The sequence below is a fragment of the Melospiza georgiana genome, chromosome 14 (assembly GCF_028018845.1).
Source record: "Melospiza georgiana isolate bMelGeo1 chromosome 14, bMelGeo1.pri, whole genome shotgun sequence".
NCBI lineage: Eukaryota > Metazoa > Chordata > Aves > Passeriformes > Passerellidae > Melospiza > Melospiza georgiana.
This window is the reverse complement of record NC_080443.1, coordinates 12,116,082-12,218,065: the sequence shown is the minus strand read 5'-3', so window position 1 is coordinate 12,218,065 and position 101,984 is coordinate 12,116,082. Positions and strand designations below refer to the sequence as shown.

Sequence of the window (101,984 nt, the reverse complement as noted above, 5' to 3'; positions counted from 1 at the left end):
CACTGAGCTGTGCTCCTGTAAACTATTGAACACACACAAACTGCTGTACCCTCCAGATTTCTGTGTCTGGGAGAGTGGTGATCCAAACCAGGGCCAGGTGTGAGCTGACATCCCAGAGAACTGGAATAAAAGGAAGGGATTGAGCCAGTTCTGTCCATGGGCTCTGGCTAGGTGATGTGCTGTTCTGCTGTGGTGGCACTCTGGGGTGTTCCACCGATCACAGCATCACCATTTGTCTGAGAGATGCAAATCTGAGAAACCATTGAGGCTTTTATCTTTAATAACTTCATAAAAATGCTGTTCATAGGGGTTTAATAGTTAAAGCCTGTTTGTTCTCTCTGTAAATATACCTGATGGGATCAGGATGGTATTCATCTGTGCCAGGATTCCTTTGAGACAACAGCCAGGAAATACCTCTGGAGTGTGCTCTCTATTGAGTAGTTTTTTATTTTAACAGGTCTTTGCTTTTTGATTTTGAAAGCCAAAATTAATATCATGCTTTCAAACTGATGAAAAGAATAAAACTTTCTTATTTGCAACTACTGTGCTATTTGTACAGATTATTTTTATATCTTCAGAGCACTGAGTAATGGAGTGCAAGGGTACAGCAATTTTGAGTTAATACCTATTTGCAAACATTTTTTATAGGAGTAATAATAGAAAATCTTTTGTCCCTCAGACTTTTACCAAATGTGATCTCATTCAAGCACTCTGAGAAATACATGCACCTTTTCCTTATGAAATTTTATGCAATTGGATGATGACTCCACCTCACAAAAGGATTTCAGTGCCATCTGTTACCTGACCCAAGTAATCTGTTTGTGGCTCATTGTGTTTTAACATCAAAGCAACCAAGTGAATCTCTTTACAAATACAGTAGATTGGATTTTCAGAGGTGATTAGTCCCTGTTGGGGACTAAAAACCTCCACACTAATTCAGCAGTGTGGGGACCCTAAGGATTTTTAGGTTCCAGTTATGTAAGCCTTCATTACATCCAGCAGGTTCATAATAAGCTCCTCTGAGACTTTGTTCACAGCACTGGAAACAAAGCAGCATAGAAAAGTTTGTGTAAGAAGAGATCCCTGGAAAAAAAGGTAATTTCTGTCTGAGTCATTGTCTGTGAGGACACCTGAATGGTCATCTTCCATTTTTGTTCCTATGCTAGGACCTTTTCTGTTAAGGAGATAGGAATATAGCAACTAAAATACCGTGTGACAGAGCTGATTTAAACTCTTCACCCTTTGGTATAGGGAGTTGTACTTAAAACATGAAGGGTGCAGCTTTAATAGTTAGTGAGTCATTACAGACATTCCTGTGGAAGCACGGAGATCGCTGTGCAGTGTCAGAGATTGCTGTGCAGTGGGAGAGATCAGTGCAGTGGGAGATCGCTCTCCGCTGTTAGAGATCCCTTCACAGTGGGAGAGATTGCTGTGCAGAGTGACAGATCCCATTGCAATGTCAGACATCCCACTGCAGTATCAGGGATCCCTTTGCAGAGTGACAGATCCCACTGCAGTGTCAGGGATCCCATTGCAGTGTGGCAGATCCCATTGCAATATCAGGGATCCCATTGCAGTGTCAGAGGTCCCTTTGCAGAGGGACAGATCCCATTGCAGTGTCAGAGGTCCCTTCACAGTGTGACAGATCGCTGTGCAGTGTGAGAGATCTCTTCACAGTGTGACAGATCCCATTGTAGTGTGATAGATCCCATTGCAGTGTCAGGGATCCCTTTGCAGTGTCAGGGATCCCTTTGCAGTGTCAGAGGTCCCTTTGCAGTGTCAGAGATCCCTTTGCAGTGTCAGAGATCCCATTGCAGTGTCAGGGATCCCATTGCAGTGTCAGAGGTCCCTTTGCAGTGTCAGGGATCCCATTGCAGTGTCAGAGATCCCTTTGCAGTGTCAGAGATCCCATTGCAGTGTCAGGGATCCCTTTCCAGCGCTTTCCCCGCGCTTTCCCCGCGGAGCGGCTCTGCCGTGCCCGCCGTGCCCGCCAGGGGGCGCTGGCCGCCGCCCTTGGCGCCCCCGGAGCGGCTCCGGCCGGGACCCCCCGTGTGCGGATCCCCGGGGTGCGCATATAGCCCCGTGTGTGCGGATAAACCCGGGTGCGCATATAGCCCCCCGTGTGCGGATAAACCCGGGTGCGCATATAGCCCCGTGTGTGCGGATAAACCCGGGTGCGGATATAGCCCCCCGTGTGCGGATTCCCCCCGTGTGCAGATGTAGCCCCCCGTGTGTGGATATAGCCCCGCGTGTGCGGATTCCCCGTATGCGGATCCCTCCGTGTGCTCATCCCCCCGTGTGCGGATCCCCCGCCTGTGCGGATAAACCCGCGTGTGCGGATATAGCCCCGCGTGTGCTCATCCCCCCGTGTGCGGATCCCCCGCCTGTGCGGATCCCCCCTGCGCTCTCGTGCGCTGATAGCCAACGAAACGTGCGAGGTTAAAAAAGTTCCAGTTCCACTCTCCTCCTTCCCCGTCCCCGTTTCCCATTTTCTCATCTGCGTCATCCGTAACAATGTTTGCTTCTTCAGTAGTTCCCCTGGGAAGGGAAAAGTGCCTCACGCTGTGCTCGGGATGTCGCAGGTTCTCATTCCGTCCTGGAGTAATGATCCCCCTGCAGAGCCGCTGGCTCGGGCCAGGTAGGGCCTCTATAGGGAGATGCTGCCAACAACAAGTGCTGCCTTTCCCTGGGGAGTGGCTCCCTTTTCTCTGGATTTCCCGTGTCAGACAGCACAGGCAGACCCACAGCAGGTGGTGGGTTTTGGGAGAAAATTCCCCATTGGAGTGACAGTCTGTACACCAAACTCTCTGAACAGAATACACCCTGTTAGTGGACAGCTGACTAAAATGGAGTCTGCAACATCTGTCCAAAATTCTCTCTCCACTCTTGCAATAGTGCAGGTAGGGCTCTTGCTGCTGGGAACAGCATCATTGAGGGCACATCTTTTCCTCTAAACCCCTGCCTGTTTTGTGCTGGCACAAGCAGCTCTCCAGCCATGGAGCAATGTGTGAGGCCATGCTTCTTATCTGCAGGGTCAAGTTTTGCCTATTTAAACTGCAGCACTGCATGTGAGATAGAACTTAAATGTCTGGCAATGTCAGTTCTCATAAACTGATGCTTTTTAAGAACCAAAGAGACAATCCAGCACATTTTGCCTGCCAGCTCCAGGCTGGGGCATGTCCTTTTAATGCAACTACTTCTCTTGCCAATAAAATACTACTGCTAGGTGAAGCCAATATTGTCCATACACCTCCAGACATAAAGAACTCTCCATGGTTCAAACATAGTCAAGTATTGGAGGGATTGGAACCACAGCTGTCATAGTGCAGGGGGATGGATCACGCTCAGAGGGAGGATTCAAGGGAAACACCAGCTTTGTATTTTGTAAGATGGGATTGGCCTGTCCTTGGTATGTCTGCAGGAGGTCAGAGCAGTGAATCTGACTGAAAGTCCAACACAACCCAGACATCTGAGTTTCAAAAAGCAGTACATTTGAAAAGCTCTTCAGCAAACTTTTATTATTTAATAGTTGAGGTCAACCTCCCTCAACAAATGCTGATTTCCATGTGCCTTCATGCAAGAGTGCCTGTATTGTTCAGACTGTGCTTTATATCACAAATGCTTATGATGTATTTGGTGTTATCAGTGCTAAAGATGAGCAGTTCCTCTCTGACAACTCAGTCCTCTGCACTGTGTGTAAACAAGAGGAAAAACCAGTAGCCAGCAGAGCATGTGAATATAAAATAGTTTGTAGAAATAAGAAAGAATCCAAAGTCAAGAAGATTATGGACAACTCTGTTATTGCTCCTCAGTTTCCTGTAATTGGTTTTTGAGAGTTCAGTTTTGCTTGGGTCATGTGTTTACTTCTACAGAGGACCCACTCTCAATCTGCAATAAACAAGGATTATAAAAAAATCACAGCTTAAAATTCTAAATTTGAGACTTTTTACAGGTAACAAGGTAGCAAGTCATATAAATGCAATATTTGTCAAACTTGCCTCCTCTACTTATCCAAAGATATAGGATTTTCCTGTTACATGTCTGAAACAATTTGCTAAATGTAGCAATTAATTTGATCCTCCTTTTAAATTTACAGTTAGGATTAAAATTTTGATTTGCTTTCTCTTATACGAACAGCCCACTGTCTCCAAACTGGTTAATAAGAAATCAATAGCAGAGACTTAAAAAAAAAAAGGAAATTCACTACCTGAAAAATATAGATCTAAGTGGAATATGTAAATGTAAAAATAAGCTGGCTGCAATCAGGACTGAATGTATTTTTATTTGGCTGCTTTCATGTCCTTCACCAGGATCCACACAAGCTGTCCCCACAATATAACTCTTTGTGGCTTATCTGCTCTTTTCTCTTTCAAGGACAAGTACAATCAGCCTCCTCAGGGGCCAGCTGTGCTGGGGTGAAGTGTGGCCCTGCTTATTGTTAATGGACTTAAAACTAGCACAACTCCTGTCAGAGTGGCTTCAGCTCTGTTTTTCATAACAATGTGCTTAGTTGGGCTCTACTCCGTTACCATTTTCAACAAATTGCTTGCATTTACGGAGATATTTCTCACCTCAAAAGTGCCTGTTGAAGTGGTCAGCGAACTAAAATGTGGTCAGTGAACTCAATGAACAAACTGAAAATAAAAAGCAGAGAGAGAGAGAGAGAGAGAGAGACTGGCTTTTCTCTAGCCTGACTCTTAGATGATTCTGTTTATCTCTCATGCCCAGTTTTTAACACATTAAAGTTAAAGCTGTGTAAGACTGCTGTGAGCAAATCTTAGCAGGTATGTTAGTATGAGAGTAGTGCATCATTTCTATAATGCTGGTTTTATTCTCAGATTTTAAAATCAGCTACTTCAAACAGGCCTGATTTACTTCTTGTGTTTGGAGACAGAACCCACCCTTCATCTATTTTATTCTTTCTGCCACCCGTTGTGTCAGTAATTAATGAAAACTGGCGTAAGCCCCACATTCTGGGACAAAACAGAAGTGTTTTACTTCAGTACAGTCCGGCCATAGATATATGGGAAAGCACTGAGAGTGGATAATGTTGTCTTGGAACTCAGTACAGCCTTAAGTGGTGAAGTCTAATTCTGATTTTTGCATCTTCTGCTGTCTCATGCACAAAACCTTCTGACTTTCAGATCTAGTTACTTGAAATGTGTCTGCAAAGATGAGTACTTTTGGAGAGGAAAAGGAGGAAGGATAGGTATTGTGATGTAAGTTATATAAGAATACCAAGTCCTAAGTTCTAGACCATGTGCACTCTAAAGCATTGCATTTATGTCTCCCCATTTTCCCCTCCCCTTTAGCTTTCCTCTAATCATAAGAGTGGCCTTTGTTTTCCTGAAACACCAATTTTGCACCGAGTGAGAACAAAAATGACAGTGAAAGTGACAGAGATGCTCTTTACTATTATTTCTCACCTACACAGAAGGAACAGGTTACAGAAAACTTGTTGGGAGACTGAAGTTAGAGGCAATCTTATTTCTGTGTTAATCCACCTCTGTCAGTGAAGGCTGCAGAGAGAACAAATCCTGTTAGAATTCACAGCAGTTGTTCAGCTGGACATCTGTGATTGTGCCAAGTTTATTTCAGCAGGACTATGTGTGGGGTGTCTTTTCATATTGAATTCAGTGTTGTGGGGTTATGAAATTACTAAATTTTCCTGTATAGTTTTTTAACTAATACAGCAAAGCGCCAATGTTTTATCAAGTTACATTTAGTGCTGCAATCCAGTTAAAGAGAGGCAGCTTTTAGTGCAGAGTCTGTAAGGAAGGAAAAGTCACTCATAATCTCTTCAAAGTCTAACACGATTAAGAGACTGACCCTCCTCACACCAGGCTTAAGTATCAAAATCTAATTAGAATGTCATTACTAACCATATGCCCACAATCAAATCCTGGGTACTCCAACTTGCCTGTCAGTATTTTTGGGGAAACTCAATAATGTCTTTAAATTGGGCATACAGTGACAAATCTTCTAAGAAGCAGAGAAGGCAACTTAGAAAACAAAAAATTTGGAAGTCAATACTCCTGCAGATAAGATGCACAAAGGAAAAAGTTCACATGTTTTAGCAAGGTTGACATTCTGTTGATGCTGACATTTCTTTTGCTTTAAGGTACTAAAATGAGCCAGGAAATTGATCTCACCTTTGTAACTAAAGAATTAGACACAATTCACTCCCAGATAACCAAGTCATTTTGTATACTGGCATCATCAAAGCCATGTCAAACACATATAAAGAAATTCCAATTGCAAACCTACTGCATTCAGGTTCCTGCTCTGTGACATCTATACATTTCCTGGGGATGGTTCACAGAAATTGTTGAACTCCTCAGGATACAAAACTCAGGTGTCATCATCCTGGTCTGGGCCAACTTTTCAGTTAAATGTTGGGTTTTAAAATGAACACTTGATGATCAGCTTAAAGTCAGAAATTATGCCAAGTGCAATACTGTGAGTCTGAGTTACTGGACTAAAAGGGAACTTGGATGAAAACTGGGGTACTCTTCATGGGTTATTTGTACCACAAACAAACAAAAAGAAACCCTAGCAGTGCACGGGTACCACTGTTAAATCAAAGGAAGACATGGGAGTTTTTCTTGTTTGAAATCCTCACCATGATTAGGAGCTTCACTTGGCAGCACAAATACACGATCTTGCTTGTTACTTGATACTACTTGTTTTACAACTGAAAACAAAGCAGGCAGTAACAGTCTATGAGTCCATCTTTTATTTCATATTGCTACACCAAAGGGGAAGGTGCCAGGGGCCCAGAGAAGGCTGTTACTGGGTTTCTGGTTCTGTTTGTTGTTGTTTGTTTGCCTTATTATACATACATACATACATACACACATACATACATACATATTTATATATATATACAAGGAAAAACTGTTATTCTTTTCCCCATATCTTTATATCTTTTCCTGAAAGCCTGTAATTTTGAAGTTATAATAATTCAGTGGGAAGGGGGTGTCGTATTTCCTTTTGCAAGGGAAGTTCCTCCCTTCCTTGGCAGACACCTGTCTTTCAAACAAAACCACCTGTGGATGCTGCTAACAGTGCCTTCAGCTGACAGCTGCTGCTCAGAGATGTGCTTTCCCAGTGTCTAGCAGACTCTTTTGTGACTTCTTGAGCAGCCAGGATCATAAGAAGTTAAAGATGATTTAACTCACATGGCAAGTCTAGAAGGAAAGAAATCTAGAACAGGAAATTGCTGCTTTCAATTCCTACAACAGGCCCTATCATTTGATAAGGTAGTAATGAGCAGTCCTTTGCTTGACTGACTTCCAAACAGTTATTGCATAATCTGTTCCCTTGTTAGACCACGTGCACACTTAGGAAGTATAAGGCAGCAACTTCTGGTTAAATACTCAAGTTCTAGTTTGTCTTAAAAAACAAAAACTACAAACAACAAACTAAAAAACAAAACAAAAAAAACCCCACTACAACAACAAACAAGCTTCAATTGCTTTTCCAACAGTGAGTAAACTGTATAAACAGTCTTGTTTGTCCTTTGTGCATGTGATTAAAAGAAAATGGAGCTCAATTCCCTCGGCTGAAGCAAAGCAGATGAAAAGCACAGGGGAAGATCTGCTTCAGAAGTAGAAGACTCAGTTTTTCAATGTGCCTGCAAGAAAAGGGGAAACTGCAGAATGTATCAGTTATGATTTGGTATTGCTTCCTCTTACAATGTCATATTCTCTATTCAGGGTGAGCTAAAGGGAATTTAATCTCTATTGTAAACACTTCTATGGACTAGATCTTGTGAATTGAATGTAAATTCTAGAAGAACCCAACAAAACTACACTTCCTCTCTGAAATTTCCCAGCAATTAGAAAGCTAATCTCAAGGTTAATAAAAGTGGTAAGCTATGCACTCTTGAATGTGATGCATGTCTACAGGCCTTGCCCAGAGTGCTCACCTTGTTTCTGCTGCTTATTGGACAAAGTATTTCCTTCTGTGATAGGTGAAAGCAAAGCTGTTCCATAGTTTCAGAAGAGAAGGAGTTGTCAGCATGTCAGCAATGTTTGAGTTTGGGTGTAGCTTGCTTGAGCAAGTCAGTGCAAATATCCTTGTGACACTGTAAAAAGGATTGTCCATGTGTAGGTGCTACATGGTGCCCTCTGAGCACAGAGATTTAATCACTGACAGCTTGTGTGTAGCTGTGGCTCTGCTGGCTGCTGGCTTTCTTAAAATCTTTTCCAAAGAACAACCAAATTAAAGGTATGGGAATAAATTCAACCTCAATTTTTCTTGCAGTGTTCATTCTTTGAGAACACTTGTCATATTTTATCACAAAAATATGTTTTGAGACTAAACACAAAAGCCCCCAGCAAATGCAGAGTTTATGCTAGTTCTAGCTGTTCACATGTGTAGGGACACAGTTTGTGGTAATTGGGAATGGGCTGCAGGATTGAAAACAGGAAAACAGATGAATTTAAAGGGATTGCTGTTGACAGTCTCAGTTCTTATTTTCTTGACTATTTAAGTTGCTTTTAAGTCTGGATCTAAAAACTTTAAGTATGACATTGTGACAATATTATGGTTTATAGAAAAATTTCTTATAGTGGCTTTGCTTAACTGTAAAGCCTTTGAAGAGGGCATAAAGTTATAAAATGGAACAAAGCAATTGTGTTTTTCTCAGGAAGGGAGATGGAAGGACTCAAGACTTGCTACCATAGCAGCTCCTTTGAGGAGAGCATTTTGTGTCACGTTGTACATGGGTGCCCCCATGTGTTCTGTGTTGTGACAATACACAGGCTTGTGTCAGGAGGCCTTTATTTAGCTAATACTAGTGTTTGGAAGTTTCACCACATTTGAATAATTGCACCTAAAACCTTTATCTATCTTGTTATGGCAGAAGAATTCCAGATAAGCTCATTTCAAATATTTTATGGCTTCAAACACAAGCTGTATGCTGTGAAAAACTTATATTAAATAGTTAGTCTACACTACAATGTGCTATTCTTGGTGCTTTAAAGTGATTTCTGGAGTGACCAGATGTAGGTGGCAATTGGGAGTGGTAATTGGTAATGGGCTCCAGCTGTGAGCAGCAGGTGAGCAGCACTGACAGCAATGAGCCATGGAGTGCCCAGGGGCACTGAGCAACCACCAAAGGGAGCAGAGGGCACACAGGGGCAGGGCATGGACAGTGAGGGGCACACAGGGACAGGGCACTGACAGTGAGGGGCACACAGGGACAGGGCATTGACAGTGAGGGGCACACAGGGACAGGACATTAACAGTGAGAGGCACACAGGTGCAATGCATTAACAGTGAGGGGCACACAGGTGCAGGGCATGAACCATGAGGGGCACACAGGTGCAGGGCATGAACCATGAGGGGATAAAAGGTTGGGCTAAAGAACAAGCAGGGCAGATATTTGCAGCTTTTTGAAGTGACCTGTTGTTGCTCTGTGTGGGCAGATGCCTGAAGCCTTCTGATGAGGTAAGGTGTTGCTCTTTTTGTTGGAATGCTTAAGGCCTTCTGAAATTGTGTGGTGATACTCTGTGTGTTGTGGCCGTCTCAACTGTTACGTGTGATGCAGCAACCAGATGAATCAGAAGTATTGTGGAAGCTGCTTTTAGTGGCTTGGATTAATTTTTTCCTAAATTCTTGTTGTGTTGATGTGGTAACTTTGGTAATTTAGAAGAGTGGATTGTGAAATGCTGGTATGGTTCCACCACCCTCACGGGCTGCAGTTTCCCACCCTCCATGTCCCTGCTGCTGTAGTTTTCCACTGAGGCTTGTTTTCTGGAAGCACCCTTGAAGCCAGATTAGTAAAGTCCACCAGAGTTAAAACCCCTGAAATTGTCGGGTAGCTGCATCTGTGGAGGATGTGTGAGACAATGGCCTGCAAGCTGCCTCTGCAGGAATAACAAACGCTGGAACGTGGCCTGGGCTCCCTGCTGGGCACTGACGGAAACGCTCCCGGGGCAGTTCTTCATTTGTTCCGAGGCACTGAATAAGGTTATCCTTGTTGTGGCTGCAGTGACAGCAAGAAAGCACAGCCAAGCCTCCAAAGGGTGGCACTTGTGCTCTCAGTCCAAGCAAATGCTTTAACTCCCTCTGGAAGTGGAGTTAGTTTTTCCTGTCTGTGGAACTCAGTGCAGCAAGGTGCAGAAGTCTGGTTTAGAGGAAAGTCTTTCTCTGAACTGCAATGTGGTCAGGGATCATGTGAATTACATGGTTACAGGAAAACAGAAATCCTATTACAGCAAAAAAAAAAAGTGACAGAAGTTAGTGGGAAGAAACAAATCCCCTGACTGTGTGACGTCTGTGGCAGCTTTTGCCACAGCTCATGCTGCTGGGATATCTTGATTTAGGAGAAGTGTGGGCTTCTGCTGCAGATGTTCTTTCAAGTGGTGTTAGCTCTCTTTGTGTATTCCCATTGCAGGCCCTTGCACTGGTCTAGGATGTTATTTGCTCTGCTGACTTCACTTGCAACATTTCATCTGGAAAGCAGTTTGTCTATTGGAATAAATGAATCTCTTGCATTCGCTGCTCTCTCTCAAGTGGTATCAGAAGTTTTTGTTGGTAGTAATAGATTTTCTAATATTCATCGTGATCCAGCTAAGGAGTTGGTTGTTCTTTAAATATCAAACTCTTTTGGGTTTTCTGAGGTTTTGTTTTAAATTCTTATTTGAAATTCATATCTGGACACCTTGAGGTAATGTTTATTTAGAAATAACATTGCTAAAAACAATAAATTGGGTAATTAGTTACTCTTAGTAGGAATATATTTTACTTCCAAAAAAGTTTAAGCTTTTTTCAAATTGCTGGTATACTTGAGCTGCTGACTGAATTGCAGCTGCTATGGAAAATTCCAGGAAAAGGTGTAAAATGATGAGTGAAAAATGTCAAGGGTAATATTTGTTTAATGTGATTTCATTCATATGTTTCTATCCAAAAATGTCTCTTTAGACCATCTGGGAGTTCTGCTGTTGAGTCATGTTAGCCCTTTCTTTTTCACATTTAGTCCTTTTTATTTGTACTTCCTAAATCTATTTTATTTTTCTCATTTTCTTTTACCCTGCTGGTTTGCTCTTTTTTGGCTTTATTTTTAATTAGTTAAACATAAGTGGCCTTTGACATAGCAAAGATTATGAAAACAGTGGGACGCTGGTTACTGCTTTGAAAGAGTAAGGCAAATATTTTTGTGTTTGTTCTCCTTTGTCTGTTGCTTCTCTCCTGGGGTTGTATTGTCAGTGAGTGAAGTAAGAGAACCACTAGAAGGGGGAAAGGGAGTTTGTTTGGAATTATTCTGTGTATTATGGCCAGAAGCCCTAATAAATCTTAGTTCCACTGTGCTATGCAAAGCTCCAAATGCATAATGAGAACATCTAAAGTTTACAGCATGAAGCATTCTGACAAACCAGACCTGGCAGGGAGATCATACTTTAACAGGGAGATGATACTTAATTTTATGCATGCAGATGAACCACCAGAGATTTTGAGCCAGCATTTAATTGTGTTTATCATCCCTTGAAAATCTGTCCTCTTACAATGGGAGCTCCCATATGGAGCCTGGCCTAATGGAAAGCTCTCCTTGTATGGTCCTGTGAAGGTCACAAGGGGATGGTGAGATCTGGAAGGGTTTCCTGGCTTTGGTGCCAGTCCAGCACTGTAAGCTGGAGAATTTACCCTTTCACTCACTTCAGACCTTGTCAGATCCAGTTCCAAATGTGGTCAGGCTGTGCATGTTTGGTCTCCTTTTGAAATTTGTGTTGTATTTAATTTGGAACTCCAGATTTGCATGATAACCAGGGGTGGTGGCAACTGGGATGGTTTTTGTTGCAATTAATGAAGGTGTGCCTACTGGTCCCTTGCTGGACATATAACACAAGATGCTAATGAGGTTCTTCTAGATAACTAAAGTTCAAGTTTTGTCTAAAGGATCATGAAAAAAAGTTACAGAATCCTCTGTGTGTCTCTACATTTCTCTGAAATGGGAAACAGTTGGCCCTAAAGAGATTCAATGATAATTCCTTGGAGACTTTTCAGAAGATGCAAAATTGCTATCAAAATCTCCAGCAGGACAAAATCTTTCTAGAGAAGGCTCTGTGTGAATTAATCATTGCTGCATGTCACAGGAGGGAAATATGGATGCCTGCTGACCTGCATCAAGGGGTCTCTATAGATTAAGAGAAGCTGTAGTTGGGAAAATTGAAAGTCAGGTTGCATGGGGCTCTGAGGAACCTGATCTAGTTGAAGATATTCCTGCTCATTGCAGGGGGCTTGGAACCAGATGAGCTTCAAAGGTCCCTTCTAACCCAAAGCATTCTGTGATTCTGTGGTCTTTTGAATGCAGTCTGCTGAAACACAGCAGGTCTGTTTCTGGTGACCACAAAAAGTTTGTGAGTTTTCCTTCTTCCAGCTGGAGATCTCTCAGCTCTGAGAGGTAAAACATTTGAAGCATAACTCATGGCCTTCCACACATTGAATACAATCCAGCACTATTACAAAAGACTGGAAATGAGCATATGCTTCAGAAAACAACAGGATGTGAAAATGTACATGATGTGTGGGGTGGATTGCTAAAATTGGAGGTTTTATTCATTAGCAATACATGCTGATCTGTTTGGGACTCAGTCACAGTATGTTAATGTGGACTCTGCTCACTGGGCATTAAAATCAAGGGTGGGATTGAAGTTCTGCTTCTGGGAAGGCCTTGAAATATCAATGAACTGATAAATTCTCTGTTTTCTGCTGCTAGTCAGCATTGTGAGTTTAAAAGTTTCAAACAGATGTCCTCCTACTGTGGGTGAAACCAAGGTGGTGAACATGAGCACTTCATGTTTGGCTCCATGGAAATGTTCATCTTCTGATAAAGTATTCTCCATGAAGAAAGGCTCTTAACAGCAACGTTGATTCAACTGTAACAAAGCCACTACAAAACTTTCCCTGTTGCAGAAACAAAATTCTTAAAACATCCAACTTTTAAGCTGTTTAAATAATTTTAGTATTTAAGCTCCACACTTGGACGATTACAGAAGTGACAACTAAAATCAAAGGCAATACAACCAATAGGAAAACATCTGTTTTTTAGTAGTAACCAACTACAGTCACTTTTTAGGGTATTTTAAGGAATTTAGCAATGTGGGCCATGAAGACTGAGCAAGGATGCAGAGATAACAAGCTTCTTTACTAGTCCTGTTCATTCCATCCCAGCATAGTCAGCATTGTCCTCTGTTCCTCATTAAAACAATCTGAAGGAAAACAGAGGCTGGGTTTGGAAATATGCCTGCAGCAGGAATTGGTGTGATTATTAGCATCCTGGTGTTCGTCGTGCACAGTTGGAATGCTATGCATTAGCAATGATGTGTTCTACATAGAAGGAAGGCAGCCAGTGGCAGTGTAAGAAAAGGTACCAAAAAGGCTTTGCAGTGATTTGTTCTGCCTACCATAAAAGCGAAATGAAATTATCTTTGTTTGGGACATACATGCCTGAATTAAGTAGGACATAATGTTGTCCTGAATTAACTGGTGAAAATTAAAAAGAAACTCCAGAAATAAATTTTAAAAAATGGACAATGCCTTCGAAATGATAAAGGGCTTTGCTTATAGGGTTGAAAATACAAAATAGTAGGCATTTAAAATGTCGATGACTTTGGTGTTTACTGAAGAAGTTCTGACATTTTAATAGTGACCATTTGAGCTTTTATTTGTTGTAAATGCCTCACTTAAATTCTTCTAGCAAATTATTGGTAATCTGGTCATCTCTGAGAAGTGGCATCCTCTTTTAGGACTAGAGCTATTGGGGAAACAGCTCTTAATTTTTGGTTATACTCCGTGAGATGAGGTCAGCCAATGATGGGCACTTGTTTCCTACTGCTTGCATTTGCTTTTTCTTCTGGGCAGATAGGACACCTAAGCAAGAGGTAGTATTTTTTTAATTTTTTTTCCTCCCTGAAAATGTGATGGGGATGAAAACCTTTTTTTAATGATCTTTAAAATGCATCTTGACATCAGTAATAGGGAGAAATTAATGATGTTTATTGAGACTGTAGAGTCCTCTCAAACTATTTTAAAAGATGACAGTTGTGGTTTCCCTATTGAGAATTTAATCTATACTCACATGCTCAGTGTTTTATGAGCACTAATGAAGGGCTCATGTTGAAAGTTTTTCTGTATTGTGATTTTCTATTATGACACTTGGATAATCCTTCTGTTAGGGAGACAGAAAAATAATTAATTTGGTGCCAGTCTCACTCCCAATGCCTATGCTGGTTTTGCTTATACGTCTAATACAGTTTCTGCAGTATTTCCTGTGTGCTTGTTTTAGCTGAACTAAGTGAATGTCTGGTGTGAGGATCCACTCACAAAGTTTCACATCTGCACCATGTGCACAGTTAAAGGAATCCCCATCCCCACTTTCATAGGGTGAAGTAAAACAAGTACATGTGAATGCCTTTTGGCTGAAGAAAACTGCATAGCGTGGCTTGCCAAAATATACTTATTCTCCATGAAATTCTGCTGGCTTGCAGCTTTTTCTGTAGGATAAGGAATTTCTGTGAATGCATGGTATATTTTGGTTGTTGCTATTCTTGGCTTTCTTCATAAAAGGAGCAACATAAGCCATTACTGCTATTTATAAAAGTGTTTTGTGACCCTATGCTATAGTGTTGAGGAGTTTTTAATCCAAAAAATTTATCATTGCAGCAGGACAAAAGCTGATAATGGCAAATCTGTCTTTAATTTAAGAGTTCCTATTAAAGTTCATTGATGTAGAACTAGTATAAAAAGCCAATTAGATTCCACTCATAACTTCCAGAATGCTAAATTTAATTTTAAACATTTGTGGTTTTTCTTAAATGTGACTTTAAAAAAAATGTTTTCTGGAGATTTTATCACTTTTATTATAATTTAGAGTTTTATTCAGAGCTTGCTAAGGCATTGGGAGTCCTTACTGGGACACTGCCAAATGACCTTATTTACTTCACTAAAATGGAATATGTGGTGGGGGTTTTCTGGCTTCTGTACCTGCAGAGATGAGCAAGGTTCTTTAGTTGTGCTCAACAAATAGATTTATATTGGATCTTGCAGTATTTCAGTCTGTAGAAGGAAATCCCTCATGAAATTTAAGGTGATGTTTTACCCTTTGAGGTGAAAACTATTCAATGAGGGGCCTGTGCCAAACCTGCCTCTATTTCCATGGACAGAAGGATTTGTTCTGGTTTCTATTCCCTGGTTATCCTTTTACTGCATATCTTAAACATTGCACCAATAGCTTGAAATAAAAGATGTGTGAATGATGAAATAAACATTTCAATTTTACTTTTGGATGCTGCCAGCAAATGGGAGAAGACACTGAAGGGCAGCAACTGTGTCTGTTTTCCTACTCAGACCCAAGAGAAGCTCTTGTGGCCCAAAATGTTGAACAGTCCCTTGATTCCGTTCGGTGCCATGGAAGCCTTTAGTCTTTGGTTCAGTTTCCTCTTCTACTTCCAGCTAGAGGAGCTCTAAGGAAAACGGCAGCAATGTTCTTCTGAAGGCTGGGCTGGTCTGAGCTCATTTGTTTTGAGACCTGTCTTTTATATCAACAGGGCCAAACATTCTACTGAACCCAAATGCATTTGCTATGGCAGAATGGTAATAAAATTAATATTTACTAGTGATTTTGTCCCTGCAAAATACCAGGTGCAATGTGAGAGGATTATGTATGAAAAGGGCAAGAAATAATTTGCTTTACTTTACTGTGGTCTTATCCTGATGTAGAGAGCTGTTATGTACAATGAAAGACCTTGCCAAAACCCAGTTTGGTGTTTTATTTCTATTTTTCCTGTTCTGCCAAATTAAACGCATTAAGATTTTATACAAATTGATCTTATAAATGATATGACTTGTAATTTTGATTCAAGCTTAAGGATTCAAAGATCTGTATTCCACAAGTATAATTTCAGTTGGCATTAATAAGATATATGTGCACATTTATGGGCATAGTTCTTCAAATAATCTTTTGTGAGTTAAGACACCACATGAAAGGCTATTATCTCTGACTCAGCTGTGATGACTTTAAAGCAGCATTTACCCAACTTTGATGCATAGATGAATATCTGTCTTGAAGACTTCTTGGTTTTGTCTGGTAAGTTACAAGATAAGAGTTTAAAATCCTTTGTCTTGGCATAGTTTCTTTGCTGTTGTTGGGATAGGGAGTACTGTTAGAAATAGGCATGTAGCTGGTTCCCAATACTGATAATAAAAAAGAATTTACAACCCTCTGATATAAATAGTTCAGTATGAAACATGTTCGCATCTCTAAACATTTTGGGGTTTTGGTCACCGAAGGAACATTTATGTAACATTCCCATTTACATAACTGGGATCAAATGAGATATTTCCTATAGGTCCTGCTAAAAGATCTCATTGGAGAAGTGTTGTGTTGCCTGAATTGTTGTCTAGAGGCAGAGGTAATCGAAGGAAGATGCATCTCTGGAAGTTGAATGTTTCAGGATTTTACATCACAACAGTGCTAAAAGTGATTGGCCAAGCAGAAGGGTTTGTGTGTGGTAGAGTATGGTGGATGGGAAGAAAAATGTAATGGGGAGATCTGAATGGGAAAGCAAAGTTAGTATAGCAGTAGACAAATAGCTGGTATTTACACACAAATCTTGAAAGGGCTGAGGAAAGTGAGGTGAGAACTGAAGTGGGGCATCAAAGTCTCATCTTCAGAGGAGACTGTTGGGAAAATCTGTGTGAGCTTTAGATGAGTGTCAGTGAGTGATGTGGCCAGCTGGATGTGCAGGGGAGAGTCACACTGAAGGGGAGTCACGTCCCCAAGTGAAATCAGTGTAAGGCACCAGAAACAAATCTTGGCATCCATCCTTTAATTTCTTCAGAAGAGAATGGAAGCAGGGTTTGTACCTTCCCTGCCCTTCCATACAACTGTAAACACAGTGGCCTCTGGCTCTAAAATAATCTCAGAGGTCTATAGATACATTCTTGTGCCATGTGATAATTCTAGTTCTGTTTGAAGGGGTATGAAACTGGCCATAAGATCCCTGAAGTGAAAGCTGTGTAACTGGTGTGTGTCTTTCTGGCAAACTCAATTAGTCTGCCTCTTTCTTAAAGCAAAATAAGAGCTTGTGGCATGGCCCCTGCACACAGCTCAGGGGAAGAGGAGCTGGCAGAGACACTCAGGGATGAGCAAGGGGCTGTCTGTGTGCAATGTCAGGAGAGGAGGGTCATTCACAACCATCTCCCCAGGAAAAAGCTGTAACTGAGCCTATTCCTTCTGTTCCCCCTTGCTGATGCTATCCTCACCTTTCCAAGCTGCTGGGAAGTTGTGCTGCTCTGTAGGTGTGAGAATATGCTTATAAAGGGAGCAGATATAGATGGACTTAAATAACTTCTGTGGAGCTTTTGCACACACTGAGTAATTGAGCTGTGAGTGGCCTTGAAATGCTGCTGGAGACACTGTGGTGCCTGCAGGTTTTCCCAGCAGCTCCAGTCTGTGTCATGGAGAGATTAATGCTGTGAGACTCATGACATAAGAGTATAAGCTGGCCTCGTGTGCCCCATGATGACTTTTGGAATTGGTAGATAAGCTTGCTCTCCAACTTTCTTGTTTTTAATGAGCAATTATCTTCCTGCAGGATGCTGCAAATAGAGCAGTGACTTCTCAGCAATGCGGAGGGGCTCAGAGGGTGCCCTTTTATGGCCATGTCTTCAATGTGAGGCACTTTTCAGTAGGGACTTGGTGTTGGAAGATTATTGCTACTGCTATGGTGGATCCCTTTAGTCTTTGGTTATAAAATCTAGGAGAGCAACAAGATCTTCTTGAAGCAAAGTTCCTGGTGGCATTAACACCAACATAACCTACTGATGACAGGGAAAAGGGAGAGCCAGCTTAATCCTTCAGCCAGAAAGTGAATACAGCAGCTGTAATGGACTCCTTACATTTTCAAAAAGCCTGAGTCAGACCAAGCCCTTTGGAGCCAAAGTTCTGCTCATAAAGACAGAACTGAGGAGATTTTGTTATGAAGGGACTGAATGTTGAAAAGGCATTTTCATTTTCAGCACACTTCTGTCTTCTTTAAAGCCATATCTTTTTGCATTATTAATTTTTTTACTTTGGTTTGAATATAATCAGTCTGAAGTAGGAAGGTTTTTGCTTAGTTTTATGTGCATTTTTATAGCCATCTAATTTGTTTGGTGCAGAGTGCTTATCTCCACATTAAAATTAGCCTTATTTGTTTTAAAATCCTTTCTTCATTCAAAAAATATTATAAAACATTTGAAGGATACAGACTTTCCATTTAAAAACATCATGTGTCTGCAAATCACTTGTTTAGATTTTGTTTGCCTTTATGGATATATTGTTAAAGTTCTTTTCAAAATGAATTATTTTATTTTTGTGTCTGGTGCTGTGTCTTCTTTTCTTGATACTGCAACATATGAGAATTTGTCTGTTATATAAAATACATATTTAGTTGTGAAGACTTCAATATCTTGGGAGATGGGAGGAAATTCCCTTAGCAAGATCTCAGAAATCTGAAAACATCTCATTGCGTGCTGATGTCCTCTCATCACCATCTTCTGCTGACTGCACTGCTGGGTGTCTGGTGTTTGTCTAAACCCTCTCTGCCCTGGCAGTGGTTGAGTGAACAGGCAGCCCAGTTGTGATCTGTTTGGTAATAATTGCCAGAGTTAATCAAAACACTGTTTTGAAGTCACATTTGTTTGGGGAATCATTTCACCTGGAGCCAGCAGGAATACCTATGGTTTTGCTTTTAGAAAATGTTCCTTTTGCTCTAATAGTTTTAAAATAGACTGAAGTGGAAGCTTTCCCACCTGAATGAGCTCTTGTCTTGGAAGTCAGTCACAAACCTTCCTTAAATATGAGGAACTTAACTGGTCTAAAGCCAACCACATTAAACTTCTGAGATGATGGCAAAATGTCTTCCTGGTGCTTTGGATTTTTACATTTTGCATTATTAGAGGTGTCAATTTTAACTTTGAATAGGATGCTCCTGGTCTATTTTCCTGAAGATTCACTGTTCCCAGCCTGTTAAGGGTGTCAGTAGTGCTGGGTAGAGAAGGGTTTTTGAGTAATCCACCAAGAGAAAGGCACTGGTAAGATATGAGAATAATCTTGAGTAAACAGATATATAGGTGACCATCAGAGTTGGCAGAAAAGGCATAGTGAAGAACTGGAAGGTAGGACTTGAAGCTTGTAAAAAACTTTGTTTGAACACAAAATTATCTCCTGAATTGCAAGGGGTACTTAAAATGTTAGAATTCCTGGGAGCTCTGACACCCACTTAGTTTTTCAGCAGCTCTGAAAATGAAGTTTGTGAGGACAGGTTCTGAGGCCCTGTTAAGGCCAGGAGAGTTGTTCCCATAGTTTAAGTTGGGAGATCCCATCTTATTGACCCAGTCCTGGTCAGCTCCACACTGGCAGATAAGCTTTGTCAGGGATTGAGAAGCTCAGTGTGACTGAGAGGCAAATTCACCCATGAGGTGACTTCATTGAGTTACAACAGTCCACAGGAACATTCAGCACAAAATTAAGGTCTGTGTTACTAATGAGTTTTATTAAAGAGGTAGATTAACATGACTTTAGTTTTTAAATCCAGTGGTCTATTATCATCTTGTCTTCTCAGCTCTGTTTACTTCCACAGGAGCTGTCATTCTAGTCAACAGTAAGCTCTATGGTAACTTTCAAAAAAAGAATTATTTATTTGTACACATATTTTTGTACCTCATTTATACCTTAAGTGAGATCTCTGAATCACTGGAAAAAAATTATTTATAGAGGTATCTTTTAAATAAATTACTCTCCCCTGTTTCAGGCCCAACAAGGGACCATACCAAGCAATTGAGACTTGTGCACACAAGGGGAAGCTGTGCTGTGGGAATGTTAGACCTGGGTGGGGTGATGTACACTGATTCTTTACTAAACACCTCTCAGTTCAGAGATATCAAGCGTGTACATCCTTTTCCTTTTTAATATTTGGAGTTTGAATGAGCTTAAACTTATTATAGTTACAAATATATGGAAAATATTATCACTTTCAATTGTATGTGAGAGAAGAGCAGTGTTACCCAAGTAGAAGGTAGCAACTGAAATGAATCAAGAATAGCAGCTGTGTACAGAATATTTATCAGAAAAGCTAAGAAGTTGTATTAAATGCACTGGTTTTTTTTTTTTTTTTTTTGCTTTGGAGGTTTCATAGAACTTCTATGAATATGCTGATTTCTGTTAAGAAATTAAATATCACAGCTTTTGCTTTATAGGTGAAGAACAAGACATGGCAGGATTGCCTAAAGCTATACCATGAGCCTGAATGTTCCTTCTAGTAACATGTTGGACTGTGATGATGTGGACTAAAAATTGCCTAATACTTACATCATGTTAAAAAAAATCAAAAATCTTTTCACTGTTAGGTATTTGAGTTTTATTTACCACCTGATTTTGGTATGGCTTGGATATGTTAGAAAGGAGTGGATCAAGGGTAAAAGTACTTAAATTTTATTGCTCAAAATCTCTTTGCCTCGAGATATTGTTGTCTAAATAGTTTCTGTAATAAAAACCCCAGTAGGTCATGTCAGGCTTGTTTATTATCATTACTCCTAAAATTTCTTGGTTGTTATTTTCATGAAAGCCAGCCAGTGTCACAAAAAGCTGTGGAACCCTATGGTGCTTAGGAACCTTGAAAATGAGTCAGTCTTAAATAATTTGTAGTAGACAACCAACGTTCTATTTTCCAAATATGTGAAAACTATTAGCAGCTGCTGCACAAGTTAATTTGACATTTAATTGCATGGTATTTGTCTGTGAGCCAGAAAATATATAGAGCAGGCTTTGTTTATTGTCATGTTATGCACCAAAAGCATGTGCCTAACAGCTTTACCCCTAGCACAAACACCAACTTTTCAGCAATGATTTTTCTTTTGGGAGTCCTACTCTGTGGTGCAGCTGCAACTTTTCAAAATATTTTGCGGTGTAAGAGGTAACGTGTGGCCTGGCAAAACATGGAGAAAAAGATGTATGAGCTCAAGCAGAGCTGTGTCTGGTGTTATTTTTGCCATGTGGATGTTTCTTACACAGCTGTGATGCTGTGTCTCAGGAGGCAGAAGTCACAATGTCTGAGTACCTTGCACATCAAGTGATAAAGAGTTGTGAGCTGGGTTTAGCAGCAGCCCTAAGTTATTGCTTGTCTTCCTCCTTGCCATGCCAGCTGTGCCCCACAAGGGCTTGTGACAGCATCTGATTTCCAAGGCAGGATTACTGCCAGTGCTCCTTTTTGGGGCAGTAAATCCGTTCTGCAGCTCAGGGCAGCCCTTAGTGGGTCAGTTGTCTTCATATCTGATTACCAGTTAAGTTTATCCAGAAGAGATTGGTCACTTTTACAGGTTTCAGTTGTTCTTGGGCTTCAGATTTGCCTGCCAGGTCAGAGGCTTGAAATTCTTTGCCCATGTATAGCAGGAATAAATTTTCTTTCTGTTTCTAAACACTTTAAACATCTTCATCGGTTGACTTGGGAACAATTAATAATGCTTTGGTAATAAATTTTGATACATATTTGTAAAGAAAAGGACTATTTTTAGAAAATATATTGCATTGCCCATTGTAAACCTCATTTATAGATGGCTGAGTCTTTCTTCTTAGAGAATGCAGTCTACTATTCCTAAGATGGGGAAAGGAAAGCTTTATTTTAAAATTCTAATAGTGCTGTTCCAGATTAAATGAAAAAGGGGGGAAAACCCACTGAAATAATTTACTCTATCAAAAACTGATAAAATTTCATCTGCTTGTTAACACAGTTATATGTCAATAACCTGGTGCTTGTATAGACCAGGAGACATTTTCTTGGAGTTGATATGTGCTTTGTCTTTGGTGGTCCTAAATTACTCTATAGGACTGTAACATATGCCATTGGTAGAAGGGAAATTCTCCCTTCAGGGCCTTTTTTTCAGTCTTTGAGCCAGAAACTCCCAACTTTCATGTATGCAGAGGTTTGTAAGCCCAAAATTGCATGTTGAATTCCAATGGATATCCATGCAAGATGTTTTCCTGCATTTCCTTTGCCCTCATCTTATTTGTCTGTGTGACCCATTCAGGGGAGATGGGCTGCTTGGGGAATGGCCAAACTGAGAATTTTCTGCAAATCCTCTGAATGCCTTCACAGGACAAATCCAGGTATTCTCACACAGTTGAATCTGAGCATTTTCCTGGGCTGATAGTAAATTAAATTATTGCTGCTGTGGAAACTGCTGGAAAGGATGGAAGTGCCCTCTTTGGGATTATACAAACTATGATTGATGGATTTGAGTTTATAGTTTATTATAACCAGGTTTAATACAAGAGTTTTCTCTTGGCAGAAACATGCATCAATCTAGCTGACATTACTTGGGCACAGAAAAATAAATAAACAAGAGCTGAAGGGCATGTTTTACTCTACACACTTGAATCACAATAGAGATAGAATTGGAATAAAGTGTCTTCCAAGAGCTGGAGATAGCTGGAGCATCAGCTGAGATTTATTTACAAAGTTATTTTTTATGGAAGTCCTCTCATTAAGAAATTTCCAATAGATCAGAGCATTGCGTTGCTTGACATTAGGTTACTCTTGCTTTTTTTGGTGCATTGTATGCCAAACAACATATATGAGCTATTTAATAATTATATATAGGATGCAATGTCTTATATAATATAAGCTTTATTAATAATTATATATAAGAAAAACACAGTAGGAACTTTAGCATCAGGAATAAATGTTCTTGCTTGAATATTTAACTGCATTAAATTTGGTATGGTATTTAATGTTTAATATTCATAAATCATAGAAAAGGCTTGTACAAGGATCAAAATAGTGTGATTGATTATAATTTTTCCTGCTGGAAGATGTTTGACATGTTTTTATACATCTTGAAAACATTCTAACAAGAGCAGATGGGAGTTTTTGAGAATGGTAGCTTTTAGATCAGGAACCAGACAGATTAATGTTTTGTGAATTAGATTAGAGTCCAAATTGTCTGAATGCGTTTGTTACCAGACATCTAACCAGAGTGGGTTTTTTTCCTCCTGAATTGGATTAAACTGCCATAGTCACAGCAATTCTGCTGTGGTTTATGGGAAGTTTACTGACTTTCATTATTGAAATAAATTTTAAGGAATTTTGTAACTTTGACCTTTTGTCACACCAGATAGCAGCAGGTGTTTGGAAGGAAATCAGCTGGCTAAAGAACTGTTGAAAAATCCAGATTTGCTCAAGGGTATGATCATTTTTGAGAATGGATTATACTAAAACTCCAGAAGACCTTTGAAACCTCTTGAATAATTCTAAGGGATATTTTTCTAATTTTTAGTGTTTGGTTCATATAATTTTTAGAATGTCTATGTTGAAAATTAAGTCTTGGAAATTAAGAAATACTGGGTGGTATTTGTTACCACCCTGATACATTTTTCTTCTAGCCAGGCAATAATGACCTATTCTGCTTGAATACAAAACATATTAAAGAACAAATAAAGGAAAGACTATATCATAAATAAAGGAAGAAAATCCATGGGCATGTCTGGCAATTTCTGTGGCATTCTTATCTAGGATTTTGTCTCAAAATGGAAGTAGAGCAGGTAGAGATTTAAATGAGGATTTTGCAAACCTACATTGTGAGTACAGAATTGTTTCAAGCCCAATACAAGTAGCAGAAAAACCAATGAAGGAAATAGCAATAACTTTCTGCTGATGTTGTGCATGGAACAGTGTTTTGTATGTGCAAGCCACTAAACATCCTTGTGAGTCACAATTTTGTATTTGGCTCTGAAAGGGGAATATAACATGAGCTAAAGGAGTTCAGGATCCAGTCAAAATTTGTCTAACTTTCTCTATCATCTGTGTTTATTCTGTAAAATATGTTTTGGTCTTAGTAAATAGCTGACCAAAGTTAGATATTCAATAGAGATAAGAATAATATTTTTTTGAAATTGTAGCAATGTGCAACGAAGAACAAAGCAGTAAATAGTATCTCCCTTGCTTTGTAAAAATAAATTTTCTGAGACAAAATGTTGAAGCGTTAGCTTAGGTTTTTTGACAGAAATTCTAACTTGTTGCCTAAAAAAATGGTGTCTTTTACAAAATATTTATCTCATAAACTTTCTGTTAGATTGAGATATTCATTTGCACTGGGGTTGTTAAAAAATAGTCCAGAAAGTCTCTTCTGGTGCAGCCATAGTCTGTGTAGAGGGGTTGGAAGATATTCCTGGAAGCTGGGCTGGTGTTGCTGGTAGGTGCTAATGGTGGCAAATGAGAAGTCACACTGATCACTTTGTTATGGACTAGAACATAATTCAGGGGCAAATGAACTATGTCTTTAGAGTACAGGAAACTGAAATGTCTCAGAATTCTTTAGGTCAGGTCCTTCATGGTGCCTAAAAGGTTCTTTCAAGGGCTGTTACTTACATCAAAACATCTCTAAGAGGTGGTGAGATGCCTTGTCTTTGAAGTTTTGTCATACATGGGACTCTTGTGTCTGAATCAACCCCCCCTAAAAAACCCCAAATAAAAGAACAACCCACAGCAGGAAGCCTGACCTGAACTTGCCTGCTGCCTTCATTTGTACTGTGAGGAGTGTCAGAGCTGATGTACCTCCAGGTGGGCTCTGCATGGACAGGGTGAATGGGAGTAGAAATGGTTGATCATTTATTTTTCCTCTTTTTAGTTGCTTAATTGTATGTTAGCTTTGTGTACAGTGACTTTTCTGTGCTGCTTCTTTCTTGATGACAGCAGCCCCATGTACTTAAAGGGTAATGTTGTTTTGGCTTCAGAAAGCATTGAAAAGCCAATGGAAAATGTGAACTACTGAACTGGCATATTACAAGGACAAAAACATCAAATCAGATGAGTAGAAAACAGGTCATTTTTGTTCTTGAATAACAAAGAATATTCTATATGCCTGGGAGGGAGAATAATGTTTCAGGTTTAATTTCTGAATAAAACAGATTTAAGAACCAAGTTAATGAAATAGTTCAGGGGTTTCAGGGTCAGTTCAGTAGGTAAATGCAACATACTTAAGAGATATCAAAAGAGCAAAATAGTAATTTAAAAATAGGTATTGAAATTACTAGGCTGCCTAAGTATTTCAAAGCAGAAGCAAGGCTGATATGGGCTTCTGTCCTTTCTGGGTGGTTGCGGTGGCACTCAACCAGCACCAAAGCTTTTCTTGCCATTGTTTTGGATAAGACAACCATAAAGTGAAAGCTGGTTTGTTCTTTTCCAAAAATGGGAAATCAAAGTTCTTACACAGTTAATTCTCAGCCTTATTTGCTATCCTAATAGAAGTGGGGCCATTGAAGCCCAGCAAAACAGGAAGCAAAATGTAGTATTTACAAAACAAATAATGTAAAATTGGCTCTTTCTAACATTAAAAATTCAGTCTTCAGCTGCAGACGCTTAGCTATATACTCTTAGAGTATAGAATGTTTTATGGAAAACTTAATGCTTCATTCTCTTCTTTATAGGATTGTGGGTTTTCTATTTCTTGTACAACTCCTGTATTTCTATTACCTGGCCCACACCAAATGAGCAGCAGATGGTTTCAAAGCCTTAGCTGACTGGAGTTGTTTTGAGCAAAGAGGAGCAGGAAAGCCATGCCCAGGATGTGTAGGTGGCCAACCTGAGGCAAGGCAGGAACCTGCCAAGTGGAGCAGAGCAGCCTGGGGACAGCACTGGAGTCACCTGGCAGGGCTGATGCCAGCCCCTGTGTGCCATGGCATTGCTGCACTAATGCTGAGAGCTCCTTTAGAGGGCTCTCCTTTGCTTTGTGAACTCCTGGTATCTCTGCTGTTCACCACACAGCCCTACAATGCCTTATCCCCTTCAGATTTGTCATTACTGATGGTGAAAGCAACATGATGGAAGAATTCAAGATTGGCCACGAAGTTCACTCAATATACTCTTTACAATCAGGCTTAGTTAAATCTGAAGTTTGAAAGCAGAAGCTTAAGGGAAGCTGTCAGTGACTCAGAACATGGAAGGCTGAATGTTGTTCAACTCAGGACCAGAATTCTAATGGGGGCAGTAGATGGCAGAAAAATAAATCAGTTCTAGGAACTAAAGCCAGGACAAGATCTATTATCTGGCAGTCAGTGTCTGTTTCACCTCAGGCTCAAAATTCTGGTCTGTGGTTCCTTTAATGTGTGTTCTGGAAAGAAGTCAGGAAACAGTTTAGATAAATGTGCATTTGGTTCCCAGCAAATCACCCATATTTACCTTAAATTGTGATTTAGGATAAACTTCCCTTGGGGAGGGAGGAATTGGCCTTGGCTGTCTCAGGAGGTGACTGAGGGGGACATCCTCAGTGTTTGTCACCTGCAGGAGGTGTCAGAGCCTGGAGCAGGCTCTGCTCAGTGGAGCCAAGCTAGAGGACAAGAAGAAATGGGCAGGAAGTGAGGGACAAGAAACTGCACATGAACACAGCTCCCTTTCCACCAGAGTCATTCTGAGTCAGCAGAATGTTTCCTGTCTATAAAGTTTTACACTTTTTCAAGCTAAAGAAATGGGTAAAAAATGGAGTATTGATTATGATACTTTCAATTTTGCAACTGAATAGCTGCAACTGTGATAATTTCTGGTCATGGTCGATGTCAAAACATCTAATTTCTTTAAAGATTTGCTTTCATGAGCTCCACTGAATGAGGCACCAAGCATCTCTTCTTTGAAAGGTGGTAGAATTTTTCTCTGCCAGAAATTACAACTTTTTAACTTTTTTTTACCTACATGTGCTTTTTTTTTTTTTTCTATGGTGGTTTGTGAAGGTTTTGTTCAAAGGTAATGAGTGAAACCACTTGAAAAGTTTGTTCTGTTGGTGAGCTGTCATGCTCACATTGGTTAATATTTTTGCAAAGTGCTGCTTGCAGAAATTTATCTGGACACAATAACATTCACGTTGACATTTGTGAGAAGCAAATGCTTCTTTTTGATAGAACTAAACACACAATTCTGAACATTAATCTTGTGAATTTATCAGAGATCATACTGTGTGCCAATTAGTTGAGACAACTTGAACTTCAAGTGTTTCCCAAGCCTGTCTTTGGAAATTTGTGATCAGGGATTTAGAAAAACAATATTGACCAGCAGTATTCCTTGCTTGATTGTTTTCTGGCTTTGGCAGAGAGAACGGAAATTAAAAAAATGGATTTTCACTTTAAAATGTTTCTTAAATTATGTTGGGTTTTTTTTTTTTTTCCCCTGAGTCTCAGTAACTAAAAGTAATAAACCCCTGACACTGGTGCCTTCTGAAAATGTATGCAGTGTCATATTTTGGTTAAAGTCGATTTCTCTCTGTCTAAGTTGAGAACTAAATCTTTGCTGGAAGAGAAATCTATGGTTTGATCACACTTTTTTTGCTTGAAATGACAGTAAATTTCACAATTTGATTGTAACATGACCCTGCAGAAAATAATTAATGGGTGGCTGAGCTTTGAGTCTGCTGGTGTGCATAAGGAGAAACCAAGACCAGTAGATGTTGAACTTTCCAGTTTGGTCCAATGTGGATTTATGTAACATGGAACACCTTTCATTAAAGTGTGCAACTGTTTCCACACACACTTTGTAGATATCTAGGAAGAAAATGGACTTATTTTAATTCTTTTTGCAAACCACAGGAAGGGGAGAAGCTGTTTAAAGAGTTTTAATAATTGTAGGAGTGAAAAGATCTAATATATGGCTTGTATAATGCCATTGCCCTGGCCTGTCCCAGATGCTTTGCTAATCTTCATGAAGTTTTAATATTATCACTGTTGTTACAGCTGAGGAAAGACAGGGCCTTTCTGTTCTCTAGGAATTGCTTTTGATTTATTGCTGGAACTACACATTGCTGGATTATGCAAGTAGACATTGCTGGATCTCTTTCAATTCTAGCAGTTCACTCTTAGTTTTTTACACTGGTTTCTTCTGGAACTCTTAGAGCTCCTTGTTACTTTAGTTACTACTTTTAAACACATCATATCATTTTTCTCTTGTCTTTGCTTGTACAAGAATGTAATATTTCAGGGTTTTGGCAGCATTGTTGATTTGTCTTATAATGAAAAAAGAACCAGATGTTTTCTGACTTCTCCAAACCTTCAGTTTTCTTTTCAAAGATAGTTTTTGTTGTGCTTCTGCGTTTTAAGTCATCTTAGGTTATAAATATTAGTTTAGGTAAGAAAGCAAATTGAAATTTCATGTTTATTTGTACAAGTCTCAGATGCTGAAGAATCAGGGATGCTGACACAGTTGGTGGATCTACTGGTAGCATCCAGTCCCTCATCTGCCTCTTCTGCTTTGGGTGTTGAAATATGGTGCAACCTAAATTCCTGCTTTTAGAGTAAATTAAGGAGCTAACAGAAGAAATAACATCAGTATCCAAAAATAGATAGAAAACTTGCTTTCAATAATACTTCCAGGACAACAGAATGGTTTTGTTATTTTAAGTAATTTCTATCTAGTTTTACTTCCATGATAATCTGTTAATGCTGAATTAATGAGTCCTAAAGACTTGCCAATGACTAAAGCTTGGTTAAAGCAGTTGATGGGAGAATGAAGAATAGTGGTAAAATGAAAGTTTTGTAAACAGGTTGTTGAATGGTAGAACAGATTGTGTTTCACAGAAATTTCTATCTTGAAATTATTCAACTTTTGATTTTTTTAATACTAGTTTGTGGGTTTGACTGTTTCGCATTATTAGAAATTGACATGTGATAATTTTGTTATTCAGTCTTTCAGATGTATTAAAATAGTCTAAACCATGCACTTCTTACTTGAACGCAGTAGAGAAATTTAATATTGAGTTCTGCTTAAAGAAAGTTCTGTCAGTTCCAAGTATAAAACTTGTATGGAGCCAAGTGAGGCAGTCTAATAAAATGTATCTTTGGAAATAGTGCTATTCATTATTGGTGTGGAAATGTAAGAAATTGATGTGGAAATAGAAGAAAGTGGTTTTAGTTCTAGTTAAAAAAAGTGAAATAAAGTAATTAAATATTCTTCATTTAGATTGGGTTAAGGGTCACCTTTTCCTGGCTGTTATGTAAATTAAGAATAATGTGCTTATTGCTATTATTACTTATGGCAAGATTAACAAGGCAGAAGGAATATCTTATAAAAAGGAGAACAATGTAGCCTTGGAGAATTTGGCTATCTGTGCATCTTGATTCATGTTCCTAGAAGGTCTTGATTATTTCCTTTCAATATGTGATTGTGAAATCTTTGTTGCATTACTGTAATTGTTTTGCTGAAGGGAGTTCAAATGTAGAAGTTAATCTGCCCACTGCATCCACTGGACACTGACAGGATGTGAACAATCTCCTGAAGGTTGAGCTGTGTAGGTTTCCAGCTTTTGGGATTTTGTTTTCAGCTGTCTGCCAAGCCAAGGACCTGCCCCTGCAACGCTTTAACTCAAATAGTGTTGACAAAAACCAAAAATTTCATTTCAGCTTTTAATTGACAGAAGTAAATTCTTGGTACATAATCCTTTTCTTTATATTCTTTATGTGCATATTTGTCAGATTTTATTTAAATAATTTTATACACAATATTGGGATAATCTGTTACATTAATGCACAGCTTAAAACAGTTCTTATTTACACTGATCACAGAAAGACAGAGGTATGAGGACAAATACTTTACATTCACCATCTTTATCAGCATTTTAAGTATAGTTAACCAGCACACATCACACACATCCATATCCATATTTATAAGAAATGTAGTTGTTTCTAATTATACACATGGGCATGTAGATGTCTCCCTTTGAAAAAACCATAAATTAATGAAAGAAATTTGAAATGCCATTTCCCCCAGATAACCAAAGACTTTTAAAAAAAAGGGCAAAATTCACCTGCAGATTGCACAATTAATGGAATCAGGCATGGAATCATGGTGGCTGTGTTTGGACACTTTTGGTCACTGGGGCACTTTGGGGAGTATTTTTTACTAGTGGCAAGTTTTGAGTTGCTATGAAGACTTATTCCTGAAAACTACAAAGTGTTCTCTTGCTTTGGAAGTAGGTCTACTGGACACTAACACATTTGGTTCAATGTTAAGTCATCTAACAACACAAAATGGCAGCCAAAAGATACTCTGGATTTTTTGGTTTTCTTTTAGAATATAAATTAAAAACACATGACTTCATTCCATGAGATTAAGGCAGCAATGGAGAATATTGTGCTACAATGTGCATTAGCTGTAGGTAATGTTCTATTCTCCTGTATCACATTTTTACATTTATAATCAAAGGCCAACGTATTATTGAACTAGACTGGATGACTACAAAACCTTATATTGAAGAGATAGGTCTTGTGTGATAACCTTGTTACAGCAAAGTTGAATTTCTCGCCTTACAATATACATATATTCTATGAAAATTAAAAAAACTGGTAAAAATATTAAAATATTTCCTATACAGAGGTACCCTTATCTAAGTTAAATTCTAGTCACTGCTATAAAAAGGCATTAAAAATTAAGTAAAACACTGGTGTAAACCAAGTAAATGCTCACTGTAAAGCTTTTATTTGTAAGGCAAATCTTCATTAGACCTATTAGGATTTAGTTTCAAAATGTATTGTTTGGAGGTTCTCTCTTTGTAACTGATATTGCCCATAGCAAAGGAGAGCTAAGTCTTGCAGAAAGGTTCACAGAGAGTGCAAGGTAAATTACCAATGCAGGTCACCTTCAAGCTTAATGCCTCTTGGCAGTGACCAAGAAACAACATGACACCTTCAAAAGAAAACCAGCTTAAGGCTTAGTAATTCTCTTAATTCACTGAATTTATTCTGTTTCCTTTTAATGAAATTAGGCAACTCATGTTTAGTACAGCAGCTAAAGAAACACCTTAAAGGAGGAAAGCAAAGCACACAGGTGACTCAGTCTGGCTGTGAGTGCTCGGGCAGGAAAGGCCCCCTGCTCTTATGGGAATTAATGCAGTCATGGTTAATGTACACAAGGGTTAAACCTCTCCATTTATCCCCTGCTCTTCCCAACCACTCAGACCTAGAGACCTCCATGTCCTTCTAAGAGCACAATTTCACTGAGCACAATCACATCTGTGTCATTTATGTTTTCTTCTGGTGCCTTCAGTTCCTTGGCCGCTCCTGCTCCTCAGCCACACAGTGACTGCAGTCTGGCTAACACTTTCTGCTTTTTAATGGTGGTGGAAACCAAGCAGATGCTGAACTTAAAAGTGACTCTATTACCCTGTTATGTTTTTACTGATTTTTATTGCCCATGTAGCTCTCAGTAGTCTCTGATGAATTTAGATGCACCTAAATTTGGTCTAAACTTGACCAGTACCACTGTACAAATTAATCACTTTCCACTGATTACCTAGGTAAGCTCACAATCACCAACAGGAATGTAGATAGAAGTTAGAGGAAGGTAGCTGAGAAAGTCTCCCAAGTGGTTCAGGGGTCTAATCTGAAACATCATGTTTGCCTTCACATTAAGAAAATTGGTTTCTTACATGAGGTGATTTGAGGACCACAAGTATTCCTAGTATTGAAAAGATAAAGTGTATTAGAACAAAGAGATCCTGGTTTGCTCCTCCAAGAGGCTCAGAGTTCACACAATTTCTGCAGGAAGGGCAATGTATTGTCATTTGTTGAACTGTAATGGCTTTCTAATGTCTGGGTCCTTCAGGCTCATTTTAAAATGTTTTAACATGGTACTGCAAATAAAATATTAAGTCTCACCTCTTTTGAAATTGTTGAACTACAGTTTTAATTTTGTTCTTAGGAAAAACGTTCTTAAACATTTGCCAGTTCCTCATGAAATTTAGTGAAGCAGTCAAGGATATGAATGAAAGCTATCTACTCCCATAAAAGCAAGTATCTGCTAATTAATGCTGTATGAATTGAAAGAACTGCAAAAGAGACATTAACAGCAAAATAACTTTGATGCGGCCTCCTAGAGCCTAACAGTACAAAATAAACTTAATTCATGTCAAAACAATAGCATGAGAAGTAAATGCATATACAAAGTGTTAGGGCTTGCCCCTTTTTAATAATAACACTGAAATGGTATTCTGCTGAGAAGAAATGACCAAGTACAGGAAATTTCCTCTGGGAAAAGTCCATACAACACACATTGCACGTGCAGTCAGGGAACATGCACAGCAGTAACAGCCAAGTAATTCTCCTGCATTCTAAATTTAAAATATCGTGTTTGATCCTGGATATCCTGCAGAATCCCTCAGTATGGTAAAATGTCTTTCAAGTGTTGCCAGGGTGTGTGTCTCAGGTCATGACTGAACACAAGAGGGACTAATAAACAAGATATTGTTCAAACAGGGGCCCAATAATAAATAGTATTAGGGCTTTTTGGACTATTGCCTTGAAAGGCTCACTGTTTCTTCCAGAAATTTAAGTCTGTGAAGTTTTAGTAATGCAGCTTTAGAGTAATTCCAAGGATGTGAAGAATTACCTGGCTGAATGATGGCAGGGAAGGGTACAAAGAGAAAATGGAGGGTCTCTTTCCTTGGTGCTAACTAAGGATTGATGAAACATTGTGGATCACAGGCAGGTCTCTTTCACTGGTCAAAAGAAAGGTGAGAAGAGAGATACTGAGATATGACAGCTGCTTCCTTTATCAGCTTAAGAAAAGGCTTTTGAGTAAATGTTTTCTAGAACTGTCGAATGAGCTCTTTAACTGCTTCACTGAATTCTCCCCACAGGCTTGTTACCCAAACAGCCAACATAATTAGCAAGCAGATGATGCTGCAACTTGTACCAAAAATTTTCTTTAAAATTGGGCTGCCTGCTTGGACAGAATATAAACACAATTCCATGGGGACATCTGGGACAGTGGCATTCCCCAGAGAGGGTCTGCTCTTGAAATAGGTGCAGCTGAGGGAAAGAGTGAGCTGTGGGCTGAAAAGTCAACAGAGTTAGGGGAAAACTTGCAGTGAAATGACATGAATGCTAAAGATATGACTGGAGGCTTTGGTCTTGTTTTTTGACTACAAGTGTTTTAACTGAAGGGAGATGAGTATCTTTGTGGCATTTCATGTTTTCCATATTGAAAATGTACTTGGGGACCCAAAGCAGGTGGGTGAGAGGAGTTGGGTGCCCATGCTATGGCTTCTTATTGGACTGTCTGTGCCATATCACTGAGTGGAGGAAATGAACATAACCTGGTCTCTGCAGAAGTATTTGTCGTTTGTGTAGATGCTAGTTTGTGTCTAATGGCATCATTCATCATCCAAGAGGCATGAGGTAGTTCATCTTAGTCTGTGGAGAATTGAAGACATTTGTCTCTAGGACAGAAGTCATTATTTGAGGGGAGACTCTTTGGGCAACATCTTGAATTAAAAGTCCACCTATGCAATCATGCACTGTGTATTGTCTTTTCAATTCAGGTTATTTCTGATAGTAAGATCCCTACTTCCTTTGGTAAGACTTTTGTCTTCTGTATAGATTGCAAGTTCTTTACCTAGAAAACATCAGAAAAAGGTGGCAATAGTGCAATGTAGTCCTGAGCTATAAATACTACATTAAACCCAAGAAGTTATACAGTAACAGAAATAAAAATAATGCAGTAGGTAATTGCCTTGGAAGTCAGTACTAAAAACACAATCAAACCCAAACACACTGGCTAAAGCTGATTTATTCCCTTGTTTGGTAGCTTTGCTCCTATGTCAGAGAAGAGTGGTGAGGAAATGTAACTTTTCCTGCATGGGATGGTGCTGATGGACTGTGTCACAACTGAACATTGGTGGAGGTTTTTAGCATTTCCAATCATGAACCAGCCAAACAATCTGTAAAGTGACAATCTATTAAAGCTCCACGTTAAACAGCCCCTACAAGTTTCTAAACTTGATAATTACATCTATGCTGAGAAGCTTTTGAGCCATGCCAAGACAGTGACTGAAGCAGCTGAATTGTTGAAAAATAGGCTTTAAAACAATGGATTCTCATGAAGTTTGGCAAACAATAAAAATGAGATTAACTGAGAAGTTGGTGGGATTACTTTTTTGAAGCCTTCAACATATTTTCACTATTTAGCCTCTTGTGTAATTACAGCATTAGAACTGCGACATTTGGAATTCCTTTGTTATTGAAATATATTTAATAACAGGGTTAAAGCAGCTATTGGCCATCAGCTGGGCCAGAAAATAAGACTTCCTTTATAATTAGAAGAAAGTATTCTTTGGGTTTAAATCCCTATTTAAATACAACTGTTTGTCACAGAGACTCTTCAAGAGAAGAACAACACTTGATTAATTCTGAAGTATTGAATATGTTGGAGGAAGAGAATGAATAAGGAGAGAAATTTCCCTTTCATTATTTTGAACAGAAATCAATGTTAAATGGAAAAAGCCCAAAAGCACTTGGCACTTTAGAACTTGGCTATTTTAAATCAGAAAACAACTCAACAAAAAATGTTTTATAAATAAAAAAAAGCCCATGTATTTAAGTCTTTTTTTTTTTTTTTTTTAAAGAGGAAGCACTACATACATTTAAAAGACAAGCTCAACTGAATGTATAGAGACAAAAAAAAATCAGAGGTAATGTCCAGAGGTAACTCTGGGTTGGATCCAGCAGAGAAGCTACTGCCTCTGCAAATTAATGTAGACCCAGTGATAAATAATCACAAGAACTAACTCAAAGCTACTGAATGTAGTGATCACTTGAAAGGTACTACAGTGACAAGTGACCACAGAATAAGAACAGCACCCAAATGCAGAGTTTGTTCTGTGTCTTCTACTTTGCATAATACTACTAGAGAACAGAGCTGGAATAGGTTTAGAGAGCTAAACATACTTTTAAAGTAGTTAAAAATCTTACTACGTCTTGGTGGGTAAATCCTGGTTAAATTATAATATTTTCACAGCAGGGGAATTAAACCAGATTGGTTTTTTTGTGCCACTTGGTAATTCTATAATTTTAAATTATCCCTCATGTATTTTACATTCTTTATTTGGAACAAAATACAGCAAAAAGATGAAAGTCTGTCTCTTTGGATGTAACTTCCATGCTTAGCTGGAAAAGTCTGCAGAATGTGGATCATATGATAAAGCCATTCCAAATGTTGATATGAGGGAATATTTCTTTCATGAAGTACACTGATATTAAGCTGTGTTCTGCACTAGTAATTGTGACAGGAATTCTCTTCCTGCTGCTCTTTAGCTTCAGTGCAATCAAACTGGTCAAAAAATGGCATGGACATGTACAGCAAAGACAGTGTTCTTCATCAAGAGAAGGAACAAATAACAAACCACCGAAAATGAAGCACTTTCAGAAGGATGCAAACTCACATCCCAAAGGACAGTATGGCAAGAAAGCTGGTGACATGAGGACATTGTTAAAATTGCTCTTTTTGTCATAACTGAGGTGTTCTCTTTCCTTAGATCTAGACTGCTTAGGTGTTGTTCCTTTAAATAGGTTGTGGCATGATTATCTGAAGAAGTTATTATTGTCTGAAAAGTTTAATTCACTTCTTCAAAATAAAGAAGCACTTAACTTATGCTGATTGTTCTTTTCCTCTGCTCCCCCCTCCTCCACTTCTGCCTATAGCAAAACTCACAAGTTTTGGTCATGTAGGGATCTTATGGCACCAAAGGATGCAAGAAAACTTAAATGGAGTCTTTAAAGATCATTTGAAGCCAAGTAATAGAAGGGAGGCATTGACAACAGAGAGCAGATGTCTTCCCTCACAGAGTCAGTAGATAAGCTCTGGGCCAGCCTGGTCCAAGCATAAGTGAGGGAGCTTTGAACTTGACTTTTCTGTATTCTCAGTTTAGTTGAAAGTAGGCTTTTTCCTTGGTCTGTTGGTTGTCATATTGTTAGCCAGTGTTGGAGCTGTAAGGAAACAGAAGTGGTTGTTAAATTACATCATTGATTCAAATGATGATGCTGACTGATACGTTTTTTGACAAATCTAGGGTTACAAAGAAGTTTCAAAATAATGGATAGATTTCCACTCTGTAACTAAGCTTCTATGCAGTCCCCAGTGAGAAATGCGCTGAATGTCAAGGCTGCTTAGTCACATCTTGATTAAGTTTTAATGTTCAGAACTGCCAGACATATATGAGAATAGAATATTTGTATTTGTTTGGTTACAGTAGGCAGTGTTTTATTTACAACCCTAAACATTGTGAGTAAATCACTTAATCTGCTTTAGCACTAACAAAGCCATTCCTGCCTGTTCATTGAAGATGGCAGCAAATTAAAATGCTCTCATATTTAGCATGGTTTGAGGTAACCTTGGTGGTTTACTTCTGAGGGCAGCCTTTACTAATTTATGTGAAATTAATTTGCCACCATTTGGTCATAGATTTGTGTTCAGAAGACCAGCACTGTGGCGTGGCTGTTTATAGCCCTTTCACACAGGAACATGTGCCCCTGGAAACATTGAGTAGCAGCAGGAACAGTAAATCATCTGACAACTGAGGGCAGAAACAGAAGAAAGAGAAGGCAGGAAGAGGTGTTGTGCTATTTTATATTCTTGGCTGCATCAAATAAATTGTGGTCATGAAACAGGAAGCCTATTTGTGCTTTCATTCTGTGTCCCATAAATCTACACAGATTATTTCCTTTAAAAGCCAAAATTTACTTCAAACAATATCTTCAGAATAAGCAAAAGCCAGATTTATTTTTTCAGTATCAACATACAAACCACCACTATAAAATCTGGGTCACATTTTGTGGAGGTGTGCATAATTCTAGTTGCTTTCAACTTTGAAGAGAGAAAGTGGTCCAGCATGAATGCTGATGAATGTAACAGGCTTCACATTTGCATCCTTTTAATCTTCTACATAAAGGAGTTTATTGCAATAAGCTCATTTTATTTGCTAAAAGGAAAGCAGTATTTGGAAACCTATAGCATATTTTTCATGGCTTATGAAGTCTCCAGCAGTGTTTTCAATCAACTCTAGTCCTGTGGGGAAAGCCAATTCCATGTAACCTGGTGCATCATTTTATGACATAGGTAAGCTCTGACACTGGATATTTTTTACTGTTTATTATGCTTTGTGGGACATAATTGCTGTTTCAGAAATGTGATTTCAGCTTGCTGTGCAGTAACTGAGCGACAGGCCATGACCTCTTCAAATGCACGTGACAGTTTGGAAATACCTTTTTTTATTGGTGACATCCCACTGTATTTGAACACAGCCTTAAAATGCCAGATTCAGGTGATGTGTAAAATTGAGGGGTCTCCTTAGTCAAAGAAGGAAGGTCCCAAAAGCTTTCCAAAAGGGTTGATGCATGTGGTACTGAGCCTCCTGTGTCTTGTCGTGCTGAGAGAAATAAAGAGCTACAGACCTGCTAAGGCATCCAGCACGGGAAGATTTGTGCAAAGCTGTAGTTGCTGCTAAAGACAGGAAAGGGTTGGAATCAGGAAAAAGAAGCATGTGAAAGGTGTACTAACCTTAAACTGCCTGACATTTCCTTGGGCCACGAGTTGGTGCTCGTTTTCAGGTGTGATGCAGTAAGCCAGTCTCTAAACCAGGCAGGAAGAAGAGGAAAAAGTCAGCCATATGAACAGGATTATGTATGTAATCCCCTATCTATAGTGGGGAAGTAGCATGAACTTTATTTAAAATGGTAACTTGAATCTTTAATATCACTGCATCATGTGCCTTTGCTCAGTCACTGAGAGAATAAGCCTGTTATAAGCCCTTGGGTGTTAGCCTTTAATATAAGAAGCAACAGTAGAAAGTTTATGCAAATACTAAGTCGAACTATTTAGTGAGTGCATATAGAAAAGAATATCAGGAACAAGTTGGTATCACAGGCCTTTGTTCCCCTAAATTCATGCTTTTCTGTTAGTGCTGTAAGAGGTTTGGCCAGTCCCAGGGTGAGGGAGGAAGGAGGGTCTGGGATTTCCCAGCTCATCCCCCTTGTCTACCCTGTGCTGAGCCCTTTGAGATCACACATAGATTTTGGTTTATTCGGAACTTTCCACCAACTTAAGGAGTTCCCATTAGATTAGGTTCATGTCTTTCCCTATCCCTTAAAGAGCCTCAATTTGGGACATCATATTGGAGCTAGTGGCTTGGATGTCATGTGTTATCCTTTTGCCATAGTGCTTGTGGGCCAAGTGGGGAGCTGCTCCTTGCAGAAGCACTGACAGACAAACCAGAACTCACTAACAGTACATGTGAATGAGAGAATGTGATTTTGGCCAGAGGCTTCTGCATCCTCCTGTCAGTCAAATTGAGCAAGAGGGCAAAAGCCTGATGGGCCAGTATAAATTATTCTTTGAGACCTAAATCCTCCTAGAAAAATGTGTTTGTAGCCCTCCCTAGGATAGAACAAAACAAAGGGCTTATAGAATTGCTGGAAATGAGATCTAGAAATTGTGCACAACATTGAGGTATTAGAGCTGATGAAAACAGGGCAACTGAGGAATTCCATCTTTGGGGCACCTTTCTGAGGTGAACACTACCTGAAGTGAATGTAATGTTTCAGAAACAGGACCTTTGTTCTTTTGGGTTGGCTAGGTCAGTGTGAGGGGATGTGCCCTATCTATTTTGCGTGTAAAGGTTGAGATCCTGTTTTCTGCTTAATTCTGTGTGTGTTGTTGGTTCAGTGATTTGCCTAAGAGCATCAAAATCTTGCTACACCATTGTGTAAGTGTAGCTGTAGGAAAGGAGAGCAGTAGAGCTTAAGTGTAAGTCAGTGGGTCTATACAAGGTTATAAAATCATGATGTGATGGGGAAAAAACCTGGTGCTGGATAATGGTGAGGAGCCTTCTGAGCACTGTTAGAGGTTTTTTAAGATTACAGATAATAGTGAGGGTATATAGACAGTGAAGGTAAAGTTAATATGATGGTAAAAATGATATGGCTAGTGAGCCTTAATCATATGCCATTTTGAACTGATAAATAAAGAAACGTACAGAACAGCTTGAAGACCAGACCTCATAGCTGAATGTGAAGATAGCATAATTTGTCCATTCTTTGTTGATAAACAAAAATCTAATCTCATTAACTGGATCAATTACATTCATAAAAATCATTTTCCACAATTATTATGGTGCTGTCTGGAAAGCTAATTTCTGTCTAGGGACTCAAACAGAATGCAGTAATCCTACCTCAAACCACTGATCCACCTGACAGATGGATTCAAAAGGTCACTCATAAGTAATAAGTTTTGGGAGAGAAATAAACTGCCAACTTAGACCCAGCCATTTCATTTCCCAGCAACATTTCATGACATTTGATTAGTGTTGCACTCACTTCTTTAAAGGTCCCACGCACGTTCATGAATTTGTAGATGATGTAGGCAGGCACGAGGATCATGGAGGACAAGGCTATGCCCCAGCCAATGCGGTTTGCCCACAGAGGGAAGGTGTAGTCATCATAGGTCAGGGGCTTGAAATTTATTATGCTGACTATCACCACAAACTGGAGAAGAAAGTATAAAATGAACCACAGTTTTAAGATTAAGCGCCTTACTGGAAGTGATTCCAGGTCTTCTATTAGGCAGCCACTCTAAAGTTTATTTCAAACCAGCTTTATGATTTACCTTCAGCCTGTTTACTTTGTGCCTCTTACTGCTTAAACTGTTGAAGTTCTTAAACTGTTTATTAGTATTAACAGTTTGTTTCAACTACTGTGGATGCAGATTATTTGAAATTTTGATGGGAAGATGAGGTGACTGTCCACTACTGCCTCATTTAAATGAGTATTTCAGATGTAGACGAGTGATTCTGTAGTCAAGAAAAAACTGCAGGATCTATTGTTTTTTACTTTCTTTGTTTCCCAGGAATATTAGACTTCCTTTAAGAGCTTTGTACCCATTTTTCAGCATGATATATGTACTGAGGAAAGGTAGAGCAGCCTTATGGCCTGGTTGCCTTTTTTTTATTATGCTTCTCTGTCCATCCTGTGCTAGATGCAAGAAGGAAAGTGGTACACCACCCTATTTCTGTCCTGTGAAATCCATGTGGGTTCTATAATGTGCAGATATCCTTGATTTGGTTCTTTGGGGCTGAATGTTCTGCTCTATATTTCAATTCCAATTAAAATATTTTGAGCTTAGGGTTTCAAAGACTACACCAGGATAGTGTGGGTGAAAGGGAGATCATAGTGCAGAATCTAGTTAGAAAAATACTAATTCTGTTTTGTGATTTTTCTTGGGATTCTGTTCATAGCTGCAGATAATATGGAGAAAGAGCTTCAAGAACTTCCAGATGGAAAAAAAGAAATGTGCGTGGTGATGGCTGAAAGATGTTATCTACAGGTTTATTCTGACCCTTATGTTTTCTGGCTTTTCTTGGAAGGCATTGAGGCTCTTTCACCAAGACATCTTAAACTACCTGAAGGTTAAACTGGTGGGCTCTCTACCTTTAGCTAGATTGTTATAACATTCATGATAAAAATGTAAATTTTCAACTGTCCCCTTGTGTGCAAAATCAAAGGATGCTTGCTCCAATATTTTCCCATTCTGCCTGAAGTGCTGCAGAATATGGTTCCATAGAAGTTCATTTATAAAACTGTGTTTAAAAGGATAATTAATACAGGCTTGGTATGTGCTTATGGATGAATTGGGGTCATAGCTTTTATATTTAAAAAAATGTGGACTTGTTCTAAAAGCCTACCCAGTGCATATTTGCAATACCAGTAATGTTTTAAGATTGCAAAGCTTTAATGCAAATAATTGTCTCCTAAAATCATAAAATGGTAAAATTTCTGTATTATCCTGACCTTTTGATTTACAAATATGCACAGAAGCGATTCCAATATAAAACTCGAGGTTAGTACTGAATTTAACCTTTACACAAAGCAACCAAATTCACACTTGGGATTTTTTTCCCTGATGTAATGGAACACTTGTTTTTTCCAACAGGCAGCTTACAAGGTGTATTTTAGACAATTCTTCAGTGTTTCACACAGCTAATTACAGGTGTAGTTGTATGATTTTTTAAGGTGTCATTTCACAAATTGGGTATCCTGGTATCCTCCAATCAAAAATACATTTTTGCTAACACAATCTCTTATCCCTGGCTAACTTATTCTCCCAAGGGAATGGTTTGTGTTTAATATGCAGAGGTGCTGCAGGGACAAGGAGGACACTGCCTAAGTGTTCCCTAAGAAAAGCTGCCTTCTTAAAATCATGCTAAAATGAAAGAACAGAAGAAGACCACAACCACCACTAGTTTCTCTTCCACAGCTGAAATGTAGTATAGAAAATATACCCAGCATATAATTTCAAGGAGAAAAAATAAATAAATTGGACTGTCTCCTCTTCATCCCAACAGTGTCTGGCACAGCAATAGGTATCTTGCTCTTGGTAACTATTTGTGTATCCTGAGTAGCAATGCACTGGTATTCTTTTCATGATGGAATAATTATTAACACTTACCAATAAAAAAGCAGGACTAACAAACTTCCAGCACAGTCTCCAGTAGAGGCCTGGTTTGAAGCCCATCATTTGTTGGATGTCTTCACTGAACCTGTCCACTCCTAGAATGGATGTGAGCAGATGCAAGCATGAGACTGACTTCAGTCTAAACTGATGAGATGCTGGCATACCCAAAGTATCTTTTTCAGAAACCAGACATGAATGACTTCCAAATCAGAAGGCATAAGAAACAACAACATTAATCTCCTTTGATTGCCTGGGTGTGTCTTGGACATCACTGTGTCTGACTTAAATGCCTGTGAGCAGTTAAGGCTTGTTGCAGAGAGCAGCATTACCACTGAAAAGAGGCATTTCAAAAATATTTAGAATTTAAGTAGTAAATAGTATACAATTTTTAAAATAGTTATGGATTACTGTAACCTAATTCCTCTGTTATTATGAGTACACTGCAGGAAAATGTAAACCCTTACTCACACAAACTGCTTGCTGATAATGAGGTGGATTCATAAGATTCTTAATTTATCAAAGGAGATTTCTTTGTTCCACTTAAGACATACTTACTTTTCAGTGTTTCATTGAACATCACAGAATGGTCTTTATTACAAATATAATTTCATACTTATTACTTTTCCAGAAAACTCAGGCAATTCTTATGTTTATTGTAAATATGTACAAAACTACACCACATTAGAATGGGATGATTAACACTGATATAAAATGGGGAATAAAGTATCCTTCTCTGCCTTCTGTAAAAAGAGAACAATATCTGACTTAATGCCTTAGAGACAGTGGGTCTGTGCATTCTGTCATGTCAGACTATTTGTTTATAATTTATTTTGCTCAATGTGTTCAGAAAGTTTACTTATAATCATGAACCCATTAGTTAAACAGTAGAAATGCAGGTTTTTTTCTATGGATATTTGTTTATTAGAGAGCATGTATAGTTTTCCAGAGATTATTTCTCTTTGTAGATAAGTTCAGCACAATTTATCTAATTTATTTAATGTAAATAATTGGGACTGCTTGAATTAGTCCATTGTACATAATAGGATGCAAAATATTTTCAGGGTGTGGACATTTGAGTGTAAATGTCTCAAAACAATTTCCAGCCCCCAATATTATGTCCAGGTGAAGAGAAATAGCCAAGAAGGATCTGCAAATGCTCTTTAAACTTAATCTGATTCTATTTGCAGTGCTTTCTGTGAACTTTAAAGTGACTGAATTTTAACTGCTATGAACACTGACTGAAATTTATCATTGTGGAGAAGGTCAAAGACAAAGGTATATCAGAATTTTATTCAAATGTTTCCAGACAGATGCACTTGGAGCTCAGACAGTGCTTGGTGCTCGATTTCTGCTGAAAATGGGGGATGACTGGGCCATGGTCTCAGACTGCCCTTTTCCACAATTTGCTTTTTCAGTACTGCATGTCTTCAAATAATTTCCTAAGAATCAACCTTTAAGCAGAACACAGCCATAGCTACAGATAACAGTACCTGTAGGGCTTGGTTTCAGAGATACTTAAAATTTATTATCAGGAGCTGTTAAATATCCAGAAATAGAATATTCACTAGAAAGATGATATCAGGGATGCACATGAGGAAAATTGGTAACAATGGAGCAGTCATAACTAAGGAACATCTGCACAGTAAAGCAAACTAGCTCTCCCTTCTCTTACATACACAGTTGGCCTTTGCAAGAAGCAACTTCACAGTAAATGGTCACAGATATAATTTGAACTAAATTTCCATGTTTTTAGTCTGTGCCAAAATGTCAGTGCTTGCCTTTAGGCTGGCTTAATATTCAGCTGGGTCATTAAGGCAAGAGGGGTCTATCAGAAAAAGGAGGCAGACAAGATCATGCCAGATTTAATAAGTTTAAATAGCACCTGGGGCTGCAATAAGTTCTTTATAAAGCAACAGGTCATGCTATGTCAGTAGAAACATCTGTCAGCTGCTCAAGAAAAATGAATAGATGTTTTCCCAATTATGGGGAAGCTGCAGGAAGAAAGGAAAAAAATTATAAGGATAGAGGGTGTAAAATAAAATTTTACTAAATTTGCCCTTGTTTAGGAACCACCTACAAAGCTTAGCTACTGTAAAGTGCAGTAAATCCTGTTTTAATAGTACCAGAAAATAACTTTCCCCTAAAAACTGAAGAAGCCTCAACTTCCAAGCTAAGCTGTGGTCACTCATCCACATTCAGCTCTTTTACTGGGATTAAAGTCTGTGAAATAAAGGGCCTCCATTATTTTGAGAGACAACAGCTTATGTGCTGCTTGCTCCATGCTGATGTTGGGGGTACAGAATTAGTGCATTAAAACTAGAAATTATTCCTTTAATAGATTGAACAGCTTTATGCATGGATGCCTTTCTTTCACTTCACTCACTCTCCAACAGTTCTTTAACTGCAAGATGAAGTTTGTTAGGTTAGAAGAACATGGTTAGGCAGAATGGCTGGATATATAAGTGACAGAGTGAGGAAAATAGCAATAAGAATCAAAATGTCTAAGAACCCTCTGAATCCTACATTAGCTATAAACACTATGTCTGAATAGAAATGAAGAGTCCTTTCAGAGGAAGAACAATCCTGTAGGGAATCAGGGCAACTCATTCAATACAGACTTAAAGGGAAGAAGATTTGCAGGCTGCTGTGATATTGAAACCCGGTAATAGTGAAAGGGGTTGTGATCTGCCAGGAACTAAAGCATGAGAATAAGGAGGAGATGAGGAAGGAAAAGAAAAATTTTTAGGTGGCTATCCCACATCACTGCACTCTGATTGGCATAGAGTGATTCCAGTCTTATGTCAGAGGTCAACTAAATACTCCTAAAACTTGACACACTTGGGATAAAGTAACTCACTACTCCCTTTTTGTGGTCTAAGTTAGTATCAAATACTAGAAATATATTTTCTGGTATCTAGTGTGTTGGGTATTTTATACCATTCTATGAAATAAACTGCTAGTGTTTTATAATGAAGTAGAATATTGTCACCAACAAAAGGGATGGATGTAGGAATTATTATAACTCTGTAAACACCACCTTTATTTGTGTTATGTGGAGAGTCCTTGAGATTGGCCCTGGGGGACTAATGAAAAGTGAAAACAGGTGAGCCTGTATTTAGGCTAATCTACTTGTTTTCAAAGTACCAAGTCTAAATCTGCTACTGCAAGTCATCAGCAATACTAAGAGTCATAAAATACTGGCAAAAGGAGTAACTTTTCCATCCCATCACAGTCCCTTTCACAAGGCTGTTTGCTTTGGCTTTATGCAGGTCTCAAAGCTTGGCCCACTGAATGTCTGCATTCCCGTCACTGCTCATAAATCAGGAGAAAATCACTCTATGAAACCTGACTTGTCATGTTTTATGTGTACAAGGCTATGCTGTTTTCCCTGAAAATGATGTGTAAGCCCATCATAAGCACTTGGCATTTCAGACAAGCTTTTGCACATGCAGAAGGAGGAGCTTACCATAAAACCAGGAAACTCCAATTGCCTCCATTAGGACAGCAAACAATATTGAAGTCCCAGCTGCAAATGTGTCCAGAAGTGTGAGCACATAAATTCCACCCTGCAATGGGGAGTTAAAAGATGCAAGGACATGAAGTTACAAATAGAATCATCTCAGAGTTTAGTGTCCACTTAACAGAAGTCTGCTTTACTTGAGGCATTATCTTAACCCAAGTATTTTAGTATGGATCTGATGGATTCATATCTTAACCCAGGTATTTCAGTATGGATCAGACACAGGCTTATAGTTGCAGACAAAATAGTGGAATCGACTTGCAACTCTTCCAAAGAGGCTTTTTTTCACCTATAGTCCTCCCCTCACTGGGAAACAGAAACCTCAGCTTAGATGAATGAGTTCTCTTGGCACTCCTGTTCAGTGGAGGTTTGTGGAAATGAGCAGCAGTTTGTAGGGCAGGGCCTGTCTGCAGCAGTTAATGAAGAACTTCCTAATTAATGGCAGGAATGGAGCACTCCAAGAGTTTCCATAGGCCATTATCAGTCACTTTGTTCCCAAGGCCGTTTGCTCTGCAGGCCAGTGAGTCTGCAGTGTTGGTCTGGTTTCCCTTTTCCCTGACTGCCTGTATCTGTCACCCACTGCTCCTCCTGAGGCAGGAGAGGATGTTAATTCTGTCACCAGCACAGCAAGAAGTGCTGTGCCCTGTTCAGTCTCTGGGCTGTGGTATTTGCCAACCTTTGCTCAGTGGAGACAGCAAACCCTGTCTTCCTTCACAACAGCAAATTTTGTTCTTCAGTGGTTCATGACTGAGAGCTGGAAATGCATTTACTGAAGTACTGTTTGATTTTTTTTTTTTTTGTTAGCTGCAATTTCACTATTTGCTGTGCTTGTGTGTACATGTGTAAATTACTACTCATTTTACTGAGTTTTAGCTACAGAGGAATGGAAAACCATGAGATGCAGATTTGTATCAAAATGAACCTGGATAAAGTGTGTCAGTTGTCACACATGAACAACTGAAATGGTTGCAGTAGATTTTTGTTAAAATCTCTTTTTACAGCCAAACTTAATCAGATTTATGCCTGTTCAGAAAGGGAGGAAAAAAGGAATTATTTTCTCTGTTTTTACCACCAATGGTATAAATAGCACTTGTATTATTTAAATCTGTAGGTGATTTTAGTCTCTGTAATCAGTTGCCTTTTAATTTTTAATTTTTTTTTTTTCTGGAACAGCTGTGCATATTTACAAAAATAGGGAGAGCAGTACTCAGGCCTCATGTAGGTTTTTAATTCTGTGGGGACTTGTCTGGAAATGGAATGAAGTTTGGTTGTTGTGTTAGAAAATGTTGCTTCTTCAATGACATTTGAGTTTGACCTCTTGTTTTTGCTCCACACCTGCTCCAAATGAATGCATTTGCAATCAATCTTAAAGTGAATTACTAATAATATTTTGTAAGAAAAATGCTTGTTTCAGAAACAGCTTTATTTTGAAAATAAAGCCTTAAAAATTCAGGGGGCAAAATCAAACAATCTCATGTGATGTTCTCACAAGGGTTTTCCTTTTTAGTTTTTACACATCAGAAATGTTCTTTAGTTGCATGAACCAATACATTTGGACTATTCTGGACAGTTTGTGAATTCCAGCTGGAGGGTTGAACTTCAGCCTAAACAGGTGCCATTATTTAAAAGCTAGATTTAGGTCATTATCTTGAATAGCTTTAGCTCACTTGGAGGCAGTGAAACTGCACCCACTAGCATCTGTTCTGGTTCTTAACACTGAATTTCTTCTGATATTGTACTTTAGGAAATTTCATTGCAGCTGCAACTTTGAATAAACAGGAGCATGTTCAGTGATTAGGTATCAATAGAAATAGTATGGTATTAAAAGGAGAGATATTTCAAACATTTTAGAGTCTCAAATATTTCTCAGTTTGAGGAAACTGGAGCAAAAATATTGGGCTATTTTAATGTAAAAAGAACTTTGTTATTTTTAAACTTATGCCATTTCAGTAATCTTAATAATAGATGTGGAAACCATTTCTAGGGATGGAGAGAGGTTCAGCACATCTGCTTTCATGATGGTTTCTTAAAGTTTCAGCTGTATTCTGAGAGTTTTGGCATCTTTGTTAACAGGCCTCTCTCTGTCTTTTTTTATGGTCAAAAAAAAAAAAAAAGAGAATTCTCTCCTGCCTAGAACACATTAATTTAATTCCTTAATTAGTTATAAAAAGCCAGATGAGGCAAAACATTCAGTCTGATGGTAGTGATAACTTATCCTGAATGTTTAGTAATTTGTATTTTTCTTTGTGCTTTATGTGGTGTTAACAGTAAAAGATGTCAAGATCTAGGTACATGAAGGAACATGAAGAAACGAGGTGGGGAGAGGAGGTCATTGCTCTACACTCCTTCCATAAGAAATGAGTGTCTTTTGCTTTCTTTAAGACGAGAACAGCCAGGTCTGTTCACTTGAAATTCTTAGTTCCTCACAGAGAAATAAGCTCTCTACACAATTCCATTTAATGGGACTAAAAAATCCAACACCAAACCAATCAAAACCCCAAAAAAATGCAAAAGAAAGCACACAACCAAATAAACCCAGCAGTACCACAGACAGTTGTTTGGAACAAAGACTTATAGGCTTGGCTGATAGCAAAACCAGATAAGCTTCATATATGTTAGATTAAAAGTGATGCTCTGAACAGAAGTCAAGAACTAAAATTTATAATAAAATATAGTAATCTGGACCTATCCATATTTCATCTAAGGTTAATGACATATTTTAGGTAACATTTTGATGGAAACTTTTGTTGTACTTACATTGGTAATGCAAAAAAGAGCAAGTAGGAAAGTGCCAAAAGAAACACCAAAGGTGAAGAGCTTTCTGTGCTGCTTCAGAAGGTGGAAATCATCTGCCAGGCCAGTGATGACAGCCTCCATCCCACCCATCTGAGAAGGGGAAGGCAAAAACTCTGATTAAACACTGCTGGCTGTGGAAATACAGACTGAAGAATGCACAGCAGTTTGTGAAATGAATACCCAACCACTCTATGGTTCCTGATATTTCAGCTGTAAGTCACTGGTGACAGGAGGATTTGTTTTCTTCTGGTAAAGGGCTGGGCCAGGGAACTGGACAGCAAGAGGGGAGGTTGTTGCCTCCATAGCTGCATCCTCTGAGGACTCTTGGCTGACTCAACAGAAAAATAAGTACACAGTACTTAGGGGAAAATAATATACATCTGAATATACTCTGGGGGGAAAAGCTGCTAGCTTTAAGTAGCTAAGCTCCTTAAGATAGTTCTTAAATAAAGACAGGCAGGAAAAGCACCTAAAGGAATTGTACTGAACAAAGATTCACATTAGCCATTGATTAACAAAATCCAGTTTGACAAAAATCTTTACAGACTTGGAAGAATTACTACAAAGGAAGCTTGATGTAATTTTTTTGTTCACAACATGAAAGAGTTTTACTTTGCTTTCTAGAAGTTAATGAGGAACATTAGCTATTGTTTTGCAATACAAGAAAGGTACTTTCCAAATTTTAATTTAAATTGCTGGATTATGTAGGTGGTTATGAATTTTCATTTCTTTCCATTAATGAAAATGTTCTGCCCCCAAACTCCAACAAAAAGCTTTGGAAAATAAATTTCAGTCTTTTATCATAGTAAACAAATTTGTTTAATATTTTGGAGAGGCTTAATTCTATGCTTTTTGTGATGCTAAAAGACCAAGGCAAGACCTGAAGTGCCTGGTGCAACACAATAGCTGGTTAGCAGGTGCTGACACAGCCTGTCTCTTCCCTATAAGAATTTGATTAAAATATTCCGGGTTGAAACCAGTAGCAGAGAATTATCACCATAAAAAGTACAGCAGAACTTGAGTTTTCTTTGGGAAATTATACAAATCTTGAACCAGTAAATCCTTCCCCTTTTAGAAGGAAAGAACTAAACTTGGCCACAGTTCACTAGTTCACTGTGTTTTAATTAGCTCCAGCAGAAAGCCTTTTCTCTATTTGTAGGAAAAATAGGTTCTGTAATCTAAAGTCACTTCTATGTTTCTTTACATTGCCCTACATTTACTGCTGTTACAAAGTTAACTATTTTGGATCTAGACACTTCTGAGCAAAAATTTTCTTCTTCCTTCTTTTCATTTGTCATCCTTTTCCTATTGGTCATTCATGTCCTTTCATTGTGCTAAACCCTTCATTTCAATCTTTTATATTTGTTTACAGTTGAAAAATTGTCAAACTACAATCCCAGATATAATCTTCCCTCAAACTTTTGTCTAAGGATGCAGATTTTAGTCTATATAGACAAACTTCATTGACCTCAGCTGGAATTCAAAAATCTAAACACTTTGGAAATATTTAGTCCTGAATCTGACCTTTACAGCTTAGCCCTCACTCCACAAGATCTCATTCAGATATTTGCCAATGATTACCAAAGCTTCCTACTGCAACCCCTTATTTGTTTTAAGTTTTGCTCTTTTCCATGTCAATTCATTCTTTCCCTTTCTTGCCTTTGAAAAGGAATGAATTTTCCTCAGGTTGTAAGCAATGGAAACAGTCCTTTACCATTTCAGCAAGAAATTCCTGCATCAACTTTGTACATTCTGGACTTTAAAAGAGACTTCTATGCTTTGGAATAGTAAGAAATCCCTACTCTACTAAAGAGGATGAAAGTTTGTCCATGGTTCACTATTCCTTAAAGACCCTATTTGGTTCTGCAGAAATTTATCAACCTTTAAGCTAAATATAACAGGAGGCCTTGAGACCTTTTTGCTAGAAAAAAGCAGTACAAAAAGTTATTTGGGGACTTGGAATATTTTCTGGGATGAAGTTTCTGTGATCCTGAATATTATGTTGTAAAACTCATCAAAGAGCAAATACACTTGATAGACCAGACACTTTACAGTAAGATTATAGGAAAATGAAATCACTATGGAAATATTCTGGCATGATTTTTAAATTGTGATTAAATTTACAGGAAATTCTGCATCATGGCTTGTAGAAAAACAAAGGGAGTACCTTCAGGCATTGTCTGTCTAGAGCAGATTAATGGATTTCAGCACATAAAATAATCCCTTCTAGAAACCACTCTACTCAATGTTTTATTTGTGTTTTGCAAGCAGAGCTCCAGAACCTTTTTGCAGGTTCATAGCAGTAATAGTTCATAGTAGTGTTGTTGGACCTTTAAATAGTACTAACTGTTGATGAACAGCCTCTATGTAAAGTCATAAAAAAGTAGCAGGGAGTAAATATTTAGTGGCTTGTCCAAGATTTAATCTTTTCCTAAACCTCTTAATGATGGAGAGTCTTTATAATACAGTGAGTAATAGTTATTGCTATGCTGTCTATGACTGTGCAAACAGGTTTGGGAAATGTACAGAATGTTTACTTGAAATGTAATCTCCTGCTAAATGCAAATGCCTCTTTAGTTACAAAATATGACAGGAAAAGAACAATGTCAAGTCTAGAAGGAGAAAATACTCACAGAACTGTCAATGCCAAGTGTAAGGAGCATGATGAAGAACACCACAGCCCAAAATGTAGATCCTGAAAGAGTTGAAATTGCCTCTGGGTACAGGATGAAAACTAAACCAGCTCCTGGAATTGAAAAGGGGAAAAAGAGGTGTCACTATTATGTTTCTTATCTTCACAAAAGTGCTCATTTTAATAAGATAAATCATGACTAAGTTGACTTTAATTTCAGTCCTTGTCATGCTCTGTGTATTGTTAAAACAAGATTTGCATTATAACAAAATATATCTAAAATGCTTTATTTATTTACTTGTTATGGTTTGGTATTAAAAAAAAAAAAACCCTATCCCATTATTTTCAACTTTGAATAATATTTTGTTGGATTTGCACCCTTACTAGTTATTGTTCTGCCATGTAGTGGAAAAGGAATTGTGTGGATGTGTTGCCTGTGTTTGGCAAGAGAACTCTTGGATGTGATGAGAGGGGCAGGAGCTGAGGCCATGGGTGACCTGTTCCCAGTGAGAGGGTTACAGAGCTGAGTTTAGCACAACCATCCAAACCAGTCACCTGGGGCACTGAACAGCAATACCTTTGTAAGACTCTGTCCAGAATCTGTTTGTTGAATGGAAAAAACCTCTGGGGCAAGATTCTGGGGAACCTCAATTCAGTAGAGGTGAGGTGATGCAATAACATTTACAGTTCACATTTCAACAAGGGATTCAAACAGAGTTCTAGTTCCAAGTAAGTTAATTGTTCACTTCCATGAGATTTTCACACACTTGTTGGAAACAAATATAAACATATTTGCAGAGAAATGGTGGGGCAGAAGGGTTAAAATTAGTATAGGATTAACTTCCTACCTTCAGTAGCTACATCCTCAATTTTAACTTTGTGCTCATGAGCCATGTAGCCCAATATGGAGAAAATGGCAAATCCTGAGATGAAGCTTGTGACACAGTTGATGGTGCTAGTCAGCAAAGCATCCCTAAATGTGGAGAGAAGAACAGCCCAGTGAGAAAAAACTTTAAGAACCCGACGGAGGTTTTCTTTAACGTATTCCCCCATCCTTCAGTTCACAATGCATTTATAATATATCTGCTTTCTGAATTTATATTTCATTGGAAAAGTGATGTTTGTTTTTATTTCAAAATTTAATGTTGACAAAATATCTAAATGCTGGGATTTCTCAGAAGGTGCAGAGTGATTCTGATTGAATTTCCATGGTGGTGATTCAGCAAAACACTTGAAAACTGACTTGATTTAAAGTGCATTCCTAAACTGGAGTGCAATGTAAAATATCAGAAATATAATCCCAAAGCACAGAAGCACTTCTGGAAGCTGGGATTTTTCTGCTTTTTTGTTCCTGCACCAATAAGATTTCGTCCTGTGTTCACTGTTGCACTTAATGGTACTTTTGAAAGGCAAACACCAGCACAGTTTACACAGCTGTCTAAAGTCCAAACCTAATCCTATTCTGCTTTGGAGAGCAGCAGATATCTTGGCAGGTTCCTGTTACTAAAATTTCACTCAGGAGAACAGTATTTCAAGATTTGGGTTGGTTACTATGTCTACACAAAACTCACCATCATTAATATATGACTGAAGATAAAAGGATAGCTTTCAGCTGCAGTCAGAGTAAAATAAAATAATTTTGCAGCAGCTCTTACCTGTAGCAGTTGTTGTCGAACTTATTGTAACTGGCAAATGCAATTAAAACACCAAACCCAGCTCCTAAGGAGTAAAATATCTGAGTGGCTGCATCAATCCATACCTGCATAACGACACCAACAGTGCCAGGGTCAGTTCAGCCACAAGGATACAGCAGCAGAAAAGCAATGAAGGGCTTTTGGAAAACAACTGGCATTCACGCCAAGGGGAGTGTAAGTGTCACATGGAGCCTGGCCCTGGTCTGGAATGGTCCCACCTGAGGTGGTGAGGGGGGAGCAGGAGCAGGGAAACTCCTCAGAGCACACAGACAATGCTGCCCTGCTGGGCTGAGCACTGGGACAGGGAATTCTGAGATTTCACCCAGCTCTGAAATGATCACAGGGTTTTTCTCCCGAGTGACAGAAATGCTCTTGTTCCAAGTTAGTTTGGAATGCACAACCAGAAATCTAAAAATAGTTAATGGGTCAAGAGTTATAGGACATTTTCTTTCCCATACCAGAGCTTCCTTTGTGTGACTGTTAGTGCACTTTACATGATACTTCCTTGGTTCAGGAGCTGAAACAGGATGGATGTGCTGTGGACACTCTGCATGGTTCTCCATGCAGATTTATCTCTCAGCTTTCTCACTTAGTTGGAGAAAGAGTTATTTCTGTGATAGTCATTAAATTTCAGTTTAGATCCAACTTGATAATTTTAAGGGTTGTCCACCAGGGAAAATATTTTAAAAGTGTAATATTTTCTAAAGTGTCCCTCTTAGCAATATCCATTCATCCAGTCAGGAACAATGCCACAGTCCTGGTTTCCTGAACCAGAAACCTGAAAATAGCCTTGGTTAACCCTCTTCTGTTGTTACACAGAGATTTTTAAATGAAAATCTTCAACAGAAGTAGTGAAGTCAGTGGTACGAATAATACTCAACATTTCTCAAAATGAGATCTGCAATGTTTGATTAAATCTGCCAAGAACTCTGAAAGAACTATGAAAAGCACTGGATTTCATCATTCATCCATCTCTACAAAATCAGATCTAATATATCTATTCAGCAGGAACTTTCTAACAGATCTAAGCAGCTTATGAGCTCCCTCTGCATTGGGAGTTCAGTGCTACACTTTCATATTTGGCCTAGTGGAAGGGTGAGAGTGCCTTCTCCCATGCTGACATGATATATGAAAGTACTTAGGCTGGTGATCCCTTTTTCTCAACATTGATGATGGATGCTTTCAACTGCTGCCTGCTGAACACTGTGAACCACTTATGGTACTCTGGGTTTGTAGAAAAACTTGATTTTATGAACTGTGGAGAGTTGATTACTTGAAAGATAACATGAAGAGCAGTCTATGGAGTGTTTATTGCTAGCCAGTGGATGGGAGGATATGATTTTCTCAAACTGTAGTTCATACATGGTTTTATGGATTTCTTTCAATGAATAACAAAATAATCCTGTAACCTTAATTCCTTACTCATTCTTTTTATATAGCAGCTATATCTTAATATTCTATTTTCACACAAGGGTTGAGATCATATAGGGTTGTTCTCTCTGAAAACCGTTTATGTGAATAGGAATGCAGAAAGAGGGGTGCAGTCTCCTATGTTTGTTCTTGTGTTTTGAAAAATTCAGATAACTCTTGCTGTTAACAAAATTCCTGAAAATTTTAAACATCAAATTTGTTAAACTCCAACCAGATCTGCACACTGCCACCATAAGACACTGGTTTTTAGTGGTTCTGTGCCTCTCTTGTATCTTGCCAGTGCAGTTCTACTCACCCTTTCTCACTAATCGAGCACCCCTGAGCACGTGCTTAAATCCTGTTGACTCCCAAAGGATTTAAGCACATGTTGAAGTATCTGTTGAGTAAGAGTCTTGGCTCATAACACTGATTGGGAAACAAATTGAGAAGATCAATGTATGAAATAAGTCTTAGTTCCAAGTTACTCCACAAATTGGGTTGGTTTGTATATGTTCAATGATAGAGTGAAATGTACATCACTTTCAATAGTAAGATAAGAACATCAAGCTTTTGAAAATCTTATTTCTATGAAGGACTATGGTTTGATTAGATGAGCTAGTCCTGATTTTGTATGTTTATCAAGGCTTGCATAGGCCAGTATTTTTGTTTTCTAGGTTAATATTAAAGCTAGAGTTTCAGAAAGCAAGATTTTCTTCTTGAGAGAATTCTTAGCCTTTTGAGTACTAAATTTTTGCATTACTCCAATTTCCTGTGTAAAGGATATTGCAGTTTACTGCATGCATAGTGAAAGCATGGACTTTTTTAGGTTCTGTAAGTGCCTTCACAGAAGTGTTTTGTGATCTGAGTTGTTTGGGTTCAGAGTGAGATAGTCCTGCTTGGGAGAGTATGGAATGTTAAACTGTCAGAGAAAGGGAATCAGTGCTGAGGCAGAAGTGTGGCTATTCAATTTCAGAAGTTAGCTGAAATATTTTCAGTTTCAATAACAAGGGCAATATGTTTCATAATTAGGGAATGAGAACAGAAGAATGCACTTACTGTGGCTTCTTTTAATCTTCTGAAATCTATATGCAGGTATGCATTTATTCCATTGTATGCACCAGGCAGGGTTATCCCATGTATTAATAAGACAAATAATACAACATAAGGCAAAGTGGCTGTTATCCAAACAACCTGCAGACAACAGAGATACCAAATGTTAGTCAGCTGTTACACAAGATTTAAGAATATGTAGCAAGTACAGCTGGCATTTTCTTGGTTTAGTCCATTCAGCTTGATAGAGAAGCTCTTTTTAGGACATGAGGGAAAATGCTGTTACGTGTCAGGAATATTTTCATATATGAGTTTACAGACACAGTAGGAGACAGTTTTGACAAAGAGAAGACAGTGTCAGTGTGTGTTAAGACTGCTGATTACTCCTCATCTCTCTGTTGTTTACTGAAAAGTGCAGTCATTGCCTGGTGTTAACTGAAACTTTCATGAAAATGTACAAAAAGCTCTCAGATGTATCCAACTCTAGAATTTCTGTTGAGGTATTTTGCGAGGGATGTCAAACAGTGATTTCCAATGACTTTCATCAGATATTTCTCTTGACATGGCATTTTATATAATAAAACCAAAGCCTCTTAGATCATTGAAATATTAGTACATTTGACTGAGAAGAAGATGCACATTTAAGACAATCTTGTTTATTTAAAAATATTTTCTGGATGAAACCACCAATGCTGGATTAAAAATAGCACTTTTATAAAATTTTCATTTGGAATACCACACAAGAAATGAGATAGTTTGATCCCTGAGAATGCCTCAAAAACAGTGATTCATTCTCTTGCTTTCTAAAATTAGGTAACTTAAAGTAGAAAAAGAATGCAGTCAAGACAGAAGGACAATATTAGCTCTACCTTTCCTGAAGTCTTCACTCCTTTCCAGAGACTAAAGAAAAGAATGATTACCACCACCAAGAGGCAGAGGGAGAGCTGCCAGCGGGGCAAGCCAAGGTCGTGGATTCCACGGCTCTCGTGCAGGTGCAGAACTCCCCTCCTACACACCAGACACACAGAAACACAGTGAGGTCACTGGGGGCAAAAGGCTTTTGCATTCTCATGCTGTGGCAGCAGGAATGGGAGTGGCAGCAGTAGGAGCCCTACTGGCACCACTGGCAGTCAATGGAGGTGCTTTGTGAAGCATCTGTTCTCTGTCAACTCCTTCAAACTATGTCCAAAGCATGTCTTGAGCATGCTTTGTCTTAAGTAAAAGTTTCTGAAAGTAATCCTTCCTTCGTGAATAGAGAGATGTTTGTCCAATTCCGCTAAAAAAATAAACTCTCAGAGTTCAAATGAGTCAAAAAGAAAGGAAAAACCATTGGTAGTAGGACAACTAGAAAATAGTGTTTTGCTTGCAGATTGTTGTTATTGAGAAAAGAATGAAAGTAGGTGAGAAATACATGCAAAAAATGAGAAGAGAATATTATGGGGGGAAAGACTGAGAGCAAACATTAACAGATGGAGCTGACAGTGGAATAGGGATCTATTTAATTAGACTGGACAAAATGCAAGAGAAACAAATAAATTGTTTAAGCTTTCTGATATTCTAGTCAGAGCTCTACAAATATTTAATTAAAACATCACCAAGAACCAAACCACATGCACTAGAAATTAGGGATTTGTGCAGAGGGGCTTGGTTTATCCTAGGACTGCATCTCATGTAAGGGAGTGTAAATTACATTTGCAATGAGATTGTACATCCAGGTTCCCACAGTCCATCCACCTCTCTGCAGGAGGGGCAGGAATGTGAAGGGCTCTCAATTTGAAGCTGCATTCAGACATTCTGGTTCCTCCCAAGGGAAATTTCTTCTCATTCTCTCCTTCCCTGTGCTCTCTTCTGGGAAGATTCTCCCAGTGACCCCACAACTCTGGCACCAGTTCCTGCCTTCCTTCCACACTGCACTCAGCTAAAGGGAAACAGTTCACCTCCATAGAAATCTGCAAACAGTGCTTTGTTTGTTAGTACCTCTGACTCTGTTTAGTCTTTGTGCAGCACTTGGGTCCCCTTTGATTTGGCATCAGACCCTGAACAGCCAACAGGCAGCTCAGCTGCTTGGTGCTCACACATAAACCCTGCTAAAACCAAATTATTGAGGAGGCAATGGGGCAGCTGCTCAGTAGGATTCAGTAAATGAAGGACCTAGTCATAGTTTTAATAACAGGAAATGTTGGAACCAATAAATTCTTCTGTATCTTGGCTTTCGCATCTGTAAAATAAGGATTACATTAAATGTGTGCTTTGTCTCTACTCTGAGCAATTCAGAACATATTATGGAAGTGGTGAATATTTGTACATAAACAGGGAACCAAACCAGGAAATAAAGAAATGCCAAGGGTTGTGACATGAAAATCACTGTCATTTTCACTCCAACACATTTAAGCTATAGCCAGAAAATAGGATTGAAGAGTTTTAGGTGTAGAATTCTCTGAGATGCTTTTGTCAGACTGGTACTTTCTAGGGGGCTTTAAGTGTTATTCATCCCTGGACAGATTTATGTGATTGTCTTTTAGAAATTTAGAAAATTTTGCATAAATAGATCAAATTTAAGCTCTTGGAGTAGGCCTCATTTTTTCAATCCAAAATCAATGATAGTTTTAATTTTCGGTCCAAATATGTTTACATATGTTTACAGCTCTATAAGCTCATTCTTTCTCTTTTTGTTAGAGGCAAAAGTTACTTGCCTAAATTTGATGTGCTTAATAGAAGGGTGTCATTTATCTAAATTTTACGTGTTGGATCAGATGGATTCAGAATTCAAGAATCTCATTATTATCAGTAAAATAGTATGTTAACTAACAATTGTATTTGTTAGTTAACATATAAAGTACTTCTAGGAACATCCAAGTACTTCTAAAAGTTAGTAGTCATATTTGTGAGATCAAACCCAAACAACTTGCATAAACAAAGAATCAGCAAAATGGATCAGGTGTCCCAAGCTATATTCCCCATTCTGGTAGTTAGACTATGTTTTTATGATTTATAACTTAATGTAAATTGTAGACTGAAGATGCTAAAAGAACTGTCAGTGTATACAATGTGCAATCTATAGAAATTAAATTGCATACTCAATTTAGAAGGCAATTTGAAGCATGATAATTGTGCTCAATTAGAAAGCTCTTCTACATGCATCTTCTGTGTTATATATTTGGGCAGCCACAGTTCAGTCCTCATGGCTGCCAGTTTCATTCAGAGCATGAAATGTGATTTTCCTTTACCTGTGAAAGGTTAGGCTATCTGCATGATGTGGATAGAGCCCATTTTGCAGAGTTTGCCAGGCTCCAGGTTTTTTTATTTCACAAATAGCACTACTTACATTCAGCTTACAATGAGCTGTGGTTTTCCTGGCAGTTGGTGCCCACACAGCAGTGTGAGGCAGAGCCTGTGGTACAAATCCTGCAGAGCTGAGCTGGCTCCATGCGGGCTGGCCAGCAGGGTGTCTGTGACTGGGTTGGGGTGCAGTGCAGAGGGAGCAGGGTGGCTCCCCATGAGGTGCCACAGGGGTGGCCTGGCTCAGGCCCAGCTCTGCCATACCCAGGGCTGCTGTCTGAGCTGCTTGGGTGTCTTTGGATGCTTTGCAAAGAGATCTGAGTAGGCACAGCTGCAATGCTGAAGGATATCCTGGCTCTGGGCACTGCTGTCCTACAGCCCAGAGCATGGAGAGCAGCTGAGCCATCTGAGGTGCAGTGCTTGTGTGAGCCCTGTGTGCCTCACCCCCACCCAGGGGTGCTGGCCACAATCCAGGGGGATGCAGTAGCATCTGGGTTTTCTCTAGATATTTCAGCTCCCTCTTGTGTTGGAGAATGGAGCTGTGTGATGGACTGCAAGCTAGATTTTGGGAAACACATAATTTACCAGTGGCACCCTGGCTGGTTTATCATAAGTTATTATTTGTACTTAATCATAGGACAGATTAAGTTGGAAGGAACCCTCAAGGATGGTTGAGTACAACTGCTACATCTGCATAGGACACCTCTAAGAAATGTCCACATCTCCCATGCCTGAGAGCATTATTCAATCACTTCTTGAATGCTGTCAGGCTTGGGGCTGTGACCAATTCCTTGGGGAGCCTGTTCCAGTGGCCAGTCACCCTCTGGGTGAAGAACTTTTTCCTGATATCTGACATAAACCTCTCCTGACACCACTTCAAGCCACTCCCTTGGGTCCTGTCATTGTCACTGCAGAGAGAGAGATCAGTGCCTGTCTCTCCTCTTGCCCTCTCAAGGAAGCTGTGACTGCACTGAGGTCTCCCCTCAGGCTGAACAGACCCAGTGACCTCAGCTGTTCCTCACACAGCTTCCCCTCAAGGCCCTTCCCCATCTTCATTGCCTTCCTTTAGATGCTCTATAATATCTTAATACCTTTTTTATATTGTGGTACCCAAAACTGCCCCAGCACTTGAAGTGAGGCCCCCCCAGAGCAGAGCAGGACAATCCCCTTCCATGCCCAGCTGTCCCTGTGATGGCCTGGTGTCCCCAGGACAGGGATGTCACCCTGACTGCCAGGGCCCTCCTGACTCATGTCCAGCTTGCCATGGACTAGGAGGACCCTTTTCATGGCACTGCTTTCCAGGATCTCATTCCCTGTCTGTACATCTGGGGTTGTCTCATTGGAGGTAAAATTTCTTTCTGAATCATGATAATAGAGAGAATGTTTATCTCAATGCACTGAAAACTTTATTCTCCCACTAACTTAGCAATTCTAACCTCCTTTGCTGCTGTGCCCCACTTCAGCACATTCATGACTCTCCAAAATTTACTGTTTCAGAAGAGCTGAATGGAAAGGCCAGATGTGATTAGCAGAATACAGGGCTATCCACCCTCATTAGTTCTTGTTGCCTGATTAAGTTTTTATAATCATTTATAGGCAGAATTTATAAGCATTCTTAGGCAGAATTGCTTGTGCTGACTTTTGAAGTGGTGTTTTCTCTTTTGGGAGAAGTTGCTTCCCAACTGCTTAATGGGGGATGGGTTCCTGCATCTCTGGGGTCCACAGCACTGATGACTCCATTTGCTGTCATATTGAACTATGTGGAGCCTTTGCCTGGGGTGGCATTTCCAGTGAAGATTTGTACCCTAAAGCACAAACCTGTTGGTCTACAAAAGTAACCTTAGGGTGAGGAGTTTTTTCAGGATGTTCTTGGTTCACACACTACTCATAAATTACTTAAACAAGATGTTCATAAATATGACAAATGTAGACTGCTGTAAGGGAATTCCTTGTCCTTAGGTAGGTTTTTGCAATTGCACACAGCTGGGCAGACTTGGGAATTCTGTGAATTTCCTTTACTGAATCTGGCATGAAAATTTCCCTGTAAAATTTCTCATGCAGAAAGAATGGATTACAGCCCTGAGAAAAAGTATTGTCAGAGGGGAATAGCTGTAGCCCAATGATGTTGACATTTTAACTGTTTTTTCTAAAAAAATGGCCAACATTTGTTTCTACAACAGACTGTGATTTCTTGCAGGCACAGTACCTTGTGAGAAGAATAGTGCCTTTGCTCCTCTAAACTGGTATTTTTAATTGCCAGCATAAATGAAAGCAGGATGGTAACAGACCTTTTGCAGACACCAGAATGGAGAGAACAAATATAAAGTATGCCCATGTTTTTCCAAAAAAGAAGAAAGGTTTTTCTTGAATTATTTTAACATGTGTGGAAAGGATAGAAGATTCTTTTCATTTTCTGTGTTTAATTCCAAACCACTGAAGAGGGAAGGAATTAAAGTAATGTGTGTACCTAAAGAAATGTGGAGTTGACATCTTATTCCTAACTGGAATATTACTGGCTATTACTTAGCAGAAAGGCACCAGTTGATATTGGATTTTAGCTTGGTTTGCCAAGTTTACAGTGTACAAATACTTGATAGTTGATTTTAAGCATCTCTAATGAAGTATTGGAGAGGTCCTCCTCCTTCCTGTTGTAAGAAGTTGTCCCCATGACATCAGTGGTGCCTTGGCCTGAATTAAGCCTCTACAATTGAAACCAGACTTGTTAAAAGAAACTCTCTAGAAGACTTCAGTGAAGAAGGACATCAAACTTAAGCTCTGTTCAGGTTTTGAGGCTTGAAAACAAAAGCAAAATATGTTCTTCAAGGTTCTCCTGTCATTGCCTTGTCATGGAATTTGCAATTTGAAATGATTTCTTCCAAGTCTGAGACTTAGAGGTTTCTTTCTGCTTTTCCTCCCAGCCAGATACTGGACAGCTGATAGATTTGGCCTAGATTGCAAGTTTTCCCTTTTCTCACTCAATAGAAGTAGTGACAACCAGCATATTTCTGCCGAATTTGAGGTACCATTCTTGTAGTATTTGATGAACTGTCACATCACAGCACTCCCACTTCCTCCTACAGTTTATTCCTGTGCTGCTGGAGATAGAAGCAGTCAGCTCTGGCAGCTACAGGGCTTTATGAAATAATCAACTCTAAATCCTTGGTCAGGCCAGCTTAGTGTGAAGGAATTGTCCCAGAAAGAAGTGTCTGTGTCTTTCCAGAATAATCATACCAGCTCTATGCTTGAGTCCTGTCTTGGAAGTACCTCTTTTCAGTCACTCTCCAACTGCAAGATAAATGTTTGGTGTTTCTGGTCTCCCTGCTTCCCCCTCAGCCTGCCCACCGAGTGTGTGAGTGTTCTGATGTAACTGTACAAACCAAAGAACCAAGTTTAAGGTGTATCCCTTCCCATTTCCTTTTGTGACTCTGGCACAAAGTATGAAACTTTATAATCAAAAGATTCAACTCTCCTTGTTGTAAGAAGACCATGAGCATGAATTGGGTTATTTGATATAGGAAAGAATCTGTTTTCTGATTCAGTTTATAGGTTGGATGGGAATACACTGAGACTTTGTATGAGTTTGGGTTGACACCTGAGCTGTACAGCTGGGCCTGATGAGCTCATCCAAATACTGGATAAGTGAATATAATGCCTCTTGTGATTCCCTGTTTTTACAGCTGGGAAAACAGATGTTATAGAGTGTTTTAGTTAAGTGGTTACCCTTCTCATTTTTGCAATGTAATCTAGTCATTAATAAGTACAAGGCCTAGTGACCTAATTACAGCTGTGAAATTCAGGGATTAAAGCAAAATGAAATGTGAAATTCCCTTTTTGTTCTTACCTTCTGAACACTGCACCTTGAATCTTATTCATGATGAGGAAAGGACCATAATATTTCAAGTTTCAGTGTACAGACAATCATTAATTGAGCTGTTCCCCAGATCAGTGGAAGTAAATCAAAACATCATTAATTGACTCTAGCACAGCCTCACCCACTACAAAGTCAAAATCATTACCCAAGCATGAGGTGATAGCAGAAGTTGCTCAGAACCATTTTAAATAATAAAAAGGCAAAGCATGAAGGTAGGGATTGCATTTTACTTCACTAAGACTTAAGCCCTTTATTGTAAGGGCAGTAGATTTCACAGCTGTCATTATTTGCCATTTCAGTAAGCTCCTTTGAACTCAAGCCCCCATCTTGTTTTCAAAGCACTGGGTTTCGTTTACCCAAAACCCTGCCAGCAGTTTGTGTATCACTACTGATCTTTCACTGCTGTCTTCAGAGAAAAACAGTGGCCACAAATGTTAAAGAGCTGTAAACAGAGACCCCAAGATCCCTGCTGGTTATTTATGGAAACAGTGTTTTCCCTTTGTTTCTGCAAGGTTGGGCTAACTGCTTAGCAGTTGTGTGCCCTAATATCTTTCTACTCCAAACACAGAAATATTAATTGATTCATTATTCAGATTAATTCAAAAGCTGATTCAATAGCTTGATGCTCATCCCCTTTCTCCTAATCAAATCTCATTTTCCCCTATAAGCCCATAATGAAAATATTTATACAGAGTTTGGTATCTTTGTTTAATAGTTCAGTTATTAATTTATGTACCTTTTGGGGTTTGATTCCAGCTGTTTGATTTAAGCCTGCCTTTGCCTGTCTCAGCCCAGGTTGCTGAACACTCTTTTGCTTAGGCATTGGTAAAAGCCTGTCTTTCTATAACCCGGCTCTTTCCTCCTGCTCAGTGTTTTATCTCACTTCACTGAACTATTGAAGCAGTGGAACAAACAGAGGTCTGTTGTCTGAAATTTTGTGAGTAGAACAGCAGTCTAAATCTGTGAACAAATGGTTATTTTAAAGCCTTAAATTCAGCTCAATTTGGCATGCAGTCACCTCTGTCAGAATATTGCTGTTTCCTTGCCCTAGCAAAGCTGGTGCAAGCAAAAGTGGCACATAGAGAATGTTTGTGTCTTGTCCAGTCCCATTTTGCTCAGCAGCAATCACAGCATTAGTACAGGAGAAACCAAAGATCACAGAGGCAAAAGTCAGACACCCAGGCATACCGACCAACATTACAGCTCCATTTCACCCTTAGTCTTCTGATGCTTGCTCTGGAGGCTGGATACAGACTATTTTACCTTCAAGAGGAAACTCCCTTAGACACAGAATTTTGAATAAATAGTGAAGTTAGGTCAACACTTACTCATAAAATTCAGCTGCAGGAGTGAGCTTGTACTTGGAGTATTTAGTACCATTGCCAAGCACTGATGCATTGAAGAGTTTTGGATCTGTACAGTTTGGGCTGTTCCAGCTGTTGTGGCAGTTTGTCCAGGGGAGCTCAAATGTGAATGATGAAAATAGATAATACAGAGACCAGGCTATGATAACGTTGTAGTAGAAACCCACATAAAGAGCTATGAGTATCACTGCATAGCCTACACCTAAAGACAAAGGAAAACTAGATTACACATTGCATTTGACATGCCACAGTATGCACAAACACTGGAGTTAAACTCAAAGATACATGATTGCAAATTAATTTTAGGTCTTCACACCAATAGAAAGGAATTTTTGACATTTGCATATACGTATGCGGACACAATGTACCTGACCTCTAAACAAAAAATTACAGAAATGGTTCTGGAAAATGACTGGCTTTTATCAAATCCAGTTGTTTGTCAGAAAAAGAAATTAAGCAGTGCAATGTCAAAATTTGTCCTTGTACAGCTCCATTGCTGATTTGCTTCCAATGCAGAAGATTGCAAGCCCATGTTAGGAGCGAAACTCACTTCATCTTCATGACGTCAGGGACCTTGGCAACTTCTCTTGGAAAAGTAAAGCTGGACACTTAAATGAAATTTCCCTATGCCTCAAGTTCCCACCCTGAACCAGTTTAGCACAGACACTGATCCCTCTCTTGTTTCCTTCCCATTGCTACTCTCTGTATTAGCTTCCATCAGTGTGTCACTGGCTCCAAACCATGCATGAAACAGTCTGTGCTGCTCCACTGAGGGCTCCAGGTGGGTTTGGGCATGCCAGTAGGACTTGGTGAATATCAGGCTGGGGCTAAAAACTGTGTGTGACATTCAACCCCTTTTACTATCTCTCCAGGATTACAGAATTCAGAGTATAAGAATTCTATTTCGACTTTGAACATTTGCTTTGTAGTTTTGCATATCATGAAGTGTGGCTGGAGGGTCTCTTAGCAAGAGCACCCCACAAAGTGCATATTCTCTTCATGAAAATGGATATTTTCCAGTTTGGGAGGAAGTTTTGATACAAATGTTGGACCCCAATAAAAGTTGGTTGGCAGAATTGTTCAGGAATCTTGCTTTGCCCTCAATCATTCTCACTGTGTGTGCAGCTTTGTTCTCTGAATCCTCCCTCAAAGTTTTATGTGCTGCATATAAAAGGTAGGGAGTGCAGTTATTTTATCAATGTCATCACTGCCACAGTGGCTACTGTCACAGCAATGAAGTGCAAACCTTCTATTTTTCTTCAGTTTAATTTTTGGCATTGGAGGCCTAATAGTTGGAGATTATTAAAATTTCTGATTTCTTTATAAAGGAAGGAAGTAGCAAACACTGTGAGTATTAATCCAGGTTCAAAATTTGCACAAGGATCAGAAGCTGACCCTGAAGAAGTTGGCAGTTCAAAGGCTGCTGCATGTACAAAAGTTACTCTTTGCTCTGCAGGAGTCTTTTAATCTGTAAACCAGTTTGCTCCTCCCTAACAATGGGGAAATAATTGTGAAAGTAAAGATGAAACTACTTTCAAATCCTTGGTGCTTAAATGAATCTAGTACTTGAACTCTAGTGATACACCATGATCAATAAAATGGAGAGGAGGGAGGAATCCCCAAAAAGAATAATTCTTAAGTATTAAGATGAATGTTAAACACTAAATATGGATAATATATTAAAATTAGATGATTTGTTGTTTAAAAAAGTTTCTGAAATTCCTCCAGTCGAGGAGGACAAGAGATGTTTAATATCAAGACTAAAAAATACTGGATCAAATGTGTTTTAAATAGCTCTTCTCTGTGAGCTTAAGAATGTTCAGGAATGCATTTGCTTTTATGTTTCTAGATTTTCTTAAAAGTAGTGCTGCACCACCCACAGTCTAAAATAGACTCTGGAAAAAAATGCAGAGATGAAAACAGACTGTGTTACAAAGGTTACAGGGTATATTTGTAATTGCATGTGTTATGATAGCATCTCATTAGAAGTAGAGTGCTTAGAGTTCATAGCAATAATATTCATAGCTAAAATTAGAACTATAGTGCTGTTCATTTAGAGAAGCTGTTATGAATTTGTGTAGACTGTGTACTTTTCCTTTGAGTGAGAGATTTGAGTTGTCCCAGAAACAACTCCAAAGCACTAGCAGTAAAATGTGTTTGCATGTTATCAGAGGTTTTAGCAAAAACTTTAAAAGTACTGAGTTTATACGAGGTGTAAATGTCTCAATGCTTATGACTTTTTGAGAATCAAATATGCTATTCTATATTCTTGTAGTAAGAAACTTAAAAATCAACAGTAATGTATGTTTAGTCCACCTTGAAAATGTCAGCTTAAAAACACAGCTGGAATGTCAACAAGAATATACATGAAATAAGTTCTATTTTCCTTTCTCATAATCTTTTTCAATCCTGAAGTCAACACAGAATACCTCTGAGCACAGTGGTATTTGGCTCAAATGCTTTGAGATCCTGAAGGTCTAATTTTTGCATTTAGGTTCTCAAAGTCCTCATTCTCATCCAAAAGTATATTAGTAATACCAATAGGAATTTTTATTGAGCAAGGGTATTCAGGTTCCTGGGTGCTGGGATGAATTTTATCTCCCATGACAGGATTATAGAAGGGCTAGGTAAATCTATAGGAATTAATTTTATAATTTTGAGGTACATTATTTAATTATTTTTTGTTGCATTGCTGATTTTGCTGTGAGTTTTGGGTTTGATTGGTAGGAAAAACCCCCTCCACATTTCTTATTGTGTGGCACTAGACTGCTTGAAGAGGAAAGCTGTGTTTTGAGAAAGAAGACTAACATTTACTCAGTGTAACCTATATCCAAGCAGCAGATCCATCAAGTTTGGATTGCTATTGTTAAGCTCCTCAGCTTTTGCCAGTCCCAGGATGAACATGATCTGAATTTTAAGGTTCTAAGGTCAGCTGAGCTTGACTGGTTTAATTTCAGATATGTCTGTTTTGAAAAGGCTTTTGCATAAGATTTTAGAGACAGTCTGGTATACATACAAAGGAACTTACATTTTTGGCTGGCAAGCACTACTTAAAAATTCTTGAGGTTCCTTAACAAATACTTGTTTCATGTACAGAACCCATGTGGCTTCTTTCACACACTGATCATTTCCTGATCAAAACCAAACACCCTGAAGCACCTAACCTATTTTTCCTTGCAGAATGATGCTGTGCACAAACAACACTCCACAGCCTTTATACAGTGGTGCTGGAGAGTTAATCCTAGTGGTAAACACTCAAAAGTAATAATGTTCAGATTTTAATAAGTGTTTTTCATTGCTGAATCTGAAAGGCACTTTACAAAAACTATCAGAATCATTGCTCCCACTTCACAGGCAGGAAAACTGAGGTACAGAGATAGCACAGAAAACTCCTGTGTTTTAAGTCTGGTGGCCAAACCCAGAGTCTTCAATACTCCATTTTACTGCTGTAGGCACTGGGGTATGTTGGCTCCTGCACAGAAAGCTCCATGCTCTGAGTGGAGAAGCCAATGGGGAAGACAGGGCTGAACTAACCTGGATGGGATTTGGTATTTCCAACATTTGGATTGGCAAACCCCCTCTCCACCTAGAGGTTCCCAGTTCCTCCCAGTACACAGGGGAAAGGGAGGGCAGAGCTGAGCTGCTCCTGCTCATTGCCCTCTCTTACACTCAGCCAGCAATCACCCTGAAGATGATTTCTGTGGCTTTTCCCATTTTGTGCTTCACCTTTGGTAACACAAAGACTTCAAGGGTTGGGGGAAGGTCACCAAATACACTTTGTCTGTGACAGATGAGAGATCCTTAGGTTGTTTGTGATGACATGTGTGTGGCACCCTCAGGTGCTGCTCAGGGGAGCAGAGGAACACTCACCTTTGAAAACTGGACAGATTTTCCAGACAGTGGCAGCCCCTTCTCTGTTATATTGTCCCAGTGCTAATTCCATATAGAACAGGGGCATTCCAGCAATGATTAAGAAGAGGATGTAGGGAATAAGAAAAGCACCTGAAAAGACAGTAAAGAGACATTCTAGTCTTTTTATGTTGCATTTTAGTTACATTTTTCTTTCTCTGTTGCTTACTTTTACCAGTTAAAGACAAAACCACTGCTTATGGAAAATATAAAGGAAATACCAGGAAGGAAGAACCCATGTATTCTTATCCCTTTTCTGCATTTTTTTAAAGGTCTCAGATACAGAATCCCTGAAAGAAGCTATAGGCTGTAACTCCTATTTCTCCTTAATGTTTCCTCTCTGCTTTTTGGCTTTAAAGACAAAAAAAAAGTGTCCCTGAAAAGTAATCCCTAACTAAAGAAGAAAAAAAAAGTTGAACACACTTGCAGAGCTGAAAGGGAAAGGGACTATGAAACATTTTTTTAGGTTTTATTTTTAGTGCAGTATTTTCAGAAGGGAACACAGATCCAACAACAAAAAAGAAAAATGTGAAATCCTGTAAGTGCAGCTTAAACCACTGTATGAAGTGTTTGCAGGAACCTTTGGGTTGAAAATTAATTTCTACTGGCTAATTATATAGAATTTGGACTTCCATGAATTATTTTGGATTTTGCTATAATAAATTTCCTTATTCTTATGGAATGGGTTAGACAGCACACCCCTTTCCAACCTAGTGGTGCTTGTGGCCATTTCTGTGGAGGATGTGGAGGTTCCTGCTGGCCCCAGGACAGCACCTTGATGCTGCAGCAGGACAGAGCTGGGGCTGCTGGCACCTCCCTGGAGCACTTCACAGGGCTGAGCATCGTCCTGTGAGTCTGTACTGTCACTGAGAATCTGTCACCATTGGGAAAATCCTGGTGTGTGAGCTGCTGGAGCATAAAAAGTATTGCCAGCTGAAATACAAAAGGATCACCTAATGCAGAAACTACCTGAAAATTCCTTTGCTATTTCATATGATCCAGATCACAGAGAGATTGCCCCAGTGCATGGCTGCATGTGATGCTATAAAGCAATTATAGCTGGTGTCATGTTTAATAACTGTGGGCTCTGACAGATCTCTGCTTTGTGGCACAAGCAAAGGGTAGTTTTTATTACATTGCACAGCTTGCTTGGTCAAGAAAAGTTCAATTAATATTAAACTTGCCTGTATGAAAAACATTATTGGATTGCTTTAATAACTAGAGAGTTGACAGAGTAATTACATACACTGAATAACTGACTAATGTCCTTAGGAGTTACCTATGAAAAGGAAACTAGATTGTGAATATCATGGTTCAATTTTTCAGCAAAAGAAAAAAACAGCAGTAGCTTGACTATTTCTTGTAATAGCAAGTGGTACAAACTTTTGCAAACCTTTAAAAGCTATTGTATTGGTTTAGTAATTTGAAAACTTGCCCTGTAAAAGGAAATAAATTTGTATTGCTCCTAAATTTATACACTTACAGGAGGTAAAAATCTGGAAGCATGACTGTATCTTTTTAAAACATGCCAGTAAGCAGAATGAATTGCATGTTAAAAAAGTATGTTTGAAACTATTGTTATGCTTTTAAGAGTTTGAATAGTTTTTTCTTTACCTTTGAGCTTGCTTTTCACAGATATTACTGGTGTTAAGCTGCCTTGCATCACTGCTCAGAAAGGGAATTTTGACTATATACTGGAGAATAGAATGGAAAAACAAACTCTGCTCTCTTAGTCATACCACCAATCTACTTCTAAAAGTAACGTGCTGTAGCATAATGGTAAGGACAATGTATTCAGCATTCAGTCATAAGTTTAGTCATTTGAAATTTGAAACCTTGCAATGAAAGAGGCAAGGTATATCAACAGAAAAAATAGCTTAAACCTTTGAGAATACATATTAATATTGAAATATATTGGTTGTATCACTTTGGGGACAAGAACCTTCTTCACGATGGAGTGTAATGTAAAATGTTGCATTTGCATAAGCTACTACATTATCAATGATACATGGTTTTGGTAATATTTTAGTGTTGTTTATAATCTGTTTTCTATGATTGCCATGTTGAACTATTGTATGTTTGAATACTGTGCAAAAAAAAAATTTGTATTCATCAGATTCTTAATACCCTGCAATTCTGAGCTCTGTTCAATGTTGAAACTACTCAGCAAAATCAGTCTGGGATACTACATATTGCTTTCACTATATCTAGTATCTGAAAAAATTATTTTAGGTGGTTTTACTGTCAGATTTCCTGCAAAGTAGCTTTTGAAGTGCCATACTTGTCTTGCTTTGATCATATCACAGCGTGTGGAGCTGACTCACAAACCTGGCTTGTATTTGGGAGGTATGGAGTTTGCAGGGAGTGATGTTTGATTAATGTCATGAGGCTGTGGAAAACATGATGCCTATTCAGGGAAATTTGGATTTGAGAAGATTAAACCTGGAGATGTGTAGTGGACATACGTATTTAATGCCAGTTTAAAATACTCAGTTTTTAAAAGTATGACTAATCTCAAGATGAACTGTGAGGTGTACTGCACTTAGGCATACTTGCTCAAGTGTCATCTGTTTGGCTGCGAGTCATTCCAGGCTTTAGTTATAGGAGGTTTCTTTCTTTTTTTTCTTTTTTTTCTTCCCCCGCCCTGCCCCCGCAAGGGATTAATAAGGTGTGGTGTAATTTTCGTCAAAGAGCAGTTACACAGTATGGCAGGGTTTCGTAGCTGGGTTACTTTTCAGGTGCTAAGTGATTGAAGTATTTTGAAATTGAGATAAATACCAAAGTAAGGGTGCTTAGTCATATTAGTTTGACTTAATGTTTTGGAGTTTTCTGGAAACTTCTTGTTTAGCAGCTTCTGGTTAGGTAAAAAAATAACAACGTCAGGTATTTTTGTAAGCATCTTTTTGTATTTGCTTTTATTTTCCTTGCCAATATCCAGAATCAATTCTCATGGTGTTCGCTCAACCCTCTCTGGGATCAAGGCCCCTTTGAAGAAAAATAAATGATGGTCAAAATACCATTCAAATTTCCCCATGAAATAGATATAGAATAGAATGGTCTGCAAATTCTTGTAAACAGAAATAGAATAGAATGGTCTGCAAATGCTTGTGAACAGCCCATGTGGGAGCTGACCAGTGTCACTCTGGGCCTGCACAGGGCCTCTGTCTTAGGCTGTTTAGGAGCAGTGTCCTATGAGCAAGAGGTGCTGTTTGGAAGAATTTTACAGTCCTGTTTGTGTGAACATTGTGTGGGCCAGAGGCAAGGCAGTCCTGGTGGTCCTGTTGCTTTAGATCCAGCGGTGTGAATTGAAGCACAGCCCAGCCTCCTCTGCAGGAGCACTTGCAGTTAATGCCTGCGCTGTCTGGAGGTCAGAGCGCTAGGAAGGGTGGCACCATGTGTCCCTCCTGCCTGTGTCACCAGCCACAGAAACTGCAGGGCTTTAACTGCATGAATCCAGTGTCACATTTGGATAGGCCAGAGAGCTGAGCTCTTAGGAAGCAGAGCTTGGCTAACACTTCACTCAAGCCTGCCAAGACCTCCCTACCTCGGCGAGCTGTGCGACCGCGGCCTTGGCAGGAACGCGCCGATCGCACTCGAGGGCATTCCACTCCCCTCGGTGGGAGCACACAGCTGCATCCCAAAGGCTGCACTGCTTTCAGCAATCCCTAATGGTTCCTAATTCCCTCTGCAGCTAAAAAGCTGAAGTCATTGACATCTGTAGAACTGCTCTGGTGCAAGAGCTGTACTTGACTCTCTTCTGAGTCACTTGCAGCTTGAAAGCCACAGGTTGGCCTCAGGCTGTTGTGAACTGCTGCATCTCTGTCCTGACAGATTTCACAAGATCCACACATGTCCCTTTAAGGCACCAGTGCAAATATGGGGTTAAGACAGCCTATGTCTTATGCAAAACTAGGTTAGGTCAAACCCTCAGCTTCTACAAGAACCATCTATGTGAAACTTCAAGTGGAACCTTACACAGATATTTTTTTTAAGTATTGCATTTAATTAATGAAGGACAAAATACAAGATAGATTTTGCATTCCTGTATTCAGTGCCAAAGCAACTTCTTAAATTTGGTATACCAGAATCCACACACGGTGTTTCCTCTCTTTGTAAGCATTCCCAGCATCCTAAGGGGTGGGAAGCAAAAGCTCTAAATATTCTTCTCAGTCCTACTAGGAGGTCTCATCTCACTTTTAAATCCCAGAAAGGAAGAAGCATTAATTTACTAATGGCTGAAAGAAGACACTTTAAACAGCTGTGGTTATCCTAAAAGGATTTTTGATGCACATACAAGAAGTAGGCCAGGACAGGGGTAGTTGAAACAATTTTGAACTCTTTGTGCTCGTTAGCCTTCTGTATTTGTTACCATGGTTATTTCTAGTCAAAATGTTATACTGGCAGGGGTGTTGCTAAAACAACAAACTCTGAGCAAATATGGCAGTATATTTTCCAATGGGATTGTTTCCAGTATTTGTGCAGCAAAAGTCTAAAAGCAGAGATCTCCTATAATTGCTTTATAGTATCACATGTAGCCATGCACTGGGGTAATCTCTCTGTGATGTGGTGAACTGAAATACAAGCTAATATCTCTATTAACATTGAATAACACTGTTTGTTGGTTTGTTTTTTTTTCATTCAGAATAAATAGTTCTTCCAACAATATCAACACACAGTTGATAGAACATAGCACATTTGCTTGGACAACAAGGAAAATGGGTGGAAACTGATCTGTGCAGACTCTTGTGAATGAAAAACAAAATCACTGATGCAGAGTTCTTGACATCTAGATTGTACAAGATCACCTTGGGTAGAAGTGGTAATTGGAAAAGCAGGTGTTTCTAGTACATGGATGTTATCTGGCTCCTCAGCAGACAGGCCACCAAGCTTGCACAGCCTCCAAGGGCACCTCTGAAGGAGGGGGCTGGATCCTGCTGCTGACAACTGGAAGAAGGGGTGGAACACTGAGACCTTACTGGCCTGAGATTAAAAGCAATGAGGGTCTGTGTGGTACAGCAAAGAAATGTCAGAGCTACAAAAGAGCATGAGGGAACCTCAGGTCAAAGACAAGATGATGATAACAGCAGCTGTGTGATGATGTTGACAGCAGCTAGCAAGATATTCTAGTTGTAAAAAATAGCATTTTTCTGCAAAACAGATTGCATGACATACTATAAAAACTTCAGTGGCATTTCACACATGTATAACTCTCCAAGTATACAAGACAATCTTCCAAGTATGCAATCATTTTTAAGGGAAAGTATTTCTGAATAATGAAACCAGTGGATCTATACTATAGCGAGTGGCATGTTTCTCTTGAAGCCTTTACATTTAGCTACTCCGTCTAACAAATTTTTGTTAGATTTGAGCTTATTTATATTACTACTCTCAATTTGGGCTCCAAGCCTTCAGTTTTTTCAGAATTGCAGTTTTAACAGCATTCCTTTCACTCAAAAGAAAGCGAAAACAAATAGTTTCCAGAAATGGTTCAGTGCTGTTGGCTGAGGCCAACTGAAGCCTGCATTTTTTGTCTTGAGCTGTTAACCTGCTACTGCTTTAAAATCACTTGACGTAAGTTGATGTGCAGTGTATTTAGAAGGTGGTCACTGATCAGTAACTGAAAGGGTTACCTAGGCCCTCCCCACGCAAATCCAATCATCCTTTTGCCTTTTGTCACAAGAGTCATGAGCTAAAGAAACCCATTAGTAGCTATTTTGAACAAATTAATGAGAGCTAAATATATCCAGCCACTCAGAGCAGCATGATTCATTCATAAATAACAGCCAAGTCATTGGCCAAGGTCCTATTTACATAAATTAATGAAATGTTCACATTTACAACAACGTGTAGTTTAAAGATAATTGCAGGCACATACAAGAACAGAACTCTGGCCTGTGTTTTTTGGTAGGAAATTAGGGAATAAATAAGAGACATGGTGGGTAAGAGAGGATATAAATCAGGTTGATCCAAGAGGGACAGTGTGGCAGTGGGAGCTCTGGAGGTTTGCAGGAGCTTCCTGCTGCTGACCTTCACAACATTCACTGTGGCTGGCTTAGGAAAAGAGCAATTTCCATCATTTGCCATGAGTGTGACCATGAAAGTCCAAAGATCTGCTTCATGGGTTGCAGTGCTAGCTTTTAACATTTTGCCTCTATAGCAGAGGTACTACTGGTGTTGGATCTTTTGTTTCTAGATCAAGGCAATAAGATGAGTTTCAGTTTGGTAAGTAAATACTTGGAGTTTGTAACAATCTGAAAACCTAGCTACTACCTGCCCAAATCCACCATCTTGATTTTGTGCCTTTTTCTCTTTTAACTACCTGGCTGGCTTAAACAAGAAATGAGAGAGTAATTGAGCTGAACTGTGGAGCCAGCTTGTAGATGTTCTGTTATTTATGCCATCCCTGTGGCTAATGCTCAATAGAACAGGGGATGTAGGAGTGGTAGTATCCTCTCCTGGACAGATAACACCATTGGCACCAAAACCAGCAAACTTTATAGTTCACAAACTCTTCAGGAGGTCCTAGTCAGGGGAGATGTGTAGTACAGAACCACTGGGTCAGCATGCAGATGCCTCCCTGAAGAACACAGTTGCATCACAAAAGACATGACTGCAAGCTTAAGAGATATTAAATTAAGAGGGGAAAATAGTATTCTAGCATTTAATTAATAGGAATGTTCTATTAGTGCTTTTTTCTCCAACCTTGCAGCTATTAGGGGTGACACAAGGATATATTCACCTGCAATTGCACATCAACAAAACCACCCAGGTGAGGTGTAGGCTGTACTTCAGATGTACAAGAGCAAGGTGCCTGTCAAAATGTACCCTGATTTATTGGTGGCAGAACATCCATGGCTAAAAATACTTTTGAATTAAGGTATCAGAAGGTATTTTCTGTGAGCTTGTGGATCAAGATAAGCAGGTATTTATAGATTCCAGCATGAGATCCATAACAGCATAACCTCATGTGATAAGTTTTCCTTGAACTGTTAAGTACTGAAAAGATATTTTCTGTGATGTGTGGGACATCATAATGTACACAAAAAGAAATACTACTTCATCAGCTTAGCTGTCTCTTAAGTGTAGGGAGAATTGGTGCCAGGGAGATTTTGGCAACTACACTTCTACTTTGGTTCAGATATAGACTGTTAGTCATAGTTTTCTCATCTTCTCAGAGGACTTGTATGCTCATTTGTGTTGGGTTTTCTTCTCCTCAGTCAGCTGTAAACTAAAATGGATGTTTTCAAAATTCATGGATTAATCTGAATGTGATGCCAGAATGGCTTGTGAGATACTTTGATCTAACTTGCTGTCTAGCACAGACCAGAGTTTCAGCCAGAAAAACTTACATACCTGATGGGAAGATACTAGACAGATCCTTTGCTATTTGGTTGTTTGATTTTGGAGGGTTTTTTGGTCTTGTGTTCTTTTGTTTTGTGGCTTTTTGTTTTGTTTGTGTTTCAGTTTTGAATCAAGTGTTGTCCTTCTTTTTATAATCTATAGAGATGGAGTGAACTAAACAAATAAATGAAAGTGCAATAGTGGTATGTGTTTTTCAATCTGAAATTGCCACCCTGCATGTACGTTTTGGTGTTGGCAGGTTGAAGGGCTGTGCAGTCAATTTTCGTACCTACTTACGTTATGATACCTGCTTTTTGAGCTATGCTTTTAATGTGTCAGGAATGCCAAGTTTATATCTCTTAATTGTTTTTCACCTTAATAAAGAAGAGCCTGGATGAGTTCTCTGAAGTTGAGCCCTCATTTAAGCAGTATTGGTTGGTCCTTGCTTTCTATTCTCTCTAACACTCTCAGGCTTGCCCCTGTGTGAAATGTGCTTTGTGCTGTGCATGCAGCAGGGCAGCTCCTGGTTCTCAGCATCTGGGATGGAGGGTGTTGCTCTTAAAGGCTGCTTTTCTTTTGCACGTTGTCAAAATAAGAACCAGCCAGCAGCCTCCAAGTTAAGCACCCTCTGGGGAGGATGCAGTACCCATTTTAGGCAGCATGAGATTCATAACTGTGCCAGGGTAAAACAAAGTGCCCAAGACATCTTAAATCAGCTCCAGACAAGTGCCAAGCAGCTTTCAAGAAGATTAATGTACAAACCAATAGGAGGAGAATGCCTTGACATTCTGCTAAAGAAGAATCAAGGACAACAATCTGTGATACTCTTAAAAACTTGCCTTACACCATTTAGTGTTTAATCCAGTTCTAAGTTGTAACTTCAATGTTTGGACTCAAAGACTAAAGCAAAACACTCCTTTTACTTCCAGTCTTCATCAGAGATTTACTTTTCTTTGCATTATACTTTGTGTACTATCTTAATCTTTACAAACTCTCGCCTAACAGAATCCCCTAAATTATTCCTCTCAGTAAAGGGCTATGTCTATTACAGAAATGTGAGACAGTCAACACTCCTATCTATAAGAATTTTAGTAAATCTAAGTTTTACTCTCAGTCATTAGAAATGAAGCCTTCAGGATGAATGCTCTTTCTGATTCCACTAAAGGAAGCAGAGTAGCTGTACTGTAAATTACATATAATGCAGGTTTAAACAGGGATTTACAGCAGAGGCAAAAAGTTACATTCACTATAAAGCCATTCTCCATGTTTTCTTAAAACCACTATGTGCAGTTTTCTGATATTTCTTAGACATACTTTCTAGATTATGAACTACAGATATCAGACATATTTGAAATGAATATTATGTTAATGATAGTATGTTATCTAGCCGTAAAGAATATTTTCTTATTTCTTAATGGTGCAGACAAATGCTGCGCCATTTTAATTTATTTGTAAATTTTAATGGCTGTGTGTGGTGCTTTTAATAACGATATTGGCAAATTTGCCATTGCAGTCATGGCTACTGGTTGCATAAATGCCTAGAAAAATTAAAATTGTACTCTTATCAAAGATTATAGTTACTGTTGGATTGTGCTAATATTTTGGAAGGCCTGGGCAATGGTAATTTCCAAGTGGGTGTGGCTTCTTTACTTTGTACCTTTCTGTTAGCACTGAACACAGGAATTTCACAAAAACTGTCACCAAGCTCTTCACAGAAAAATTCTCCTTTTGGGAAAAATCTGTATTTGGCACAGGGTAGTGCTGGTAATATTCTGTGTACCAGCCATTAGGTGGGGTCTCTGAGAATTGGGGCATTGTGAGCACAAAGTGAAACCTCTCCATATCATCCCTCCTGCAGCAGGAGGACTGTAAGAACTACTTCTCTTGACATCAATTTGCTTGAAGGGGTAAACTCAGTCTCATTTAGACTACTCAGCTTCTTCTGTGGAAATTAGTAGGACAAAAGCTTTTCTTTAAGTTTGCAACTTGAGCCTTATGTTTGTTCTTAGTGGACTGTTTCCCTAACAGCCTTCAAGCACCGCAATTTTCCCCTCAGTCCAAGCTGTCCAGTGCATGCTTTGTCACTGCCATTCTGCATGGGGCCTCCTAGCTTGATATGCCATGGAAGAATGTGAAAATTACCCCAGGGCCCATCATAGCTCCCTGCCAAGATGAAGCAGAGGCCTATTAAGAGTTTGAAGCAAAATCCTTCTTGTTTCATCACAGTGCAAACTTTTGCTTGGGCAGATTGCAGGGCAGTTTTGTTCACTGATTACTCAGACCTTATGATAAATCATTGTGGCTGAGTCTGGTGTTTTTAACTTGTCACACAACGATTTTTTCATTTTTGTATTTCTAAACCACTTTAAACACATAATACATCATGACTGTAAAACAGTGTTTAGTAAGAAACATATAGGTGATCTTGAAGATTTAAAAAGCCTCTTAATTTAGGGTGAAACACAGTGATTTTGTCATCAGCTTTTGTATGAGTCAATGAAGGATTTTCTGACTGTTTAGGAAGACCCTGGTAGCTGATTTCTGGCTATTTCTGTTAGGGTAAAGTCAAGACAGTAATTTATGCCAGAGAGTAACTATATTCTTATAGCCACCAATTTCAAAAGTTCAAAAACCATGGAGTAGGTCCCAGAATACTTTAAAATGTATGATCATCTGCTACAATCCTTTTATTTGCCTGCTTGCTTTTAGTTTTGAATTTACTTTGTGCTTCCCCAGCTTTTCTTTTCAGCCTTGAAAGCTAGAAAGAGATTCTCGCCTAAATCATTTGTCCCTATGAAACTGTGAGAGTAAAAGGCACTTCTTAAAATAGAACTTATTTTGTTGCTTGAGCACAGCATAGGAGAATGCTGAGGTCATAGTCTAACTCTCACAGGGTGAATTTATTTTGTGTAATAATCACCATCATCTATGTAATCCTGACAGTTTGCTTTTCAGGTAAAGTACTGAGCTGTTGTACTGAGTGAATATCAGTTACTACTTGGTGGAAGTTTTGTGTATCAGTTTAGTCAGGATAGTTTTTTATTACTTTACTGTGTTTTGCTTCTCACATAATTCTTGGTCTGGAAATCCTGTCTACTTAGGAGCCCTTAAGAGAGATGACTGTTATTTGGGTTTAAATCCTGGCTCTGGTGACGTCAATGGAAAAAAATCACCCATTGACTTCAGCTGGGTCAGGATTCCTCCCATGTGGTTTAGAACTTATTGATTTTAACTGAGGCGGTACAGCCATACATACATGAGAAACAAACTGTAGAAAAGAAGCAAATGATCAAACTCTTCCCCAAAACAAAGTCCTGGACTGTCTTTGATCTCATTAACACCTGTCTCATAATCTCATTTACACATCTGAATTTCTCTTCTGAAAGGACACAAAGCACTGCACAGCACAAACTATTCATTAGTTTTGTGGTAAGTTGTAGAACTGAGCTGCCTTGTACAGCTCTGGTCTCCCCTCAGTCAGAGGGCAGGAGCTTGGGAGCTTTCTTCAAGCATCACTGTTACTGCACATCAGTAGGCAGATACAGCCCTGCATGCTGATTAAGAGTCAAGCCACTTCTGAGGGTGGCTGCTGAGTTGCAACTCAGTGTTTTGGTAACATTTGGCCTTGAACGCTCTCTAATATCATAGTAAGTACAATATACTTAATTGTGAAATTACTGTGTTGAGAAACTAAGATTCCTCTGCCAAGACGGAAAGATGCTGAAACCCCCTGAAATGTGGGTTACATTAACATTGAAGAAGAAAAAAGAAATCTTTCAGTTGTAGAATGTATCCATGAAAGTCTGTGTGGAGCTTGGTTTTGTCCCCAAAGGAGAATCTTTTGAGGGTATTTGGAGCACCTTCTAAATTTAGGATTTGAGAAATTGTTTCCTCCTATATCAATCCTTAGGGAGAAGAGATTGTATCTCCATTTTATTGTTGCACTTTCTTTAAAAAAGGTGTGTTCAGGGCTAACCTCTTGTTGTCAACAGATTGTGTCCTTGTTGTCATTGTGGCCATGCTGACAAGTGGTCAGTGAATTAGGCACCACTAAAAGCTGCCACTCCTATAATATCCTAATAAATAAAATAAATTGAGAAATCCAAGAACAGTCGGCTAATATTTGTTATTACTGGGCAGCTTTGTGTTTAAAAGGAATGACCCACCATGAAAGAGATTATTTTTTCCTATAAATGTTGTGACATCAATTATCAGGTGGGGATCTCCGAAGACCTGTGAGGATCTATTGCTCCACCTTGTGGTCTGAAAAACGCTTCCCGTTACTCTGTAGAGAGTCCTATACCAGAAAAAGTCCAGCCTCTTCCTCTTTTTTTATTTAACTGGAATTTGACTGGAATCATAAGGCCTGGAATCAGTATTATGCTTTCCCTCGAGATATGGATCTTAAAGGCAGTAACGTGCTGTCACCTTTGGCATACTTTAGGATAGACATTGCAAGAGGTCTTTCATTACAGAAGAGAAAAATAGAAACTAAAATATCAATGAAGAGAAACATGCCCACATATGTCAGGAGGTGCAGAATAAATTAAAAATAGCTGGCAAAAACCAAGATGCACAATACTCAGATGTTTTTTCAGTACATACACTTGGCCCAAGGAAACAGTGGTTTGGATGGTCAGTGAGGCAGTTGCAGAGGGTTCATTCTTCCATGCTGCTGTTGGGCCAGGAAATCGGCTCATCCCCACAGTGCTGCAGGCTTCAGTAAAGATGGATGCTGTGCAATTGCCCAGCCACAGTCCTTCCCCTACATCAATGCCACAAAAGCTGTTTCTCAGACTAGCAAGAGTGCTGCAGCAAGACAGGACACCCAGGGCTTGCAAATCATGCAATAACTTTCTCCAGCTCTGAAATAAAGGCTGCAAAGGAGTAATATTCCTCTGCTGTGGAAATCACATTTCTTGTGTACTTCAGTGGGGTGGGATCAATCTAGTATTGCTCTTCTGATGCTGGGTTTGTTCTAGGGAAGCGGCTTATAACGATCTAAGAAAGACTTCATGTCTGTGTGGTCTAACACCACCCGTCTGGGAGGGTTGGATCCTGTTTTGGATGCCTAGCATATATTCTTAGACAATTATAATAGCCAAACTGTAGCAATCAGTTAATACCTGCATTAAGAACACAGCTTCTGCAATCACTTGTGCTTTTGGAAGTGAGGGGTTGTGTTCATAAAGTCTTAAGGAGTAGGAGCACTGGAAAAATTACCATCTTCTATAAAAAGACTTACTGTATAATAAGGGTAGCTTGTCTTACTACATACCAGCAGTCAGAATGTTTGTCATAAAAAAAAACATTTATGGACTGGCAAAAGACAACTGCCTGCCCAATCCTGCCTGGATTTTGCTTAGTAATGTGTTATCACAGAATTCTGCTCACTGGAAAGTTGGTAGTGTGCTTTAGACTAAAATGAGTGTAGAGAAGGATATGGCTTACACAGCCAGACCTCCCTGCTGACAGTTTCTGCTTCTGAATGGTAAACCCTGATCCCCAAAGTGCTGCTCTGTGCTGTCACCTTTGTCATGCTTCAGGAAAGATTGCAAAACTTGTTTGAATAGAGAATAGGGGAAAGGAGGAGTGAAAATAAAACAAAGGATAGTTTTCATAAGTAGTTTAGAGGTTCTTTCCTATGGTTTTATTGAAGAATATGTCACAAGGCAAGGAAATCAACTGTTTTCCTTCCATGCCTCTTACCTCCTTTTCCCTTCTTTATGGATGAATGGTTTCAAAAGCTCTGTGGCTAAAATTAAGTATGTTGAATCTATACAGAAATTAAGATGCTGAATTACACTACAGTTACCTGGGATTTCCATGAGAACAGGAATAACTCAACAGTAATCTAGGGATCTAGGCACTTTTGGTGCTGATTTCCTGAAGGACTCCGATATCCATCTGTAGGAAACCAAGTTTTGAATGTCAATAAAGCCTTGCATTTGAAACTATTCTGACTTGGCACCAGTATGTAAGATCTGCACAATTAGGGTGGAACCTTTCCATCAAAGGTTCAAGACTTAATACAAAGGTGGGGAGAAGAAAAGCAGATGATTGAGGAGTTGTAGTTGGAGGAGGCAATCATGGGTTTTCCAGACAGGGGTAATGGGCTGCTAACACGAATCCTTTGTCTCCTAAAGCCTTGAGGAAGGAAAACTCAAGGTTTATAACCAGTGTGATATTCCTGGATTACTTACATACTCTTAATTGAAAATGGATTGTGACAGTGGATTTGTCCTTAATATAATTTATTTCAACTTTAATGATTATGACAACAGGAACAACAATAATAATAATTTTTTCTTGTTGTCACATTTCAAACCAAAAAGTTGAGAGAGTCAGATGCAAGATTGCAGGGGGGGTTGGACAATCCTTAAGTTCCCTTCCAAATTCTATGGAATTCTATGATTGTATGCGTACAAAGAAAATGGAAAGTACTAAGAGTGAGGTAGTAGTGAAAGATCCAGAACTGTTTTACAAAGATGCATCATTTAAATTTGTCTCTTGACTTCTACATTATAATACTTTAGTATAAATGTATCTCCAAGTATAGAATTGTTTGTGGTTTACTATTTTGTAATAATGTTGAGAGCAGTTAGGCAAAACAGTGTCTAAAAACTTCATGTAATAACTGCAGTGTAAGTGCTATGGAGTTTACAGGGCAGAGTGATATCAGAGAACCATACTACAGTTCTTGAATATTTAATCAATTGGTTAAACTGGGACAAAGGCTTTACAACTGGGAGTTGCTGATGTGCTTACCATCAGACATAGCAAAAATGAAGACATGAGCTACTTGATATTGCTCCTCAGAAGTTGTCAAAATTCTTTAAACTGTTCATTTCCATTTTAACACAGAGCAAGACGTTCAGTAATTTATTGCCTGATTTTAATCCATCATTCCCCTCACAGCATATCTGAACTCTCACTAAAGATGAATGTTCCTCCTGATCTTATGTGTAAGTAGTTGTATTAGTATTCTGTTTCATATTGGTCTCAGCATGGGGAAGAAGTATCTGTCTGGAAATAACATATTTAGGCTGCTGGAGCTGTATTCATATATTCACTGAATTGACAGACAGGTTTGTGGTATTTTGCCTAAAAATGAAAATTCTGCCCCCAAACCATGTCTCAGTCTCTTCAGAGATATTTTGGTTTCTTCAATAAAGAAGGATTGTTGGCTGCTACACTCCAAAGCTGGCCTTTCTCTTTTCCATTACTACCAGAGGTTAAGATGATGTGAGTGAGAAAGCAGACACACAAAGCTCAGGTCCTTGCTATTTCAGTTTGAATGAGTATCCAAACCCAGGTCTCCAGGTCAAACTGTAAGAAAGTCTTGTATTTTTTTCAGTAGGAGTTAATATCAGTTTTGGTGGCTCTCTAATGTGACTTGCAGAATTTACTTGCACAGAAATGGTTTACCAGGGGTATTTCAGTACTTCTGGTCCTTGGCAGAACTGAGAGGGGTATGCAAGAATGAAGAGGGCTTGGGGGGGAGGCAGGGGATGGGAAGATCTTAAACAGGGATTTTAAGTTTTTAAAAACAGAACTAAGTTTATTTCTTGAAGTCTTTTCTGCCTCTTAGTTTAGAATAAAGCACTCCAAGTGGTAATCAAAATGTGCATCCACTGTACTTGGAAAGATGTATCTTTGCTTTTGTCAGCTGGTCCACACCAGCTCTTTTACAGCAGTCAAGCTGGAAAATCAGTTTTGGTAAATGATTGGATCACTCTTTAGATCAGTTCTCAATACTTGCCCTGCATCAGCCACAGGATGGTCCTCAAATGTGTAACATCAAGCTAAACATTATGGATCTCATCTAGAACCTCTCTACACTAGTGTATCTCTAGACCTTTGTAAGTTTGTCAAGCTAGGAGTTGCTAGAATTGTTGAGGGACAAATACCATCTCTGCACAGGCAGGTATTTGGCTGAGGGTCTATATAATGTGCCATTTATACTCTATTTCATTGTATCATACCTCAGAGTCAGAAACAAGTCGTTTACAATTGATGAACGATTTGGGTGAGAGATTCAGTCCTTCCCTCTCAGCTATTCTTAATACTTCATGTGTAGTAGGTGTATGATGCAGAAATTCCTGTTCTGAAAATTTATTTTGTGGAGCCAACAAAACACACAGAACAGAACAGGGAATTTCAGAGGAGCAGCTGGCATATGAGCTCCAGTGGTGAAGAGCCTGGGTGAATCCATGCCCTGCATGCACCAGGTGATTAGTGGCTGATCAAGGAAGGGAAAGAGAAGAGATGGAGTGGGAAAGGGAAGAGAGCATCTGTGAGCTGGACACTGCCTCTGGATCTGGGAAAGGAGGTAATGCCACCCCACACAGCTGAGCATTGTCCCTAATGTCACACTATGGCTGAGAACCCAGAGCTCATGGTGAAGAGATCAGCATAACAATTTAACCTATTTGAGGTCAGTGGTTTGATGTGCTAATGGGAATTGAAAACCCCTTTTTTAGGAACCAAAATCACTAGATTTGCATCTGAGCTTTGATTGACTGATGAGTCAAACTCTTGGCGTAGGCTTTGCAGTGAGATTACTTCAAAGTTGATTTATTATTATCATCATCAATGCTATTTTGAAGTATAAACTCTGATATTGTAAGGCAAAGGTCATCCACCTTTAAACTGCAAAGTGCCAGGTAATATTCTTCCCCAAAATAGTGATTAAATTTGGTGGCAGACACTTTGCAAACCTGAGGAGGCAGAGTGCAGTAGAAAGACAAGGAGGTGCTGTCAGCAGCAGGGTTTGCTCTCAGTGCAGTTTGTGGTGGCCAGGCTCCCAGCTTGTGGGAGGTGACAACTCCATCTTTGTGTGTCCTTCTCGATGTGTGACAACTCCGGGCTCCTGATTCTGTGCTGGGCCTGTTCAGGGATATTTGGATGTGGTTTTTGCTGTATTTGGTGCCTGTGCTGTGGATTGCTCAGTCCTGCATTACAGCTGATGGAACTATGAGTAGGACAGGGGCGTTAGGATAAATCATAAGATACTTCTGAAGTGTATTGATTGCTGGCAAACTGTTGAAGCAAATAATTTCTTCTGGAAATACCATGGTCTAAAACCACTTTAAAATAGTGCTGCAAGGGAGATTTAAAGTGTGTATTATGATGGCTAGAGTAATGTTAAAATATTTATCTGCCACTATTCTTAAATTCATTAAAAACTTAATCTGATTCTTATGATACAGTAAGTCTCAAGTGACTAATCTGACAATTACATGCTTCCTAATGAGTAGTCTGAACATGACTGACCTTGCAAATACTTTGGCTCACAAAAGAAGTACTTTATGTTGGTAAATTCCTTTTCCCCAAATTTCAGTGGGAAATATTAATTCTGCCTATGACTATGCGGGAACAGGAAACAAAAATGAATGTTAATACTGAAAGAGTCTTGCACAAAAACTACAATAGCTTGTTAACTAAGACTGAGCATCATCCTCCCCCACTGTGAGCACATCAGTTAATCATAGTAGGCATTACTCAACTTCATTTGGCATCAGTAAAATTTCAGATGTAATCCAAATATCAGGGTAAATCTTTCACTAATTTGATGAGAGTATAATTTTAACAGTCTTCTTCTTTAATTCACTATAGCCTCTTGTAGAGCTGGGGAGCAATTCAAATGTTGGTTGTGTTATAAAGAATTCTTTGGACTACATTGATGTTGACCACTTACAGAGAGAGTTAAACAGCTAGAGAATCTTGCCTTAAAAATAAATTTTTTAAAAAGTGCTTTTGACAGGGAGGTTATAACAAGATACAGCTCTTGTAAGATTAGCCAGTACAAATGACCATAGGTGATGATTTCTCCAGTGACAAGCCCTGCTGCTTTGCAACTGTGACAAATGCACTGTGCAAAAACTATTCCATCTGCTGCAAACAGAGCTTTTCCTCTGTGCTGCAAGCAGCAGTCAAATCCATGTAAGTTGTGGTCTTTTTTTCAGCTGGACTGACAAGGTGATGGTTGAGAATTCCCCCTTTTGGAGTGTTGCCATATCTACTTAGTGGGAGCTTGCAGATTTTCCCCATCTGTTCAGAGTCTACCCTATCACCTGATAAATACTTTAGAGCACACAGTGGACATATCCTGCTTCCAAGAACTCCTCCAGTCTGTTCATACTAAACTGTCCTGTAAGCTTTCTGTGGCACATTTCACTGCAATACATTCACTGGATCTGTCTGCCCTTGTAAGGCAGGCAAATCCTATGAAAGTAGGTAACTGATATAGAAAAATAAATGCTCTAGATTTTTAGATCTTACTAAAGACTGGGGATTTTTTAATAGCAAAAGAATGATTCCAAAAATTACAGTTGTTTACAGAAGGGTTACATTCTGCCATCTATCTTTGTGCAGAAGTCCCATTGGGGTCTCTCAGCAGGCTACTCCCAAAACACAGATGTTTCTGGCTATTCATTCAGTGTCTTAATTCTGCTGGATGCTTCTTACTCTCTAGCTTTTTGTTACTGGGAGCTTGTTAAAATATAAATGTTTCTTTTTGTTACCACCACCAGTGCTGTCTCCGAAGTTACCTAACAAAATGTCTGTATATCTGCCACTGGGTGGTGTATGCCTTGTGTAAGTAAAACTTACTAAAGTAAACTATCAGAGTTTTGTATAAGTGGAACTTCCAGACCAAATCAAAAGCCTCCATGTCTGTTTTTTTTCCTAGAAAATTTCCCTGGAGTTTATCAAAGAAAGAAACTCCAGGACTTGGCTAGTAAAAAGGAGGTGTATATACATCCATGTCCTTGTAAAATTCAACTTTCAATGAGGGAATACAGTGTGTGTTTATATTTTCCTTCTCAGTTCTTGTAAGTTTCCATGCTTTCTTGAGAGCCACCTACTTTTACAAACATGCAAAGGGCCTTAGTGTGTCTGTAGGCATCTTGAATTAATCATAGTTAGCTTTAGGGCATAGTCCATATGCCAACCTCCTAACTTTATTTTTTTTTTTTTTTTTTTAATGTAAAGGAAGATACCATTTTCTACCAGTTCCATGTCATTGATGTTGTTGTTCAAATTCTAAGAACATTTGTAGAACCTTTGTGGTGTAGCTTTTGGTTGGATAGCAGAATTTCTTTTTGTTAGGTGGCGCAAGCTGTGCTGAGCCAGGACTTGGGGCATTGTAAGCTGCTTGTCCTTCTGTTTCACTGAGTATTTTGTATCAATAGGCTGATAACATGTTCATAACCCACAGGTTTGACTGTCCAAAGCCAGCTCTAGTTAAGTCACTGAGGCTGAGCAATTGCTGAGGCTTTCAGAATAAAGAGAAACTGCAGGAGGAAAAGGAAAGGAAACCTTTTACCTTCCACTGCTTTACTTTATGCATACTGTCCAAATCAAGTTTAATCAGTTCTGTTGGTTTCTTCTTTACCTAGCAGCTCCTTATAAATATCAAAAGGCAAATTGTAATCCTAGTATGAGCATCCTGTAAAATTTTTTATAGGTTAAGTCTAGTCAAGTATAAAAACAACTTCTGATTTCATCCCTTTAATTTGCTCAGCAGTCCGGAAAAACTACTAAGATAGTGAAATTGTCTTCCCTGTATCTATATCCACATACCAGCTTTTGCATGGGGATGCATAGCAATTATATGAAACCCATTGTGTCATCCTTTTGAGGCAGCAAAAGTTAAATTAGTGCTGGAAAGGTTCCTGCATGCAATAGCAGTGGGGTGCAGTGGGGAGATATTTGATATTTAAGAATATCCACGATTTATGACTGGAAAGATCTCAACAAAATCCAACAATATCCCACAGCTCTGCCTGTTGCCTTATGCTTTTTGGTCTCGTAGGAAAATTTACACATAAAGCAAACAAGCTCCCAAGCACAGTTCGAAAAAAAAAGGAACTGAGTTGGCTTGAAACTCAGTAAAATTCTTCTAGAGCCTGAAACTCTTACAAGAGTTTCTACTGACTAAAGCTGACTATGTCCAACACAAGAGGCAATGGATGGAAAAATTTTAAGACACCAGAGTGTTTGGTCTCTGTATCAGTAATAGCCATGTAATGGCCATTCTATAGACTTTGGTAGCAAAGGTCCTCTTTACCTTTGATGATATGGAAGAATTACTGCAAACTTTTCACTGAAATGTGCCTCTTGTAGCTGTTGGCTTTCTCTTCACTGCCATTTGGAAGTATCTGAATCAGAAGGTATTAATGAAGACTCAGTTTTTTCTAGCTGAACTGACATAAGATAATACATGGAGGCTAAACAAAACACAAGAGTTGCAGACTGTTACCTTCTGTGTCTGAGCTGGCAGTGAATTATGAGCGAAGCAGGTTAGGAAATTAAGTGACCCAAATTACAATAGAAAAGAGTTCAGGCACTCTGGGTGTCACCTTGTGCAATGTGGGATAGGAGAATAATGTCTTTTCCCGAAAACTGCCAGATGATGTGGAGATGTGGCAGTGGTGCACCTGTCCTGAGTGCTATGAATGATGCTGCCCCACCTGCACCTGCCCCAGCAGGACCTGCTGGGCTCCTGAAGCACTGTGCTGCTGCAGTGTGAATGGCTGGGCTATTTTTGGACATAACGAAATCAGGATGGAGGTTATTTTTCAGTACTAATTACTTTCTTCAGTCTGTCTGGGTAGTGAGCAGAGAGATTTTCTGACTCCTCTCAGAAGTTTTGGAGCTACCAAGCTCAACTGAGTGTTTCATTAGCACACATATCCTACTAAGTTCAAAGGACAGGTATAATTCCATGTTATTTGATAGGGATTTTCCCATTCATCCTGCATTCCTATTTTCACAGGAAGCAATTATTTTATGCTACAAGTGTGACCTATTAGCCTTTATCACCAGGCAACCACACTATCACTATATCCATACATGAATACCTTTCAGAATGTGCTTTCTCTCTCTCTGTTCTGTCTGTGTGGCTCACTGTTCACACACCGTTCTCCATCTGCCAGGCAGGGTCTGTTCTTTCTGCGTGTGATTTGAGAGCACCCCAGGCACCTGCCCGGCTTGCAGATGGTGTTACTCCATCACAGCTTGGTCATCACTGACAGCACGGTGTACTTAGGGAGATGAAAGAGGATGATGGAGTTCAGGTCTTAGTGAAGATACGCCAGACAATCTGAGCCAACTATAGTTACTATGTGTAATTCTTTGTTTCTGTCATTGCCAAACTGTGCAGGAGGTGAGGTTTTGTTTGTAACAAGTCTCCTACCTACTTTGGAGGAGGGGAGAACCCCCACATTGCAGAACCGAGGGCAGAAATCACAATCCTACATTAAAACTGCCCCCCCGAAACCTATCGGTGGTCTGGCGCTAGCTCTTCTAGATGCAATTTTTCTGCTTGGGCGTTTTTGGTTTGGCCTTTTTTCCCCCCCTCCTCTGGGTGCTATTTTTTGGGAACGAAAAAAAGTGTTCGGCAGCCTGGAGTGGCAGCAGAAGGCAAATACGCCTGTACTGAAAAACTAAGTTAAACTTCGAGGAGTGTGTGAGCGATCGCTGCCGGGAAGGGGCAGCGCGGTGCCCTGGGGGCCGCGGCGGGTCCGCGCTGCCCGGGAGGAGCGGGGAGCGCTGGGGAGCGCGGCGGTGCCGCTCTCCTGCCTCGGGCACCGGGCACCGCGCCCGGCACCGCGGGGCGAGCCCGGCTCCGGCTTCCCGCCAGCAGGAGCGGGATGCCGCTCTCGGGGCTGTGGGGCCGGGGAAAAAGACCTCGCAAGCGCTTCTCTTACCCCCTCCATTTTTGTAGCAGAGGTATGGAAATCGCCAGACGTTGGCCAGGTCCACGGCGAAGCCGATGACGGAGAGGAGGAAGTCGATCTTCTTGCCCCAGGTCTCTCTGTCCTGGGTGCCGTAGCGCGGCGCGGGGGCGGCGGGCAGGAGGCTGCTGCTGGTGTACTGCACCCCGTTGTGCTCCTTCACCAGCAGCAGCTCCACGTCCTTCTTGGGCGGCGGCGGCGGCCCCGCGCGGTCCGGCAAGGGGGCCACCACCGACACTTTGCGCTCGGGCTGGACCTGTTTGTTCATCCTCGCCTTAAACATCCAGAGAGAGCGAGCTGAGGAGGGGGCGCGCAGATAACGGAAGTGCGCTTCCCGCTGGAGGCGACTCCGCGCTCAGCCCGGCGCTGTCAGCGCGGCGGGAGCGAGGCACGGCCGTAATAAGAGCCATGCAAATGAGGCGGGAGAGGGGGGACCGCGGCGCCCGCGCCCGCCGGGGCGCCCCCGGGGAGCGGGGCTGCCCGCGCCTCCTGCCGCCGGGAGAGCCCGCACCTGGGGCCGCCGCCCGGAGCCCCGCACTGCTCCGAGCCCCGCACCTGGGGCCGCCGCCCGGAGCCCCGCACTGCTCCGAGCCCCGCACCTGGGGCCGCCGCCCGGCCCCGACCCGAGCCCCGCACTGCCCTGAGCCCGCACCGCCCCTGGTGCCCCGCACTGCTCCGAGCCCCGCACCGCCCCTGGTTCCCCGCCGAGTCGCTCAGGTCGCCTCCGTCCTGCCACACACTACGGCGCGCTCGGAGCTGCTGCTTCCCGCCGGGCAAAACGCGCATCCCTAGTCCAGGCAGCTGAATTTGCCCTTAGCAGACAACAGGTAGAGCCTGCTTGGATTGACCACTTCCCTTCTTTCTCGGCTGGTCTCCCCTGTTTGCTAGTGTGGCTTTAGTTAAACAACGGAATTTTGGGCTTTTGACATCAGAACCCGGCAGGGTGCAGGCGGCACGGCAAAGCTGGACACTGCTAATGCTCCTATGCCAGGGCTGATGGATGCCCAGCTTCTTTCATGGCAAGTAGGAGGCTGGTAGAATTCAGTTCTCAGGTTGAGGCATTTGTGGGACATTAGCTATTTGCTGCTATTCCAGATGGAACCCAAGTCTTTTGCATGTAAAATGGACAAAGAATTAGCTGGCAGAACAGTGATTTGTGTCAGAAGTTGGCTAAATACAGCTGCAGAAAGAGGTTTTCAGGGCTTTTCTTGTTACAGCTGTGAATAGTAACTCTACACTCCTTGTCAGTTAAGGGAATAAAATTTGTCCATAAAAGACAGAAACCAGCTTTCTCTCCCCAGTATTGAATAGCTTCCCTTCTGCCTGGCATCAGTGAGAGCAGGTCAAGTCACAGAGGATTCTTGAAGGTGTTAACAGACTACCATACTTATTTATTCTGCCAGGGCTGATAAAACACTATTACATATATTGTAATACATAAAGAGTCAGAGTTCATAAAGAACACCAGATTTGTCTGCAAACTTGGAATGTGAAAAAGAATATTGCCTCAGAGTTAAAGTTCACATATTGGCATCCTCCCCATCTCTCTTTAGGCCACAGACTAAAATGATGCTAGCAGGACAGCTATGACATACAGATTTTATTCCTTCACAAAAAACACTTGGTTCAAGCTCCAACATCCAAGCTCTGACCTGAATCCTAAAGCTTTCATTTGGGTGAGGTATGTGAGCAGTGGCTATCCTGCTCTAAAGCACTTAGGTGCTTAGACTGTGCAGCTCATACATTCTCTTTTGGTTACTCTGTGATTTTTTTGTCCTCATCTCTTTCCAATACACCACACAAGACTTTTTCTCTGCTTTTTGACACTCCATGACACACGTGCTGTAATTCTGCATGACTATTCCATGGTACCCTCTGAGCTGCTTTCCTGTGCAGTGCAGCCCACGGGATCGTGCTCGTGCGCAGCTGCGCTCCTGCCTCCTCCCTGCACCACCCATCAGTCACTGCACCACATGCACCAAATGCACCAAACACAGACCCTGTGCCATGCACTGCCTCCAGACAGGCCCAGCTCACCTGAGTTTGTGTCTGCACCCCCATTCTCCCACAGCAAATAAAGGACTAGCTCTGTTTCAGACATAAGGCAGCCTCTGCTCTCAGCTGCACAGCCCTGAAGGCATCTTGCTGACAAACTCACCAGACAGCACTGGGGGTGTCTCTGTCCCATTCCCTGCTACCTATGGGGAGAAGGTGGCTGAAGGGGGATTGCTCCTTCTTGGTTCCACCACTCAGGGGCTGCAGCCTTTCTGGGAGCTGAAGATGTATCCTAGCCAGTAAGGAGCTTTTTAAACCTGGTTCCCCTCTCTCCACGTGACTATTACTGCCTTAATGATCTGCACAGACTTCCTACGCTAGACAGAGGCACTCCTGTATTGCTTCTGGAAAAAGAGGGCCTTGCTAAGGAACACCCTTTTCCCCACAAGGTCTCAATTAGCTGAGCTTGATCATGATGTCTGTGGTGGGAGGAATCTAGAAAGCCCCCGCTTATTTCCTAAGAGAATTAAGTCACTCTGCCTATATATATATATACACACACATATATCTATCTCTCTATATATACACACATACACCTATATATCTATATATGCCTTTAGTTCTTGCATGGAAAGTGTGCACAATCTGGTTAATGTAATATCCGCTGCACCCTCAAGGTAAGAAAGTCCTCAATTGGATTTTATGAAAAAGTTGCTTAATCTTGAATCTGTCTGGATCTTGTTATGCCTAATGTAGCCTGACAGTGGGTAGAGTTGAAGTCAGAGAAGAGAATATTGTATTTAGAAGCCTCAGTGGGGCCAGGCAAGATGGCAGGGTGTTAGTGACATGCCACTGTTGGCTGGGAAACAGGTTGTAATTTACTCCAGAAAACAGTCAGGTATTGCTGGGTTAGTCATCAATTATTCAAATACTTGTCTGTCACTCCTTGCCATGTATGGGAGAATATACTGTGTGCTGTAACAGTAAACTGAGGCTGTCACTCACACATTAGTGTCTGGGAAGAAAAAAAACCCCAAAGAACAACAATTCTGTGTGTGCTTTCAGAGCTCCATTTGCTGGTGGTGTGAAGGCTCACTGTGCTTGCTGGCAGCACGGTTTGAATTCCCCAGTGCTGGCAGCACAGCCCTGTGCCACTGACCCTACAGAACTACAGGAGCTGCCCACAGTCCTTCCTATGAACCTAGGAACATCTTCTGGGAAGGGTGGTACCAAACAATCAGTGTTCAATTATGCTGGAACTTGCAGTTTACTGTTGGTGCATCTGTGAGAGTCTTGCCTCATGAAGTGTCTGATACGCTTGGTGCAAGAGCTTGGCTGATGAGCCAAGCAAAACAGTAACTGAGAGAGGATATAATTGTTTTGTAAGTAAATTGGGGTAAATGTCACTGAGAAAAAACCCCACCACTGTTTAAACCAAAGGAATCACAATAAATTTAGTGGGAAAATGGAAAGAGTTCTAGCTGTCAAAGCAGTGAATGCAATGGGAGCTGAAGACTTGGGTTTGGGATTGTTTTTTTTTATGAGTTGATTTGTATGACAAAGTTGGTTTGGACTTGAAGACTTGGGGCATCAGTTTCTTATTATAATCCAAGATATAATGAGAAAGTAAAAGGGGCAATGGTTATATGCATCAAGTAATTAATTTAATGTCCTGGTAAATTCACAGAAACTCATTCTGGCCTTGAGGCTCACCAGCACTAAAAAAATTAAACATTTTTCAAACAAAGTGCATAAGTTGAATGAAGTTAGGTTTGGTTTTTCTGTAATAGAAGAAACTTGAGGAATAGCCAGTTGCTGCAGGAACAGGGAACAAAGCCTTCTGACTAAATCAATGGTAAAAGGATTTCACAGTGGTAGGAACATGGCATTGGCAGGGGTGCCCATCTTTCTAGGTTAGCAGGTAAAGGATGCCATGCCATGGACTTTACTGGGCATCTTTTAATGACAGGAGATAGCCTCAGCTTCTTGGACTTTTAAGAGAGGGTTGGGCAGGTTTACTTCACAGTGTCTCTAAAATCACAATGCCATTCCAAATACAATGTTTATTTAGCATTTAAAACTTCCGTGTTTTATTGTTAGGAGGCTGCTGTCATATTATCTCTCCCCTAGAGCTAAAGTAATGCATCTCTTTCACTGAGAAGGGTTTGTTTGGGTTGGTCCTACCCTCCATTTTGACAGTATCTGTCATGTTACAAACTGTCTTCAGACTGAAAATAAATATTACAGAAACACTTCACAGTATTTAGTATTCTGTTCATGAAAGAATGAACAGGATCTAGGGGAAGACAAGGCTTCTCCCTATTTCTCATAATAGTAGCTTTTGTAACTTCCTTATCAAATTGCTTGAGATTGTCATGAATACACACCTTCAAAGCACCTTTTACCTGGGATCAGATGACCTGGCCCCAGATGACAAGAGCATCAGTGTCACCCAAGCAAGCTGTCCCATGGCATCTTTATAATTTTCTAATGTATAGAATATGTGTGTGTGGAGAGGATGACATTGGAGTCCAGGAGTTTTTACCCCTCATAATGACACCACTGCCCTTCTCAATAGGCATAATTTTTTCACTTTCCTTTGACCTCTTTCTAGTTTACTAGCCCTTAGTATCTTTTAAAGATTTAAGTCTCCTTTGGAACATTTCACACAGTGGTTAAGTTTCAGCTTCAGCATATTCCTTCTTGCTACTTGTTTTGAATCACCAGCTCCTGGTGCTGCTTTAGCACCAGGCTCATTCTGCCTCAGAGATATCTTCATGAGGGTGATTTGCAAAGCTGCACCTAAGTGGGGTGGAACTGGGGGCACTCCCAGGTTCAGTCTGACTGTGCATGAGGTGCACTCCTCCCTTATCTTGGCTTGGGGTGCACTCCTCCCTTATCAGGGTGCAGGGTCCCAAGGGTGCAGGGTCCAAAGGGAGCCAGAGCACCCCCTGGCCTCATCTCTGCTTTGAACAGTAAGAGAACCAGCACAGTTGGCTCTGCTGTAATCCTTCCTCTGGGTTCACCAGGTTATGTATCCATGTAATCTTTCTCTCTTCTGGTTGGACTAAACCTTTCTTGAGCAAAAATGGCCTAGATTTTAGATGAAGTCTTACCAAGCTTTAGTGAAATAGTAATAATTCCCAGGACTATCAACCAAGATTCTAATGAGAAGGAGATCTCACTTGCCTTTTTCACATCTGTACCAAATGTCTGTCCACAGACAGGCTATAAACATCCAAGTCATTCTTCTCTGTTACTTCTCTAATTCTAAAAGACCAGGTTTATAATTTTATTGTGTTTGCTTCCCTCCCATCTCTGTTATGCTAGGTTTCCTTTTTTTTTCCCTGTGTGAGTCCCATTCTTCACTGATTAAATGTTGCCTGCCAACTTCATCATCTCCAAATTTCATTAGCAAACACAAACTTTTGGGTGCCTATTATTAATGCAAATATTTAATAAAATCATTCCCACTAACAGATCTTTCAAGATGGGTAATCTCACTCCAAGCCTGTAATTATCCTTACAGCACAACATAGTATTATATCCTCTTTAGTCAGTTCCTTTCCTGTCTTAACAATTCTATTTATCTCCATGTCTTCTGCTCAAACTAACAATTACAAATGTCATTGTAACAGCTACTTTTGTAAAGTCGTGATAGATTAATATCTACCTCATTTTCCTTGCTTTTATAAAAGGCAGTTATGAGAAAAAGGTATCAGATTAATCTGTCTTCCTTTGGGAAGCTGGTTTTGCGTGTAGGAGTTTTCTGCGCTTATACACCTGTGGGTAGAATTCGTGAAAAGTGTTTTAATTTGGGAGCTCCATGTGGTCAGAGCACTATTTGCATCTGCTTAAATCAAGGTTTTTGTAAGATACTTCATCATTTCTGTCATCTGCAGACCCTGAACAAGACACCTCGCTTGATGTCCAAAGCTAGACTGGGAGATGACCCAAAATATCCAGTGACATAAAAATTTGCTGAATTTCATATCATCCTAAGGTGATTTTTAACTGCACTGCTGATGGCCAGGTGCTGGGTATTATTTTCCTCCTGTTGAAAAGACTAAACAAAAAGCCAGAAGCAATCTGTTCTTTCTTGCTGGGAGGACCTGTCCTTTCTTTTGCTGCCAGTCTCTTGCTGATATCGCTGCTTGTACAGCAAATAAAATATGTCCAATTGTGCAGGCTGAAAAAAAAGACTGAGATTGAGCTTGGTATCTTGCTTAACTAACAATAAGTACCTTAATACAGGCTACTGTATTTTAAGTTTATTGTGTACTACACTGATCGTTGAACATTCAAAACCAATCTTTATGTAGCCTCATTCAGTTTGAGGGATCATGCTCCTATATCTGAAGGCATAATTGGATGAATTATTTTTCCAAAAGCAAAGCAGCTGATTTCACTGAAAAGTGAAAAGTCCAAACAAAGAGTGAAAACATTTAAATTATTAATGGTTGGTGCTTTCTACTGAGCCAAATATTTGGGATAAAATTTCTTCCTTTTGGTACAGAACCAGAACCCTCTGTGGCCAGTGAGAATATGTTAAAAAGGAGATGTGGAAATAAAAGCCTCGCTTATCTAAGTCCTGTTTCTAATTTTTGAGAATTCTCATTTTCTAAGAGTACTCAGAAACAATCAAATTATGCTAAATAAAGTTGCTTTTTCACTAAGAGAATGTGTGCAAGCAGAGGTTCACACTACATTTGCCCAAGGTTTACACTATGGCTGTATCCAAATCAGAAATCTGTTGTGCTGGGTGCTGGACATCCACAAGGACAGAAAAAAGTTAGAGTCACCTAATCTACCTAGAAGCAGTGAGCTTATGAGAAAGATCATTGTGGCTCTCAGTGGTCCTAAGGCAACTAATTTCCTTAAGCTTCTGATACCGTGAGTCCATGTCTTTGAAACAGAAACACAAAAATCCAGTAGCTAATTAAAAGTAGTCTCCTCTAAAACATGGAAAAAGACCAATTATTTATTTCTTTTAGTAGAAAATTAATCTCTAAAAATAGAAACTTTTGAAAGGATTCAAGTCTCATAATGGCTATTAGTTGAAGAGCAAAAAATAGTTTCTCCCCAAAGCTTAAGAACTTTTGTATGTTTTGCCTTATGAAAGTTTACACATTCATCTTACAGGTGTCTTCACATCATGTATAGGTTTGAGAGGGTTTTACCTGCCTTTGCTGTCCAAAACCTTTGCAGTTCTATAGCAACAGGCACATCAAGTTGTGAACTGATTTAGTACTTGGAAACCTCCAGTTGCCCTTAGTTGTAGCATTTATCCAAGTGTAGCACCAAGTAGCAATTTAGCTTTCCAACTAACATTGAGTAGTTTGGACAGTTCTAAGTAAATTGTTTTTGTTGAGCTGATTGTTTTAAAATTAAGCCTCCAAGCACTGAAAGAATCAGCAATGCCAAAGGAGACTCAGAGCCTATCCTCAAAGTTATGACAAGTCAGGCACTTGGCAGTTTTCACAATGACCTATATTTTAATATGGGCTATTGGATTATTTCTAAAGAGGCTTCTTAGCCATAAAAGAATTATGCTCATTGGCTGGGCTGTGGCAAAAATACAATTGAATTAAGGATTGAAATAATTTAGGATCCAGCTGGACAAGTTGTCCCTGCGGCTGAGCAGTAACAGATGTATTAAGCATTGGAAATTGCACAGAAAAAAAGGTATAATTGATCTAAGGTAACCTCACTACTTTATATTAAATAAATCAATGCTGATAAGCTGAAAGGTTAGAAGCAAGAAGCTGAATTGAAGGAAGGTGGACTTTGAAAAAAGCAACTCTAAGTAAAACAAGTTAACTTTTATGTCCTAAATACGGTAGGGACTATGGACACCTGATTTCTCTAGGTACAGTGGCTATGAATTTCCAAATCAGCAGAGCCCTGGGGAGCGTTGAGGGATGTGAAGGAGGGGTTGCATTTTCTATGTGAGAAGCAGACATTTTTAATTAGCTACCTCTGTGTTAATTTGTGCATCTACAGCAATTTGTCACTGAAAACCACAGGTAACCCACAGGGCTCTCACATGTACCTGTATCTCTGCTGCTCAGCTCAAGGATTCAAAGGGAAGGCTGCATTGTAAAAACCACATTTCACCGAGCAGATGAGGTTTTTGGAGTGCAGTGTGTGTGTGTGTGTGTGTGTGTTCAAATAAGCGGGCAAGCCCAAAATGTTGCCCAGTAATGTAGGAGACAGTGAATTCCTTCTGGAGACACCCAGTGCCTGAACATTGGCAAAAGCAGAGGTACTGGAGGAGGAGGAGGCAGCTGTAAAATGAAGAACAACATACTTTTGTAGTTAAAAGTTTTTTGTAAAGTCAGAGGAAAACTTTACAAGGTGCAAGCAACTTCAAATAAACTTGTACGTAATGTAGCTGGAAATACTGCAGGGTAGTAAAGGCAGGATCTCCCTGTTGTTACTCACTTAAATCCTAATTCCATTTCTCCATTTCCAGACTAAGCACAAATAGTTTCATTAGGAACTTACCTTATTTTGCAAAGAATGAAAAGATACATTTAAAAAAAAATTGAATGATTGCTTTAGGTGCACCTGTAGCAAAGTGAGCTCAAACTTGCATGGCCAGTGCTTTGGGTGTGGATATATGAAATTGGCCGGGCGCTCGCAGGCTCCTGGAGCCGGGCAGGGGCAGCTTGAGCCGGGTGTGTTCCCCGTGTCCCCCAGAGCAGGAGCCCCCGGAGCCCTGGGGAGGGCTCGGCTTTCTCCAGACCGGCTTTGCTGGGCAGCTCAAAGGGAAAATCGCGCTGGGCTCCGAGGCAGGAGGCCTCGCCCGGCTCCTGCGGGGCTGCAGGTGGGAGCAGCGCTCGGTGATCGGCGGCAGGAGCGGCGGACACCGAGCAGCCTTTGGGCTGCCCTGAAGCTCCATCTGCTGGATGAGCTCCCTCAGCCCGAGCAATCCGGGCCGGGCAGCGGCAGCGAGACCGCGGGGCCCGAGCGGCTCCTGCGGCCGAGCCGCCCTCAGCGGCCGGGCCTGGGCCCTGCTTCCAGCCTGACTGTGCCGAGCTCCGAAAGGGCCACAGCTCGGTGGTTTCCCGCAGAAATTAGAGACAGCAGCTTTGAAAATGAGGAAGGTCAAACTTCCTTAATGGTGCAGCAAATCTGCTGATTTAAAGCATATATTTGAGACCTGTGAATAACTACAGGTCAGTTCTGGGTGCAAAGCCAAGGTATCAAAGTTTAGGAAATGTTGTTAAGATAATGTTTTAGTTGAGCTTTTGCTGTGGCACAAATTAATAGAAGAAGTGATGATATTATAACGTATCTCTGCCTGACGTTCCTCTGACAGCCATCCTCTTGCACACCAGACATCTTCTGTCTCAGCCACTTCCAGGAACTAAAACTTTTGTGACCCATTAATTCCATGCAGATCTGCTGAAACTAGTAAGAAATTGGTCTGGTTGTGTCTTGTCCTCTGCAGGGAGGAATCTTTGATGCAAAAGAAAGGGGAATGAAAATTCTGAAGCTAGACATACATTAGAAGAATTAGTTGTTTCTTACTTCCTTTCAAACAAATGAGCTGAGAGGTAACCAGCAGGTAGTCATGAAGTCATCATTCCTTGCTGTGATTACTTAGTTTTCAAGCTGCTCTTAATCAAAATAATTTTCTTGCATCTCAGCAAACATAACCATAGAAATGTCTAAACATAAAATTATGTAATTAAAAATATGATGTTGCTTTGGCCAGCTAAACCTTAAGTTTTTGTTTATGTGCTGAAATAGTGATACCAGAAGATTAATCACCATGAGATATTCTTTTTGAGACATATTCTGAAGGAAAAATGGAATATTCAGATGTATCCTCAACAAAGAAAAATATCTCTCACTTTCTGAAGATTTCATGCTGCAATCTCTTGGTGTCCAAGTGCATAATTCCTTGTGGTCAAGAACCAAAATTTTCACAGAACAGTAAGTTGTACATCCTCACTCACTAATTCTTCAAGGAAGCTTTTAGATTAATGGCAGGCTGTTGTTTAATATTAGTTTGGCCAAGGATCAGCCTTGAGCTTCCACACACACTGCAGAAGGAAGGGCTCTGAGCTGAGGCAGTCTGATGCAAGTGAGTGGAGCCAGACCCAAAACTTTCAGACAAAGTTGATAAATGTGGCTTCTCCTGTTTTCTTGTCTTGTTTTTCTTTATCAGAGTAAAAAAAAAAGAAAAAAAAGAAGATAGGGGTAGGTACTGCTTGGTTAGGACTGTGTGCTGGCAGCTAAGAGCTGGAAGAAGTTTTAGTCTGGAAGAAGGAACTATTTAGGCTGTTTATTTAGGCTGGAAGAAGGAATTGGTGAGTGTATTCTGGACTCTGAGCTCCAGTTAGCACTGGAGCCCTTCCAATAACTTAACAAGTAGGGAGGAAATCATGGTGGAGTTTGAGACTGGGAGGATGAGTTGTTTGAGAGTGGGAAGCTTCTTCCTACATCTTTTTTTTCCTTCATCAGGGCTGTGCTCTAGGAGACCCTAGGTCACAATTGGAAGGAAAACTCTACATTGAAGGAATACTGTTTGCATAGTTATTATGTCAGTATATGCTGATTTAGCAAGACTAGAAGAGAAAAAATAAGATAGAACCAAAGGAAGTTGGTGTGGTCAATAACTTCATCAAGGAGAGGGCTACTGAAAGCAAAGCTACCCATCTTTTACAACATCTAGGTCAGTGACTAGGTTGTCTGCTTTTTTTTTTGTGCAGAATTGCTGCAGTTGTCTTCAACATTCCCCTTTCCTATGGGCTTCATCCCTGCAGCTCTTGATCTGTGTCTGTAAGGAGGCACAAACTGGGTTTAATGCAGTGACAGCACTTCAGTATTCTCTTTCTCAATCAATTAATAATTAACACTGACCACCAGTGACTCTCACATTATTTTTCTTATACTTTTCCTTATTTTCTCTTATCCTCGTTCTTTCTTCCCTCTTCTGTGTTGATCTCAGCAAAACTTTGTTGCAGACCCTACAGGGAGAAGGAGAAAATGGGTCAGAGCTGCAGAGGCAGCAGCAGGGCACTGTCTCCTTACTGGAACAGGTCTGAGTGCAGGAACAGAGAAGTGCTGGAAGCTTTGTGCTGTGTTTCTGTGGTCTAACAGCACAGCTCTGATGGCACATTAATTCAGTTTTTTTACTTTTAGGAACCACTAAAGCAGTACTGATGCTTCCTTAACTGTGCTGGTTCATTATCATACAATGTAATTTTCTGATTCTGGTATACAGTTTGTAGTACCTATTTTCTGGGTTCTGTTTCTTGGCAGATCTACCTGATAATGTGTACCTGCAGCTTCCAAAAATGTACATGAAAAGGTCAGGTTTCTGTGCTGAATAAATTATTATTTGTATTTTGATAGAGTTTGGCTCCTGTTGTTCCAGGCTCTGTAAAATGCCCAAAATAAAGGCTAGTCCAAACCCTAAAGAATTCAAGTTAAAAAAAATAATCATATAAGAGCATGTAATAAGCTCACAGCAAAATCCCAACCTTTTGGAAGAAATTTGGATGTAAATTGGATTTTGGAAGCTCTGGAGGATTTATAATTAAGAATGCCATATAAAACTCTGGTAGAACCTTGCCATGTCACTGCTGACATTAGCACTAGGCTGCTTTACTGGGATTGATGGTCTTTCTTCTTTCTTGTTTAATAATGTATTTCCTCTTGGAGGAAAACTGTGGTAGTAAAACTCAGCAAAGCCAACAATGTGTCTCATAAACAAATTCATTTCCTTCTTCAAACATTGTTTCATTCAAGAGCAATACATTCAAAATTCCTTTTAGTGCTGGTTTTTTAATTGGTTCCTTTTGCAGGAATGAAGTAGCCATTCTTTGAATCTTCCTTGAAACTTGCTGAATTTGTTAAAATTTTCTGTGTTATCTTTATTGAATTGCTGTAAGGGAAGGATCCTGATAACATAATTAATGTATGATTTTATTTAGAGTTTATTAGGAAAAACCCACACATTTGGTGTAATGGTGAGTATTTGACTGTAATATGTATTAAAAAATCACCTTTAACTTTTCCCTAGAGGGATACAGTTGAGTTTCAAGGTTGTTTAATGATATCTAAAACAAATAAACAAGGGATACCTTTCCCTGTAGTGAGGAGGTCTCATTTCACCTGCTTCTGAGAAAGCCTCTGATTGCTGGTGGTCAGACATTGAGTGAAATAATTATGCAACTAAAATTACCATGTTTTTAACATTAATATTGCTGGAAGAGCATTAATATTTCCTGGAAGACTGTGGTTTAAGTTAGTGACTTGTATTTCCTCTTTTTTTTGATGGTGTGGGATCTTTAAAAATATTTTTATTCATTCAAAGAGTAGGGAAACAAATGTGTGGCAAGACTGGTGAGTAAGGCTCGAGCTGTGGTGTAACCCAGGGCTGATGGGTTCCATTAAAGTTCTACATGAGATGTTCTCTTTTGATGAGTGGATTCAGGAATCAGCAGCCCTTTTGAGCCATTTATCAATTAATGGGAGCCCAAAGATGACTGTGGTGATGAACATTGACTAGTTAGGGTAGAAGCAAGAGGAGCTCACAGCAAAATTTGGCACAGTGGCAGTGCTCCCTCACCCAGGCCTGAATAAGGAAAGGATTGAAGAGAAGTTGCCATTGATGGAAAAGAGCCAACACACCCAGAGCTGCCCTGTGAGCCAGCCCTGAGTGTCGGCAGCAAAATCCAGCTCAGAGTGGGACTGTGCCACACAAATGAGATGAGCACAGCTGAGGCTCTCAGCACAGAAGGTGCTCAGGGTTGGTGGCACTGGGTGCAAACCCCTTCCACTGTCCCCACTGCAGGGCTGCCTGGAAACTCCCTGCCTTACTCCTGTGAGCCAGCAGGTCTGTATTGTGCTGCTCTGCTGTGCTGCTCTGCTGTGCTTCTGGTTCTCTGATTACCAGGATGAGAGTTGTTCTTCCACCAGGACCAAGGAGGATGCCTGGCTTCTCTTCAGTCTTTGTTTGCCCTAAGAAAGCAGTGAGGAGCATGCTGAATTCACCTTCTTTGTGCTTTCTTACCAGTCCTGTGGTCCTCCAGAGAGCTTATTTTCACAATTAAAATGGATTTAATAGGGATTTTCTTCTCTTCTATCACACCATCTTTGTGGCCTGGGCTGTGTTTTCTGAAGAAACAGACTGAAAATGTATTTTATTGATACTTGGTCCTCTGAGCTGAAGGTAGGTTTTGGAACATGGTACATTAGGCACAGGGACACCTTTGCCCTTTAAACAAAATGATCTTCTGTCTCTGAATGCTTCCATACAGCATTTACCTAGAGATCAAGGTAAATTTTTACCTGAGACATTTCCTCTGCAGTGGCTGCTTCTGAAAAAATAAAGAGCTCTTGAATTTTTAAAATTATTTCCCACTGTCTGAAACTGGATGGCACTGGTGGGTTACAGGCACTTGTGTAATGACAAACTTCTAAGCCAAAATAAATATTTTCTTTTGATGGTCTATTATACCAGTAAAGACTACAGCTATGAAGTTCTTTTAACTGAAGGCTCCACATCTGTAAGTGTTTTATTCCTTAGATTTTGGATGACCTGATTGCAAAGTGCCCTTTTTAAGAGAGAAGAGATGCTAACCTTATAATCCTGGCTTTTTTTATAGCTAAGGTTGCATCTGAAACAATTGCCAAGGTGGTTTCTTTACTGCTGTTCTAAATTAGGAAGTGTCACCAAAATAAATTGGGTTCAGTTTTGCAGTATCAGTATAATTTATTATGGAGAGCATGGTGAGGTGAAGTGTAGGTAGATGGCTAACAACATCATTAAATTGTTCTGTATTTTCTCTTTTAGGAGATGGTGGGATACACTTTTGGGTAGGCCTGATTCAGAATCGGACTGGATTAGCAAATATTTGTCATCTAACAATAGTTTGGGAATTTGCAATATTCTAAAGAAAGGGGTGAAATACTTAATAGTTATTGCACTTATAGAACAAATGACTTCCAGGGAAACATCCAGTGTTTAGGAATTATTCAGCATTGATGAATGACCCTGCCATATACAGTGATAAAGCTGAAGGACACTTCCAGCTGTCTTTATTTCATGTGACCAGTGTG

The 101,984-nt window shown here is 39.8% G+C and overlaps 1 protein-coding gene across 1 annotated transcript; it reads right to left on the bottom strand.

The window, feature by feature from the left end:
• Positions 1 to 35,750: 35,750 nt before the first annotated feature.
• On the bottom strand, positions 35,751 to 90,096 carry SLC6A2 (solute carrier family 6 member 2). Its single transcript, XM_058034111.1, has 15 exons — positions 90,067 to 90,096; positions 87,882 to 88,182; positions 66,787 to 66,918; positions 62,881 to 63,118; positions 55,272 to 55,410; positions 54,409 to 54,543; positions 51,904 to 52,007; positions 51,097 to 51,221; positions 50,250 to 50,362; positions 47,578 to 47,706; positions 44,767 to 44,866; positions 41,295 to 41,395; positions 39,167 to 39,334; positions 37,353 to 37,424; positions 35,751 to 35,782 (listed from the first exon to the last, which is right to left on the bottom strand). Exons 1-15 carry the CDS (start codon positions 90,094 to 90,096, stop codon positions 35,759 to 35,761), a joined length of 1,911 nt encoding a protein of 636 aa, XP_057890094.1. The 3' UTR covers positions 35,751 to 35,758.
• Positions 90,097 to 101,984: the final 11,888 nt, after the last annotated feature.

Bases quoted from the DNA above. Each gene is read 5' to 3' on its own strand.
- SLC6A2 (XM_058034111.1), bottom strand. From the start codon at position 90,096: ATGGGACAGAGACACCCCCAGTGCTGTCTG. The intron at 47,707-50,249 runs GTGAGTATTTTC...TCCCCTTCTCAG, and splicing joins CACTTGGCATTGACAGTTCT to ATGGGTGGGATGGAGGCTGT. The intron at 37,425-39,166 runs GTGAGTGCAACA...TGCCTGGTTTAG, and splicing joins TGCGTGGGACCTTTAAAGAA to AGACTGGCTTACTGCATCAC.